Source organism: Sprattus sprattus, assembly GCF_963457725.1.
Source record: "Sprattus sprattus genome assembly, chromosome: 9".
Taxonomy (NCBI): domain Eukaryota; kingdom Metazoa; phylum Chordata; class Actinopteri; order Clupeiformes; family Clupeidae; genus Sprattus; species Sprattus sprattus.
This window is the reverse complement of record NC_137928.1, coordinates 14650661-14774071: the sequence shown is the minus strand read 5'-3', so window position 1 is coordinate 14774071 and position 123411 is coordinate 14650661. Positions and strand designations below refer to the sequence as shown.

Below are 123411 nucleotides of genomic sequence, written 5' to 3'. Positions count from 1 at the left end.
CTTTAGCCTTTGGCCTTTTCTAGTCCTGTATTTTAACTCCATACTGTATATTTTACTATAAGTGCTGAATACAAGGCATTCAATACTGTACTGCAGTGCTGAATACAGTACTTACAGTATGCTATATCTTGATTGAGCTATGATTTTTTTTGTTTTGTTTTTGAACACAGAAAATGCTTTTTTATGTTTTATAAACAAATCACTTCTTTTCTGGAGCTCCATGCCCTGAACACTGTGTTTTCCATGTTTTGATGTAGTGTGTCATGAATACTCCGTGGTGTGTTTGGTTTGACTGGATTTGTGTCTGAAAACATTGTTTGATTTGGAGCACATATAAAAACTGTTTGGAGGCAAATGGTTGATTTTGCCAGGAGAGTCTGAAGAGACGACAGTAAATGTACTTTTTTACAGTTTTGAGAAAAGGGTGGAGGGTTTCAAAGAAATGTGTCTATAAAACTGTGATGCTGAACAATCACTGTATACAGCGGCCATTAAGGAATGAGTTACAACTTTGCTGTTTTTTCAGCTGACTGGCTGAAGTGTTTGTTTCGCACGTATGCCTACATCCCTCTGGTGCTTCATGGCTGTTGTCTGCATGTGCCAGACAGGCTGTTTGTCTGACTAAAGCACCCCCGTCACAAACGTCCCCACACCACACCGTCACACCACATCGCTTCCCAACACCAGCACAGCAGAGTCATCCCTCTTTTTTTCCTTCTCTTTTTCAGTTTTTTTCCACTCCTTTTTCCCACTCCGCACAACAGAGAGCCTGTCTGGCGCTCTCATTAAGCAGACTCACGGTACCTCCGCCGCTATACTAATGACTAATACGCCTCTTCAACCGGAACGGAGATGGCGGCCCACTTCATCAGGAGACCTCCGCACAGCTGCTGCTGCTGCTGACGCCACCCAGCCCGGGCTGCCGCCGGTAAACACCGCCGTGTCGGCACGCCTCGCAGGACGACTGAGGACACAGCGGCTACGGCAGATCCGCCTACGCGGATGCCGCCCCCCTGAGCTGCCGCTGTAAACACAAGTTGCCATGACGGCAGGCCTCGCAGGACAGCTGAGGACACCGGAGAAGGTTGCTCAAGTTCTGGTGATCCCGGACCTGACCCGGATAGCTGGACGCCGTCCAGGCTGCTGTGCCAGACAAAGTGATGACGCCTGGCCTCCCGAGACAATAGAGGCCAGTAAAGATGGCAGCTCAGCACTCGGTGAGGTCTGGCCCCTCTGCTGCAGGCTGGATACGGTCCAAAGTGAGGTGTTAATAGGAAGAGATTCTCTTCTCGTCTTGTCTCATCTCTCTTTTCCTCTCTCCTCTAACTTGTTTCATTTCTTGCCCGGCTGTCTCGGCCCATTCAAGTCAGCTTCATAATGAGCTGGGAGGCTGTTGAAAGCGGAGCGCTGAGAGACATATTTCCCAGAGTCAGATCTCCTCAGATAAGACACTGCTGTTCAACCAAATCTCCTCTAAACCCTCACTCCTTGTCTCCTCTCCCTTTCTTCTCCTTTTGTTTTCTTTCTTTCTTTCTTTTCACACTTTCATCTCCTGTTTCTGTTGTACGTGTTAGTGTTAGTGCAGTTTTCGTTCTTAAGCTCCCAGTTCATTTTCTGGCTTGCGATACTTCTCTTCTCTTTTTCTACTTTCCTCTCCCTTCTCTCTCTCTTTCTCTCTCAATCACTGTTGATTTAGAACTCAAAATATCCTTATTTCCTCCCTCTCTCTCTCTCTCTCTCTCCCTCTCTCTCTCTTTCTCTCTCTCTCTCTCTCTCTCTGTTGTTCTCTGTGTGAGCAGGGACTTAATTCATCTTGGACTTGGGGTGCGGATCAGAGAACCAGGGCACTGCTGGCTACAACCACCACCACTACAATTAATCAATCACCCAACTAAGTCAATTCATCTAATTAATGCCTAATTAGAGGACCGGGCGCCCTGCCAACACATACGCCAACCAATGTCACCTGACCCCCCCCCCCCACATCTCTCCTGTCACCTCTGCACAGAAACCCACCTTGACTGGGTTGAGGTGGAAAAGGAAGTGTGTGTGTGTGTGTGTGTGCATGTGCGTGTGTGTGAGTGCGTGCGTGCGTGTGTACGTTGGTGAGTGTGTGTTTGTGGGAGGGGGTTAGATAGGTCAGAACCTACCTCCCTGTCCGTTTCCTCATTGATAATAAGATAGCTGCTGTCTGAGGCACAAAGACTCCCTTACCAGTGAGAGGTCCTGGACGAGCTCATTGATGGCCAGCGTAGTGGGAAAGCTCTGGAGCTGGGTTGCCTCACGTCCGAGGTGCATCTGGTTCTCCGGTGGTTCCTGCCAGCCTTGTTTACGGAACAGGGCAGAACGCCAGGCCCTCTGGATGCTGGAATAACGGGGGGGAATATTGATCAGGATGTATAGGTGCTACAACCACAAAGTAAAAATCTATCCCTTTTTCCTTTTTTTGGCTTTCCCTGTCACTGTTTCATCATTCAGTTATCGACTCTTTGTAGATGCCTCTCTCGCTTGCTTGCTCACTCTATCTCTCTCTCTCTCTCTCTCTCTCTCTCTCTCTCTTGTTCACTGACCTGAATCTTGAAATTAATGTGGGCAACCTTCCCATACATCCCAGGTATATCCATATAGATGTTGGCCAAGAGCAAGATGTTGGCCAAATTCAATCACATGCAATATTGCACAGGTTCAAAACCCAGGACCCCCCGCCCCCACCAACCCACACACACACACACACACACACACACACACACACACACACACACACACACACACACACACACACACACACACACACACACACACACACACACACACACACACACACACACACACACACACACACACACTCCAGCACCTGTACATAAGAGGAAAGCATGGCCCAAGGCGACAGCTACTCCAGTCAGACTACACTAAAGCAGAGGCTGATATGTCCCCAGGGGCTTGCCGTAGGTCAGGGCTACAAGCTGAAGTCACTTGGCAGTGAACCCAATCCCTGGAGAAATTGGATTACTCTCCGGGCCAGTATCGATGTGGCCCCCCTGACAGCGACCAAAAAGCACCTCCATTACAGGGACAATGTGAGCTTAACAAAATAATTACAGGAACAAAATTACACACAGGGGGACACACACAAAAGCCACCAACCCACACACACACACAACACACACGCACACACACACACAAAACACACACACACACACACACACATACACACACACACACACACACGCACAGCCACAAACACACAGAAACACATCGCTGGCCACCACCTGTTTCCTGAACCCTATTTACTCACACAAAGCACAGAAGCTAATGACTAATGACACTACACTTACATCGAAGCTGCACATCCAATGATTCTGTTTGACCCAGGGAGGAAATTCACTTATCAGCTATACTACCCCCAGCTCTTTACACTGCCCCCGTGTGGTGAGGTAAGGTAAGGACTCTGCTCACATGACAGCCTTGCTCTCCCAGTACTGTTGTTGCTCTCTGCGATGAGTACTGTTATCTTCCTCCACCGCATGGATGTAGACATTCCTAAAGCCACAGTGAACACATGAAGTCAACACAAACACATGAAGTCAACACAAACACACAAACACATGAAGTCAACACAAACACATGAAGTCAACACAAACACACAAACACATGAAGTCAACACAAACACATGAAGTCAACACAAACACACAAACACATGAAGTCAACACAAACACACAAACACATGAAGTCAACACAAACACATGAAGTCAACACAAACACACAAACACATGAAGTCAACACAAACACATGAAGTCAACACAAACCCACAAACACATGAAGTCAACATAAACACATGAAGTCAACACAAACACATGAAGTCAACACAAACACATGAAGTCAAAACAAACACATGAAGACATCACAAACACATGAAGTCAACACAAACACATGAAGGCAACACAAACACATGAAGTCATCACAAACACATGAAGTCAACACAAACACATGAAGTCAAAACAAACACATGAAGGCATCAAAAACATATGAAGTCAACACAAACACATGAAGGCAACACAAACACATGAAATCAACACAAACACATGAAGTCAACACAAACACATGAAGTCAAAACAAACACATGAAGTCAACACAAACACATGAAGTCAACACAAACACATGAAGTCAAAACAAACACATGAAGGCATCACAAACACATGAAGTCAACACCAACACAGAAGCCAACACATGACCTGTGCAGCACTGAGCAAACCAAACGGCAGAAGCCTCACTGGTTTGCCAATACTGCACACTTTGCAGCAGAATACTTTAGAGTGGAAAATCAGAATCAGAACTGAAAGTTCAATCACACTTATAATCATAATTGTAATCGTATTTGTGATCATAATTGCAATGATAATCATACTCATAATCATAATTACAGTAGACAGATATAGACATGAGATAATTTAAAGTAACACTGAATGCAGGGGACTATGTTTGTTTCAACTGTATTTTTTGGCCCAACCGTAATATTAGAGATGTAGATCTTACTTCTCCATCTTTTTTTAACATTTTAATTGGATTTTTAGGCATGATTATAACAATCCCATTGTCCATGTTAATATGTTCTTTTTTATTATATCTGTATTTTTAGGCATGACTATAACCATCCCATTGTTCGTGTTACTATGTTTATTTTCTACTGTAGCTGTATTTTAAGACTTTAACGTTCTGCGATCTGTCCACCTCACCTCTCCATCTTGGGGCCCTCAGGTGCTCCTCCTCCTCCGCGGTTACAGAATCTGGTGCACCTCTTCCCCTCCTCCTGCAGGGGACACAGCGAGCCCGCTCAGGTTAGGACAAAAGAGCAGCGCTCATCCCAGCAACAAACACAGACCATTTCAAACACATCCAGCGTAAAAAAGATCATTCCAAATGGGGGAAGACAGATGCAGAGTTCGATGATCTCCACATACACCTTGAGTTTGCACAACGTAAAACAAGTACATACGCCATACCTGAAGCTTGTCCTATTGCGTCTATCAATACCATTCATTGTCATCTATATCAATATGTACAACCCCATTGAAGTATACAGAAGCTTATATAGTGTACATACTGGACCCCTATGCAACTAACACAGTCCTATTAGCATTCTCAAAGTTAGCGCTGTCTTAGCTGACCTTACAAGTTGTAACAGTCGTGAGCTATAGCAGGTAATCAGTTAATGTAACTACTGATTAGTCACTGCCATTAAGTTCCATTATTAGCTCCTTCAATCAAGTTTAATTTGCTTCATAAAGCTTGGCAGCGAATGGGCAAGGTTGAGCCTTTGCATGCAGGTCAAGGACAGAGCCTCCATTGGGCCCCCTCACCAAATCTTAGTCCACAAATATCATACTACCTGACCATATAGCTTATCGCATAATGATAGCGAGAGAGAGAAAACATGGGTTTGGGTTCTGCCCTGTCAGCGGCTCTTCATGATTTTAATTCACTCAACTCGTTTGGAAGAGAGGGATTTAATCAGCCGAATGTAAATCTTCAGTTACACTTTAGCAAGTAGGCCAATCAAAGAGTCGTTTGAGGTGTGAGGACCTGGCATTGTTCCTAACACACACAAACACAGACACACACAGACACAGACACATCTTCGCACATGCACATGCACACTCACTCACACATACACGCACGCTAATGCACACTCACACAGACATACACGCACGCTAATGCACACTCACACAGACACACACACAGACACAGACACATCCTCGCATATGCACATGCACACTCACTCACACACGCACGCACGCACGCACGCACGCACGCACGCACGCACGCACGCACGCACGCACGCACGCACGCACGCACGCACGCACGCACGCACGCACGCACGCACGCACGCACGCACGCACGCACGCAAATGCACACTCATGCACACACAGACGCACTAGATTTTTGAGTAGAGCAATAGTCAACACTACCAGAGCATCTCAACACAAATCCAATAGGGCTATTACAGGCAGCCATGATATTTGTCTTAGTGTGGAAAGACCAGTGCCAGTGCCTGGGCCTGTGCTATTGATTTACATTAACAACTCTGAGTGTCAGGGCTGTGTGTGTAGAACACGAAGAAAGAGAGAGAGAGAGAGAGAGAGAGAGAGAGAGATAGAGGGAAAGAGAGAGAGAGAGAGAGAGAGATAGAGAGGGAAAGAGATAGAGGGAAATATATATATAGAGAGAGAGAGGGAGGAAGAGAGGGAGAGAGAGGGAGAGGGGAAGAGAGAGAGAGAGGGAGAGAAAGAGAAGGAGGGGGGAAAGAGAGTTAGAGACACATTGTGTGTGTGTGTGTGTGTGTGTGTGTGTGTGTGTGTGTGTGTGTGTGTGTGTGTGTGTGTGTGTGTGTGTGTGTGTGTGTGTGTGTGTGTGTGTGTGTGTGTGTGCATGCGAAAGTATGTGTGTGTGTGTGTGTGTGTGAGTGTAAATGTAAAATAGCCCTGATTAATCTCTTAAGAAATGATTGAAGAGGCTTTGCACATAAGGCCGTTGAGTCCATATCTACCTATTTTTGAATACAGTCTTTGGTAACAGCTGGAGTTGTGACAGGGTATGAGGAAGTTATCTTTGAAGCAGTGGCTGCATTAAAACAGATGCATTTTGCTTTGAGCAGTGAGCTGCAAAATACAGAGAAACAAGTAAAGTGTCTCTCCCCATCACTCATTCTATCTACCTCTTATACACACACACACACACACATACTTTTGCATGCACACACACACACACACACACACACACACACACACACACACACACACACACACACACACACACACACACACACACACACACACACACACACACACACACACACACACACAGCTATTCCCCCAGCTTTAGCTGAGAATATATTGAAATCATAAGTTCTCGGAGGCCTGGTTCTTTCAGATAGATGGATGAAGAGCTGCTGTGAATGGGCTCAGTGTGCTGAAAAAGCCTCTACTGAGCCTTCGCTCCTGTCTGCCTGAGGGGGAAACTTTACTGAGTTTTACTATTGTGGTTCAGTCTGCCCATCTGGCCCACATCTGGCACCCGTCTGGCGCAAATCTGGCCCAGACCTGGCAACCATCTGGCGCAAATCTGTCTTGGGTCTGGTTGCTGTCCGGTGCAAATTTGGACTGGATTTGGCAACCATCTGGTGTAAATGTGGCCCAGATCTGGCAACCGTCTGGTGTAAATGTGGCCCAGATCTGGCAACCGTCTGGTGTAAAGAATACGAAGCAAAGAAAATGTAACAACATTTGAAATAAAACCACACAATCTTTGCGTGCATGACAAGACTGATGGGGGATGCTGGATTCTTCAATGACGGTAAACCTCATCTCCCTTGGGGTTCGTCAGGTGCCAGACCATCTGAGTTGCACTTTTTTTTTGCTTTGTTACACACACACACACACACACACACACACACATCTGTCTGGCGCACACCTGGCTAAGATCCTGCAATCGTCTGGCGCAAATACGGCTCAGATCTGGCAACCATTTGGTGCAATTCTGGCCCAGATCTGGCAACCATCTGGTGTTAATCTGGCCCAGATCTGGCCTGGATCTGGCATAGATGCGGTGGAAGGTTCAAAGCTCCCATGCAGAGACTAAAAGCTATCTTGTCTGTCTCCAGATCCACCAACACTAATGACAAACCCTGTAGAAATCAATACAGTTCCTGTTGCTCAACTGGTAAGAGAAAGGTACTGACCACTTCTACAGATCTTCAGTATGTCTTTGCTGTAAGTGTGTTTGGATACAAGCGTCTAAATATAAATGCACAATCCCTTCAGCAGCTATCAAGGCTGTCTTCAGATCCAGACACACTGACGTCAGCCTCCTGGAGCAGAGAGAGAGAGGAAGAGGAGTGAAACTCCAGGCCTTATCAGCACCCACACAGACAATCTGCTGTACACAAATCAGCATTATCAGAGCCCACCGAAGCCTATCGCACATCTCATCTGAGATCTGTCTGCTTTATTTGTGGCCAGATGCTATCGGCAGACCACACCAGCCCACCCACCCCTGGCCCCCACCCTTCCTTGAGCGGCAGGGAAGTGTTGAATCAGGGAAAAAGAAGCACTGTGTATCTATAGGGGATGTTCTTTAATTGGGAGATTGGAAATCAATTTACATGAACGGAGCAAGCAGGGGGCGATTATTCAGAAATGTCGTCAGGCCTGATAGGGCTCATCTTGTATCTCTGCCTACAGGAGGACTGACACATTACATATGGTTATCTTCATAAGCCCTTAATTAATCAGGCCTGAGCCCCTGTTCTCCGGGGGGGATGGGGGTTCAGGGGTTGTATAGATGTTGCCTATAAGGCCCATGCATATAAGTATGCACAGGGAACAGACAGAGCACACTGTTACACTGGGGACACATATGGACAGGCAATAACACAGAGGACAGGTGGTTACACTGAAGAGACACAGACAGACAGACAGACAGACAGACAGACAGACAGACAGACAGACAGACAGACAGACAGACAGACGGTATCGCTGAAGAGACAGACAGACAGACAGACAGACAGACAGACAGACAGACAGACAGACAGACAGACAGACAGACAGACATATAGATAGATAGATAGATAGATAGATAGATAGATAGATAGATAGATAGAAAGATAGATAGATAGATAGACAGACAGATAGATAAATAGAAAGATAAATAGATAGATAGATAGATAGATAGATAGATAATAACACAGAGGACAGATGGCAACACTGGAGAGACAGACAGACAGACAGACAGACAGACAGACAGACAGACAGACAGACTATGAGACAAGACTGAGGAGAGCTTCAAGGCAAACCATCTATATTCTGAGAATGTACCCCTACATCCACTTTCTGTCACATGATCGCAGCAGAGGTTACAGGGGGCGGGAACATTGGCTTGGCAACGCAGGAAGTGGTGAACGAGGACCTCTGCTCACCTTGACCACTCACATCAGGCATATACGTGCAGCCTGTAATTAATTTCCCATCTTTAATTAAGCATTTCATCAAGAGCAGACAGACAGACCTGTTCTGGCAGGCTGGGAAGACAGACAGGCTAAGTTTTAATAGTTGCTTTGGGGGGGGGGGGGGGGGGGTGTTGGAGTTGGGGGGGGCTCACTCAGACACCATCTGTGCTAGGCACACGTTCCGTGGCACACGAGTGTGTGCGCCCATAAAGCCACTCTTAACTGCCATTAAACAATTGAGCAGGAGCTGAGCTGAGGAAACTAAATCAGCCCTCCTGCCAGGGGCGAGCGGAGCAGCCGGAGATGGAGCAGTGCCACCTGGGAAATAACGGCCTCCCCCAGGTCCTGGTCATAAAACCAGCTTCAGCGTGTTTGTGTGACTCAGTCAGGGGCTAACTGTCAAAATGTTTCTCACACACAGACACACTTACCTGAAGCTGCAGAATGCAAACTTAGTAGGCAAAGAAACGAAAACGTTTCCTCATCCTACATACGGAGAGCAGGCATAATGCAAAGTTCATTTGAAGACATCGAACAGTGGAGAGAAGATATGCTGCTCGCATATGAAACACCTCACAGACAAGACTATACAAGGTCTACTCAGGGCTAAAGATATGCATGTGATAATTTGATTTGCGGTGTGATACACATCTGTTAAAATAGTAAGTGTCACTGAACACCCAAACACGAGGAGCTCAGAGGTATTCAGCTTGTGAGGACAAAATAACAAATGATCTGAGCTGCGCTGAGCTCCAAATTGGGGTTTAGATGCAGGGAGGGGCTCTTCCTTTCTTCTGGGTGTGATTCTTTCCTGTGAATCAGCGTGGTGATGAGACAGGTGTTGCTTTCTCGCTTGGGGAAGCACAGGACCCATTACTCCATCTCTCTCATACTCTCTCCCTTGCCTCTCTCTCTCTCTCTCTCTCCATCTCTCTCTCTCTCATACTCTATCCCTTGTCTCTCTCTCTCTCTGTCTCATACTCTCTCCCTTGCCTCTCTCGCTCTCTCTCTCTCTCATACTCTCTCCCTTGCCTCAATCTCTCTCTCCCTCTGTCTGATACTCTCTCCATTGCCTCTCTCTCTCTCTCTCCCTCTCCCTCTCCCTCTCTCTCTCTCTCTCTCTCTCTCCCTCTCCCTCTCTCTCTCTCTCTCGCTCTCTCTTTCTCTCTCTCTCTCTCTGTGAAGGAGAAGCACATGGCTGGCTCGCCACTGCGACACCACCCCATTAAAAGCAGGTGAGACACGACGTGACCAGAGGGATAGATGGAGGAACAGAAAAGGGGAGGAAATAGAGGAGAACAAATTCAAAGACATCAGTGTTTTTTTTTTTCAAGAATACCAAACGTGACTTCCATTGATCTAGCTGATGCGCTCTCCCACTACAGGAGCACGCAAAACAACTCACTCACGCTAGCAACTCACGCTCACTCAAGGTTAGAGCAGGTTTTTAAATGCTAGTGAGCAGAATTATTCTCAAGGTGTACTACACTAACAAAGGCCAAGGTTATAGTGGGATTAACTGACAGCAAACAGAGCCAGTGCCAGTGCCAGTATGCACGCAGCCAGTCTCCTGTGTCGATTTGGATACAAGTCCGCTACATGAGTCGGAAAGAGAGGAGGAACTGGGGGAGCGGAAAGAAAGAAAAGAGCAGTAGAAGTCAAATGGAGAGGATGAGGCGAACCAGGAAGAGAGACAAAAGAGAAGAGGGGGGGATGAAGAGAAGATGGGGGGTGAGGAGAAGAAGGGGGGATGAAGCGAAGAGGGCGGGATGAAGAGAAGAGGGAGGGAAGAAGATAGGAGAGTTGGAGCCTGGATAAAGAGAAGAGGGGGGGATGAAGACAGGAGAGATGGAGCCTGGATAAAGAGAAGAGGGGGGGGTTGAAGAGAAAGCGATGGAGCCTGGATGAAGAGCTCACATGGGGGCGGCGGAGAGCAGGTGCAGAGGGGAAGAGAGGAGATGGAGGGGTGGACACCTGGGAGATGGCCATCGAATGATCAAATGGTCAAATCAGGATGCAAAACTGAAGCGGGTGGGGAGAATTCCCCAGGCTCCGCCGAGCATGTTGAGCTTTGGTTAGCATATGGTGTTGGCATGGCAGCGGGCGGGGAGTGCGGCACAAGCACAAAAACTTCAAACGCATGCCAGGGAGGAGGCATTGCGCTAATTAAAGTCTGCGCGCATTCGTTTAGCCCGAGTGCCTTCCAACACACACACACACACGCGCCAGAGCCCACCGCCAGCCAACACACCAGCGCCACAAAAAGGGCAATGTTTTAACATTCGAGTGCCTAGTGAGCCGTGAAGCATGCACCTGCTTTGCACAAGCACCCCTTACGGCAGCAGATGCAAGGTGTCCGTAGCCATGATCATGGCCTGGTTCGGCACAGATCTTACACTGAGATCACATCTAAAGGTGAAGCAGAATCTCCTGGAGAACTAATTATATCATGTTTATTTGGGTTACGTTTTTTTAATTGGTTTGTTTGTTTGTTTTTGTTTTGATTCTAAGGGTTTATTTGATTAAAAGGTGTCACTATATCGTTTTTATCACCAAACTTCTGATTTTTTATTTCTGCTAGACTCACTCATTAAAGAAGAAGTTCAAGCTACAATTTGTCAATCTTTACGCCAGTAAATCCCCATCTGCACTCTCTATTGTTTTTCTAGTATATTCTACTCTACAGCAGTTCTTTCCTGAAACAATGGAAGTGAATGGTGTCTAGTTCTTTCTTACTTCTGTCACTTCACTGGCTATCTCATTTTGTGCTGCTCCGATAAGCAAACCTTTTACCGCTGACCACTTGCAAGGGCTTGAACAGACGACGGCAGTCATGTGCACTTCCTTTAATCTCCCTTTAATGTGGCTTATTTCACGAAAGCTCTATGGATTCCCTCCACTTCATGTGCATATTGACCAATCGGCTACAGCGGATGATGACAGTGAGTCTGTGTGACTAAACGGAGAGGATGGTCCTGCAGCTCCACCAAAATGTTTGCATGAGGCTTGAAAGCGCTGCTCGTGACTACATCACAGGGGAAAAAAACAACCCTTTCTCCTCCTCTCCTCTTTTCTCTCCCACCCTCTCTCAAAACAACCCTTTCTCCTCCTCCTCTCCTTCTCTCCTCTTTTCTCTCCCCCCCTCTTTCAAAACAACCCTTTCTCCTCCTCCTCTCCTTCTCTCCTCTTTTCTCTCCCCCCCTCTCTCAAAACAACCCTTTCTCCTCCTCCTCTCCTTCTCTCCTCTTTTCTCTCCCCCCCTCTTTCAAAACAACCCTTTCTCCTCCTCCTCTCCTTCTCTCCTCTTTTCTCTCCCCCCCTCTTTCAAAACAACCCTTTCTCCTCCTCCTCTCCTCTCCTCTTTTCTCTCCCCCCCTCTTTCAAAACAACCCTTTCTCCTCCTCCTCTCCTTCTCTCCTCTTTTCTCTCCCCCCCTCTTTCAAAACAACCCTTTCTTCTCCTCCTCTCCTTTTCTCCTCTTTTCTCTCCCCCCTCACCCCCCATCCTCTTTCAAAACAGCTCATTTGCACCCAGCCTCCCCACCGCAGACAGATAAGAGGCACGACAAATGCCACCAGCTCGGTGAATACTATCACATCTGGTCGCCCTAAAGAGACTGGAAAATGACACCGCCTTGCGGACAACATCCATTCCAGCCAACACCCGCCGCTTATTAAAACTCAATTCTCTGGCAGTTATCGTTCAGCTGAAGGCCCTTTTCACGGGGAGACGAGCACAAGAAGGCTCTCTGGGAGGTGGCTTGGTTGCACGCGTATGTGTGTGTGTGTGTGTGTGTGTGTGTGTGTGTGTGTGCGTTGGGGGGTGACGACACTCCAGTGAGATGTAGTACCTCTGTCATATGGGTTTGCTGACATTAACACAGCTGGCGGAGAGAGACGCTATATCTCCGTAAACTCGCTTTACAATTGCCATGGTAACACATCACCGAGGGTGTCTACCCTGTACTTGTCATCCTCACTTTGGGAAGAACATTTAAAAAAAAAAAAACGATCAATGCTATGAACTGAATAAATATCTTTAAAATATTTCAGGCTGTTCTAAGGAACATATTTCTTCTCCTTTTTCTGTCAAAGACAGACTCAATTAAGCGTTTGTGAAACTGTAAAAGCAGTGCTTTAGATATATCAATTTTGCACCATTAGAGCTTCAGAGGATGTTTGCCTTTCGCTTTATCATCTAATTATCAGTCCAGAACATCTAAGAGTTATATTTGTATAATCTGTATTTCACAACTTCCTCTGACAACATAGCCAAGAGGGGAAATTGACTTCTTGTAGCAAGTGTGGAGCAATGTGGTGTTGCAAAGACACAAATCTTCTCTGATAGATCTCCAATCTCCATTCCATTACAACTGGGATGCAGTGAGAAGCCTGAGAGTCCAAACTATTACTCAAACCATTATGAGCAAAAGGAAATGGATGAAGTCACGCTAGCAATGACCCACACAACAGTTTTCTCAGGCACCCAAGTAGGTCCGGATCAGGGCCAAGATCAACCCACTAGGGGTGCACGATTCAGGAAATGTCATGATTCGATTCGATACCGATTTTTAGGCTCACAATTCGATTCAAAAACGATTCTCGATTCAAAAAAAATGATTCACAGTATGTAAATGTTAGTGCTGTCAAACGATTAAAATCTGTAATCGCGATTAATCGCATTTTTGTCATAGTTGACTCAAAATGAATCGCTATTAATCGCAAATAAATTAATCGCAAATTTTATTTTAATGCTCTTATCACGGTAAAAAGTGGATTGGCTTGCTTTATCCAATGTTTTATTTTATTGAAAAATAACATTGCCAAACAGGGCGGTACAAAATACAATTATAAAGTGCACATTTCAGACTCAGCCTATAGTGCAGTTAAACCATGGCTTAATATTTTCTTTTTTTCAAGTTTGCTGTGAACATAAAAGTCAGGCCTCTTATTTCAAAAACAATTAACCGTAACAGTAAGGTTACCAATAAAAGGTAAGCCTTCTACTTCTGTGCTTTCAGCCAGTTGCCTGTTGACATTTTCAGACAACAGTAAAGCTTGCTTCTTTTGCACAACACAACTTTTAAAGGTAAACTTTCTATTCAGAAGCTTTTTATCAACCATTTCGCCGTATCGCGCTCACCATCACTCAAACCGTAACGTTAGCCTACTACACAGTTTGCGAAGCCAAAAATAACGTTAATCTTAACTTAAATGCTTAAATGTTTTTTTTTTTTTTTTTTTTTTTTAATATGAATCGATTTTTGGAATTCTATGAATCGATTCTGAATCGGGAGCACTTGAATCGCGATACGATTGTGAATCGATTTTTTGGCACACCCCTACAACCCACACTCTGCTGCTGCTTTAGGAACCTCCGGGATCAGGAACCTCAGGCTTAAGGAACAGCAGGCTTTAGGAACTGCAGGGTTTAGGAACCTCAGGCTTCAGGAACTTCAGGGTTCAGGAACTAAAAGGCACTTGAGAAACACTTTCTGAAAGGAAACTACTCTTGGTGTTACTCCTATCCATACTGAGAGTAATTAAATATCAAATTCAGACACCTCTACATACGGATGTTCAGTCAGGAAGAAGGTTAAAGCTAATACCACTGTATTTATTACCACTGCATACTTCAATACACTCAAAACATTTAAGATCTGACTCTAAAAAAGAAACCTTTAATATAATATATTTTGAAAAAGCAAACTGTTTCTTGTGTATATCTTTTGGGCTCAGTCAAGTATTTCACTTTTATGATCCAATCATGACATGTCCGAACGCACAATCAGGATATCCAATCCCTGGTAGTGATCCGTTGAACAGATCTGGCAAAGACTGGATCAAGCGGACCTGTCTCTGATTGTGCCCTGATTCGCTCCAAAATCAGCTTTCATCTACAATGAATCTCCCACATTATGTAGAGGTAGGGTAGAAAGAGACAGGAAACAACTGCTCACGTCTAACAAATGATTCCTGCATGCATCGCATGCTCTTCAGTTAACCAGTAGCGCAGCAGCAGAGTCTAAATGCTTATATTAACAGTCCAACTGATTTCCCCATCACTCTAAAGGTAGCAGTGAGTTGGACTGCCTACCGTGGTACCCAGCCTGTGAATTATTCACAGTGACCTTATTGAGGCTAGATGCAACAGTCTGCATTCTCAGATATCCATGTATATCATCTCTGAATTACAGACAAATAACTCAATTTGCCTGTCAGGCTACAGTGGGTATTCAACACGGGATGAGTTTACTACAGCAGCTATATTAACTGGTTATTGACTGCCTTAACACTCTCTAAATGAATCTGTATGACAAGTTAACCCCAAGCACCCTACACATCCATAACAAATCAACGTTAATCTGATTTCAGGCACCGTGATCTGACTGCTGTGTTCAAACACGTGTGGAAACAGGCCAATAGGTAACAAAGCTATGCATTGTAAAACGTCATACTCAGGGACCTATGGAGACGTGCTGATTTAAAGACAGAGAGTGTTCCGTTCTGACCCCTTTGTTTTGCACGCCCATTTCCTATTGCAAGAAGTTGCAGAGCTGAGAGCAGTGAAGGACTGAACAACACAATGCAGGGTCACAAAAGCACACCTTGGACTGCGCTGTTGTGGCGCTGTGGTGTCGACTACGGAATCACACCTTGGATCTTTTGCCACTGCAGGTCTGCGCATAAATCAACTTCTGAACAAGAGCAAACACGCCGCTGGGCAAAGGCAGATTGCCTAGGGCCCAGAGGAGCCGATGGTCCCACAAAGTAATCTTATGGTGTACGTGCATTCTCAGATACAGTGCAAGTTTGGAGCTAAACTCCGAAAGTGGCTTTGTCTTCCCCAAAGGAACACATTACCACCAGCATTGGGACATTATAAGCAGCATGTCCAACATGTGTGAGTGTGTATGTGTCTGAGTATCTCCTGTTATCAGTGTATCATTGCTGACTCTATGAGCTATTTATTTCTACATACATGAAATATGCATTCGATTTTAAACTAATTTAATAAACTAATCTAATTTTTCTTTTTTCCCCCACAAATGAAACACAAGATATGGCAGCTTACCTTTAGGAATTAAAAACAGTCCCTTACATCTAACCAGCAACTGAACAAACATAATGTGAATCACTTCAGCAGAGAGCCTATGACTCCCTTCACCCTTTAAGTCAAACAAAAAAAATGGTCTGCCTTCATGATAGGACCTTGTGAATAAGGCAGAAGTCGAACATGAGGGTACTAGAAATCAGAGGCAAGTAGGGCTGGTGATGAGAGGAATGACTATAAATTCTGAGAAAAAAAAGTTCCCTCGCTGCCATGCTTTCTCAAAACTGCAGCCCGGGGTGAATTTACCCGAACTCGATGGCACGCTATTCTGATTTAAATTCAAGTTCCCGAAATCCAATACTAATTTTAAAGAACAGGACCGAATTGATTCCCCTAACACTCTGACAGTGATCGCGTTTTACCCTGCTCTGGTTGGAGCATCGCTGTCTGCCAAAGAGCAACAGTACTAGAGGGAACGAGCGTGAGAACTATTTTAAAGTCTATTGATCTGAATTGAGGGAGACGTTTGGAAAAGAAGACCACTATTAAAATGGAGAAGATCGCTCTCGGTAAACTAGGCAGTGGTGGAAGCTTCACCGGGTTGTGAAGCACTGTACAATGGGCCGACCTAATAGGAAGCTATATGATGCCTTCAGCATAGATGTAACACGCCGTTAAATACTCAAGACGCTTGCGTAGTCTGTTGATTATTGAGGAGTTTGTCGACTCTTTATATGAGCCTGGATAGCTAGACATATGTCAAGTTTCTCTTTTAGGCGTAGAATGTATACGAAGACTAAGTAATCACATCCTCCATGGTACGGTACTGTATCGTTTAAAAAAAATATTTGACTGACTGACTGACTGACTAACTGAACTGAACTGAACAAACGGGTTGCTACAACCAGTAAAACCAGATTAAGTGTGTCCGGAAATAATACAAGAATGAAACATTTGCAATTTACAAGATTGAGCCCCATTATATCCGTACATTTGAAACTCACATAGGGTGACAAATTAAGTTTTATAGCTAGACTAGGTAGTATAACGGAAACTGGCAAGACCTCCGGAACTGATGCTGAACACTGGCGCTGTCCACGGTTCTGAAAGAGCAAATGATGGTCTCTGAAGACATTGGTGAATGAACGACAATGTGTGTCGAGATCATTACAAGGTGTTTTACGACATTTTGAGCTGGTGTGCAAGTGTACTATATGTGCACAAGACTATATGTGCACATCTCTCGTTATAACTTACTATAATGACGTGCTTACCACCTGATGAATATTTTCACAAAAAACACAAAACCATTTAAGGACCAAAGTGTCTATATGAAAAATAACGGTATCTTGCATTATACAAGCATTTACACATTGCATACTGGAGGAGACAATCAAACACTATCAGCAATAATGGCAACACCTCCACCCCATGTTTGGCAAGAAATACAACTGCATGACATCATCCCAAAATCGACGCACGCTCAATACTTACCAGCACAACAGCGCAAAGGCTGTGAAGCGCAATTAGTATATCTGATTCTATACATAACTGCTGTATGTGAAAGCGGAGGCTGAGAGTTTTACCTGGGAGATTTTCAGCGACAGACGCTTTCTTTCCCCGGTCTCGCCACGCAGTCTGGAGCTGTCCCCTTGACTGGTTGTCCTGCGAACACGAGCAAAGTTGCAAGGGTTTATAAGCACGGAGTCACAGCGAGCACGCACACTTCTGACACCTAGCACAACGTACCCCCCTCCCTCTGTTTTTCAAAAAAACTATAACAGAATCCGCGTTTTTTGGTTACAGGGGTCGATTAACGGCTCAGCTGGTTACAGACACAGATACGTGAGCGATGCGGTATAGTCCATGCAGCTGCATGTCCAACGCATGAAAAATACACACACACGCATGCACATGCACACTCAGACACACAGGCAGCGAAGTTCACTCATGCATACGCAAATAAACCAGACTATGGTATGACACGGCGATTCAGACACACCGAAAACTGGCTGTCCTTAGCATGTCTGGATATCGCAGATGGTCAAGCGCCAGCTAGAAACAGTTTGGAACGAAGCGCCTCAACAGTCGGGCTCCGACTTGGGAAGTGGTCTCTCAGCCAATGGGATGTTTGGGTCGTGCATGATTTATATCGCGTGTAGCGAGCACTGGGAGTCATTTAGTTCAGCAATCAACATCAATCACGGGACCCGTTCCCACTCGCTGCTGTGAAGAGCGGCGTGTGAAGGTGCCGGTCTTACATTTGCGTGTGTTTGAGTGTCAGGCTTTAGAGAGATAGATGTCGGACTCACTGACAGGCTCTCATTTAGCTGTAAAACACAGAAGCACGAACAGGTGTGTTCACAGCAAATATGGCTAAAAATTAGCAGCTCATGTTAGGCTGAACTGAAGTAATTTCCCAAAGCCTGCAAGAATATTGGATAGATAGAATGACATTGACGCGTGACTGATATTCCAAAGCTTTTTGTCGAGATCACGATGTGAATCAAATCTCGCATTTCGCTGAATATATGCACACATGTTTTAAGTATGGGCTAGGGATACTGCTTCTGGGGGTCTTTTGACCTAGTCCTACAGTTACCTGCCACTAGGAGGCGTCCTAGTAATTACTTTCCGTCTTGTGTTACTCAAGGCGACGAAACATTTGAGTAAACAGTCGTTTCAAACAATACGTCATTTATAAAGCAAACACAGGTTTTACCGTTCCCAAAATCCTGTTGACCAGAGCACTGATTTCAGAGTGAAAGGCATCAGAACACAAAATATGAGAACAGAGAAGGGGCTGTCTGTTGGAGACAAGATTCCCTTAGGAATGTCTTGGATGTCTCCATTGCCAAACTTTGTCTTAATGGATAACTACGTAACCGGCATACACCCTACCCAATATTGTTCGGTGATGAGGACGTATAAAAGGGTTTATCTACCGTTGACTTATAGTTTTGTGTTCATACTGGGACTTACTCTAAATGGGTCGCTTCTCTGGATGGTGTTCAATCGTACGCGCAGGTGGAGCTGCTCGGTGGTCTACATGGCCAACCTGGCCTTGGCGGACCTCCTTTACGTGCTGGCATTGCCTTTGCTCATTATCAGTTATGCCATGGACGATTTCTGGCCGTTTGGGGACATCATTTGCAAGACTGTACGGTTCTTCTTCTACACAAATCTTCATTGTGGAATGATGTTTCTGATGTGCATCAGTGTTCATCGTTTGTTGGGCGTATGTTATCCAATTAGGGCCATGCGCTATCGCACAAAGAGGGTTGCTGTCCTGGCTTCAAGTGTGATCTGGATATTGGTGACCGCAGAAATTTTGCCTACCCTAGTTTTCGCCCACACCGGCTTCATTGACAATACGACGGTCTGTTTCGACATGACCAGCCCAGGAACATTCAAACAGTATTTCCCCTACGGTGTGTTTTTGGCTGTATTAGGGTTCATAATTCCTTTCCTGGTCATTCTTATAAGTAACTGTACAATTGTGAGAGTTTTATCCAGACAGCACGTCGACGGGAGCCCGATTGGGACAGCGATGCGAAGCAAGTCCATTCGCACCTTGCTCGTGGTGTCTCTACTCTTCATAGTATGCTTCGGACCCTATCATATCACGAGGACCCTGTACTTGTTTGTGCGAGTCTACATGGCGACCAACTGTAAAGTTCTCAACGTGGTGATGTTCAGCTATAAGATATGGAGGCCCATTGTAAGTCTACACTGTTGCGTCAACCCCATGCTGTATTTCATAGGCTCTGACAAAAAACGCAAACTTCTGCGGACCCTGTTTTCCCGAAAGCGAATACATCCCGCCGTGTGGACGGTTCGAGCACAAATACAGCCCGAAAAATCTAGAAACGGAGCATCTGGTATTAGGAACAGTGGTAGTCATGGATGATTTTAGATGACTACATTAAACTAAAAAAAAAACAAGGTTGTATTTACAGATGGAAACGTCTTTCATTATAAAATATTCCTGTATAGAAAATAAATGTGAAGTTATGTTATTTGTTCTTGTGTTCATGCATAGCGATAAGTGTTTATCAGAAGAAGCCGCATTTGTTAAATCTGTGAATTGATGAATATATACTGAGTGGAATGCAGACTGTATGGGAAGGAGCTAAATGGAGTCTATCCATCCACTCCAGCACAGGGCTCCTAGCCAGAAGTGATGGGCGAGACAGGACAAATGGAAATGTGAATGTGCACACACAAAATTGACTGAATACAGACTACACACACACACACACACAGGAAAGAGAGAGAGCTTGGACAGCATTTAAGCTTCAGTTCAGTAATGACCTGCATACTCACTATCGTCAAGTGTTTCAGTCTTCTAATATCTCTGAGAGCATTCCCAACAGAGGGTAACATACTGTATAAAACATAGAACTTATAGCAGATGAAAGTCTAATGTAAGGCCATCTCTCTGTCAATGTTATCTCTGCAAATGCTGTAAAGTATTGAGATCAGCTCCACACACACATTGTGTCTTAAGGACTGTTTGGTAAAGGGCTGAATAATCCACTCTTCATCATCCTCAACAATGATCTGTGAAGACATACCTGGCCCCAGGCAATGGACATCTAATGTCTGGCCTTTGAAAGTATAGTATTATCTCTTGGAGTCATTGCCCAGGAACTGTGCAGATGTTCCATAGGCCCGGAATGAGACCCAGTAGCCAAGTGAGCTCACACAGCCAGACACCCCCACACACACACACAGCCAGTGCCAAGAGAGCACTGGTAAGTACCAGGCCCGTAGAGAATACCCCCGCAGCCCCCGCACCGCGGGGGGGCCTCGCAGGGTTGGGGGGCCTCGCGTGGCCCCCACCAACAAAAAAAAAAAAAAAAAAAAAAAAATTTCCTCAGGGTTACCTCTCAGGGTTATTCTGCAGGGGGGCCTCACACGTTTCCTTTACGGTACTGGTAAGTACACCTGTCTCTGAACTGTCACACTGCACAGAGTTAGGGAACAGCATTGCCTTTATAAATAGCAATTTCAAAGACTAGGAAAATGGCGACAGAACATTACCTGCTCCACTGGCATTTTCAAGTTTGGAGACTACACATTAAGGAACCGTTAGCTCACACACACACACACACACACACACACCTATGTAACAGCAAATAAAGCCAAACTGATTGAACATTCTCTTTATTTTCGGATACTCTAAAAGTGTACACATATTAAAAAGATTACAAAAAACATCATTATTTATTCATTAATAAATGTTGATTAATTTACCCACAATTTCACCACCAAAGAGAGACAGAGGTGATCTGTTTACGAGCAACAGAAGATTCTCACCAATCAAAGACACCAATAAAGAGTGAAATGATGAAGAAACATGATCAAACTCTTGTGACCACTTGGCAACAGCCATATCAACACAAACACACAAACAGGTGCACGCACGCACACACACACAACACACACCCAAGCTTCTCTAGAGACAGTCAAGCTTCCCTGACACACATCAAAAGGGAAAGCGGTAATGGATTCTTTGGAGCTAAACCACACCTGAAGCCTAAACACAGGCCATGCAGCCTTAAACGCACCAGCACTGCGCCTATGGGAAGGGCCAGCAAACAGAGAAGAGAAGGCTGCCCTTCATCCAAAGCGCGGGGGGGGGGGGGGGGGGTGTGGCATCGAACCCATCAAGGAGATGCCAAACTTCCTTCAGTCTAGTGGTATGATCCAACTGAAGTGCATCTACAGGAAGCGGATTGCTAGCTTAAAAGCAATCATAATAATTAATTCATAATTCACTCCAGAGTGAAGGAGATCTCCTCAGGACAAGAGAGGGTGTTTAAAAAGCACACGGAGAACAAGCAGCAGTGCTCTATACAGAAGATCACATAATAATATCAAGATTTACAACAAGATTTACAAATAGTACTCTCAGCTGGCAGGTGTGTGTGTGTGTGTGTGTGTGTGTGTGTGTGTGTGTGTGTGTGTGTGAGAGAGAGAGAGATGGCAGCATCACTTCACTTCATTCAGTCAAATGGCAATTTTCAGTCTTAATTTTGACATAATTATTTCTCATTATTTCTCATACCGGAAGTTGTCTGAACCCTTTATTGGCATGTGCAGAACTAAACACTTTCATAATGTAACAGTCTTGTGAAAAAATCATGATTATAAAAATGGTAAGATTTAACTGATATGAAATTTACCACATTTGTGACTGACTAATCTAATTTCATAATATCTTGTGACTATTATTGTTTAATGTGGAAAACAGTAGCAAGTCTTTGGTAGCAGGTACTACATACACGAGGTGTGACAGTAATACACGTTGTTATTGGTTATTGTGTGTGTGTGTGTGTGTGTGTGTGTGTGTGTGTGTGAGTGTGTGAGAGACTAAAGTAAAGTGCTTGTGATTGTTGCCATCTGATGAAAACCTAAGACTGCCGTCAGACCAAATAAAGCACACACACACCTGCAATAAGAGAGCTCATACCCGTTAACTATGTCAAGTCATAACTCGTGATTTTCAAACAAGAGTACTCTTCAAAAATGTACATTTTAAAACTTTAAAAGGCACCTGATTCTGGTATTGGCCATTGTAACACACACACACACACACACACACACACACACACACACACACACACACAGGTAATGCCTCACTCAAGAGGAATTCTCCGTCTCCAGTGTACGCCTGATCACTACTCAGAGGGAGTGAGTGCCAAGTCCAGTTCTTCACGGCCAGAAACTCTCTCAGCTCATCCTGCATAAAGTGCTCACTCTTTTGTTAGATCGGTGGAAAAGGAAGTGTGTTTGGTCACGTAACCATGACAAAGACCACAGGGATTTGTGTTCAAGTGAGGATTTACCTCGTAAGGTACCCTCCACATATGTGTGGACTCAGAGGGAGGGGAATTGCAGAGGTGTCAGTCATTTGGTGACCGATAGAGACCCGTCAGTGAAGACAGAGATTGACATCAGAGATTGTCCGCTGCGTGGGCAGGGCTTAACTATGTGTGTGTGTGGGGGGGGGCATTCTTTAAGAGAGGGTGAAGTCAGTATGATAAGGAGTGGAAAAGCGGACTGGTCTGCTGTGCACAAGAACTTGATGCCTACACACATTCACTGACAGAGACTCAGTTTCCCAGGATGCCTAGCGGCACACCAGAGACGAGTTCGAATGGGGATCAATGGCACTGGGAGGGGGTCACCTGTAAGACAGTAAAAGAACATATGTGTTAGCTCAAGACACTTATACATAAAGAGCAAATAGCACTAGCAGGAACATCCCAGTGGATGCAGGCTGAGGCACATTGTGTGCAGATGTGACAGAAGAAGTGGAGAGGGGAATTCTGGGTATTCTTACTCGGAGTCTGTAGACACACTCTTCAGCTGTCTGGCCCTTGCAGCGGCTGATAAATTCAGATCCCCACCTAGTGTGCACGACAGAGCGACAGACAGGCAGGGAGGAAGAGAGAAAGAAAGATGAACAAGTGACATTGCAAGGGAAGTCAGAAAAATGAGGTCATTGCTGTTTTCTCAAAACAAGTGCATCCCCTTAATTTGGTTGAACAGTAAGTGATAAATCTCACCTCTTAATAAATCCACAAAGTAGAGCATCACTGCCGCTATCAGCGCCACTGTGAGAGGCAAGCAGAAAGATACAGAAACACTCAGGCATGACACTCAGCTACAAGGGTGTGACTCGCAGTCACAACACATTCACTTTTAAAAGTACTTAGTTAATTATAGCATTACAGCATACAGCACACAGAGAGCACACACACACACACACACACACACACACACACACACACACACACACACACACACACACACACACACACACACACACACACACACACACACACACACACACACACACACACACACACACACACACACACACACACACACACACACACACACACAGAACAGACTGACAGCACTCACTGCATATGCAGGCACAGAAGAACACTTCCAGGAAGAGGTAACCCCGGTTGTCCAAAATGGATCCTGCTGCCATGGCGATAAGAGCCAATCCAAGATTCTGAATAGACTGCATGCTGCACGACAGATAGAGAGGGGGGTGGGTGGGGTGGGGGGGTATAGATTCGACAGGGAGAGAGTTTAACAACAAGACGGGAGATAAGGAGAGAGACAGAGATAACATTATCACAATACATCCAAAACCCCACAGTCCTGCAGGGATACGAGACAGACGCTTGTGTTAGAGGAGCCAGTTACTTACAAGCCATAGGCCGTTCCAAGCTGATGCTCTGGTACCACAAAGGCGACCATGGGCCATAGGGCACAGGCCAGCAGGGAATACGTCACACCCATCAGGCTCTGCAGACAAGAGGAAGGATGGGCTGTTTTAGTAGTTCCTGCAGATCATTCAGTTCAATTTATTTTGTATAGCACCAAAACAATAAACATTTTCTCAAGGTGCTTTACAGAGCCCAGTGCCTGAAACCCCTTCACAACTTTAGGATGACCGTTGCAAAAACACATGGCGCCTGGCTATTAGGTCACTTCAAGAATATTCACTAGCACATCAATACAGTAGCGCCTGAGTCACAGTGGTACTGGTTCTACACGGCCCGGTTCTACCTCACGGACAGATTATGCAGGTCAAGGACACACTCCTGTGAGCGTGATCTACCGAGGCCAGCCGAGGGCGGGAGAGGTTACCATGGCGATCCAGGGGGTCCAGAAGGTGAAGGCGAGCATCATGTGTGCGGCGAGCGTGCCGACGATGGCAAAGGCCACCCACAGGATGTTCTTGCCCGTCCTGTCAACGATGAAGCCCAGCACCGGTGAGGCCGGAGCGGAGATGATGTAGACAACACTAGAAAAGACGAGGACATGGAAGGAGAGAGAGACAGACGGAGGGACAGAAAGAGAGAGAGTGTGAGGTATAAAGAGAGAGAGAGAGAGAGAGAGAGGTAAAAAGAGGGAGGGAATGTTTGTTACCAGTTCTGAAGATTGAATTTCCGATGAATTTTTAAAAGACATGGCACATAACAGCCTACACTTTCATGAAACACAATCATTTCTTTCAACAACAATATTGTGATGCCTTTTCCCCAGACAACAGGGTTTTTTCAATGTACCAATAGATGTTGTTATGCTGCAATCACAATATTAAATCACACTAATCATGGAGATCAACGACAGCATAGTGATTCTGGTAAACCAAGGTTAAGGGCTAGGGCTGTGTAATGTGCTATAACAACCTGAAAAAGTGTTTCCACGGTATATAGTGGGATAGTTACAATGCGAGAGGGACTAGAGAATTAGCAGGGAGTATTGTCTTACCTGTTTATGGCTCTCGCCTCTGCAGGGGAAAAGTCAAACTTTTCGATGAAGAACACTCTAAAAAAGAAAAAGGTAGGAGAGAGAGAGAGAGAGACAAAGAGACAGAGAAGCACACAGGGTGAAGGAGTGAGAGAGAATGACAGCAGGAAAAGAAAGGGAACAAGAGAGGAGGAAAGAAATTCCAATTTACTTTGATTTAAAAATATATATATACTATATATGTATATATATTAAAAAAAACTGTCCCCTGTGCCTTTATAACAGGCCGTCCTAAAGGACTATTTACACACAAAAAAAAAGCACTCAGTCCAAGCAGAACTCTACAAAAGTGATACTTAAATACGGTTCAGCGCTTTTAACAGCACTGCTCAGCTCGTACCATTAAAATATTACTGTCAAAGGACAGGGACTATTCAACATCACTAGACGACTTCAGACAGGACGGTCTTATTGCCCTAGAGAGACACGATATGTGTAGTGCATAGGAAGAAAAAAGAATGAGCTTTGCATAGTGCACTCATTTCAAAACCCTGAAATACCCAGCTTGGGGCATTTCATGGAAAACAATAGTCCACTGAGAATACATTGATAGACAAATCACAAATAGACAAATTGATAGACTCATCAGTTTTCAGTGTGGTCTTATTAAATTCGGAAAACACTGAACCCAGAAACAGACACGTAACAGCTCTGCAAGTTAATAAACAGATTTCAATGGGTATTTACCTAGTGTGTCCTATTGTAGCAATTAAACCTTCCATCAATGGGATGGCGTCATAAAAGGACACATTTCCCAAGCTCTCTAATCCATTTTCCAATCAATAACCAGACAAAAGTGAAGTTCAGGTGCAATTTCAGAGTTTTACAAGCTGGAAAACTCATTTTTCAGACGATCAGAAAGCAGGCAAACGCATCTTAAAACTTAAGACACGACCACAGACGCACTACACTCTGCATTGTGATTCAGGCATTACCATTCAGCCCTTTGTCAAAACACTTTGATGGTGTTCACAAATGCATGAAATTTCAGCTCACACAGATACTTATTTCTCAGCCCTGGGAGTCACCACAGTACATGCTTCGGGCCAAATCCATCTAAATTATGCTCCCTACTCAGCCATGGTACCCATAGCAACTTTATAGGCCGAAAAATGCATCTGCAAGGCAACTTCATTCCCTCGCTCATGCCGATACGTAATGTTGGCCACAAGGTATAATTCAATTCAATTTTATTTATATAGCGCCAAAACAATAAAATTCAACATACAGCAGCATCACGCACAAACCCGGCTTACTCCCCCCTCTATAGCTCAATATGGCACCCAGTTAGCTCAGACGCTGCAAGGTCTTGGTCATCCATTAATCAATATGCCGTGTAATACTGGATCTTATTGAGCTCTAGCTCCTGCTCCTGTTGATATCGCACCACTGATAGCCCATCTCTGATGAGCCATATCCTCACGTTACCCTTCAGGGCCCGAGGAACAGGTGGCACGAAGCCTTCAAACAAACACTAAAGCCGGTGGCACCGTGTTTTAGGAGGCTATTTATGTCTAGGCAGCTCCCTGTTAGTGAGACGACATCGTGTCGGTACCAAGCAGCGGCTGGAATCTCCTTCTCCCTGATATTAGTGTCACTCCCTTTATTTCACACACACACACACACACACACACACACACACACACACACACACACACAATATTGAATTTAGCTCCTAGTAACAGGGCCAAGGCGAAATTCGTTTTTCCATATATGCAATGCGTGTTTGTTCGGCAAGCAAAAGCCTCCAAGAGAGGTGTGTGTGTGTGTGTGTGTGTGTGTGTGTGTTCATGTGTGGGGCGGGGGTTATAAGAGGAGAGCTGTTGCTAGGAGATGAGTTTGTGTGGTGGTTTAAGGGTAGCTTTAGGACGCGACTAGCTCCTTCACCTAGTCGCCGGGCTCTTTGTCCCCACTCCAAAGGGTGTGATGTAAGCTGTTTATATTTCAGCGTTGTGAAAGCCCTCTCATAGCTCACTTGAACCCTGTACGGAGGATCTATCCCGTGAGTTTATATTGGCCTTCATGGGAGACAAATCACATGTACTTAACTGAAGGACCACTATCTATGGTGTAGGATGTTAACAACCATTGAATAAACCATAAGTCACACAAGAAGTTACAACCTGTTGGGCACACGTGACAAAGCTGTCACCTCTTGAGGTGCAGTGACAACTCATTAAGCTGCTAAACTACGGACAACCCTAGCTGAAATACTTACCCTACTGAAAGACTGTTTTAAGATTATATACAACTATGATAAAGTAGTTACAGGATTATTCAGTCACCTTCTTATGGTGACCCATCACACTGCATTGGAGGTGGATTAGTGGCTGCCAAAAATGAAAGGTTAGGCCTCCAAGGCAAAAGCAAATCCTGAATTTATTTGTGCTTTTTGGTTTGGCATGTCTACCCTGATTTCATACCACTTGATACAGTAGATGTGTTTCCTGGTTGGTACTGTGCACTTTTTTTTTTATACCAGATATGACATTTCCAGGTAATCACATGAGAGACCCTTCCAGACTGGCAAGAGATCAATTTTCAGGGAAGTTACAAAAAGAAGAACTCAGACAGACTGTGTGTGGGCACGTGTGTGTGTGTGTGCGTGTGTGGGTGGGCACGTGTCTGTGTGTGTGCACGCACGTGTGTGTGTGTGTGTGTGTGTGTGTGTGTGTGTGTGTGTGTTTGTTTGTTTGTGTGTGTGTGTGTGTGTGTGTGAGCTAAAAGCTGGTAGGGAGGGATCCTTACTGGCCCAATCCAATGAAGGGGAAGATGGCCACATAGTAGCACACACAGATGATGAAGATCAGCCACAGCTGTAATGGGAAGTCCTTCACATCAGTCAGCTTGATGACTTCCCCTGTAACGACCACACACAAAAAAGCATACAGACACACACAGACAACCACACACACATAGACACACACAAACACAGACACACACACACACAGACACACACACACACAGACACACACAGACACACACAGACACGCACACAGAGACAGAGAGAGAGACCATTTATTGAACAGCCTTCTTAGCAAAGTCGAGCAATGAAATACAGTAACAACTGGGCATACAAAAGGTCACATTCTCTTCCACAGGGAAGGTTTGCTATAAAAAGCTGTTAGGACTTATGTGCTGTGTTTTTACAGGCACCAGTAAACACGTGCTGGAGGGAACATGCTGCGCAGGACACATACGTGCATCAAATCAGTGCTGATGCAAACACCCAGTGAATGGGAGTGGTATTGGGATAGACATAGACATATTAATACACAACATGCACACACACACACACACACACACACACACACAAACATGCACACACGCACATACACATACGGACAGACACACGCATGCACAGACACACGGGCACTAATACAGTCACACAGAAACTGAAACAAACATATACTTACACACACATGCAACAACAAACCCAGGCCTACACACATTTGCTTCTGGCTTTATGTGGTTGGCTCTGATTATATGCGGTTGGCTGTGTAGTGATGGTAGTTGGCTGTGTGGTGATGGGAGTGGGCCGTGTGGTGATGGCAGTTGGCTGTGTGGTGGTGATGGCAGTTGGCTGTGTGGTGATGGTAGTTGGCTGTGTGGTGATGGGAGTGGGCCGTGTGGTGATGGCAGTTGGCTGTGTGGGATCTGTGGTGATGGCAGTTGGCTGTGTGGTGATGGCAGTTGGCTGTGTGGTGGTGATGGCAGTTGGCTGTGTGGTGATGGTAGTTGGCTGTGTGGTGATGGGAGTGGGCCGTGTGGTGATGGCAGTTGGCTGTGTGGGATCTGTGGTGATGGCAGTTGGCTGTGTGGTGATGGCAGTTGGCTGTGTGGTGATGGCAGTTTGCTGTGTGGTGGTGATGGCAGTTGGCTGTGTGGTGATGGTAGTTGGCTGTGTGGTGATGGGAGTGGGCCGTGTGGTGATGGCAGTTGGCTGTGTGGGATCTGTGGTGATGGCAGTTGGCTGTGTGGTGATGGTAGTTGGCTGTGTGGAATCTGTGGTGATGGTAGTTGGCTGTGTGGTGATGGTAGTTGGCTGTGTGGTGATGGCAGTTGGCTGTGTGGTGATGGCAGTTGGCTGTGTGGTGATGGTAGTTGGCTGTGTGGTGATGGGAGTGGGCCGTGTGGTGATGGCAGTTGGCTGTGTGGTGATGGCAGTTGGCCGTGTGGTGATGGGAGTGGGCCGTGTGGTGATGGCAGTTGGCTGTGTGGTGATGGTGTGCTGATGGTAGTGGGCCGTGTGGTGATGGTAGTTGGCTGTGTGGGATCTGTGGTGATGGCAGTTGGCTGTGTGGTGATGGTAGTTGGCTGTGTGGGATCTGTGGTGATGGTAGTTGGCTGTGTGGGATCTGTGGTGATGGTAGTTGGCTGTGTGGTGATGGTAGTTGGCTGTGTGGTGATGGCAGTTGGCTGTGTGGTGATGGTAGTTGGCTGTGTGGGATCTGTGGTGATGGTAGTTGGCTGTGTGGTGATGGTAGTTGGCTGTGTGGTGCTGGTAGTTGGCTGTGTGGTAATGGGAGTGGGCCGTGTGGTGATGGCAGTTGGCTGTGTGGTGATGGTGTGCTGATGGTAGTGGGCCGTGTGGTGATGGTAGTTGGCTGTGTGGGATCTGTGGTGATGGCAGTTGGCTGTGTGGTGATGGTAGTTGGCTGTGTGGGATCTGTGGTGATGGTAGTTGGCTGTGTGGGATCTGTGGTGATGGTAGTTGGCTGTGTGGTGATGGTAGTTGGCTGTGTGGTGATGGCAGTTGGCTGTGTGGTGATGGCAGTTGGCTGTGTGGTGATGGGAGTGGGCCGTGTGGTGATGGCAGTTGGCTGTGTGGTGATGGTAGTTGGCTGTGTGGGATCTGTGGTGATGGTAGTTGGCTGTGTGGTGATGGTAGTTGGCTGTGTGGTGCTGGTAGTTGGCTGTGTGGTGATGGGAGTGGGCCGTGTGGTGATGGCAGTTGGCTGTGTGGTGATGGTGTGCTGATGGTAGTGGGCCGTGTGGTGATGGTAGTTGGCTGTGTGGGATCTGTGGTGATGGCAGTTGGCTGTGTGGTGATGGTAGTTGGCTGTGTGGGATCTGTGGTGATGGTAGTTGGCTGTGTGGTGATGGTAGTTGGCTATGTAGTGATGGTAGTTGGCTGTGTGGTGATGGCAGTTGGCTGTGTGGTGATGGTAGTTTGCTGTGTGGTGATGGGAGTGGGCCGTGTGGTGATGGCAGTTTGCTGTGTGGTGGTGATGGCAGTTGGCTGTGTGGTGATGGGAGTTGGCTGTGTGGGATCTGTGGTGATGGCAGTTGGCTGTGTGGTGATGGTAGTTGGCTGTGTGGGATCTGTGGTGATGGCAGTTGGCTGTGTGGTGATGGTAGTTGGCTGTGTGGGATCTGTGGTGATGGTAGTTGGCTGTGTGGTGATGGTAGTTGGCTATGTAGTGATGGTAGTTGGCTGTGTGGTGATGGCAGTTGGCTGTGTGGTGATGGTAGTTGGCTGTGTGGTGATGGGAGTGGGCCGTGTGGTGATGGCAGTTGGCTGTGTGGTGATGGTAGTTAGCTGTGTGGGATCTGTGGTGATGGTAGTTGGCTGTGTGGTGATGGTAGTTGGCTGTGTGGTGATGGTAGTTGGCTGTGTGGGATCTGTGGTGATGGTAGTTGGCTGTGTGGTGATGGTAGTTGGCCGTGTGGTGATGGGAGTGGGCTGTGTGGTGATGGCAGTTGGCTGTGTGGTGATGGTGTGCTGATGGTAGTGGGCCGTGTGGTGATGGTAGTTGGCTGTGTGGTGATGGTATTTGGCTGTGTGGTGATGGTAGTTGGCTGTGTGGTGATGGCAGTTGGCTGTGTGGTGATGGCAGTTGGCTGTGTGGTGATGGCAGTTGGCTGTGAGGGATCTGTGGTGATGGTAGTTGGCTGTGTAGTAATGGTGTGTTGATGGTAGCTGGCCGTGTGGGATCTGTGGTGATGGTAGTTGGCTGTGTTGGATCTGTGGTGATGGTAGTTGGCTGTGTTTGATCTGTAGTGATGGTAGTTCTGTCTCACCTGTCTTTCCCTCCTCTTTGTTGAGGATCCTCTCTGCCCTCCTGTCCAGGTAGCCCAGCACCAGAGCAGACGTCAGAGATAACAGACAGGTGCTTGCACCTGAGGGCAACACACACACACACACACACACACACACACACACCCACACACCCACACACCCACACACCCACACACAACATTAAAATACTAGTACAAATACTAATTATTAAATACCAATACTAATTCTCGATATTCTCGATATTCTCTTTATTCGCATAGTCATCACAGACCAATACAGCTCTAAGTTAACATCCTCTCGTTATAGACACCATGTGGTCATCAACATCAACCCCCACAAACCCAAAATATCACACCACAGATGACATCATCCGGAAAAACATCAACCGTAACTGTTATTTGAATCCACACAAAAAGAAATAGCCTGCAAAAGTCAACTTCATGTCTATACCAGTGGCACACTGCTATGTATACAAAATGATCTCAATAGTAGTCAATAGTGGCTTTTAGGGATAATGCAAACATATACTCAACCTCTGCGTTATACTTACTTAAGAATGTGTCAGCATTATGGGTGTGATAAAAGCATGACTTGGTTTGAAGTGTTTTGCATTATTGTAACCTGAGAGCGTTTACTGCTAGTTTAGAGAGCTATTACAGATGAAGACGGAGTTAACTGCTTCAGTCTGGAGGGAGCTACCTTCAGAGAGGACAGAAAAGAGCTGAGGCGAGCGGAGTTGTCATCAGCCATGTCTCAAGAACACTGGCTTTGTGACCGAGCAGGGGAAGTGAAAAGAGAAGCAGCCATCTTTCGGTCTTCTGACTCAGGGCAACACGCCTCAACTCGCCTCGCGCTGACGAGACTTTAAGAGCTTTAAAGAGGTTACCTGAGGCTTTGGTTGCACACCGGTGACAGGCAGCCATTTACAGAGCGCTAGGGTTTCACTCATGGCCGTTTACGGCACGCTAGGGTTTCACTCATGGCTGCTTGAACAGGGAGATGAGAGCAATTTGTGGTGGACAGGGATTGTAGCTTTTTTTTCTCCCCCCCCCCCCGTGAGCTGGTTACACTTGGAAAGGGGTTGCTGGCGTTAAGCCATGTACTTTAAGATCTCGAAAGCATGTTGTACAATACGGTACTCCTTTAGCTGAAGTGAGTGTGGGGTTACAACTTCCTAGGAACCACAAGCACACGCGTTCCTCTTATTGATTCATGTTCCTGACTCATTCCTGTGTTCCTCTGACTCAACTGGCAAAACAAGGGGCCAAAAACAAGTCTGGGTTTTCGTTCTAGGGGACTGCTAACGCCAGGTGGGGCAAGGTTTTTGGATGCAAGCGACAGTTAAATGAGTACACATTTAAGGTGAAATGCAGGAGGTTGGTGAAATTAGTACTCATTAAAGGAGGTGAAATGCAAGAGGTTAGATAAATGAGTACACATTAAAGGAGGTGAAATGCAAGAGGTTGGTTAAATGAGTACACATTGAAGGAGGTGAAATGCAAGAGGTTGGTTAAAAGAGTACACTTTAAAGGAGGTGAAATGCAAGAAGTTGGTTAAATGAGTACACATTAAAGGAGGTGAAATGCTGGAGGTTGGTAAAGGAGGTGAAATGCTGGAGGTTGGTAAAGGAGGTGAAATGCAGGAGGTTGGTAAAGGACGCACCGATCATGAGGGCGATGCCCAGTGTCGTGGAGCCTGCAGAGCCCACCAGGTCCTTTATGCGGTCATACACCCAGCCCATGATGTTCATGTTCACTGTGCTGCCCTGGGAGAGAGAGGGAGGGAGGGAGAGAGAGAGGGGGGGGGGAAGAGAGAGGTAGGGAGAGAGAGAGGGAGGGAGAGAAAGGGAGAGAGAGAGGGAGAGAGAAGGAGGGAGGCAGGGGGGAGAGGGAGGGAGAAAGATAGAGAGGGAGGGAGAGAGAGAGAGAGAAAGGAAGAGAGAGAGGGAAGGTGAGTGAGTGAGGGAGGGAGAGAGGAAGAGAGAGGGAGGGAGAGAGGGGGAGGAAGAGAGAGGGAGGAAGGGGGAAGGAAGAGAGGGAGGAAGAGAGAGGGACGGAGAGAGCACAAACAGAGAATGGTAAGAGGAATGGAGAGAGGGAGCAAAAAGGAGGACAGGGGCAAACAGAAAGAGAGGGAGAGCAAAAAGTAGAGAATGATGGAGTTGAATAGAAAAAGAGGTAGAGCAAAAGTGGGAGATAGAATAGAGAGATAGATGGGGTGAGAGGAAATGGTTGGAAGAGTAGAGTAGAGAAAAGAGGAAAGGCCAAATATAATTATCATCCTTAATCATCACTATCTGGCATCTGCCGTGTTTCTCTCGTTACTTCCCTTTTGGTTTGGTTCCCCTTGTATTTTAAATTAACATTTAGTTGAATTACACGACTATGAAAACATTTGGCTGAACGGATACATAACAATCAGATCAAAAACTAAAATAATATATATTATATATCTATATATTTTTGTATTTCATCAGACATGATTTGACTGCATTCCCCTGAGGCACAAAACGATACCCCCAGACTACTCCAGTGGAGAGCACATACCAGTCTAGCCATGCTGAGCTGCAGACCGAACACCAGGTTCAACTCCTTGCCCTTGAACCAGTTGACTGCATACGTGTTCTGGGCAACGGCTAGGGATTCACCCCCGATCCTGTTCACAGCAGATCCAAAGCCATTATTAACTGACCTTAAGTTCCTCACAAACACCAAAGAAATTACATTTGCAGGTCAGTGTGTCTTACCCAAAGACAAATCGACCAACCTCCATCAACCAGAAACGCCCAGCCAAAGCACCGCCTGCAAAAATGATCTACAACAACAACACACACATAAATATACACATAGAGAGAGAGCTGAGTAAGTGGCAAACCTTTAACAGAAGAGCCCTGTGGCTTAACTCTACTGGCAAAACAAAGCCACAGGGCTCTTCTTTTAGGAGGTTTACCACTTACTCTGAGGTAACTTACCCAAATTGGTCACTACACAATGTAGTTGGAACACTCCCGTTATTAATTTCAGTAGTTTACATATAAACTGATGTAATCACTGCCACATATAGAAACATTATAATTGTGTCTTTCAAGTTGCATCATTCATTTAGGTACAGAATAATTTTCACTTTTTCCATAATAATACGGCATAACTTCAGTGACAATACAATCTAACTTCATAGAACTCAGTGGCTGACAATTTAGTAGAGAACTTCATAAGCATAAACTGAAGGTGATATCAAGAGGACAGTCTGCATACCATACCTGTCCAACCAACACAAAAGTGGCAAAGATGATTGTCCCCAACCTGCACAGACAGACAGACAGACAGACAGACAGACAGACAGACAGACAGAGAGACAGCACAGATGGTGAGTTTACTGGGCACGGAATTGGTGAGGTCACAGATATAATTAACATTTAAAGACCGTCACCAATATCAGCAGAGCGGCCAGCGATTACAGTAATGTAAACAGCCAAGGCTTTGCGAAGTGGGAACAGTGCACTAGAGTGCAGCCCTGCGGCATTGACTTGTGATAGGGAGGTGTTTGCTCGTTACACACACACACACACACACACACACACACACACACACACACACACACACACACACACACACACACACACACACACACACACACACACACACACACACACACACACACAGTGTGGTATGGACATGCTTGCACAACATTAATGCGGCCGCTCGACCCATTTTCTTTTATTCAACAGTGTTTGAGAGGGTAAATTCATTTTCTATCATATGATGAGGCAATAGCTGCCATTACATCATTAATAATGTTTGCCTCCAATCAGGGGGACAGAATGTGTGATGGCACATCTGGCATGGTGATAAATATTAAAAAAGACAACACTAGACAACATTTAATGATTAATGTATCAAGAAGTTGGGATACAGCAACTCATGCCTCTAAATATCACATTGGCATATGTGTAGTTTTCAAACTAATTCAGAGAGTTACTGAACATATGGGTTGGGCCGACTCAGAACATTATGACTGACAGCCATGCTCACCTGATGCCAAACACCCTGTCCAGGAGAAAGCCGCCCAGGAAGCACAACACCACGTTAGGCCAAGAGTACCAGGCATACAACTGCATGAACCCGGAAGTATTTAACTTCATGTCCTGTGTCAGGGGTTAAACAGAGGGACATCACTAACCCCCTGAGACTGTGAGTGGTAAAGTAAGTACTTCTTCTTGGTGGAAAAGTGTGGAAACAGAGATGAAATGCACATGTTGAGCTGGTTTAATAAGAACTATGGTGTTCTGTGCATGTGTACTTTGAAATTTGACAAAACAGGAGCTAAATCTAGGTTTGCTCACTGAAATGAAATGAACGAAACAGATGTGATTAACTGATTAGCCAAGGGAGAGCTTAAGTTCCCAATAAATACAAAAATAACAGGTCACAAAAACAATGCCCAAGTGATGAAATTGCAAGGATAGAAATACACGGCCTCTGAGGGAAATTATTGTTAATGGCAGTACCGTGAAAATCACTGCGACCTGATTTACCAACATGCCAATTAAAATCCAATCGTTCCCTGCAGCAATATTAGACGTCACACACTCTACACCCACTCACCTGAATGACCTGCGTCTGGAGAGCGGCGGGGTTATCGTAGCAGAAGTAACTTCCTGAAGGAGGAGAGCAGAGCATGTTTGGACTGGTTGGTTTGAAACATTGATATTTAGTTAACTTTACATTGTAGTCAAATGTCAAGGTGACTAGCTAAGAGGCTAACAGATATATTACTCCACAATGTTGGCTACTTTACAAGCAAAAACAGAGACCTCGAAGGAAGTGATGAATAGCTATTTCGTATCGAGTGTGAGGGCGTCTGTTCACAGAAGTTATAGCTTCGGCTTGTTAACCCTGTCTGGCGAGAAACAGTTTTAGATCTGTCCGGAGAAATGTTGTTCTCGTTTAATTGTTGCTAATGTCACATAGCGTATGTCAGTTAAAACATAACAAGCTAACCTTAGCATAGGTAGCTTACAGGCTGGCTAGTGTCACTTGCACACATCAACAAAGCTTGCTTACCAAACCCAAGGAAACACATAAACGACAAAACCACAATTCGGTGCGACCAGTGACTTGGGTCACAAATCGCAGGAAACGCTCTTGCCCCGGCGCTGCCATTGTCCTGTCCAGAGAGGGAATCCCCTTCAGTTATCAGGTTTTCGTCCTCTCCCCTCCCCGCCATAATTGTGGGTGCATTCAAATCTGAGGAAAACTTTTTCCTAGGTAGCTATGCTAGTCGTGAGACACTTAAACAAAGTCATGTGACCAAGCGTAAACATGTGACTGCATCACATTTGTACATACTGCAAACAGAGCTCCGACGCTCAACGCAAGCCCCTCAACGCGAGCCCCTAGCGGTGAACGGCTGCATAATGCACATGATGTCATTGTTTCTTTCATACATGTATCTATACATGTATATGGGTTCTTTACCCTAACCGTGTGTTACTTTTAAAATGTTTATTACTAGGTTTATTACTAGGATAATACGTTCCGTTATTGGATGGGTCCTCGGTTCCTCGCAATCTCCAATGCATAGTTTTAATTTCCTCACTTGTAAAAGTCATCATAGCCCCGCTTATCTATTATAATGACAAGTAAATTGCTGCAGGCCAGAGTTTTTACTTGCTTCTAAGGTTGCATGACCAATTCATTTAGATGAGTTATGAAGAGCCTAAAGTCCTAAATAGGATTTTACAGATTGCAAGTTTGGGTAGATTTATAGTTGGCTATACTCACAGTTTTGATTGCAAGAAAATATAGTGGGTCATGGCCTTAAAGATGTCCACTTATTTAGTGCCATTTAATTCTTATACTGTGGCAAAAGAAGTTTATTAAAGAAGAAATATAGGCCTATGCCAAAGTATTTCCTGAGGGAAGACAACCGAAAACTCCCTCAGCTGCCTGCTATTCCCAACCTTTCTTAACCCTGCCCCTATGTCAGATCACCTTTCAATGAGAGTAATTTCCTGTGTCATTTAGAATTGCCCACAATTCACTTTGGCCAGGTCATCTGTTACTGAATTTAATCTGCCCTTGACAAACATGCCCCCCCCCCACCCCCACACACTGCCATGGAGGACACATTATAATAGCAGTGTAGCTCATTAATTTTTCTAGAAAAAAAATGGAGAGAGGGAGGTGGAAAATAGAACTCTGCCTGCCAGAGAAGATCATATTTCATTTTTATATTAATCAGTCAGTTGGCTCAGCAACATGAGTGGATTTATCACTCCTCTGGACAGATTGGGAGTAGTGGCTGCTTCCAAAAACCTGTCTGTCTGCAAATGTCAAAAAAGATGATCATGCCTGCATGTGAACCCATTTTGAATGAAGTGCTGTAATAAACCATAGGGAGGTGAAAGCTAGCGACGATGGGTTACATGTGATCTATATCCTAATGAACTACGATCCCCACCGCTCCAGTGGTGATCAGAATATTCTCTTCAAATAACTGGCACTGGTCTACTCTACAGACTTTTAATGCCCTAGGTTAGATCAATTTATTCAAATGAATATATAATTATGCCATCATCCCTTGGGATTGCTCTTGAGAAAAAGCTTATTTTGCCTTTTTGCGTGGGGGTCGGATCATCAGAGACAGACTGCATAAGAATCATTTTAACTACACTCTGGCAGGCCCATGCAGTCAGAGGTCTGTGGAATTGTCTTTTTTTCCTAATGTTTTGCTGCCCCCTGCTGTCCGTTGTTCAGAATTGCAACCAAATCCTACCTGCAGACTCCAAATAGTTTGAAAATATTGGGAAAATACTTTTTGGACTATTGTTAATATATTTGGATAGTTTGTGTTGCCATTCTATACATCATATCATGAGTATGAGCATGACTACATCCAGTAATGAAAAGAATATACTGATCCATCCGAGTCAGTGTAAAAGCCATGACACTGCTTAGGCACCACCCACCTCTGCCTTCACTCCAGGCCATGTTAAAATATGACGGTTCATCAAAAAAGTTTAGTTGTTAGCTCAATCATTAGAGACCACAGCACAACATTGTGAACATTGTGCAGTTAATTATAGACAGAACATCCTGTTTGGTACTAAGATTAAAAAGCCACTATCCACAGTGATAATGGATGGATAGCAGTCTCCCCTAACTCATCCCACAAACATAAACATCATCAAATTAAATTATATTTTAGTTTAATGCTGAAAATAAGTTATAAATTGTATCATTGTTCATTTCAGGTTTATCTTTCCCTGTTTGATCCAAGTGTCAAAACACACACACACACTCCCACACACACAGACACAGTGTATAAACAGACAGATGGCGAGAGAGAGAAAGGGAAATATGTGGTGTGTGTTCAGCTGTTTCCTGGTGTCCTGGAAGAAACTGTTTATTTGAGTTCAGCAGGAAATGTCATCTGTGTATCTGGATAGCATTAGTTCCTGTGGTATCCCAGAGCCTCTTACGTAAGATGGCCGTCGTGGCTGTACGCAGCTTATAACCCAAACGACACACAGCTCGCCACAGTGTGCTTTCTCCGTCTCTCCCAGTGGAACACGATGCGTCGTCCCCTCTGTGCTCTCTGGGTCTTCTTGGTGCTGCTCGGTGACTGCTTGGCCTCGCCGTACCGTCCAGAAACAGAACCGCTTGATCCTGAGCCTCATGAAACTAACAGCATTGTGGAGCTAGAGCTGCCTCCTGAGGTGAGTGGGCCAACATCCTGGGAAGGAGGTGAGCTGTAAAGATGCCAACCAGCTTCAACACTAGTTGATGCATGTAGGCACTGAAGTGAGGGATGTATATATATATATATGTGACCATCCGGTAATTATTTTGAATTATCTATGGCTTAAAATAAGAACTATTCTTGTAACATTTACAGCTGGGGTTGTGAGTTGGAGGTTCATAATCATTCCATGTGCCATTTCATATCTATGTGTCATTTAAAACTCTTATTAATATAATAGGATTTGATAAAGATGTCACCAGGCTTACAAAGCCATGTAGTATTTTAGTTATAAGTAAACCATTTCTTAATATCTAAACACAAGCATACTTGTAAAAATATTTCTACAGTTTACACAGTTGACCTATGCTCTGTGATTAAGTGTGCGATGTGTTAACCACTAACACAAGGAATTTAACATCTCATCCAGTGTATAACTAAAATAGCTTTTATAAGTAAAACAAAAACACCATCCTGGTCAGGACCATCCTGGACAGGACATTATTTGTAAATGATTATGCTAAACACATTTCAATTGTGCCTATAACTGTGTAATGAGTTAAATAAATAAGTCAGTTTAAGGAACTCTGTGTATGTAGACACACAGGAAACACTCGCTGTTCTGTCTCTTTAAGAGTGGGTGGGATCACATCTCATCTTGCATAGGAAGTAGGAAGTGGAAATTGCTTCTGTGTGCAGTAGTGTCACACACACAGCAGCTTTTCCACTGTTCTACAAACTCTGTGCAGAACATGTTTTATCTCCTGACCACTTGAAGGAGGAGGGGATTTCAACAGCGTGGTCAAAGTTCTCTTTAGCACCTGAACCACGCCCCAACCGCTCTGTGCTGGGTATTTCTATTTGCCTCTCACAGGTTGTCAGAGTTACTCTGTCTTTCACTCTTCCCGTCTCTCTTTCTCTCTCTTCTGTTTTCTTCCCTCCTCTCTTGTCTTTTCTGTCGACTGTCAGCTTGACGGAACCATGTCCGATGGAGAGCTTGTCCCACACCACTACCCGGCCCAGCGGGCGGCCAAGGTGGCTCAGCACTACCTCAACACACGCCACGGCTCGCCCTTCAGGTGGATCGAGCTGCACCGCGTCAACAAGGCCAGCCTGGAGGTGAGCTCACTATGATATGCACACCCAAAGGCAGACAGACAGACAGGCAGACAGACATGCCAACACGTACAAACAATTCGATAACATTTGATTGATATAGCTCCAAAACAATACCATTGTCTTCAGGCATCTGCTTGGAGCTGGCCAGGTAGGGAGGTAGAGATGGAAAAGGGGGAGGAGGAGAAAGAAGGAGAAAGGGAGAAGAGAGAACCAGAAACATTGCAGATGAATTCATACACGTATCAGGATAAGCATGCTAGTATACTTGGTATACGTGGTAAATATACGTGGTAAATGTACAGGATACACGATACAGATACAACATAAGTTGGAACTGTATATACATGATGCATGTACACGATGCATACAAATAACAGAAGCTATAATGTAAGAGACACACACATAAACACTTATTGACAGACAAACACAGTCACAGACACACACACTTACACAAATACACTCCTAGGACTTATGGTATGGCAGGTTTCAATACTGCAATGACAGTCCTGTCTGTTGAAAGGGGCTGGAATGTTGCCACACTAAAGATAGGACCCGATACTGAGCTGGTTCAGATTGAGGTCACAGTGCATTGCCTTATTTCTCCTCTGTAAGAAAGTAATCAGTAGTAAATGGACTCTGTTACTGATGCTGCTTGGCTGTCTTCCACAGGACTTAGGACAGGCTGGGAAAAAATATTACCTGGAGATCTCACTGAAGGAAGTCATCAGCAATGTGAGTATATATGGCAGTCTCTTCTGCCAATGAATGTTTGTGTGTGTGTGTGTGTGTGTGTGTGTGTGTGTGTGTGTGTGTGTGTGTGTGTGTGTGTGAGAGTGAGTTTGTCATTTGGGCACATCCCATTTTCACTCTAGTGTGACTCAGTGTTGTGATAAGAGCCAGTCTGGGTGGGTGGGTGTTTATGCGGTTGCCAAGGCAACATAGTTATTGTTAGAAACCTAAGGCTTGCAACACAGCATTCACTGTACCACAGGATTGTGATAAGGTAATGGCAGCTGTGCAGGTTTTTGCAAGGGTTGCATTCCATGTGGTTGGTATTAGAATCCATACAACACAGATTATCAGTATCAGTATGGGCAACCAGTAGGTCGCCTACGGCCTGCTGTGACTGTGATGGTAAACATAGTGACCACATGGACCTTTCAACCTCGAACCAGTAAAACTAAGTGGAAGACATCTATCCTGTCATATTCAAGACCACTCAGAACTTGGATATCCCGGAAAACTCGGAAAATAGTACAAGAACGTGTAAAAAAGCATTAGGGGTATAAAAATATACATCAGGGAACTGGGAATTCTAGATTTTTTCGTCCTAGTTGCATCTGTCTGGCAAGCAACAAAAACAACACTTAAAGTGAATGGCAATAATGGCCGGACTCTTCTTTGATAACGTGACTTCCTGTGTCCCCTCCCCCAGACTGATCTAGGCCAGTGCTCCGCGGAGGTGCTCTTCTCAGGGGAGCAGGACCAGAGGGCCCCCCAGGTTCAGTGCCCCTGTGAGGGGATGCAGAAGCTGAACACCACGGCCGAGGAGGAGGCCCTCTTCCAGCGGCTCAACAGCTCGGACAGCCCCGTCTCAGGGAGCAACATACCAGGTGCTGCACTGCTGTTTAAACTGACTGTGATTTTGTAGGTTGGTTTTGCAGTCACAATCATAGTTTCAACAAGGAGTTCAATGTTAGGATGAAGCTGAGGCACTACCATTTTGTTTGCCATATCTGTTCGTGTAATTGCAATTTTGGGCTATGTGTCTAAAAATCAGGACGTTCCATGTCACCTATATAACTGCAGACAGCTACGGTCACATCGCTCCAGAGATGAAGCCTCTCTGGCACCTGGGTGCGGCAGCGGCCAGCTTCGTCATGCTGAGGGAGTCCAACGAGAGCACTCTGTACAACATGGCCCAGGTGGCCAGCATCACCCAGCTGGTGAGGTGACGCACAAGAACAGATCTGTAAACAACACCACATTACCGGTTTACATGTCATTTACCAGGTTTGAGTCAAGGCAAGTTACAGTTCTTGGCTATTAGCATTAAGGCGAAGAATGCTTAGAGAGGATGTCACTGGAATAATGATGGGGTCTTTGACATGAAAGGGATGTGATGAGGGTTCTTTTATGCGACCCTTTTTTGCAACATTCAGGTTCTGGTAATGGAATATACTGTGTGTATAAATATATTATAGCTTTTCTTCCACTGACAGGAACTTATAGACTTATATAACTTATACAACTGTTCACTGCTTTTCTCTCTTCTTTGTCGTGGCAGGAGACAGAGAATGGCCAACTGAGGTTCAAGTATCATGTCCTGCTCCATGATATGATCTCACAGGTACGGTGTAAAGCACATGGGTTTTTTTTTCTGAAAAGCTTTCATACCAACCTTCTTTCAATTAGAGACAGCTGTTTAGATTAGTTCAGTGTACCAGTGTATTTGCACTGGTAGTTACCTTGCTGGTAAGGGATGAGACAGCTTACGACAGTTCATGTGTGCGTCCATTCCTTAACACTTGGCTCATTCCTTCATCTGCAGGAGATCCTCCACTGGAAGCTGCTGGTGTCCTGGTCTCCAGCAGGGGGCGTGAGTGTGCTGCAGACTGAGTGGCAGCCCAAACCTGCTGAATCAACGCCATAGGCCACCGTTCGCCACCCGGCGGGGGGGGGGGGGGGGGGGGGGGAGCACTTCAGGACAGTCTTGGTCAAAATGGTTGATGTTAGCAGACACGATAGTTAGCTGCTGGGCCTGGATGATGACTGGTTTGTTCCACAGGTCCTTTGTTAAAATACCAGGGGTCCAGCTCCATACAGGAGCAACTTATATTATTATCTAGTCTACTTGCACAACTGTTTTATGTAAAGACATTTTTCAGTCTTATAAGATACACTAATGGCTTGAACATTGATGTTGCATAAATAATAATGCTCTAACAAGCAAAAAAATAAAAAGTACTTACACACAAATCCACTGAAAAGATGAAAATTGGGAATAAAAAACTTTTTTTTCGTTAACTTTCTTTGAAACACTGGCTGTTTTGTGGAAGCCGATTTGGTTCTAGTGCGGGTATGAACTGATAAACAAGCAAAACTAGGCCCCAAAACAGTACAATTACTTAACATTGGCAATTTACATTTAGTTTATGTAAACCATCTTCATTTAGGCTCAAAGCTGCAATCTCACTCGGTGCTTGAGAGACAGTCAGTGCTGACAGTAATGTACTAATGAGGACACACAAAACGTGATGTAATTATAACAGTCTTTAATTACACTGATACTCATCGTCAACATCCGCTGTACACAGTACAAAAGCAATCCACTGTACAAGCCCACGTCCACCCCTCTGTCCAGGTGTAGTCCCGTCCAGAGGGGGGCAGCAGCCATACAGGTCTGATAGAGGAAAGTCTAAAAATGTATAAATTACACTCTGGGGGCAAAAGGACAGGGAGAAAAATAGAAGAAGGGAGGGAGAAAAATCATCTCTGTGTGTAGTGATGAAGTTTTGACTTCAAACTCATCTGGTATGAGCTTTGCCTTTCGATCAGTGGGGCCGTCTCTGAAACCGATGCTGTTATCCGTTAACTACTGCTGACCTGGGACAAGGTTCATGCTTTTCATTAAACTGATGACGGCAGGGTAGGTGCAGATATGAAAGAAGAGAAAACATGTATTATCTTAACTCACACATCTTAACTCAATAGCCCCATCCTCACTGTCCCCATAGAAAATGGTTGAAACCGAAGTTGAATCTGTCACTGGCAACTGAGGCCCTTCAGCGAGACAGCTATGCCAAATATTCCTTTGAGAGCACTGTGTGTGTGTGTGTGTGTGTGTGTGTGTGTGTGTGTGTATTTGGCCTCAGGCTCAGTTTTTCCATTTGCCTTTCTTGGCAGGAAGTTGTCCTGTTGCCTCCAGATATTTGTTGATGAGCTCTTCCTGGACGACTGGCAGACAGGGCTGGTATCGGCTGTAGTCCATAGTGTACTCTCCTTTCCCCTGGAGATCAGAGAGTGGAGTGGAGGAGAAGAAAGAAAAAGAAAGAAAGCATAAGAGAGGAAAAGTCCCAAAGAGAGGAGAAAGAGACAGAGAGAGAGCAAGGAGAGGAGGCGGACAGAGAAAAAGGGAAAAATGTCAGTCTCAAAATGGAAGCTAACTCAATAATGGGAATGTTAGAGTTTAACTGCATCAAACGTAACGCTCAGAGACATCTTTGTTCGGCGTGCCGGCTGTGGTGCAGGGGGGGTTTACCTCTGTGCCGGACCGCAGCTCTGTAGAGTAGCCGAACATGTCATTCAGGGGAATCTGGAATCAAAGAGGATTATTCAGGTCAGGGTGTTAAGATCTGTACTCGGCTAAGGGTCTATTTAGTTTGAGACTGCAGTTCTGTTTTCAAGCAGTGCTGGTGTGTCATGTTGTTATACTTGCATGAATTTGTGAGGTGGACGGATGTATGAAGTAAATAGAGAGACCTACCACCATGCAACAAGTGTGTATACACATATATAAAATATTCACACACACACACACACACACACACACACACACACACAGTGTTCACCCATGTTCATAACTTCCTACTTCACTGAGGTGCCTGATGACCCTTATAAAGCTGTAAGCCGCACGCGAGCACAATTGGTCGCTTCTAGTCTTGTCTGTTCTTTTCTAGTTCTGTAGCCCGACTTACATCGGCATAGAGCGTGAAGTAATCTTCCAATCCATCCTGTCCTGTGATGACACCATGGCGACGGTTGACCCCGGCAATGACTGGCCCCTGGAACTCATTGGGTGCCACGATCTCCACAGACATGATCGGCTCCAGAAGCACCACGTTAGCATCCTCCATAGCTGCGATGAGGGAAATTATTAATTTTCAAAAAGTATAAAAAGTATAATGATAATTGTGTGATCACATTCTAAAATAGTCTTAGGGGAGGAGCTTTACAATTCCTAAGTGAGATGTCAGGTCAAGCATTGAACTACACTGCTTGTAAGCGTAGCAAAAATGTAAGTTAAGCCACATCCACTATATCTTTCCCTATTTATACAATATATATTGACCAATTACTCAAGGGATCCTGCGTCTCATGCTGCACTACTGAGACCATGGAGGAACCATCTTCCCAAGGGATATGGACCCCAAGTGGGTTTCCTAGTTTATTAAATAAGCCAACTTCCAGTGGACATGTCAGCCTTTCAAAGCAGTGAGGGTGTGACGATGTGCAGTCACTACACATGGGTATGTGCTCTGACTGCCATGCCATTGAGCCTGGCTCTTTGGTTTGGCACCCTGTAGGCCCGGGTTCAAGTCCGGGTGGGGTGACCACTCTCTCCCTTCGCTACAGAGAGTAAACAAGTCCGATCATCACCTTGCTTGAGAGCACCTTCCCCAGCACGGATGAAAGACATTTCATTCGAGTCAACCATGTGACTGGCTCCGTCTTCCAGCACGAACCGCACACCAGAGATCTTATGTGCCGTCAGAGGGCCTTTCTCACATGCGTCCCTGAAGCCCTGGAGAAGGACAGAGGGAAAGGAATATAGCAGCACAAAGTTTCCATTAGGTACTTTACCGGCGGCCACCCAGTGAGGCCTTTGATTCTATTTGTGGCGTTGTGATAAATACTCAGACACATAGAGAACAGGCTAGCGAGGCAGAGCCACGATAAGATTACTCTGAGAAAGTGATCACCCAGTGACAGAAAACATACGTAGGTTACTGTTAGAGTCCAGATATACTTGGAAATTAACCTTTGTGTAAATGACCAGACACTTCTAAGATCTGATCTGATTAGACAGATCTACGACATAAAGGACATTACTTGTTACAGTTTCAGAATGGTATGAATATCAAATCAGTGTAATCCCAGAACGCTACAATCTGTTCAGTAATGGCTCCACACATTGCCTTACCTTCTCCACAGACGGGACAAACTGTTTCGGGACGTTGGTTCCAATGGTGCGGTCCTCAAACTCCAGTTTGGTGTAGCTCTCTGTGTCCAGCGGCTCCAGAACTCCAACAACTTTACCGTACTGACCCGAGCCTCCTGACTGTTTCTTGTGCGTGAACTCAAACCTGCAGGGGAATGTACACAGGTGTATCAGTACAGGGGCAGATTCGCTACGAGCAGCTTTGATAACAAAGGGCATATGAATGATGCTATGAATCACTCAGAGTCCAGTTTGAGTTATACTTTGTGATTTTTTTACTCTTCTTCGTATTTTTAATTTGTCAAAATAACCCAACTTACGGCACAGGTCCAGTGATGGACTCTCTGAAGGCGACTTTGGGTTTGCCCATCACACACGGGCAACCATACTCTCTCTCCATTCTCTGTGTACACACACACACACACACACACACACACACACACACACGCACGCACGCACACACACACACACAGTGAATAAAGTGAGGCTAAGCACTAGAACAAGTTTAGAGTGAGGCTAAGCACTAGAACAAGTTTCCAAAATATTTATATATCTAGTTGTCTTGCTAAGATGGAAGTCTTGTACAGAATCATTCGAATATAGCCATTCTGAATGGAAAGTGGAAAAGAAACGAAAAAGGGATGGGTTTGGACAGAACATATCTATAATGGCATGTAATTGTTAAAGGGAATATGTTGTATGTTACCATATTTGTTTACTCACAGGAGTACATGCATTAAAAATGCACACTTTTCTGACCTGCATGGGAGCTGAGGATTCTGGTACAAGAACAGAGTGCAGTGTGGTGGAACAAAGGGGGTTCTGGTACCAGAACACAGTGCTGTGTGGAGGAACTAAGGGGGTTCTTGTACCACAACACAATGCTGTGTGGAGGAACTAAGGGGGTTCTTGTACCACAACACAATGCTGTGTGGAGGAACTAAGGAGGTTCTGGTACAAGAACACAATGCTGTGTGGAGGAACTAAGGGGGTTCTGGTACCAGAATACAGTGTTGTGTGGGGGAACTAAGGGGGTTCTGGTACCAGAACACAGTGTTGTGTGGAGGAACTAAGGGGGTTCTTGTACCACAACACAATGCTGTGTGGAGGAACTAAGGTGGTCTGGTACCTGTGAGTAGATCTCCAGGTGGAGTTCTCCCATGCCAGAGATGATGGTCTCCTTGTTCTCCGTGTCATAGTGCACCCTGAAGGTGGGGTCCTCACGTGTGAAGCGGTTGATGCCTTTTGAGAACTTGTCCATGTCATTCTAAATGTCAAAGAACAGGCAGCAGATACAATCAGCCGAAAAGTCTTTGTGTGTGTGCCTGTACTATGTGTTCCCAACAGGCCCCCAGTACTTGCCTTGACGGCAGGTTTCATGGACATTGAGATCACAGCGTCGGGGACGTGAATAGACTCCTACAGGCCAAAACAGGAGAAACAGATTATTTCAAACATTTCCATATCGATCATTCACGCACCATCCTTTCTAATACAATACATCAATACCTAGAACTTCACTACAACTACACAGAAAAACCATGCGTACCATGGAGAGGTTGGCACTAGTGCGGGCAGTGAAGGTGTCTCCACTGGCACAGTCGATCCCAAACAGGGCACAGATATCGCCAGCATACACCTCATCCACATCCTGCATTCCAGAGGAGAAGAGATACACACATAAAAACTATTTAGTGCAGTCCCATGAAACTCCATCACTCATTGTCCAACTAACCCTTAAAGAGCAACCTAACGCTTAGCACAACAGTTTCAAAAGGCACCTTTCCCAGGGTTTATTGTGATGTGGTCAGAAGCCATTAAAGCACTCAGTAGGCATCTCGACACTCAGGAGTAAAACTCTTCACAGAAACAGAACAGAAACTGTTTAAAAACTGGACCTGGGCCTTTACACCTCAGGCCAATTGTCATGGAAATGATTACATCATGAAAGCCCAAGGAAAAGCTTCCTTACGGGCCTCCCTGTCGAGAAGATAACTGCCTTGATGTGCGTCATCAACACTCTTCTGCACTCACCTCCAACTGGTCAGCGTGCAGCCGTACAAGCCTCTGAACCCTGACCTTCTTGTTGGTGCGTGTGTTGTAGATGTACTCGGTTTTCTTCAGGCAGCCCTGGTACACACGCATGTAGGTCAACTGACCAAAGCGCCCGGCCTAGCACACCGCAGGAGAATAGAGGAAAGAGGAAGAGCCTTCGTTAAGGACACAGTGGTTCAATGTGTGTTCAGTCTGGACCTGTGTTAATTCGCCTTCACCTTGTGTGCAAACCTGTATGGACATGTGGAAAACTCACCTCCAACTTGAAGGCTAGGCCCACAAATGGCTTGGATGCATCTCGAGTAGGGTCCATCAGAAGTTTAGTGCCTTCACTTGAATCCCTTGTTGGAAGAAAAAAAATAAAAAATAGGACGTAAGACATAAACACTGCAAAAACCTTCTGTCATAGCCAAAAACACTTGTCAGAAGGCTACGTAGGCTGCTGTAGGTGCCTATTTGCAAAGCGGCCTGTGACTTGACATGACATTGTGTGCTCCTTCTTGTGTTTCTGTGGCTGAACTCACTCCGAGTTCAGGATGGCGTAGTTGTTGACCTCGGTGGGGTTGGGCATGTACTCCAGCACGGCATCGAGGAGAGGCTGGACTCCTTTATTCTTCAGGGCGCTGCCCACCAGCACTGGGGAGAAGTTGCGCTGGATAGTGGCCCTCCGCACGGCAGCCTGGAGAGAGAGGAGGGGAGAGAGAGAGAAGTGGAGAGAGAGGAGGGGAGAGAGAGAGGAGTGGAGAGAGAGGAGTGGAGAGAGGAGAGAAGAGTGGAGAGAGAAAAGTGGAGAGAGGAGTGGAGAGAGGAGTGGAGAGAGAGGTGGAGAGAGGAGTGGAGAGAGAGTGGAGAGAGAGTCGAGAGAGAGAGGATAGAGGAGTGAGCAGTGGAAAGAGGAGTGGAGAGAGAGGAGTGGAGAGAGAGAGAGAAGAGTGGAGAGAGAAAAGTGGAGAGAGGAGTGGAGAGAGGAACAGAGAGAGGAGTGGAGAGAGCAGCGGAGAAAGAGAGAGAGGAGTGGAGAGAGGGACATTACACACGACTGCAGCTCGATGTGGATATGAGTTAATGCATCAATGGTGCAAAAACAATGATGTCAAAACTCTGTTTCAGCCAAAACGTTACCACATTACATTATATTGAAATAATAATTACACCACGACATCATACGTTGTCTAGTATTCCGCTATATGAAGGCTAGGCTAGAAATGTGGCTTTAAGTCTATAGACATGATCACACCTCAGGGGTCTTTCCCCACATTAATTTCCACCAAGGAACACAGAGGGTCTTAATTTTGGCATTTATCAATGCATTCAAAAGAAAACTTATAGACTGTCTGGCACAAAATGTACAATGTCATGCAACAGATCGTTTTATAATACAGCTACACCAACAGTCAAAAGGATTGTGAAATAAGACCTTCAGGTCACCAATGGTGGGGATCTTCTCTTCTAGAAACATCTCTCCCAGGGTCTCGTCAGCGTTGGCCACACACTCCACCAGCTCCTGCCTGCGGTCGGCCGCCTCGGCACGCATCTCAGCTGGGATCTCATCATAACGGATACTCATACTAGAAAATGAGACATGGGTAAGTGACATAAGGGCTCTCATATTTTTACACTGCATTTTGTCAACCCCTTTCAAAACACTGTTATAATGCAGCGTTTCGTAACCTTAACACTGTTATAATGCAGCGTTTCATAACCTTAACACTGTTATAATGCAGCGTTTCATAACCTTAACACTGTTATAATGCAGCGTTTCGTAACCTTAACACTGTTATAATGCAGCGTTTCGTAACCTTAACACTGTTATAATGCAGCGTTTCATAACCTCAACACTGTTATAATGCAGCGTTTCATAACCTTAACACTGTTATAATGCAGCATTTCGTAACCTTAACACTGTTATAATGCAGCGTTTCATAATCTTAACACTGTTATAATGCAGCATTTCATAACCTTAACACTGTTATAATGCAGAGTTTCATAACCTTAACACTGTTATAATGCAGCATTTCATAACCTTAACACTGTTACAATGCAGCGTTTCATAACCTTAACACTGTTATAATGTGGAGTTTCAAAACAAGCACAGTGATATGGTTGCCTTCATATCCACTGCATGTACTAATCATTGCATGAATTCTACCTGTTATTCTACCTGTACCTGTTACGCGAAACACGAGAGCCTCATAAATTAAACTGTTTACTGAAACTTATTCCAACGGACACACCGACCGGAAACACATCATCGGTTACATTAAAATACAGGCATGCTATCAAAATACGGGCATGCCGTTAACACTGTCATGGATACATAACACTACCCACTGCAGATACTCAACCAGAACAGCGTCATTTGAGTGTATTACTGGCATAATTATTTCTCCATTTATCTATTTAGTAAGACCTACATTTGTCATAGTCCATTAGTCTGTATTATTGACACTACTCTCAGACAAGTTATTGCTACCCATTTTATCAGCGCTACAGATTTGGTGCATTATTGATACCCTCCTTTCTTTCATTTATACATATTAAATACATTAATTATTATAAATATATTTAATATTATACATATATATATATATTATAAACTTCACCCTTTCTTTTGATTTTCCAGTATTATATACATTATTATTATTGTTATATTTATTATTAATATCGCCCTTTCTTTAATTTATATATTTCGTAAAAGCTACATATGTCATAGCCCATTGGCTTCCAATTGACAACACTTTCAATCAATTCAGTGACGGCTGCACATTTCATCACCACACACGCTGCTCACCCAAATGGCCCTTCAAAGTAGATACTGCGCTCCTCGATGAGGTCCACCAGGCCCCTCAGATTGCCCTCCAGGCCAATGGGGATGTTCACAAAGGCAGCGTTTTGGTTAAGCTTGGTCCTGAGAGACAAAAGGAGAGTAAGTTCAGTGGGTAGAGTAGGTACAGTATTTAAATTTCCTTTCATGTCATACAACATAAAATACCTCAGGTACAGTATGTAGATTTTCATGTCATAACATAAAATACCTCAGGACCAACAACAAACATTTTCGTCCTTTCATGAAAGTAACCTGCAGTACACTGAATGCAAGCACACACCAAGGGAATTCTTGAGAATAATCCACTTCTGCTCCAGATGTCTGAAGCACATGCAGTGAGCTGTCTATAAGCTCAATAGGGTGATGCTATCTATGCACAATCTGCGACACACTGAACTTGCCCAGAATACCCTGCCACTAAATACAGTGATGATAGTGCTGGAGTGCATTGATGTATATGGATTTGATCCAAACTGTACTGTAAGCCACTTTGGATAAAAATGTCTGATAAATGAGCACATGTATGATGAACAATTGTATGATGAACATGTGTATGATGAACACATGTATGATAAACATGTGTATGATGAACACATGTATGATAAACATGTGTATGATGAGCACTTGTATGATAAACATGTGTATGATGAACACATGTATGATAAACATGTGTATGATGAGCACTTGTATGATAAACATGTGTATGATGAGCACTTGTATGATAAACATGTGTATGATGAGCACTTGTATGATGAACATGTGTATGATGAACACATGTATGATAAACATGTGTATGATGAGCACTTGTATGATAAACATGTGTATGATGAACACATGTATGATAAACATGTGTATGATGAGCACTTGTATGATAAACATGTGTATGATGAGCACTTGTATGATGAACATGTGTATGATGAACACATGTATGATAAACATGTGTATGATGAGCACTTGTATGATAAACATGTGTATGATGAGCACTTGTATGATGAACATGTGTATGATGAACACATGTATGATAAACATGTGTATGATGAGCACTTGTATGATAAACATGTGTATGATGAGCACTTGTATGATGAACATGTGTATGATGAACACATGTATGATAAACATGTGTATGATGAGCACTTGTATGATAAACATGTGTATGATGAGCACTTGTATGATAAACATGTGTATGATGAGCACTTGTATGATAAACATGTGTATGATGAGCACTTGTATGATAAACATGTGTATGATGAGCACTTGTATGATAAACATGTGTATGATGAGCACTTGTATGATAAACATGTGTATGATGAGCACTTGTATGATAAACATGTGTATGATGAGCACTTGTATGATAAACATGTGTATGATGAGCACTTGTATGATAAACATGTGTATGATGAACAAGTGTATGATGAACAAGTGTATGATAAACACATGTATGATGAGTGATGATCAGTTCACCTGAGCTGCTGCAGGGCCCTGTTTGGGTTGGATCCCGTGCGGTCCAGCTTGTTGATGAAGGTGAGGAAGGGTACATTGTAGCGCTTCATCTGCCTGTTGACCGTCATGCTCTGACACTGCACCCCTCCCACTGCACACAGAACCAGGACCGCTCCGTCCAGCACCCGCAAGGAGCGCTCCACCTCAATGGTGAAGTCAACGTGACCTATACAGGGGGATACATGAAAAAGGGCCATTACAATATGAGATGAAGATATGAGGGAAAACAGCGAGATGAACGAAAAGATGACCAGGGCTTTGATGACAACCAACGTGTAAGGTAATGACACATTTTCTCCCGTGGAGTTCGGTTTCCAACCTACCGGGAGTATCAATGATGTTGATGTTGTAATCGTTCCACATGGTGTATGTGGCAGCCGACTGAATGGTGATTCCCCTCTGTCTCTCCAACTCCATGGAGTCCATGACAGCCCCGACCCCGTCCTTGCCCTTCACCTGAAGGATAACACAGGGCATCAGGATCACGTAGTGTTGATAATATTAAACACCACGTGAATGCACCTCTTCACCCAGCGGATGAATGAATTAATTGAATAAACACTATACGTTTTACCTCGTGCATTTCAGCTATCCTTCCGGTGTAGTATAATATCCGCTCGGTAAGAGTGGTCTTCCCCGAGTCAATATGTGCAGAGATGCCAATATTGCGTATTCTCTCGTTGGGAATGATGCCAGAGGAACATGACCGACAACTATTTAATAGAACCTGTCAGAAACCGCACCAGTGCACAAATATGTAAACGCAATAGTATTACAGACAGTATTACAGATGACAATTACTGAATCGTATGCTATTAGAAAGTTAATATATCCAACTAGCTAGCCAGTATTACAGTCTGCCAGTTCACCAAGTAACGTTGACGTTGTTAGCAGACTAGCTGGCTTAAGTAAGATAACACTGGCAAAAAAAGACAATTGTCGTAACGTTACCTGTTTTAGAGTTAATGTTCCGGGCTTCTTTAAATGCAGTTGAGATAAGGTTAAACCTGCTTTTAGGACTCTCATTTTGGCTATTAGACCAGGGCGGATCGGGCCACCTTTACACAACCGCGAATGGATGTCAGCCTGTGAAAGTCACGCCGGTTCAATTGTGAAACCCTTGTTCCTGGACTACGACAAGCTGTAAGGGACATGCGAGAAAGTGGGACCATTAAACTCGGCGCCCCCAGTGGTTTGGTGGAGAAGCAGACCCCTTTGCCACAGCCAAGATTATCTGTAAGAGTGGAAAATTGTCTGCAGTGTTGGGAGGATTACTTTTTTTACTGATTACCTGTTAAAAATTGTATTCAGTAATCTAATCAAATTATCACAATATTAAAGTAATGAAACATGATTACTTTCCATTACTTTTGGATAACCTCAATGCTATACTGTATGTGCAAACGAAGACAACACAAAAGAGACATCAATAAGATGGCTTTCACTTCAGCGTATTCGGTAAGTCAACAGCACAATGTAACCTTAGAAAAGAAAATGAGGAAACCAAGTTTTAAGAATTAAACTTGCCCTCTGCTCACTGTTTTTTAAAGACAAATCTGCTTGTCATTATGAAAATTCAGACCTACAATAAAAGTGCACAACACCACACTTTACAAAGCATAGGCTAATAACAAATAAAATCAGCACATATTTATAACATCCACAGCATTTTTATGATTCAAGTGTCCAATTACTGAACTGTCAAAGAGAATGAAATACTGACAGTAGGCCAACGAGTTCCAATTTAAAATATAGGGCGGACCTAGTATAGTATAGAGTAGTATAGTATAGTAGTTTAGTTTAAATATGCTGTTTGAATGTTGTTGAAGTGATAGTCGCAGTAAAGGTCCGCATTGAACCTACATGTAGCCACATTTGCTTTGTTAATAAACAGATGTTACTCAGTCAAACAACACCTTGATACTTCAATTACGCTGCCACGAACATATTTCGGTGAGGGGGCTTGTGTTTTATCCAAACACTTATTTTGAAATTCATTCATAGTGGAATTGGAGACTAAATATATGACATCATTAAAGACATGTATAAAAAACAATAAATGCTGTGCAAAAATTAACAACAGAATAACATTTTCTTTTGACCAGACAAAAGGAGTTCGACAAGGCTGTTGCTTAAGTCCAACTTTATTCAACATATATATATTAATGATTTGGCTACAAAGATTGAAAGAATCTGCATCCCCAGGTCTTAAATGAAGAAATTAAATGCCTGCTTTTTGCTGACAATCTCCTCCTACATCCCCCTAGGGCAGAGGCGCCCCCAGGAAAGTCTGAATATTCTTAACTCATACAGTCTAACAAGGGCCCCAATTAACCTGGATAAATCCAAAATCATGATATTCCAGAAAAGACACGCCGTACTTAATAGGGTTTATAGGATTAATGATTTCTTCCACAGGACATGTTGATGGTGCAATAAGACATTTAACTGAAAAGGCAAGAACAACCTAATACATGCTAAGGAACTCATTACTAAACTAGAATGCGTTTCGTGAACGAACTGCGAGAGTGTGCTTGCTCTGTGACAGAGAGAACAAGTGCCTATGAATTAACATGTATTTACATCTACTCAATCAGTGTAGTGGGGCCTTCTTCCAATATATTTTAGCAAGCAACCAAGCTCAACCATTATATTTTGGCTCCACTGACGTTTAGACATATGAGGGTATCTCAGAGTTTCGTTATACTGACTTACTGAGCTAAGTGAATTGTTGAAATTGCTATCTTGGTAAAAGGAAACATCTCTGCAACAATATTAGAATGAATGCGGTTACATAGCCAGCTTTACTTAAAGTTTATTGTAAGATAGGCCTATATGTTAGACTTAATGCAGTTAGAGTTAGTCTGTAGGTGTAGTATCAAACGTAAGCAACACTTTTACTGTATAGATAGAGAGCACGTGTATCACATTGGTTTATAGTCTGTCAAATTAGTTCTAGTTATTGGTGTTCGTTGCCATACAAAGTTAGTCTTCTCTTATAAGCCTAGGTAGTACATCTGATTAGAGCTAGCAACCATGAATTGCAGATTAAGGGGTCCCCTATCTCAGTGTTCATTTTGGCAGCTATTTTTAGATTCAGTCTTAAGACAAAAATGCATATTAGTTTTAGTCACATTTAGTCATAGTTATCCTTCTTAGTTTCAGTCTAGTTTTCGAAAACTCATTACAATTTAGTCTAGTTTTAGGCACATTTAAAATTCCATATTATAGCCACATTAAACTCATTCCCTTCCCTTCTCAGGCCCAGGGACCTCCTGTGTTGTGTCAACTGCATAGTAGTCTAGCTTGCAGTACTTACATTGTGGATGCAATTAGTCTCCAAGATACAGGTCTCATGCCTACAGCTGAATTCGAATTTGTTTGTAATAAATAATCGAATGTGATGATGAAGTACGGTACGCAGCGTCTTAACTGAAGCTCAACTCAACTTTTACAGCAGCTAGCTTGCCGCTAACGCTAACTGAAAACACATCGGAACACAGTGGCTAGCTAGGTAGCTAGCTGCTAATAAGTAACATATATAAGTAACACATCAGCAGTAATGAATCAAGTGTACTGATATTAAATGTACTACTAAATGTACTACTAACATGCCATTCTTAAATTAAAGCCAGTGACATGATGGTTAACGATTAGCGAGTTAACGATGGATACCGACAATTAGCATACCTAGCTAGGTAGCATTACCATTGGATTTCAATGGCAGTTATGCTAGCTCTGGCTATCCAGTCAAAGGAGCCTTGTTTCTGGACACGTATCACTTGACGAGCGAGGGCAATACAGTCATCTGGAAAGTTTAAAATGATACTAAACGAAGGGAAATCTACTGTATGGAGAATTTTCTGCTCAGTAGACAATGCAGATTCTAATTAGGCTGGTGGATATGTCCAATGTAAGAAGTGTGAAGTTTTAATGAAATATGATTGATGCAACTGTCGTTCTCCATAACAACTTGGATTAACCTGGATGGCTGGATGAAGTTTCAGACCGAACGTCAAAGATCTTCAATGGTAAGACTTGTCGGTTGTGCCTCTGTTGGTGTCTCGTAAAACGTGAATTTTATTAAAGCATAGCGTGTGTATTGTGTAGCTATTTCATTCCGAGATTGCAGGGGAGTGAAATGCTCCGCTCTGCTGCTGGTATACAGACAGCCGGAAAGGTTAACAAACGGAATGAAATAGCTACACATTACACACGCTATGCCTTAATAAAACCCACGTTACTCACATACTGGTTAACACTGTTAGAGCGGGTGTATAAACTGTACCTGAAACTGTTGCCACTACATTCGTTTTAATATTTTGCACTCTCTATCTAACCACTTCTGGCATTTAAGAGAGCTTCTCCTATGTCAACTGATCTAATGTCAGTTGGCTAGAGTGCGTGACGTCACAATGGCTCAACCTTCCCCATGTTAGTCAATGAGAGAAAAAGGGGATGAAAAAGAGGGATAAAAAAGGAGTGGCAAAGAGTATCGCCACGAAAAGTCATAGCAACCTGCACCGGATCGGGCCGGACATTTTGGTGTTTGAATGGCGTCTCTAGCTCAAACGGGCGAGGAGGAGTTAGCTGCAAGAAAAACGGGGAGAATAAATAAATAAATAAATAAAGAAAACTTGACGATAACAATACTGTGCTTCCCTTCGGGCAAGCACACTAATTATAAACATCCTATAAAACTCTGCGTTCACATTTTTGATTCACTACCGAAATCAATACTACATTATGGGTGTGAAGTTTGAGCAGAGGGGGGTTGGCACCCTGAGAGAGAGAACCCTTAAACCATCTAGTCCAAAAAACATCAGCCTCTCCTTCCCCATGCGCTCCCTCAGGTAAGTCTTAATGAGTTTCAAATTGGAAAAGGATCACTCGGCTGTTAACCTGTGCCATGTAATGTCAGAAACAATAGCAGGGCAGTGCACACCTCACCGAAGGTGGATGTTACGGAGTGATAATACACAATCAGCATCTTGGCAAATTGGGAGACTGAGGACTGCTGAGTAATCTCTGCTCTAAAACAGGCCCTGAATGATAGGAGTTGTGCAGGAAACGTTATTGGTATGTCCCTATTGTTGTGGTCAGACAGACGTTTTGCCTGATCCTATAGCTCATCATCGCATACGACCTGATGACCATTACTACACCGACCGTAAAATCCAACACATTGTATACGCCTAATGGTGTGTGTGTGTGCGCGCATGCACAATTTTTGCGGCCACGCGCCAATGAAGAGGAGGGGGCTAGGCCCAGGTTTCATAATCCGTCCAATGCGTCCATGCAATGTACATGTGTATTTATTGACAAGCTGAAGGATATGGAACAACAGCAGAAGCCAAAGAAGCATGTAGTTTGACAACAAAACAAACTAGAAAATGCATTTCCTGAAGGAAATACCAGTGCATGAAATGCAAAAGTTAGGAAAGGAAGAAGAAAAGAAAGAAGAGTGAAAGAAGGAAAGAAGAAAGGAAAGAAGAGTGGAAGAAGGAAAGAAGAGTGAAGAAAGGAGAGAAGAGGGGAAGAAGGAAAGAAGAGTGAAAGAAGGAAAGAAGAAAAGAAAGAAGAGTGAGGAAAGGAAAGAAGAGTGGAAGAAGAAAAGAAAGAAGAGTGAAAGAAGGAAATCATAGTTGAAGAAGGAAAGAAGAAAAGCAAGAAGAGTGAAACAAGGAAAGAAGAAAGGAGAGTGAAGAAAGGAAAGAAAAGTGAAAGAAGGAAAGAAGAGTGGAAGAAGGAAACAAGAGTGAACAAGAGTGAAAGAGAAAAAGAGAGTGAAAATATTGAAAAAAGGAGATAAAAATGGAGTGAAGAAGAGAGATTGAGTGTGAGAGAAAGTAGACTGAGAGGGATAGAGAGAAAGATGGAGAGATGGAGAGAGAAAAAAGTAGAGAATGGAAGGTGTCTTAATGTTCCTAGTTACAGTTAAATTGAGAGGGACAGAGAAAAGGTTCCTTGGATTTGGCACAGGTGTCAGTGGAGCACAGGTGCAAGCCAGTTTAAAGACCCTATTATGATGTCATAATGGCCCAATGTAAGTCAATGGGAAAATATAGATTCGTATTTATTTAATATCTTAAAAAGTATAAAGTTTAGAAAAGTGAAAAATACATAGCATAAGCGTTCTTTACAAGACCTACGCGACAAAGTTTGAATTAAGTTTCTACGTTAAACGGTTCGGGCTGAATTAATCGCAGAAAAAGGTAAGAAGAATAAGAAGAAGAAGAAGAAAATGCCTAGGAATAACAATACAGGGCATTTCATGCACTGTAATAAGGCCGACTTTCAGTCAGTTTTTGCACAAGCGATTCACTGCAACACACTGGGCTGAGGTCGCTGTGAATTCACTCTCTGCTTTAACCCATCCCAGACCATCCTTCCTCCAGGACCCTCCAGGAGCAGTGGGTAGCTTCTCAGCGCCCAAGTCTTTTTGCATGTTTTTCTGTTGGGGTTCTTAGTGGAGGAAACCCCTTGTGAACAGGGGGAGAACATGCAAAATCCACACAGAAAGGCCCGGGAGATAGCCCATCTGCCCCCTAGATCCAACAGAGCCCCATGTGGGAATCGAACCCATGACTTTCTTGCTGTGAGGCGGCAGTGCAAGCACCACAAACAAGGTAGAGTGATATCACAAGATTTTACACAAATATTACTCTGCATAGTTTCATTTATTGTGACATCGGAGATGATCACCAACACAAACAAAGAATAACAAACAAAACTAGAAAATGCATTTCCTGAAGGAAATACCAGTGCATGAAATGCAAAGGTTAAGAAAGGAAGAAGAAAAGAAAGAAGAGTGAAAGAAGGAAAGAAGAAAGGAAAGAAGAGTGTAAGAAGGAAAGAAGAGTGAAGAAAGGAAAGAAAAGTGGAAGAAGGAAAGAAGAGTGGATGAAGGAAAAAAGAAAGGCAAGAAGAGTGGAAGAAGGAAAGACAAAAGGAAAGAAGAGTGAAGAAAGGAGAGAAGAGTGGAAGAGGGAAAGAAGAAAGGAAAGAAGAGTGAAAGAAGGAAAGAAGAAAAGAAAGAAGAGTGAAGAAAGGAAAGAAGAGTGGAAGAAGGAAAGAAGAAAAGAAAGAAGAGTGAAATAATGAAAGAAGAAAGGAAAGAAGAGTGAAGGAAGGAAAGAAGAGTGGAAGAAGGAAATAAGGAAAGAAAGAAGAGTGAAAGAAGGAAAGAAGAAAGGAAAGAAGAGTGTAAGAAGGAAAGAAGAGTGAAGAAAGGAAAGAAAAGTGGAAGAAGGAAAGAAGAGTGGATGAAGGAAAAAAGAAAGGCAAGAAGAGTGGAAGAAGGAAAGAAAAATGGAAGAAGAAAATAAGAAAGGAAAGAAGAGTGGAAGAAGGAAAGAAGAGTGAACAAGAGTGGCTCTGGATGAAGAGATAAAGAGAGAGTGAAAATATTGAAAAAAGGAGATAAAAATGGAGTGAAGAAGAGAGATTGAGTGTGAGAGAAAGTTGACAGAGAGAAAGATGGAGAGATGGAGAGAAAAAAAATAGAGAATGGATGGTGTCTTAATGTTCCTAGTTACAGTTAAATTGAGAGGGACAGAGAGAGAAGAGGTTCTTTGGATTTGGCACAGGTGTCAGTGAAGCATACTAAGGCAGAAGGCAGTAACTTCTATGTTAAAGCTCAGTGGTATGATAACAATGGAATAATGACCCTATTAATTAATCAGTAGTAATACTATTTCATTTATCACAATTACCAATACAATGATTATCACACACACACACACACACACACACACACACACACACACACACACACACACACACACTCCATTGAATTATCACATTAAGCACATAAAACAATGAACTTGAATTGTCACATGAAACACATAAAACATCTATGTCAGTCCATTGGGGTGTGTGTGTGTGTGTGTGTGTGTGTGTGTGTGTGTGTGTGTGTGTGTGTGTGTGTGAGAGAGAGAGAGAGAACGATAGAGAATGAGGCCCATTTTCCCCCTCCACATGCCCCCGCTCGCCAAGCGAAGTTACCCGATTTAGATGCACCTTTTTCGGACTAGCCACAGGCACTGGGTGGGGGAATAGCCCGATAGCTTAGCATATCTGCCATGCAATTCTAATGGTAATGCTACCTAGCTTGGTATGCTAACTGTCGGTAGCCTATACATCGTGAAATCAACCAAAATACTGATGTCACTGGCTTTAATTTGATAATGGCATGTTAGTAGTACATTTAATATCAGTACATTTGTTTAATTACTGCTGATATTTTACAAATACGTCAAAAACTCATTTTTGACCAAACTTGAAGTTACGGTCTTTTGCCTTAGCACGGCAGAGTAAAGCACAGGTGCAAGCCAGTTTAAAGACCCTATTATGATGTCATAATGGCCCAATGTAAGTCAATGGGAGAAATTTATATTCGTTTTTCTTTAATATCTTAAAAAGTATAAAGTTTAGAAAAGTGAAAAATACATAGCATAAGTGTCGTTTACAAGACCTACGCGACAAAGTTTGAATGAAGTTTCTACGTTAAGTGGTTCGGGCTGAATTAATCGCAGAAAAAGGTAACAAGAATAAGAAGAAGAAGAAGAAGAAGAAGCCTCGGAATAACAATACAGGGCATTTCATGCACTGTAATGACACATTTAATTTTTCTTCATTGTATGTTGCTTTGGATAAAAGCGTCTGCTAAATGACTAAATGTAAATTTCTGCTGAAACTGCTCACGTTTTCAGTCCATATACATTGTTTCCTAAGCGTTTGAATGTTGGTGTTATGCTTGATATACTGTACATTGGACAGTGAGTGTGTTCCAACCCTACACTTTGCACTAACCCCTGTAATACAGGGACCTGAAGTACAGGGCCCTGACATCTACAGTGCACTCCTCATCGCTCAGGGGGTGCTTTATCAAATAGAAGCACCTGGTGGAAGTGACGGACGCAAATCTGCTCGCGATTCCCGGGAAAACTAAATAGCCAGCTATCTTGCATAACTGCCATGCAATTCTAATGGTAATGCTACCTAACTTGGTATGCTAACTGCCGGTAGCCTATACATCGTGAAATCAACCAAAACACTGATGTCACTGGCTTTAATGTTAGTAGTACATTTAATATCAGTACAGTTGTTTAACACTGTCCAATGACTGACATAACCATCTGTCGTTTATTTAGATGCACCTTTTTTCGGACTAGCCACAGGCACTGGGTGGGGGAATAGCCCGATAGCTTAGCATATCTGCCATGCAATTCGAATGGTAATGCTACCGAGCTTGGTATGCTAACTGTCGGTAGCCTATACATCGTGAAATCAACCAAAATACTGATGTCACTGGCTTTAATTTGATAATGGCATGTTAGTAGTACATTTAATATCAGTACAGTTGTTTAATTACTACATTTACGGTCTGTAGCCTGGTGATCTACAGCCTCTGCCACCTTAGCCACCGCTAACCATCATGTCCGCCATTGTTATCGTTATAAAATGAAAAGCTAGCTTTGGCTCCTCCTGTTCCGTACGTAGCCGTTAAGGGCGAGTAGTGACCATCAAATAACCCTACATAAATCGACCGAATTCAGGGTATGATACGGGCATTTTCAGTGCCCTGCATTCTGCTGATTTTGTCAGTGTGGCCCCCTAACCCCTGAAAGTCGGGGCTCGAAGGGCTCAAGTGGTCGACATGGAACACACTCAGTGTCATTTATTACAAGCTAGCTGAGTTTCAAGGTTGCAAACTTCCAAGGCTTACTTACTGAATTGTGCCTCATACTTCTCCCAGTTTTGTCCTGCAATCATCCATAAATGGTCCATGCAAAATAGCTCATGAATATACTGACTTTATAACAGGCCTTTTTTTGGATTATCGTGAGAGAAAAACTATCCAGTGGTACTGAGTAAAAGTAAAAAAGTACTTTAAGAGTATGTTCTGAGTAAAATGTGTTAAAACGTGTTAAACATAAGAGTACTTTAAGAGTATGTACTGAGTGAAATGTGTTTAAACACGTTAAACATAAGAGTACTTTAAGAGTATGTAGTGATTGAAATGTGTTAAAACTTGTTAAGTCTAGCCTACCATTTGTCTGGTCTTATCATAGACCACTCATCATACTGGGCGTCAAGTGTCAACCTGAATTGTAAACCTGTTTTATATCTGCCTCGTCTTTACTTTTCCCTTTTCTCTTGTTGTCTGCATAGGTCTTGCCTCTAAGGTCAGTCTTGTGACCCACTCTGAACTCATACCACACACTTGGCTCTTTGCTTTTTTGCAGAGCTGCCCTCCAGATCTACATCCAGGAAGTCAACTGGGGCGTCCATCAAGTTTCCTGAAGGACTGCTCCCTCCTGCATCTTTCCCTGGCACAGCCTGAGCGGGCGCACCAGGCCCAGGAACAGTGCCCCCAGTCCAATACCCACACACACACAGGATTGGATGACTGGGTCAATGTTCTGAGTTTTATCCGGCAGGAAACCTACATCCATACGGACATGTACACACAGACACACAGACACACAGACACACAGACACACACACACACACACACACACACACACACACAACATGGTGTTAGAGAGATGGTAACAGAATTCTAATGTAACTGTTCACTCTCAATCAATCAAAACTCTAGATTCTTTCCAAGAGAATTGTTTGGGGATCACAACAGCTTTAGCTCTCCACATGCTATTACATTAACTCTTAATGCCAAACTATTTTAAGGCAAACTCTTCTTAGACAACATCTGTGTGTCCTCCTCACCCAACAGAAGTGGTACAGCCAACACCCCAAAGCTCTGGATGCAGGCATAGATGCCGACGGCCGAGGGCATGAGATTGATGCCCAGCACGTCGTCCTCGGCCAGCATGGGGATGTACATGGAGCACACGGCAGCCAAATGGTAGCAGAAGAATATGGAGCAGATGGCCAAAAACAACATCCCAGCACCCAGCACGGAGGCAACGCTCACTCCAGTCAGCAGGACCATGCACAGCAACAGCACGTTTATTTTGCGAAGAGGCAGACAGTCAACCAGACAGCCGCCAGACAGGCGGCCCATGAACTCGGCCGGGGTAATGGCAATGTGTAAAGGGGCACGGAATATGGCGTCCATGTCCATGGCCTTTGTGGAGAAATGTGGAAGTGTTATGTAGAAGCGCAGCGAGGTGACCAGCGTGGCGAACAGACCGGAGAGCGAATAGCAGATGAAGCTGACGTCGCGCAGCACCGTGAAGTCCAGCAGCTTGGTGCTGGCGGGGGAGATAGCAGTGGTAGGCTCCGATGGCTCTACAATGGCTGTTCCTTGTCCTTCATTGTCTTCCTGATTCTTCAAGCAAGATTCTGCTGCTCTTTCATCATCGAGGCTCTTCGTGTCGGGGGAGGCCTGTGATGGCGCCACCTGTTGGGCGTTGTTCAGGTTGGTGCATGTGTACTCATTCTCCAGAGGGGAGCTGGGCGAATCACCAGCAGCTTGTTTGGGTTTGATGACGATTGGGCGAAGCAGGACCCCACAGCCAATCACACTCACCTGTAGGACCCCAATAACCACCATGTAGTCGTGCCAACCAATTGCATTGCGATTGAAGACTTTGGCTGGGAAGCAGAGAACAATAGAAGCCATAATGAATGATTGTTCATAGTAAATTAATAGCAGTTTAAAAAAAATAAACATTTTCACAGACCAGTAAAATTAACATCTTCATAAAAACCCTCCACACTTTAGGCTGGACTAGGCAAGAGCCATGTTAAACCACAGCACGTAACTATCATGTATTTATTGTTCCAACATTATAACATCAAATGACTGACATCACAGTAAGGGTAATATCTGATGGTAATGTCCAAGTCTGACGTTATATTTGCAAAAGGATCACACAATGCTCACTGCCAAACACAATAACCGCTAAGCCAATGGTCACCTAAAGCAGTTAGCCTGCTAGTCACCTAGTCCTAGAGCGAGAGGGAAGATGCACTCCCCCAAGGAGGCAACAGAGACGACTGTGAAGCGGCGCCTGCTGAAGTACTGCGAGAGGATGGTGATGGTGGGCAGGAAGGTCAGGCAGCAGCCCAGTCCTGTGAACAAAACAGGAAGACATGACGTGATGGACAAAGCTAAAGGAAAACTGCTTTTAAAAAAGGGAAAAGTAAAAGTTTCGATGTCAGGGAGTGTCGAAAGAGAGAGAGAGAGAGAGAGCAAGAGGTATAAATAAAGGGGGAAGGTCATCAGTGCATCAGTAGTATTTGTGAAAGAGTGCTGAAAGACTAGGGGTTTATTCTCACAAGCATGATCTTACAGATGATTCTTCAACCGATATACCTCCAAAAAATGAATGAAGGATGTCTACTGTTCTATCTCATGTTATAAAGACAATGACCCCTTTGTCCCATACAGTGCCATCCAGAATTATTGGCATCCAGTGAATATGAGCAAAACAGGCTATGAAAACATTTCTTTGCTGTTTATCCTTTTCACTCCAAATATTCACAAAAATCTTACTTTTTCATTGAAGTAAGATTATTGAAAAAAGAGAAAACTGAAAAAAGCACAATAATCACAATAAGTGGTTGTTACAAGAAAGCAACCCGCAAAATCCACTCAGCTACTCATGTAAGGGTACATTTCTTTTCAAAATCTTCAGAAGTATTACAAAGCGCATGCAATGACAGGGTTCTAGGGTGCTCTGTGGGTGTGTGGTGGTAAAGGTACCTAAGACGATGCCCAGAGTGATATACATCTCGTTGATGGATCTGGTGAAGCTGCTGCTGATGGTGCCCAGGCTCATGAGGAAGCCTCCAACCATGACAGTGGGCCTAAACCCAAACCGGTTGCTCAACACAGTGGAGAGAGGAGCTGCGGAGACAGGCACACAGACGGATACACACACAGTGACGACAGGATCAGACTATGAAATGGACTGGACAGTCCAGTGCATCGGATCCAGGAGATTGCTCTCATTCTGCGGTGAGTGGGTGACTGTTCAGAGAGGAAAGAAATGCAGTAGAGGTCTCACCTGTGAACCCCATGGTGAAGACACAGATTGGGACAACCCACATGACCCGGTTAGAGGACTCGTTGAACTCAGCCATGATGTCTTCCCGGAAGATGGCGAAGCTCCTGATGAAGCCATAGGTGAAGGCCTCCACAAAGAAGAATGCCACGGCCACCACCCACCCCCAGCCTCCGTTGGGCACATCTGGGTACACATTGGGCCCCATACACCCCTTCACTGAGGAAATCAGTCCCATCGTGGTTGACAGCGCTGCTCGTCAGAGACACAGAAGACACAAATATGGCATAAATAAACCTCAAGTGTTAAAGGAGACTGCTACTTTAGTCAAGGAGACAGCGGTCAAAGCCACACTGCTCGTGTTTTAGTCTAACATGAAAGGAACACTGAGACAGGCTACCTGGTTTTACCGCCGGAAGGAACACAACAATCCCACTACCCTAAACCTCTGCGTATCAAGGGGCACACAGCTAGTGTTTGTTATCAGTCTGTCGGACGACGGTATAGATCATTTAGCAGACGCTTTTATTCAAAGCAACGAATAAAAGAGAGTGGAGCGCCCTCATGAAAAGCGGCCACCAGTTGCGCAACAGAACACGTAGTTCAAAGGTTTTATTATGGAAGTACACTGAGTTAACATGAATGAGTTACATTCATTTCTCTCTAAATAGTTTAAAAAGTGACATTTGAATATTGTCGTGCTTTTTTTTTCATATGATAATTCTAAATGTACCAAAACTGAGCAGGATTTTGCGACATTTTTACAAACGGCGTCCCATACACTCGCACTAAAAGTGAATGGCAAAATCTTGATGTTCACTCGAGTAACAGTAAACGATAGCAGCCGAGTTTAGTTCCTCGTGGTTAAATTAACCAGAAACCGTTGAGAAAAGTTGTGCCGCTGATAATGCATACTCAAATTGAGCCTGCTACTAAAGTAAAGCTCCGTTCACTTAAAAACATACAATGCCCTAACCGTGTCTCAACTATGGCTCATAAGTAGTTTGCACATTTGCTATTTCAGAGATACTCATCTGGAGTAGTAAGCAAGGTAACAGAGGTAACGCATGCAACAGTTGAGGGTCAAGCTTGCAGCACTTACTTAAATGGTGGATAGTGGAGGTTATTGTGGATGGAGACACTATAGGCTACTAGTCTGTATGTTAGCTGGTAGGGGTGTTACCCTTGACACCGAGGCTTCGAAGCTTGTGTCGAGAACATGAAGCACTTCGGAGCTCGAGGCTGGTATTGTTTCTGCGAAATTATCTCTCTGGTGACTCATATAAGTTTTGCCTTGACATATAGCCTAGCTCATCATCGCCTAGGAGCTATTCACCACTACACAACGTTTCCTGCACAACTGCTATAATTCAAGCTGCCGTGTCCCTATTTAACAGTTATAATTTCAGAGTCAGGTCGCTGCCGGGCGCCTGTTTCATTGTGTCTTTCAGATGTGGGTAAAGCTGACGTACCAATACTTTCACTGATGTTTTTAAGAACGCTAGAGCACTTTAACCGTCTGTTTACTTTACCGCGTGTCATAGCGCTATCCATGGTTCTGATAGCTTTCTCTTTGACATACACTTTCCCAATACAATAGCCGAAGTAACTAATTCGACCGCAAGTCTAACACATTGTTGGAAAAATGTGTGTGTGTGTGTGTGTGTGTGTGTGTGTGTGTGTGTGTGTGTGTGTGTGCGTGCATAACTATTAGAATATGCATTTCCTGAAGGAAATACCAGTGCATGAAATGAAAAAGTTAAGAAAGCAAAGAAGAGTGAACAGGAGTGAAAAAAGAAAGGAAAGAAGAGTGAACAAGAGTGGCTGGATAGAGAGAGTAAAGAGAGTCACAATGTCACAATGGCCCGATGAAAGTCTATGGGAGAAATTTGATTTGTTTTTCTTTAATATCTTACACAGTATAAAGTCTAGTTTTAAAGTTTTATAAATGAAAAATTCATTGTGGTATTGTGTTTTAGTCTGTAGACCTGTGGAAACACATATAGTTCTATAGTTCTTGTCCATTCCATGTGTATGTCCTTTTGGTATGATAGTGTATTATAAAAGTGTGCATGAATGCAAAAATGGTGCAGTGATTGTTCCAAGTAAAAACAGTTGTAAGAATAACTGTCAAATAAGTGAATGGAAGACAATGCACACCGAATAATTGGACCTATGAAGCTACAATATTTAAAAAATAGCCTACTACATACTTACTGTAGTAATGTTTGAGAACGCAGATGTGTTGCTGGTAGAATACATGTACAATGGCGGTTTGTATTTCTCTCTCTCTCCCCCAAATGAGTGCCCACTTGCCAGAAACAGTGACAGAGAGGGCTAACAATTAACTGAAATATTAAAAGAACTAAAATTCAGAACCAATCCATCATTTTTATTTTGTAGCAGTAACAAGTAATGTGCACAGCTAAAAACATCAGTGATTGAAACAGATAGCGTTGAGTCCAGATGATTCCTAACTCCTCCTTTTCCTGGACTCAGTGAACAAACACAGGGTGAGAGACAGTTAATCACCACATCTGGAGTGGTCTGTGCCAGGGAGATTGGAAACCTGTGTTTACTACCCAGTGTTCTTCCCCAAACAAACCAAAGATGGACTTAACAAAGGTTTAAGTGCTTCTGAGCAGTTCCTCTGTACATGTTGTGAGGCAAACACATTTTTGAACTGGAGCCAGGAACATTGTGTTCCACAGAGCTAGTAAGAAGGATGGGACATTTGCTGGAAGCCAGTAGGGTTTCTGGAACGTCGAAACTTGTCTGAACAGTCCGACTAGAAGGTTTTGCCAATGGCTTTTTCCATTGGAACTGGTTCCACGGTCAGGCGTGTTGGTTGGTTGTTTTGTTGATGTTTCAATAGCGTTGTATGTTTCTGTGTGTGTATGCATAGATACTCTGTCCCCTCTAACTTTCAGGCTATTTGTGTCACTTCCACTGTGACTCATCTTTGTCATCAATCACTCTTTACATTTATCTATTTATTTTTAAATAAAATTCCTCCAAAAACCACAAGATTCCCCATGGGGCCGCTCCGTGTTAGAAAGGTTAAGGGTTGAATTTGGGAGAAATCGTTGGTGATTGCATTGACATCTCTACAGACATCCTCTGATTTAAATAATTATAATTATAATGCATACGAGAATATTTGTATCATTAACAATTACATTTCACATTTATAGACATGATTCTACAAGGCATCGTAATGTCCAAAAATAAATAAAAACACTACACGAACAATAAAAATGTAAGTGAATAAATGAATAGGCACTAAACTCAATTGTGTTGATATAGCCATAGTGGGATAGAATGGACACATCTACATCCTGCAACAGTACTTCTACCTCTCCACCGGTGAAGTTAGATCTGCGTTTACTTGACCGGTGCTCGCTTTTTTAAAAGCTTTGACATGACTCACTTTCGACTTGCTTTTGCATGGATTCGGTCGATTCTGACTGCACACGATACAATGGTTGCATGCCCTTCTAAGGAGCTGGCGGGGCGTGTATGTATGCAAATCCATTGCGTGTTCAATTTAAGAATCCTCATTTGGGGGAGCATTGCTGAGAACACTTTGGCTGCGTAAGAACCCATTTTCACGCGTTCATGAATCAGGCGGAGATCTTTTTCTTACGTTGGTCTTCCGAAGTCTGTAAGAAAACATTCAGTAGAAACTTCACAACATTTTCAAGAATGAGGCCCATTGTCCCTGAACATCTTGCTACGTTTATTAATGAACATTCAGTTAAAACTGCTGAAGAGGCTGCCGTACTCATGGGTGAGTTCAATTTAACACTTGGAGGTACAACTGAAGAGTATATACCACACAGGCCTAGCTACGCTCAGGAGGAAAATGGACAAATCGTTTCAATAGTAATCACAGTGGTAAATCTCTGGCTAGACAAAATCCTGTACATCGCCGTAAATCTGACACTGAAAATAAATGTTTTGGAGAGCGGTCATTGGAAGAGAGAATGTCCACTGCTCCAGGGTAGAGATAAGAGATGGCCAAACTCTCACAAATGGGACTCGGTTATAAGGGGTGAGATGTGCAGCCCCAGTGCGTCAGTCCAACCGCACAGAAAAGGGTGTGCAGGTAAATGTCACTGTCCCTGCAGGTGGTTCAGGCTATGAGGTGCAAGGGCACCAGAATCCACTGATGGGCATGTCGGGGAGGGTTCTGCCCCATTCATTGCTGATGGCTTTAATTCGTGTGTGGGTAGCACTGATAAAAAGCCTGTTTAAATTTTGCATGACACTAGTGTTACAGAGAAGTTTGTAGCTGAATGAATTTTACCGCTTTCTGTTCAATCTAGTATGGGAGAATGTGATCTTATTTGGGGCATGGGAATGCAAGTTCTGATCTTCTGCAGGGTGAGGCGATTGTCAGGGTTTGCCCGACGTTGCCTGTGCCAGGAATGCACGTGATTTTGGGTCACATTGTGGCTTGTGACCGTGTATGGCCTGGCAGGGGCGCTATAGACCACACCACTGTGACCAGGTGGGGGCGCTAGCCCAACCACTGTTTATCTTCCTACCCCAATGGGGGGCACTGCGGCGCAAACAGTAGCCCTGACCATATTCGGGTTTGATGCCCATGGAGGACAAAGGTTCGAATCCGGCCTGATGTCATTTCTCCTGTCCACTCCCCACTTCTTCTCCCTCTCCCCCTGTCCCACTCTTCACTGAACTATCAATTAAAGGCAAAAAAGTCCAAAAAGAAATCTATCTTCGTACCCCAAGGAGCAACACACACCTGTCAATAAGTTCCAGAGGCAAAAGATCCAATTGGAATGTTTATTAATGTCTAACCGTTTAAAACAGTAGCAAAGAGTCTTGATAAAAGGGGAAGCTGTGGGTGCAGTTCTCGAACCCGGGCGTCTCAGAGCTGGACTGCCTTAGTCACAGAATGGTCCACCACACTCCACCACTGTATGGGTACTGCGATGCTGCCAGATAGCCTTCACAACGGTGACTAAGGAGAAGTGTAGTTGCCGTGGGATTCCCGGCACTTTGGCCGGCTGCTGCGTCTGACACCACCCGGTAAACAGGGCCTGTAGACAAGGAGGGGCTCACTGCAAACCTCAGGGCACACTTATGCTAGCTAGCTTAATGACCAAATGATAATGATAACTAGAGGTAGCCTGGGTGGCATCCGTTTGTCCGCGTTCCACTGATAGTTTGTTCAGCGAGAAGGCAGCAATCAGTGGAACGCGTACAAACGGATGGCACTCAGGCTAAACTAGAGGTGCAGTTCCGCAAGAAAACGCAAAGTGTATTGCCAGGGGCGGCGCGGACGAACGGGCTAACCGGGCAGTTGCCCAGGGCCTCGGCCACCAGGGGGGCCTCGTCGTATTTCCGATTTTTCTGTTTTTCTTTTTTTGATTTTTGCTAATTAAAATAAATCACTTGTCATTGCATGAAAAACGATTATTTTATTTTCAGTATCAGCCTAAAATGTATCTTAGTTCCACCATGGAACAAATTATTCCAGGTCCAGGTGGCTGCAAAGTTAAGCGTGAAGCGATTTTAAGTGGCAGTGAGAAAAGAAAGAGGAAAGGGCAGGATGAGAAGTTCAGGGAGAAATTACCTAAGGTAACACACAATTTCCAATCAAGGAATTCGTCCGTAGAACTGGAAGAAATATCTGATAATGTGTCGAGTTCATCTGATAATGTTTCAAGTGCTGCTAAGCCAAGTTTAGCAATTGCTAGTAGCAACAGACAAACAGCTATAGCACCAACTAGCTCTGCCTGCTTTGCTTCTACAAACGGTGAACCATCAAGTATCACAGCTGCCCATATCCGAGACACTGACACACCCGCACTGACGACGCGCATGATACTGCCATGGTCATGAACACAGCTCAAGCACAGCTGGCTGATAACGACAGCAGTGATGTCAACAATGTGAGTAACATCAATGGTGGTGATTCAGTGATTAGTGAAGACCCATTATTATGGCGTGACAAATCGACAGATAGAGAGATAATTGAAATGGTTAAAAAAGGACCTGTACAAATTTGGAAGTTTCAGTTGAAAACATACAGAAACAGAACTATAAAACATTAATCAAATGTAAAAAGTAATATTGTTTGGATAAAGTAATAAAAAAGTTACACTACTAAAACACTGCACTCAAAACCTCATAATTCAAATAATTGCCAACTGTTTAATTGTTAGTTATATACTCACAATAAATGTCAGTTCCACATAACACTAAAACGATTTTGGGGGGGGGCCCTCAACATTGTTCTTTGCCCAGGGCCTCCAATTTGCTAAAACCGCCCCTGTGTATTGCTCAGCATGATGCAAAATGCAACGAAACAGTTTATCTCTCCTTCACATGACCATGTACCATCAGGACTTCAGTATACAAGCTACTACTAAAACAAGAAATGGTAAAAACCTGTATAATTTTGCTGCAAGTGTAAGAACTAAGATTGTAAGAACTAAGATTGAGAAGAACGCATCATAACTGTGACTGTTGCAGTAGTAATCAATTCCTCGGTTCATGTTCAGCGCCTACACATTTTCCCAGCTGCAGTCGTATCACTCCACTGTCGTGCAGCTGCGTCAACAGCCTAAACTCCAGCGGCATCTTGTGGTAACGGTTGGGAAGTACATCGTCATAGTAATGATGAGAGACAGTCTCATTGTCTGGTCCACGTGGAAAGGGCCAGAAGCCGTAGACGTCCACCTGGTCACAGAGGGAGAGGGCGAGTGTCAGCATGAAGAGCCCGGTGGAGAGACGCCCAGCACGGATACCCCGGGCTGCCCAGAAGGCAGTGACACGCCGCAGGAACTCCGGGTGGGCGAAGAGGACTGTCTGATTGGCTGAAGCATCAGCAACTGTTTGAGCAGCCCAAAAGGATGGCTTTATGCCGATACTTGAAGAGAAGGCCGGCATGTAGATGAAGCTCCTGTTATACACACTCAAGCTCTCCAATAGCTTGGCAGCCTTCCGATCCTTAAACCTCAAACAAACAAACACACACAGATGAAGTTAGTCTGTGCCTACTGTGTGTTTGTGTATATGAGTGTTGCTTGAAGGTGTTGAATGGCCAGGAAGCACGTATACATTAAAGTACTGACAAAACAAATCATGTAAATATGATGTGTGCCAGAGCCCTCGTGTTAATACTGTGCAATAGAGAGAAAGAGAAAGAGCATGAGGGTGTGTGTGTGTGTGTGTGTGTGTGTGTGTGTGTGTGTGTGTGTGTGTGTGAGAGAGAGTCTGTTTACCTTTTGTCTATGATACTTGGGTTCAATGTCACAATGTGAGTCCTTTTGCCAGAATCTGTAGTCAAGGGAGGTAGAGTGCACCTATCCATAAACACCCGCACATAAACAGACACTCTATGGCGTCAGATTAGTGCCAAAACTCGCACGCGCGATAAACATCTACTCGAGCAACTTTCAGGTTTTCGCGAGTGTGAATTTCATCTGCGCACTCAATTTTAGCATCTGCGATATAAAATTCAACCACTGCGAGTGCAGAGACTGACACACTCATGCACATAAACACATTGGGGAAAGAAAAGGCATTGGGTGTGTAGCCTGGGTATATTTATTCTCTCTCTCTCTCTACATTTATACACACACACAATTTATCACATTTGGCCATTCAGACCTCTCTGGTGGTGGGGTTGGTGTATGAGAGAGAGAGAGTGTGTGTGTGTGTGTGTGTGTGTGCTTATAGTACCTGATGATGAGCTGGGCTCGGTCGATCTCTTGGCCACAGCCACTGTTCTTCAGTATGCCCCCATTTCCAACCACTGCACAGGAGCTCAGATGAGTTGGCAGGGGAGGCTCCTACACACACACACACACACACAAAATCACATTCCGTCCAACTGTTAAAGTTGCATTTGTAGGTAAACAACATCACTGTTTTATTGCAGCGACATTCATCTATTCACTCTCTTGATGTTGAAGCAACAACAACACTTTCTAAATGTGAAACAGACTATGAATGAGACAGAGGGCAAGAAGACAGCTGAGATGGAGGACATGGTGGAGCCAGAACATGAGAAAGGAACGCTGATGAGTGGAACAATGGTTTTTGTCTTTTTTCTGAAGTGAAAGGCAAAAGCACCACTGTTAACACAAAGCTTGTCTTCGGGTAAGTAACTCAGGACCGCATCCTCAGGTAAGTAACTAAAAAGTCCATAAACATCCAAGAAACACAGAACAAAGGAGAGACCATGTGCTGCAGACAAGCAGAGGCCTTGCCTTGAAATAAATCACTGAACTCAGTGAATGTGTCTATCGTCATTGAAGCTTCAAAAGTCAAAGTCAAAGTCAGTTTATTTGACATAAACGACACACAGCAACATACTCGTGCATTGAGGCTGACGACGCCACACACACACACACACACACACACGCATGCCGAGGTCGCAGTGAACTTTTCCTCTGCATTTTTCAATCCTGGACTGTCCTTCCTCCAGGGCAGCCAGGAGCAGTGGGCAGCCTTTATGGGGGCCAGGGACCAAGTCAAGTGATCCATCCGTCTTGGTCAGGTATGGATAGGAGAGTGTTCTGTTCTTCTGCATGTTTTTCTGTTAGGGTTCGTAGTGGAGGAAACCCCTTGTGAACATGGGGAGAACATGCAAACTCCACACAGATAGGCCCGGGAGATAGCCCACCTGAGCACTGAATGCCTGGAGGAGGACATCTCAAAGGAGACAAGGGAGAACCCAGGCAGACTTCCTTCACTCTAATTTGACCAGCTGCTTTGCGATGAGGAAAGGGGCCTCTACACTTCTTGGCCTGCATGCTGTGCACTTTGTGCTAAACTCCTCTCGTGATTTCCATTGCCTGGCTCTTTTCTAATTCTGGGAGGTGTGAAAGGTCTCCCTGTACAATTTCATGTGTTCCCTCCTCTTTCTTTGGGTTTTCAAATGTGGGTGAACCTTGGGTGGACTCAAAAGCTGTCTTAATTTCATCCACAAAAGTGACGCCACCTGTGGGCACTCAGTGAGACAACCTGTACTAAGCTTCTGCACACTTAAAATTCAACCTTTGTTACCTAATTTGAATGAGGAGAATAAATCAAGGTTTGCTGCATCATATGGACTGTAGGCCTCTGATAACAATGAAGTACTTAAAAAAAAAAAAATGGAAACTCAAGTCAGGTTTATAGATAACAGCTCACACACAGGATTCATTCCTCTCATTCTCATTCTCATTCCTTGACAAACATCTGTCAATTCCCTACCGAAGTCAGACGTTGTGTCATTTTAGGGTTTGTACGATAAAATATAATTTCAGTCAGGACCAATGTTAGAGAGCCACATACTTGTTGTCCATGTCCTTCATGTGCCGAGTCCTCATCAAGCAGCATTACAGTGGACATTATCCTGAACCGCAGAGGTTGAGGGGGACTGTGATGCCAGAGGAGTTGCTATACAGAACAATATACATTGAGGTTTCAGGTTGAAGTGGTTCAAACTAGATTACATCTCACAATGCAGAGGCTATAACTTTTGTTGAAAAAGGGGATCAGAAAAAAAGCCTTACCGCCATAATCGGCAGCCCTTTGCTCTTCAGCAACGAGTATCACTGAATTCCATGATTTTCTGGAAGGCAAACAAGGTTTTTAAATATGTGCATTTTATATCTTATTTTATGTAAGATTTTTTTTTCTATATAGTGAATAAATTATGCCCAGCAATAATAACAAATGATAATACATCAGCCAATTCAAAGCTTTGCTAGCCTGTTGATGAATCACTTCATTATTATATGTAGATCAGCAATATTTATATTGTTTTTAAATTATATCTACATTTAGAATAACTGGTTTCTATACAAAATTAAAAAAATCTAATTCCTACCCTATCCCTTCAGCAATATACGACGTGAAGGCATATTTTAAATTTAGCAAAATAGCCTCTCTTTTTGAACAGTTGGTCGTTTTGGTCCACTGAATCAAACATTTCTGTGAAGAAGATTTAAAAAAAAAAATGTTTTTATTTTTTTAAATTATTATTATTGCAATACAATATACAAAAACATACAGACAAGTGGTCAACACATCAGCCAAAACTCAGCAACAAATAAATAATATAAAATAATAAATAATAAAAATACACAGGACAGATATATTATATACATTGGAAGCAAAAGTTCAGTACAACAAAGAAAAATGGATGATACTATTCCACGTTTGTCTGGGAATTCCCCTTCACTGCATTTCATTTGCTCAGTTAGTCTGGCGAAGTACTAAATGGAGGTCCACTTCAGTCACGTAATTGGACACGCCTTTAACCAATCAGACCAACGATACTATACAACGATACAACGATCAGTGATAAAGCAAACACATCTTTTTTCTGTATGAATTGTTCCAGAGCAGGTTTCTGTTCTATTTTCAAAGAAAACTTGCCTTTGAAATCATCCAAGACAGCCGCGAGAGCAGTATATAGTTTGCTGTGCTTTTTCTCTTTGCTTTCGCTTTTGTTACGTAGACGTGGTTATTTTAAATCCGCCAATGGCGCGCCAGGTAGCCAAAAGCCAGTTTGTGATTGGTCCCAGAGATCCTGAGAATGCTGTAGTGAAATGCTGTGCAATCTTTGCCAGACCTAGTCTGGGAAGTCCCGCCCCACTTCTTCCGGCCAAATTGATTTTGCCTCAGAACTGGGTCTGGCCAAGTTTGCATACCCGTTCATTTCAAGATTTCCAGAATCCTTGGAGCCAATCACAAACTGGCTTTTGGCTACCTGGCGCGCCATTGGCGGATTTAAACTTACCATGGCTACGTTACAAAATCTACTGCACGGAGAGTTTTTAAACATTGGACATGGTGGCCGCCGAAGCACCGCAAAACTTCGATAAGGCAAGTTTTCTGTGAAAACAGAACAGAAACTTGCCCTGGAACAATTCATACAGAAAAAATATGTGTTTGCTTTATTACCGATCGTTGTATCGTTGTATAGTATCGTTGGTCTGATTGGTTAAAAGACTGTCCAATCAGGTGGCTGAAGTGGAGCGCCGTTGAGAGTTGGCCAGACCAACTGAACAAATGGAATGCAGTGAAGGGGCAGGGAATTCCCAGACAATGCCAGACCCACTTCTCAGGCAAAATCAAATTTGCCGGAAAAAGAGGGGCGGGACTTCCCAGACAAATTCCACGTTGAAGAGTTCTCTATAAATGTCAATAGTTCTATTACTTTTAGTTTTGTTTATTATGTTTATGTCTATCGTGTCAGTATACTGTGCAAATCATCATGTGAAAATCTAATACAATTAGGGGTCACCTGTGCATATCTGCTCCTAGCTTGGAAATTATGTTACACACACAACTTTTCCCCACACAAAACAATCATATGGAATAATTCCTTTCATTGGCTGTAATCACCAAACAAAATTAAGCCTTCCTTCTAAATTATAATGACCATATTTGATGACAAATTGTGAAGGAACAGTTGATAACGTCAGTAACAATTCCCAGAAGTAGTACTATAAATAAAAAAAGGCAGTTTCTTTTAAGCCACGAAAAGAAATTGAGTTTTAGTTATTTGAACTATGAGGAACCCTTTTTTTATAACACCGTCGACTTTTACTTTGACAAAATAAGACCATTTTTAACTGTCCATGTTGTACAGGGACTCGCTGGCGCCCCCTCACATCAAACAAGACACGCATTGCTTGTGGTTTTATTTATTGTAGAACATCTACGAGAGGGTAAACGAAGAGTAGGAGTCACGTTTTACATTTCAGCATGGAGGCTGCTGCTGAGCCAAAAGGGTAAGATACTTGATATGTAACCTACTAAGGAGTGGTTCTCGCAGAATAGTTTTGTTTCAAACATGATCGAAATTGGTCTGGCATCATAGCAAGGGTTGGAAAAAATTGCTAGATGAAGTGATGATAGCTAGCAATTTACCCAGCTTCCCAGGTTATGTTCTATACAGTCTGGCCAAATTCAACTACACCGAAGACGTTTGCAACTAAGTTGACACCAGTTGTTAATTTCCCTTGGCCAGAACTAAATTTCAGACTTCGTGAAGCCCTTCATACCAGGGCTGTCGTAAAGTTATGGCCGTGGACGAGAGTTGAGGATTTATGCTAACATCAGACATTCCACAACTCAATATAGTGTATTATCGTTGTTATTTTGCTGGCAGAACGTATTGCAACATCCCTTGTTTCCCTGCATAGTAGTTACTTTGACTTGGATTTACTTTGCATGTTTGACAGTCGAAACTCCAAAGGCCAGGATAGTAACAGTCTTGTAACAGATAGTAACAGTCATTTAGCCTAATGTCCCGATAACAACATGAACGCCTTGGAAGTAGGTGAAATCACTATTTCGTGAGCAATCTACGGATGTGTTGGTATGTGTTTATTTATCACTGTCACGTTATCGATGGCAGAAGTTGACTGATTTAGTCAATCCTACATTAGCAAACAGACGGACTGAATGCGTCTGCACAGTAAACAATGCAAGCCGACTGAATCTGCCACGCTTCTGATACAGAACATCTGCAAATCTCATTTGAGTTGCCATGCGCTTCGATAAAGCTGCCTTGATTTGTCGTTGGAGTAATGACATGACGTAAAAGTATATAGATGTTCAGGAGATCCTGAAACGTTTGAGAGTACATTGTGTTCTCTGCGCTTTAAAGACCAGCTGCATGTTGCAGGTTTCCTCAGCCCGGCTCACACACTGTCCTCAATATCTCTCTCTCTCTCTCCTACAGACACACACACACACACACACACACACACACACACACATATGGAGCGAGAGTGAGGAAGGCTATCACCGGTATATTTTATTACAGTTGCATAACTGCCTTGGCCATTCTTTGTGGCTGCTTAGGACAGGTGAACGAGTTTTTCCCTAGGGGAATTGTCCTCGTCACAGACTAGTCAGACAGCAGTGGAATAAGACTCCTGTAAGGCTATGTTCATGCTAGCGCAGTGCATGTATGTCTACTGTACAACAGTTGCCAAGAAAGTGTCAGGTCTCCCCAGCGTGTGTGTGTGTATGTGCTGTTCAAGGACACAGTGTTCCTGCAAACACATCTCTGCACTCCCAGGATTTCCAGCGTGCCTGAGTTCTCGTGTGTGTATGTGTGCTTTCTGTCATGATCCTATGGTAGCTTACTCATGCCAATTCAGAATAGAATAAGGGAAATGGACAGTTACAATCAGGTGTTCTTCACAAATCTCTCCACTAGTAAGCACCACTGATTTTTCCCATGTTTTTTTTTTCATAGTTTTTTTTTAGCTCTCCTCTGAGTTACTTCTCTCCTCTCCTTTCTTAAAGAAACAGTAATGCTTTTTTTGTGTTAAATTCCATGCATGACTTTGTCTGTATTCTTTTAACAAGGCCAGACAAATGCAATTAAGGGTTAAAACAGACAAGAAGCTCATTCCAGCACCTTTTATCCATCTTTAAGACACATTTATGATTTCACAGCTGCTTCTGAAATGTTTTTATTTATGAGTTGCCTGTCTGTATTAGCAAACTATTTGTTGATTTCAAATGATTTGTCAAATATGTGATAACTTCAGAGATTGTTGACTATATGATTTATGCTGTAGTCTCATCAAGAAGTTGTAGACCTCAAAGTTATAGACCTAACACGTGATACATAGTTTGTAAAGTCCTTTATGTTATATCACACAGGCCCCTTAAGTCCAACAGCATACATAGCTTAAATGTATAGGCTAAACATAACTTCATCCAGACTTTATTGGCTGCCTGGAAAATTCCAGAACTGATATAGCTAGAGGAATAAAAACATACTGGAGATTATGTGTTGCTTTGAGTGAAAGTCACCCTGTACCAGCAAGTCACAAGGATCCCTCAGTATTTCACACAGTATATCATGTAAAGGCGGGCCACATGCCAAGGCTAGCTGATGCTGCCCATGCCAGACACACGCACAAAGGTGTGGAATTCTACCTCATATGAAGGGGCCTGTATGGGATGCATGGTATAAATAAATGGTAAATGGACTGCATTTATGTAGCGATTTTCTACTCATAGAGCACTCAAGGCGCTTTACAGATGAATGCCTCAGACATCTACCCATGCACACTCCGATGTCAGATGCTACTGTCTATTAACCTGCACATCAGGAGCGGTTTGGGGTTCAGTGTCTTGCTCAAGGACGTTTCGACACTTGGTGAGGAGGAGTCGGGGATCGAACTAGCAACCTTCCGATTGCTGAATGACTCCTCTACCTCCTGAACCACTATTGCCCTCTCAAACAAAAACAAAATAGATCCCTTCAGGACTGCATGAGCCAGAGGACTAGACTGACAGATGAGGGCCCTCAATCCATGGCCATGAAGCCTTCCGTCAGAAGTAGTTTTATTTATTAAACTACACATCCTGCCTCTGACTGACAGATAAGCACTGCAATACTGCACATAAAAGCTGATAAAAGAGGAGAAGGAGATGGTCTATCTTTTCCCACCATCTGTGCTTCGCGCTCCCAGGAGGCAATGTGATTTTCTGAGCCATGTCCCCATGTAGTTCCATAGCATGTGCAGTGCTTTTGCGCGTGTTGGTCAAGAGAGAGAGGTAATTTTACTCGTATGGGTTGGTCTCTATAGGCTACATTGTTTTGGCCAGTCTTGCAGGAAGTGTGTTTGTTTCTCCAAAGCAGGATTAAGGGAGTTGAGGACACGCTGCAAGCAACCATCCTCTCAAACAAGTACATAGCCTACATCATGCGTTCAGACAGTACTTGTCTCCTTAACATCTTACCAAGACTAAAAATGCAGCCATTTATTTGTTCAGTGCCTGGCCTCTCTTGGCAGTTGGGCCGGTGATGTCAACAGTGCTGGTGTCATCCCTGTGCCAGATGAGTTGGCAGACCTCCACTAAGCCTGCTTCCAGCTATTGATACACAACATTAGGTTATTATCTAGCTGAGAGTAATTACAAAGTGCTTGGAATTCAGTCATCCTGAATGGCGGTCATCCGAGGGCAGGCTCGGTAAGACAATGGCCCAGTCAACTTTTGACAACAAGTAGTAGCCTACTGAATCTTCTGATAGGGTGCTTAAAAGTAACAGTTTGCAACAATTATACTTCAGGATTAGGGGTGGGATAAGCAGTTTTACCTTAAAATAACAGCTTGAAAAAAATTGGGGCGCTACAATGACTTTTTATATGGAGAATCGCCTCCGTGTCATTGCAATACCAGGGTCCATAAGCATATAACTGCTGAATGTAGAATTGCCTGACGCCGCCCGGCTTTCTACTGTCTGCCGAACTAGTAAGTAGCTTATTTGCCGTCTTGCTTTGTCTTGTGTTGCACTTGCTTGATGTTTGACTGTGTTAGGACAGCTGTTGAGTAACTAGTTTGTCATAATGTCAAAGTCAGCACATTTAAAGAGATTTCGTAGTTTTAGCCTCTAGCATATCGTTAGCGAATAGCAATTGATTCTGAATGCTTCTTTAAGTTTCTTTTGACAACAAGTAGTAGCCTACTGAATCATCTGATATGGTCCTTTAAGTTTCTTTTGACAACCAGTAGTAGCCTACTGAATCATCTGATAGGGTGCTTTAAGTTTCTTTGCCTTCAGCATTGGTATGCATTTTGTTGAGAATTTGTTCTCATGGCTTTGGAAAAAAGGTACATAATGTTGATGAAGATATTTATTTTTTAATTAGAGTGAGAGTGCATTGGTTATTGGCGTTGCTGTACTTGTTTTCATTACTTGGGGCAGTGACCAAAAACATATTTTTTACAGTCATTGCTAGTGGCTGTAAGGAAGGCTAGACTATATTTCATGGCAATGATTATATTATCTTTCAGATAGCCACGACAGGGAAATTAAGTGTGTAAAAATGGTGGAAGACTGTAGGAGCCCGATTCTTTCCAGAAAAACACAAATGATAGACAATTGAAAACAAGCGGTTGGTAGCCACGCTCCGTCACATCGCCTCAGTGTCCTGTGTTTTGAAGACGACTAATTTCATCCAGCTGACATTTTGGGTGCAGCGGCAGAAACTCTCCCCGGCCTCAGGTCTCAGCGTGCCCCATGCCGACCCTATAGGATCCCGCACATCCCCCCATCCTCACGTAGACCCCACACATAAAACATATAGCCTAGAAACACACTCACATCCCCCCATGATCACGTAGGCAGCAGGCACACACAACAAGGGTTGTCAGTTACAGTTTCTCAAGTTGCAAAACGAAGACATTGTTTCAGAAAAGGTTGGTATTAATGAAAGGGAGTGATCTGAAGTTTTGCAAGGGAAGACATTCGTAATGTTGCTGTCAACAGTCTGATGTCTGAAGATGCTCTTGATCACTCACAGGTTTAAAAATCAACATTCTGTGTGAATTAGCAAATTCAGTGCTGTTTTAATGCATAGATTTAAATTGTCATTTTTTTTTGTCATGCAGTTTAAGGTCTACAGTAGGAGCCTGCTTAAAGTTTAGCCCACATTTTCACATATTTGCTTTTTATGACGTGCATTAGATAACTCAGCTCACTTTATTTGACCAGTGGCTGGGCTGCAAAATGACAAAACCATTGTGTGTAGATTAAAACCCAGCTGCATACGGCATATCTCTTGCGTGACTGTTGCAACAGGTCTTGTTTCCCTTTTTGATTAACAGCAGACTACAGACTACCGCCACCTGCTGGTATGGAGAGTTATGTCCTCTCGTACAGGTGCAGAATAGCTGCAGTCTTTGCGGTGTGTTCAAGTGCAACCTTTTGGCCCAGATACAGGCGACATGGGGCAACAGTCAGCCTTTATCGCTGCAAACATTTTTATGACAGTTTGGTGTGTCTCTGGCTACACAAAAGGTTGTGTTTCTGTGTTGCACCTCACGATTCGATTCGATTCCAATTCAGAGGTCAACGATTCGATTCTAAACCGATTATCGATTATCAATTCTAAACTGATAAAACTATTATCGATGCATTTTTACTAGTGCTGTCAAACGATTAAAATATTTAATCGCGATTAGTCGCATTTTTGTCATTGTTAACTCAAAATTTATCGCGACTAATCGCAAATTTGTATCTATTCTAAATGTCCCTTTAATTATTTTTTTCCATCATTTTTATTTTATTTTAATGCTTTTATCAACATGGAAAACTGGATTGGCTTGCTTTATGCAATGTTTTATTTGATTGAAAAACAACAATGCCAAACAGGGCGGTACAAAATACAATTATAAAGTGCACATTTCAGATAAACAAGGACTCTATATAGTACAGTTAAACCATGGCTTAATATTTTCATTTTTTCAAGTTTGCTGTGAACACTGAAGTCAGGCCTCTTTTTTTTTTTTTTTATGAACTGTAACAGTTAGGTTACCAATAAAAGGTAAGCCTACTACTTCTGTGCTTTCAGCCAGCTGCCTGTTGACATTTTCAGACAACAGTGAAGCTCACTTGCACAACACAACTTTTAAAGGTAAACTTTCTATTCAGAAACTTTATATCATCCATTTCGCCGTATCGCATTCACCATTCACTCAAACGTAACGTTAGCCTACTACACAGTTTGCGAGGCCAAAAAGAACGTTAATGTAAAAAAAAGAGCCTTTTTTTTTTTTTTACAACGCGTTAATTACGCGATCAAAAAATTGACAGCGTTAAAATGGGTTTGCGTTAACACCGTTAATATTGTCGTTAATAACGCTTTAAACTGACAGCACTAATTTTTACTTTTAAAACATTTGAGTTTGCTACTCTGAGTCTAAAATCACTAGTTACTTTGTGTTTGATAATTAAAGAAAATCAACAGATGAATTACTTTCTCTATTTTTTTATTAGAGAAAAAGCTTTTCCTTGTCACAATTTTGACTTTCTATGAACAATGAAATAATCGATGCAGCTTGCATTTCAACATAAAATGGATGTGTAAAAAAAATAAAAATAAAAAAATTGATTATGACTTTTCTGAATCAAGACAGAATCTTTTTTTAAGAGAATCGAGAAAAATCGAATAATCGATTTTTTTCACCACCCCTACTGTTTTTGGTGGAAGAGAGTGTTCCGTGAAATCCTGCAATCTCTCTAGATATTTGGATTTGTGTCGCACTTAAGATTAGGTAGAAATGCTACCCCGTTGTCTGGTAACAGAAGTGGACGTGAAGAAGTATCATGCTTGAGAAGGAAAGGGACTGTTTTGTCTGCAGCGCATGTGGTAAAACCAGCCTTCTATGTAGACTACATACAGTGGGGAAAATAAGTATTTGAACCCCTGCCGACTTCGCAAGTTTGGCCACTTGCAATGGAATGTGTGATCTAGAATTGTAATGGTAGGTGTATTTTAACAGTGAGAAACAGAATATCAACAAAAAAATCCAGAAAAATGCATTTTATAACATTTATGACTTTATTTGCATTTGATGCAAAAAATAAGTATTTGAACCCCCAAGCAAACAGCAAGAATTCTGGCTCCCAATGGCCAGTTATGTGCCCAAAAAGCACACAGATTAGTCCTCATTAGGTCTAACAAGGTACACCTGATCTCAACTGGTGACCTGTATAAAAGAAACCTGTCCAAAGAATTATACTTCACACCTTCAACCTCACCACCATGGGCAAGACCAAAGAGCTGTCCAAGGACGTCAGAGATAAGATTGTAGACCTGCACAAGGCTGGAATGGGCTACAAAACCACCGGCAAGCAGCTTGGTGAGAAGCAGATAACTATTGGTGCGATTATTCATAAATGGAAGCAACACCAAACAACTGTCACCCGCTCTAGGTCTGGGGCTCCATGCAAGATATCCACTCGTGCGGAATCAGTGATCATTCGAAAGGTGCAGAATAACCCCAGAACTACACAGGGGGAGCTTGTGAATGATCTCAAGGCAGCTGGGACCAGAGTCACCAAGAAAACCATTGGCAACACACCACGCCGTCATTTTTTGAAGTACTGCAGCACTCGCATGGTCCCCCTGCTCAAGGAAGCGCATGTACAGGGCCATCTGAAGTTTACCATTGCACACTTGAATGATTCTAGGGAGGATTGGGAGACAGAATGTGGTCAGATGATACCAAAATCAAGCTCTTTGGCATCAACTCGACTTGCCGTGTTTGACAGGGGGGGGAATGCTGAATATGACCCCAAGAGTACATCATACCCACCATCAAGCATGGAGGTAGAAACATTATGCTTTGGGGCTGTTTCTCTGCCAAGGGTACAGGACGACTCCACCGCATCAAGGGGACTATGGATGGGGCCATGTAACGTGGAATATTGGGCTTGAAGCTCATTCGATCATTCCCTCCCATTGAAAACACAACCTTAAAGATTTGGAGAGGATCTGGAAAGAGGAGTGGACCAAAATCCCTCCTGAGATGTTTGTAAACCTGGTGACCAACTACAAGAAACATCTGACGTCTGTGCTTGCCAATAAGGGTTATTCCACCAAGTACTAAGTCATTTTTGTCAGTCAGTTTTGGGGGTTCAAATACTTATTTTTTGCTTCAAATGCAAATAAAGTCATAAATGTTATAAAATGCATTTTTCTGGATTTTTTTTGTTGATATTCTGTTTCTCACTGTTAATATACACCTACCATTACAATTATAGATCACACATTTCTTTGCAAGTGGCCAAACTTGTGAAATCGCAAGGGGTTCAAATACTTATTTTCCCCACTGTAGTCTATATAACTGTGTTCACTGTGCATAGTGGGCTTTTTATTAATCTTTATATTGACAAATAGATGGATCAACTAAACAGTACTGAGTTACATTCCTGCGATTCATTGTCTGTTCTATGTCGTTTTTCTGTTTCTTATGTAAAGTAATATTTATTGTTACACCAGGTTTTTATTGCTCTTAGCTTGACTGTTCTCTCCCTTGTTCGTCGCTTTGGACAAAAGCGTCTGCTAAATGACTAGCATAGAAACATATATGTAAACTTAAATGTAAATGAGATCAAGGCTGTGTTCATGGTCTTAAGTGTTTGTTTATAGACAAGTTTGTAGTGATAAGTCTGTATCTGCCATAGCAGGGAAGTTTATGGACATATTTGTTACTCCCTCTCATTTGCCTTCCTGCTATCATTTTTCCTTATCTAATGTCGGTCTCTCACACAGTCACACTCATAATTTATTCCTCTCATGCAAGCATTTCCTGTCCTTCTATTAGTATTCCCTGTGTCCTAAGCTCTCTGTGAGTCTTTGACTTTATCTTTCATCTCCTGTGCCAGTTTTGAGTCAAGGTTTTCTCCATGTTCTCCAAGAGAATTCGTTCTCTGCACTTGGATATCCTCTCGAGGGACTTAGACAGAATGCTATTGTACATTACACAGCTTCCATTGATTCTGTCATTTCACTAAAATACAATAGCTAGGCTATAAAATACACATGAAATTCAACTGAACTAAAATACAAAAGATAAATATATTCAAAGTTGAATCACATCTGACTGCTTCAGTATACATTATACTGTTATATATATTTATATTATATATGGACTATATTATATATGTTGTCGGTAACATTCCACTCACATGTATGTGGTTGTATTCGGTATCTCCCTAGGATGAGCTCAGAGTTGCGGAAGGTGCGTTCTCGTGATGCGGCGCGCTGCCGGCGTAGCCAGGAGACAGAGGTGTTCTACGAGCTGGCGCACAGCCTGCCGCTGCCCCGCCGCGTTGCCTCGCACCTGGACAAGGCCGCCATCATGCGGGTGGCACTCAGCTACATGCGCATGCAACGCATCCTTGCCACAGGTGGGCGTTCACGCGCAACACAAACGAATTCACCTCGGGCCTCTGAGCACACAAAGAAAACGTGTAGGGTTGTATTGGAAAATCAAAATGCCCACTATGGACTGATGCCACAGACAGCATACATATGAGGATGACAGATTCATTGTTACACTACAGAATCTGGTTAAGTGGGCTCAATGACGCACTTGTGCCAAGGCAGACCACAGCCTTAAACCAAACACTGTTTCTTTCCACTTCAATGTAGACATACCAATACAAAGTGTGGGTATGTGTATGTGTGTGTGTGTGTGTGTGTGTGTGGGTATGTGTGCGTCTGGTCCTGCAGGTGATGCTAATGCAGAGCCAGCCCCTGACATAGAGGAACTGAGGAAGAGTGAAGAGGAGGCCACAGACAGCCTCTACCAGCATGCACTGGACGGCTTCGTCATGGTGATAACTGAAGATGGTGACTTGGTCTTCTTGTCTGACAGCGTGAACAAGCACCTCGGGGTCAACCAGGTTAGCTGAGCTGAGAACCTCAACTGTTAGGGACACCTGTTGTAGAATTGTTGTTGTTTATGTTTTCAGAATTAATTTCAGACGTGTTTTTTAGTACTAGTTCACAATTTAGTTTACTAGTTTTGTACTCGTTTACAATGGAGCGCCCCCTCCGCCTTGTATAAAATACCTTAATACTCTTTATACACTATATAAATGGTGTATTTATATAAGTGTGTTTTACTCTTTTGACAGTAAGACCTGCTTCACCTTTAATCAATTGTTGAAACCGTTCCAGAATGTCATCCATTGTTTGGTCCAGATTAAATGGCATTTTCACCTTGTTGTTTTGGCCTTGGTCTTCCTGCTTCCTTACCCAGCAGGAACGCTTAACCGCTCAGTGTTCTTCCCCTACGTCACTTAATTCACCTCCGCCCGCATTCCACCCCCCTCCCCTCGGCTTTTTCCCCAACTCACCTGTGGATCGAGCCCTGGGGTGGCCCCTGTGGTGAGGTATTCCCTATCTCACCTGTTGATCGAGCCCTGGGAGTGGGGGGGGGGGGGGGGGCCTGTGGTGAAGTATTTAGCTGGGATTTCTGTCTCTGTGAGGCGCTTTAGGACCTTGGCCAAATAACATGCTAAACACACCTCCTCCCGGTTCATTGCAAGGACTGATTAAACGCTTAATGTTTTCCTGAGCATTGCGTACCCTGTGGTTTCACAGGCGCTTTGACTTTTGGCCTTTGGGAGACTTTATAATGTCATCTAATAAATGAATACTGATTTAATAAAAATGTACATGTTAAACTGTACCTCACCCACCCAGCCCTATTCCCACGTTGTATCTGTCAGGATTCAGTTATGGAGAGTGGAGTGGAGAGGGGAACTGACCTAGATATTTTCGCTGGTTCTAAAAATAGATGGATTATTGCCTCGAACATCAGTAAACAGAGTCCAGACATGACCATACTGCCCTTTCTTAGCCATGGACACACTGTTACATGGTTTTGGGGGATACATTTGTTTTCTGAAGCTTAGATGATTATAATACACAAGATACATTGTTGTTTTAATGTGTCTTTTTAAAAGTGGAATGTAGGCTAACGCTCATTCACACAAACTTGTCTGTGTGCAGAATCTGCAGATAGGATACGGTTAACAAGTATTAGCATAGTCTGTAGTCAATAGCATGACGGGTATTTTCTGTGTACCTCATGTGTTGCACAGTATGGCGTGTTATATTTGACCAATACTTCTGTATCCCTGCATTGACATTAGTGTTGTTCTGTCTTGTGTCCTGTGCTGTGCTATTCTTTAGCTGGAGTTGCTTGGCCAGAGTGCCTATGACTTTGTCCACCCGTGCGACCAAGAGGAGCTGCGTGATCTCCTGACCATCAAACCAGGTACACATCTGGCAACCTCCCTCCTCCCTGCTCATCCCTCCTAGTTTAATTACAGCCAAGTTCAGATACACATCTGGAAACCTCCCTTCTAGTTTAATTAGAGTCAAGTTTAGATCCACATCTGGCAACCTTCCACAGCATCTCCAGTGGCTCGGGTGAAACTGTACCTAACCCCTCTCAGTTTAATTACAGAAAGCATCAAATGTATGTTTGCTAACCCTCAAACTGTGGTCAGCCATGCCAGTTTAAAGACAGCTGTGTCTTTGTATTAACTCCGAACCTCCCTTTCCCCTCCCTGAAGCACCCTTCAAGAAGACACAGAGTCACAGACAGACGGAGTGCAACTTCTTCTTGAGGATGAAGAGCACGCTGACCAGCAGAGGAAGAACAGTCAACATCAAGTCTGCCACCTGGAAGGTAGACGCAAATAAATCACACACTCACACACACACACACACACACACACACACAGAGTACTTATTAACCTGTTAACTCTTTCCTGCTACCGATAAGGGAAGCCAGAACAATGCACCCCCTATACTGTGTAGGGTTGGGTTTTTCTGAGTAGGCCTCGTATATTAGTAGAAGCGCACCCACACACAGTAACTTCCCAGATCCCGAAGGCCAGAAAAACATACCCCCTGCATATGCATTCACACACACACACACACACTCACGCACAGTCAGCTGCAAGTTGGGTCTAAAAGTGACGTTAGCGCTGTGTTGTTTACCTTGGCTTGCTTGTTGATTTAGCTCTAAATGGGGATATTCATCACACTGTTTCTGTGCAGCGCCTTCTCTTCCAGTGGGTTTAGCTGCTGTGTGTGAGTTCAGAGGACTCACTGCAAAGGGCCGCAGGCCAATCCTGGTTACATCATCTGTCTTCGGCCTGCACTCAACTAAGTCCCTGTCCTACTTTGGGATTGCTCAACTTAACTGAAGGAATGCTCAATAGACCCACCTACAGACGGTCTCACACACACACACCATCATAAAAGCAAAGGGCTAGATTGGAGGGCTTGAACCATGCCAGAACACAATCTTTTGTGCAGCAGAAGAACCATGTCTTTGCCCCTCTTCAGTAACACTCTCAGGGCATTCGTTACGATCATGCTACTTATAATGCTTTTCATCCCCTTTCGAAGGTTCTCCACTGCACGGGCCACATGCACCCCTACAGGGCCGAGGGTGAGACAGCGCCCCCTCCTGGCGGCTACCTGACACTGCTGTGTGAGCCCGTCCCTCACCCCTCCAGCGTGGAGTTCCCGCTGGACTGCAGTACCTTCCTCACACGCCACAACATGGACCTCGGCTTCACCGAGTGTGACGGCAGGTGGGAAACGGCCTAAAAACTCGCCAAACACATACAATACAACAAACAAACACATACAATACAACAACAACAACAACAAGAAAGAACTATAAGCATGGGATAGTGGGGGATGGGGTAGTGAGAGTTCAAAAGTGAAACTGTAAGGGGAGGGTGGGGAAAGATGAGCCATTTTTTTTTTTTTTTACTTAAATTGACCTATAGCCAAGGGAATATGAGACAGAAATGTAATAAAAAAGTGTGCTTTACTCAAACAGAATATAAAACTGTACACTCTCAACTGTATGTTTGGCATAAAAGCAAACATATTAGCCTATAAACTTAGCATAGCATACATATCAACATGCAACATAATGCTCTGATTATCCGTATAGCTGCAAACTTTGTATAAACACTAACATGTGTGTAAAATGGAAAATGCTACTTCAAAATGGCAAAACAAGAGTGATGCTTTTACACCATCCACCAGGAAGTAAACAAAAACTAGGCCGACAAGCACATGACTTTGGAGCCCCATCTGTTTTTCCACTGTAATTACATGCCATTACAGCTAAAATATAAAATAGAATGTCAGTTATTCATTCTTCAACACTAATTTTAGCACCAGGTATTTTACTTATATTCATGTTAACATGAGGGGGTAGGATGAACCACTGGTTGACTTACCCCCAAGGCTCTGGCTCATGTTTCCCCACAGCCACCATTATGGGAAAAGTGCCAGTTCATCACCATATCTGATGTAACCTTTTAAGACAGAGATAACTTTGTGTTAGACTGATTATACCTGATATGCCAAAAATCCTCTTTCACTGAAAAAATTAAATAAAAAATGGCTTGTTAAAACATATGCTTACCACATCTTCTTTCTTGCACAGCAAGTTGAATATGGAGAGTGCAAACTAAATTGAGGGTCACATGCTCAAAAAATTGTGTATGGTTGCCGAGAGACAGGTGGTGGGTCAACTTATGCACTGGCTCGTCTTGCCACACTCTGTGACCCATATGGCTTATTTAACTCTCCAACTGCCACCGACTTCTGGAATACTTTTGGGGAAGTTAAGTTGAGCTCTGTGGAACAGACATGCTCATTTAAATGAGAGTGGTAGTGCTGCAGCAGTGGTGAGTCTATTATCTAATGATGTGGTTATGTGTGGGGTACTTATGTGTGAAGCTTGCAGCGAGCTCTCACTCAGTTTTTGAGCAACACTTCCTCTGCCTGCAGGGTAACAGAGCTTGTGGGCTATGAACCGGAGGACCTGATCGGCCGGTCAGCCTTCGAGTACTATCACGCCCTGGACTTTGAGCATGTGACCAAGAGCCTTCAAACTTGTGAGTTTTCATTAAAAAGTGTCGTATTAAAAATGTGTGAATGAATGGCGATCAACAAAATAATTGTAGACATGTTTGAGGAGTGAGAGAGGCACTAAAAGTCACTACTTTTATTTCATTTCAGATAAAATATACATGTCAATGTCATAACACAATCCTTTTTCACAGTGCTTACTCTAAGTCAATTATTTTAAGTCATTTAAGATAAAAGCCTCTGCTAATATGCTAATACTTGTAAATGTCATGACACAATCCTCTTCCACAGTGCTGTCCAAGGGGCAGGTGAGCACCAGACACTACCGCTTCCTGGCTAAGAGCGGGGGCTTCGTGTGGGCGGAGACCAAGGCCACGGTCATCTACAACAGCAGGACGTCCCAGCCAGAGGCCGTGGTCTGCCTCAACTTCATCCTCAGGTCTGCCTCTGAAAATATGTGCATATATCAGGAACACGTGTAATGCAAAGTGCCATGCCCGTGTTTCTAAGTGTTTTTAAGTCTAAAATCAGGCTACATCATAATGCCAAGTGAAAGGAGCCTGTCTAGACGGCGAAAAGATGCAAAGCAACAGAATGAATGTCTACATATAAGCTTTAAAGGTTTTTACTGAAAAGAATATATTCAGTAACCCCTTTTGTAATCACCAACATTTGTATTAGTATCTGTAATTTAGTTATTTTTTGTCTCAGTAAATAACAGGTACAGGTCAAATAAGTAGCTTATTTGTGCTAATTTTTTCTAATTAGGATTACCGCAATGATATTATTTTGGAGACATAAGATTTAAAAGATGAACATGATATATTTAGTTGTTGACTGATATTACAAAGTAATTGCATGTGATTGTGTAGCTGTTGGTGGTTTCTGAGGGTCTGAATTGTCACGAAGTGTTGAGAGTATGGCCATGACACATTATTCTTGGTTCTGCTTTCCATGCCGATTCATCCTGCTGAGGTAACAACCACCCCCTCTTTCTCTCTCTTCCTCTCTCTCTCTTTCTTTTTCTCCCTCCCTCTCTCTCTCTCTCTCCGTTTCTCTCTTTCTCTCTCTCTCTCTCTCTCTCTCTGTCTTAGTGGGGTAGAGCAGGCAGAGGTGGTCTTCTCATCGGAGCAGACTCGCTCCACACCAAGCCTTGCTCCTCCAGAGGAAGTCAAGGTGGAGTTGCTGCAGGTGGAGAAGGAGGCTTGCAGCGGTGGCACCTCCTCCTCAGGGGAGCTCTACCTCTGTCTGAAGCAGAGTCCAGAGGAGCTCCTGCAGCTTGCTCCCGCACCAGGAGACACCATCGTCCCCCTCACAGGTGGGAATGGACACGTCCCCTTTCACAAAACAGCCTGAGGATATTTACTGTGTTCTCACAGATAGTTAGGTGTGGGTATGGTAATCCAGTACACATGTTATTATGTAGTATAGGGGGAGGGGGGGTGTAGAGGTAGGAAAGGTAAGAGGTAAGAGGGGAAGGTAGGGGCGATGTTAGGGGGGTTTCTTGAAAGAGAGGGACACCCCTTTTCCGATAGTATTTGGTGGGCCACTGTACTATTTATCAAGCACTCACTAACAGTTGGGTAAAGACACATCTCAGCACACATACTAAGCACTCGTGCAGCCATTTTAAATATACTTGCCAGTGGACTCTTTTTGGGCATGAATCCAATCCAGACAGTTAGCCATCAACACATCCCATCCGAATATCAGGGCAATCCTCAGCAGACTTCTCAGTATACTCACTGACAAGTGGCCATTCCTACATACTGGATGAATGGACCCAATAAACGTCATGCTACTGCTGATGAAACTGCAGCACATATGCGTGTGTGCTTTGGAATGACATGTTTTCGGTTCCTATGCTGTTTTACTCGGCCTGATCCTGTAAAGTGGGCTCATACATGTGTGTTGTGGCGATTGTTGATTATGCAGAGTGTGCGGACCTGTGTTTCTGCCGTCCGGAGAGCCCAGACTCACTGCCCGATTTCCCCAAAGAGCTCTGCAGCCCCGAGCTGCGCCAGCTCCTCTCTCCCATCTTCGACCTGCCCCTATCTCCAGCACCAACACTGGTAAGGGTCTCATCATATCTGTCTCAGAGACTTTGATTACTCTCACTTCTCTTTCTCTCTCTCTCTCTCTCTATCTATCTCGCTCTCACTTCTCTCTCTCTCTCTCACACTTTGTCTTTCTCTCAAGCCGTTCCTCTTGTGGGACTTTTAAAAATAAAATAAAATTGAAATGAATCTCTCTAAGTAAAGTATGACTCATCAACTTTCTTTCTGCTTTCCATGTACCCACTTACTCTCACTTCCTTCTCCCCCCCCCCCCCCCCCCCCCCCCCCTCCCACTCCCTCCTCAGGTCCTGCAGAGTCCACTCAGTGAGGCCACTGGCGAGGTGGAGAGGTTCTTTGCCGTTAAACCAGATGTACGTGGAGAGAGCTGCACAGAGGTACTGGTGTTCTCTGATAACCACACACATCTCCACAGTGGTCAGTAGTCTCTTCCTCCGTTCTGAGAGATCATCATTATCTAGATCCTCTTGATAAGCTCACGGGGAGAGACCACAGTAACGTAGGTTTCACTAGGAGAGACCACAGTAACGAGGAGAGACCACAGTAACAAGGAGCTGTGAAGGAAAGGCAAGCGGCTAAAATGCACGTTCCTTCTAGAAAGCTGACAGAAAGACAGACAAACAACCTATTTGGTCCAATTTTTGTGAAGAAAGTGTCTAGGTTGAAGTTGCAGGTGACCATTCCCTGTTGTCCCTCAGGTTGTGGACGAGATGGACCTAGAAATGCTGGCGCCGTACATCTCTATGGATGACGACTTCCAGCTCACCGCACTGACCCACTTCACTGAGGCAGACGCTCGGGCCCCCACAGACCCCGCCCCCGGCCTGCGCTTGTCAGGGCCCTCCAGGAAGAGGTAAGCCACAGGGCACTGGTGGAGAAACAATGTTCAACAGCAAAGTTGTATATATTGTATTAATTTCACAACGGTTACTTCAGACGCCAATCACCAAAGTTGTATATGTTGCATTCATTTCACAACGGTTACTTCAGACTCCAATCACCAAAGTCTCCATCTTCTCTCCTCCACTAAATGTAACCATGGTCCCCAGAGAAGGGGTTCATTTTCCCAAAGTGTAGTTGAACAGCTACCATCGGAAACGGCAAGACTTAGATCACTGTGCACACTCTTGCATATTAATTAGGGCGCTTGCTCAATGAAGTTGTCAGGAAATGGACTAAAGGTAGTAAAAAAAAAATCATTTTTGGTATGATCTTCAAATTCATGTTGATGGTGGATGGTCATGTGATGGACAGAAAAACATATCAGTCATTCATTGGAGCTGCTCAGGCTGTTCATGATGTAGTTCTGTAGTCCGGGACAGATCACCCTGTGAAAATGTAAGAAAAGCTTTTGCAGCACGACATCGCCAAACTATATCCCAAAAAGACACTTGTTAGCCTGCTAGTATGCTTTTATTCGTGCCAACTGTGCTGTTGCTGGTGTTTTTGCATGCCTTTGAGGTAGTTAGCGTGGTAGTTTTTGCACCCAAACTCCTTACGGCTGCTTTAAAGTGTGGTGTGATTCTGCTTTCCCAGGCCCCATGGCGCAGAGGAAGATGTGCCCTCGCTGGTGCAGAAGTGGGAGAAGAGGCAGAAAAACAGCCTGATGGAGGAGGAACTACTACTGACACACAACCTGTTGGTGAGACGAGAAGCCTTTGTAGTGTATGGAGTCCAATGACATTTAAAGAAGATTACCTTGCTTTTGTCTAAAATTAGCAAGATTACTAGTTAACACCCAGCAGGCTTATTTTGGCTAAACAGCACTGCTGGCACTGATAGAAGTTAGCTAGCTGAAGCACTTGGCTATATACTTATGGACTTTCTGACCCAGAGCACAAATACGTATTACCCTGGTCAGTAAGTGTTTATCTCTCCTTCACATGGCTGCATACCATCAAAACATTATTTGAAGATGTCATAGTTACTTAGAAACATAACATAATATGGCTGAAAGAGGGAAACTGTGACTATAATAACGTTCCCTGAATCAGTACCCTTAAGGACCATAATTATTAATGGCAATTATTGTCGTTCTCTTTCTGCAGAACTGTTTGATGGACTCCGACGGTCCTGATGAGTTGGAGATGCTGCCCCAGCAGCGAAGCAAGCTGTTGACTGACAGAGATCCCCTCCTGGGAGCCACACCTGGCTTGTGTGACAGCATGGGTATGCATTTCATTAATACAGTAAATCAGTGTGTGTGAGTGAGTGTATTCAGTGAACAGTATGTATGTTTGTTTGTTTGTGTGTCCGTGTGTGTTCAGTGAACAGCATGTATGTTTGTTTTTTTGTTTGTGTGTGTGTGTGTGTGTTCAGTGAACAGTGGGTGTGTGTGTGTTCATTGAACACTGTGTGTGTGTGTGTGTGTGTGTGTGTATGTTTGATGAGTGTGTGTATGACTGTGTGTGTGTACAGTGTATGTGAGTGTGTGTGTGTGTTCATTGAACTGTGCGTGTGTATGTATGTGTGTGTGTGTGTGTGTGTGTGTGTGTGTGTGTACAGTGTATGTATTGGCTCTGAAGTGTAACTCCTGTAACTGTTGTTTCCCCAGCCCTGATGAAAGACACGTTTCTGCTCCGCCCCCCTGATCCAGTTGGTCAAGATATTGGCCCAGTGTCCCCCCTCACTTGAGACGGCATAAACCCCCCCACCCCTCACCCAACCATCATGTGACAGTCGCCTCAAGGAGGGTAGGGCCAGGGCGTGAGCGACCATGACATCATGATACAGTGGATTCTTGACAGATTGTCTGGAACCTTCGCCCAGTTGTATTGCACAAACCACCTACTGTACGTCATTCGTACATCCATAACAGGTTTAAACACAATACATTTCATCCAAACCTTTATAATAGTTATGGTTTTAATTAGCCAAATGTATTGCCCAAGCAAGTCTTATACCTAAGCTTTGCGATACATGCTCTCCAGCGTGATTTTAGATCGGTTTCAAAAACTCTTTTAAAACACTACTGCTGTTCATCATGTTGCATGTATGTAAAACTTTTTTAACATCACTACTTCACCTGTCAACAGTTTCAGTAGTGGACTATCTATGAAAATGTTGACGACAGGCTGTCTGTAGTTTTTAGTTCATAAGATGAAAACATCCTTTTCGTGTTTTCTGAACCACACAGGAAATGGAAGAGCTCTTTACAGAAGCAGAAGTGGTCAGCAGCACTCACGGCCTGTGTCCTGCTGTTAACATGCACCTAGTAGAGCTGTGTGCACTTGCTCTTATTTCTGTTCGAGACTCCTTGAGCAAGAAACAAGAGCAAGCGCTCACAGCCTGTGTCCGGCTGTTTACATGCAACTGGAAGAGCAGTGTGCGCTTGCTCTTGTTTCTGTTCGAAACCCCTTGAATCCATTTTGTTGCCAGTGGCGTGAAGTCCGTGCTGCTGTCGCTTATGTGTTTTTTGTTGTGACCCACAGTCTCATGGAGATTAAAGCCATTCCGCACACATTAGCTGTTTGTCCCAGAGTAGACTAAAATGAAATTAAGTCAGCTATGTCCTGTTTTGTAAAAACACAACCCTGACCTCAGCTGCAACCTCTTATCTCCATGGAGAAACCTGTAAAAGAACGCACAGAACCACGCTCTGCGGTGCTCTCTTAGAACCGGTGCCCTCTTAGAACCAGTGCCTTACGGCTCTAGCAACAAATGTACGCACAAGTTCTGTACACTACGTACAGATTTACTCCAAAAGCCAAGCATACGCACAAGTTTATACACAGTTTCAAGGGCTTTTCACAGTGAGGGCAGTCGGCCCCGGAGAGAGGGTTTCTTTAGGTTTTATACAACTAGATTACATCCAAGATGCAGTGGTATCCAAAATGTTACCTCAGTCTTCAGCAGTGGCATCAATTAATTATGATAGGTTATATTCCAATGAGGGGGGGGGGGGGGGAGAAAAGAATCACACCTGACGCATTATTAGCCGTCCGTGACATTTTTAAAGGAGGTTTTACTTAGTGTGTTTTTGACTGTTTTGTTTTTGCTATATACATTTATATACTGTTTAAAATGTTATAAGAGCCTCTTACTTATGTCAGCCATAATAAGCTTTGTTGTGTGTGTGTGTGTGTGTGTGTGTGTGTGTGTCCACTCTGTACATCTCATTGATATATTGATTATCAGTAGCATCTCATTGATATATTGAGTATCAGTAGAATAGGGGTAGAATATCATCTGACCTTTCTTCGTTTGTAGTTCATCAGTTTTCTCAATGTGGTTTGTATTTTGTCATTGTGGACATGCGTATATGAAACTCAAACATCTCAAGGTGTTTGTTTTTGTTTCAAGGAAACACACTAGATTTGTTTGTAGCCTCCTCTTCCTCTCTCAATCTCTCTCTCAAGCTAACCCTAGTAACCATGTAGTGTTGATCATGTAACTGTCTTAGCTCAAATAAACATATTTTAGAGATTTCAGTGTGAAGGTATTTTATTGTTATGCATCAGTAGTTCACTCACAGATTTGTCAGTGGAAATTGTAAGAAATCAATGTAAGCTCGTGCCACCTAAACCTACAAATCAGAAATTAGCTCTCAAGCCAACTCATCCAGTGATGAGACCAGTTTTATTTGACTATGAAGGATGAGTGTTAGTCTGTAATATTTGTGTACACTTGCATAGCTTTCAGACCTTAGTGGTAATAAGAATGGATTGTGTTCAGAGAGGCAGAACCACTTGGGACGAAATCAAGGGATTGCTAAGCAAAAACTATACTTGAATACATTAAAATGTAAAATATTGATTATTTTTAATGGTGTGATGTTAATCTTACAAAGTTGTTAGTTTCAAGAAAACTGAAATAGATGAAGCACACACAAAACCTTTCTGACAGATGTGTAGTTGTAGTCATTATATAGTTTATACAGCAAAATAAATATATATAATATAACATTGTATACTTTATATACAGTAAAAAATTATTTTATAATTCCATTAAAAAAATAAATTAATTTTACTTAAAATTAAAAGCTTTTAATTGAAGCAAGAGCACATGCCACATCTCAAAATCATATGCAAGAATTTAGTTTTAATACAGGTCATAGTTCAATTTAGTTTTAGCCAACAAAAAAATAACTTGATGTGTCGATACAATAAGCCCAAAGATGCAGCCTCAACCTTACAAAAGGAGAAACTGTTGACGCAGTGAGCTGTGAACTCTTCCCTTTCAAACAGAAGTGTCCTCTGTGTTTTCCTGGGCTGTTTTGGATAACCCATACCCAAATAGTCTGAGCTCATACAACTTCTCCCGAAAGGCTTTGCACAGCAAAATGTAGATAAGTGGGTCCAGGCAGATATTGGTGGAGGCGAGCCACAAGGTGAGGCTTTTAGCAACCTTCAGTGAAGCCCAGCGGCAGTTAATCTTGTTCACAACCTGCCGCTGGACGTAAGGGATGCGTGTGATGTGGTAGGGGGCGAAGCACACTAGAAACACCACCAGAACAATAAACACCCGGGCTTGGATCTTTCGTTTCCCCTCAACATTTGTGCTCCCAGAGTTTCGGTACGAGTCAATGACCTTCTTCGCTATGCACGTGTAGCAGAATCCAATGACAACTAACACAGTAAAGAAAATCACATTGCACTCAGTAACTACGGCTTTATGATACCGTTTCCCCAGGTCATTCTTCATGGCCATGCACAGCTCAGCAGTGTTGTTAGCAGGCTTCTCATTGGTGAGTACCATGGTGGGTATGGTATTTATGCTGAGATAGAGAACCCAGATAGTGATGACAACCACCCTGCCAAACAGGGCACTGTGGCCGAGCCGTTTGCCAGCGGGCTGAACAATCTTGAAGAAGCGGTCGAGGCTGATGAGTCCCATCAGTATCATACTCATGTACATACAGAGGTAGAAAACCACACTGCTGAACTGGCACGCAAACTTACGCAACACTTGCGGGGCCCCGGGAATCTCGCTGCCAGCCTTCAGCGGGATGATCAAGCTCATCAGAAGGTCGGCCGCGATGAGGCTCTTCAGGTACACAACGAATGACGATTTGGTCTTAATGTGCCAGGAGATCCAGGCTGCCATGACGTTCAGCAGAAGCGCAGGAACGAACATGACAAAGTAGAGATAGGAAACCACTAGTTTGACCTTGTCGAGATCCAGTCCACAGTCCAGGAGGGGAGAAGGTGATGATGCCATGACTGAAGTGCTCTGTATGCTGGCTATGGTAACTGCTTGATCAATGGGAGATCACCTTATGTGTCTCATATTCTCAGCAAAGCTTGAAAATGTGGCAGAAGAGGAAAAGCAACCTATTTTGTCTATTTTGTAATGACATCTGGGAAATGAAAACTGGATGTAACATCCTGTGCTGTCAAACATCCTGTTCTGGACTCTTACACAACGGCACAACATTTCAAAATGTGCACACGTTTGTCAAAAAGGTCACTAGCAGTGCATAATGCTTAGTACAACTTATGACAAATGTATCCATAAATTGCAATGAATAAACTAATTGCGTATTTCTATAACATTTTTAACTAAAAATATGAATTATAAAAAAGTTTCTACCATGGTATTTCTACATAGATTTATAGACATGTCAACTGCCAATTTCTTTATCAGTAGCATAAGCTTTGATCTCAAACAGTAACATACCACACTACCCACTGCTGTTACCTTCCCACACATTGTAGGAAAGCAACATATACTACTGTATGCCACTTAAGACTACACCTAATCAATGTACTTATCACCCAGTCACCCAGGTTAAAATAAGGTAAAACTGTAAACTGAAAATATTTGGGAGCTAAAAATGTAATGCAGTTGCAACCTGTCAAGCTACCTACTCATCTATCTGCGTAGACTCCATAGGCCTATCTAGCTGGTGGAAATAGCTTTGGCATAACTTGCTTAAACCTGAGTGGATTCATGTAATTGCTGGACACAGTGGGCACGGCCCCCTCATCTTCAGTTTCACAGCTTGCAATTCAAATTTGTTACATAAACTTCAGACGGACAAACATGAGATGAAATGTGGATCTAAAAATCCATGGCTTTATTAATTTACTGTATACTATCTACCCTAGTAGTATAGCCAGCATATTTCCTTATTTGTATTTTGAGTTATTTGTAGGACATGTTAGCTTCACTGATGCACCCATAATCCAATATAGGCTGTCATGACTTAAAGTTAAGGGATCTTATTTCTTCTGTAAAGTGACTGGTATTGTTATGACATAAGTCTCTTGTTTTAATGCGACATTTGAATATCATCCTTGGTCATACTAAAACAACATGGGTTACAACAATTACATTATACTTTTGTTCTGGTCAGCATTTGTTAATGTAAGTTAGCCACATAGCACACAGGTATGATCTTCTGCCCTTTCAAACTACCTACCTGTTGTGTCAGAGTGTTCTACACTGGAGTACTAGAAGAATAAGTACAGGGCAATGCTTGAACCAGAGAAAGGTTTGAGACTGTCACTGTCTACGAATAGACAGGCTGTGTGGACTTCACCATGCCCAATTATTACAATGACAGGTCTCCCCTCTCCCCACACAAACGGACAGACAAGCACGCGTGCGCACACACACACACACACACACACACACACACACACACACACACACACACACACACACACACACACACACACACACACACACACACACACACACACACACACACACACAGACGCACGCGCAGGCGCCGGCACATCAGTGGGCTGCAGATTACTTTCTAGTCACAATGGTGGTCTCTGGGACAAAACCAATTGAAAACCCCTGATCTAGATGTTCATGGCATAGTCACAAATTCACACGCTCGCATTAAATTCACAGTGTCAGTGGCACTCATGGCCAGATGTGTGCTGTAACACCAAATCAGAGAGATCTGGCTGGATTTTGGAACTCATGGTTGCCTCCTGACGCTGTTTGTGATGTCATACTGTGCTTCTAGTCATGCTTTTCTATAATGTGACCTCCACCAAAATTGATAGAGAGGCTGCGAATGGGCTGTGAGAGAAACTGTGGAACTCTCCTCAGGCACTCAGTAGCATGGAGATTTGTTAGGTGAAAATTCACTCAAGTTACCTCAGGACTCAGACAGAGTAGCAGATAAGTATATTTATTCAACAATAATTGTCAGCTCACTCACAGCGCAAGGATGAGAGTGAAGCAATTTCACAAACATCACACAGGGTTTATATACCTTAAGATTTATCTATCTGACGTCATAATTATATCACATGTCAGCAGAAACAAACACACGCAGGTAAAGTCCTTTTGTGTCATCCCGGCTGTGCTGTCTGTCACGCATACATGCCAATTAGAGATGGTCAAACAGGCACAGTTCGCCCCTTCTTTTTACCTATGACCTCATCCAGACATGGACAGAAAGTTCCTTCTTTTACGCATATAGCTTACACACATACGCTGACTAAGTGGCGTCAGCTCTTAATAATCTAGGTTACAAATAGGAGCACAGAAAGGCCATGTTCCCGCACACATAAGCACATGTACAAAGGCATTAATTAATACAAAGCAATTGATGAATAAAACCTTTGATCATGAACAGTGAGAAGTGCACTGAGACAGGCCCATAGAGGTAAACAGATTAATATTGATGTTACCTGGTGAATATAATATTTCATATACCCTGTATTAATGAGATATATTTCATTTTACTGTGACTGACAAATGTTTTATGTTATCCTACTGTATTTAATTGTGTCTCATTTTAGAGTTTAGACCTCTTAATAATGGTACAAAAACAACAGATTGGGGGATTGTTCGGAAAAGAACAACATTTATCATTAATTGTCAGAATAGGGCCCCGTTTGTATAGTCTTTTTTGCTTAGGAAGGTTTCTAACAGAGTGAAACGACCCAGAAGTATCTAAATGGCAGCCATAAGAGCTGGTTGAATTCTCTGAATGCTTAGTAAAGGTGCTTCAGTGCTTCCTTTTGTATCACCTTTAGGATAAGGGTCCACTGGACCATCTGAAAGGAAATAACATCTTAACACAATTCCTTACAGCAGCAACAACAACCCACGTGACCCACGTCAATAATCCATATAAATATAGCTTTGTAATGATGAATCAATATACTTCAAGAGAACTGATTCGAGTGAGACAAAATTACTTGAGAAATCAACATTTGCTGTATTTCATTTAAAAATGTGTGCTTTAGAATATTTATACACAGATGATATATAAAATAATGTATTTGACCTGAAATTTTCCATTAAAAGTAGAAACTGGAAAGGTCAACTGGCTTACATAATATGAAATTGCACTCATAGACTGTTAGGAAATGTAGACTTTCAATCAACCGGAGTGAGTCATTAATGCTGTCACAGTCTCATACACGGAAAAGCTATTTCCACAGTGAGCTGGGTATTCCACTTTTTCAAAGAGAAGTATCCTCGCTGTTGACCTGGGCTGTAGTGGAAAACCATTGCCTAAGCAGCTTGACTTCGCACAATTTCTTCCGGAAGGCGTTGCACAGCAAAATGTAGATGAGTGGGTCTAGGCAGACATTGGTGGTGGCGAGCCACAAGGTGAGGCTTTTAGCAACCTTCAGTGCGGCCCAGTTGCAGTTAATCTTGTTCACAACCTGCTGCTGGACGTAAGGGAAGCGTGTGAGGTGGTAGGGGGCGAAGCACACCAGGAACACCACCAGAACAATAAACACCCGGGCTTTGATCTTTCGTTTCCCCTCAACATTCGAGCTCCCAGAGTTTCGGTACGAGTCAATGACCTTCTTCGCTATGCACATGTAGCAGAATCCAATTACAATTAACACAACAAAGAATATCGCATTGCAGAACATAGTCACCGCATTATGGTACCGTTTCCCCAGGTCATTCTTCATGGCCATGCACTTTTCAGCAGTGTTGTTAGCAGGCTTCTCATTGGTGAGTACCATGGTGGGTATGGTATTTATGCTGAATAGCACTACCCAGACGATAGCGGAGACCATCTTGCCAAACATGGCGGTCTGGCCAAACAGTTTCCCACCAGGCTGTACGATCTTGAAGAAACGATCAAGGCTGATGACACCCATCAGAACGACGCTGACGTACATGCAGAGGTAGAAAAGCACACTGCCAAACTGACAGTTAAAGGCCCGTAATCCCCATGGTGACCCGGGAAGACGGTCACCAGCCCTCAGTGGGATGATCAAAGTCATCAGAAGGTCGGCCACAACAAGGTTCTTCAGGTACACAATAAATGAGGATTTGGTTTTAAGGTGCCAGGCGATCCAGGCTGCCATGACGTTCAGCAGAAGCGCGGGGACAAACAAAATACAGTTGAGACACAAAACCACAAGGCTGATGGTCTCAAGGTCGACGCCACAGTCCAGCAGTGGAGAAGATGAAGTCATGTCTGCAGTGCTATGTGTGGTCAAGGATAACATTGTCTTTAGAAAATGTTGTAGGACAGTAGGAGTTGATTTAAATATGCTATATGTTTTTAGCAAAGCACAAATGTGCAAAGATCTGATATTTGATAATCACTGACTTGTATTTCAAATGCGCAATATGCACATACTGTATGCAATATTTAAAAATGCATTCACAATCCAGTGTTTTGGTAATAATTCATAGTGTTTTGTATAACAAAACTAAAACACTTATAACTAAACTAAACTACTCAAAACCCTTGGATGTGTACCATAAGATGATGACCAGTCAATGTGCAATTGTGAACATTAATAATTAATTTCAGTTGAACAACAAAAACGTAACCTTACCGTGTAATGGTCTGCATACCAAGGAACCTCTTGGACTGTCAGGCTTCAAGAAGTTGTCACGATTATCTTTGCATGAGAGGAAGTGGCCAAGTCTGTGGTTTACTGAAACAGTGTTCACATTAGCCAGAGAAGGGATTACACTTCAGAAGAAGTCTGTGCTATACCTAGGGGAGGATACCTAGAGTTTTTGAAATCAGTTAATTGTTTCCAAGATGTTGGGGAAATACTCCAGTATAAACAAAGATAATAAATATCCTGATGATTCTCCCATGGATGCTTAAAGTTTCACCCCTTTTATCAGTGAACATTTTTACAAAGTAACTGCTTAAGAGCAGCCCACTCTTGATTTACAGTTCTGCTAATGTGGGTGAAAAAGCTAACAACTTTTGACAGGAAAGTCAAACCTTGCGATATGTGTGGCATGGCTAAAAGGCATAGGCTACAAAGACAGTAGGCTAAAAAGTAGGCAGAGTAGAGTGTTGTATGTTGCTCAACACTGTTACATGTTGCTCAATACTGCTCTGTACAAAGTGTTGCTTCATTACTAATAATTGTTGTGTGTAGACTACTTTTTTAATTAGCCTCCTTAATTAAACATGTAGCAAAGCTGAAATGTTCATGTTGAATTTGAGTCCATCCCACCCCAAAACAACATATGCTCAACAGCAGTAACAAACCTGAGTGCTTTTTATCTGAATACTTTGAATACACAGGCAAGTGTTAGGTAGTCAGTCGAGTGAAAATATAGACATACTATTATAGGATGCTTCATGTAGAATAGTTTAGGATACTAAATGTTGTTACTTCATCACAGTTTGTTTGTACATTATTGTTTTGTGCATAGTGTTTTTGCATTAGTGGTTTGTACCACAATTCTACTGATCTAGTCTCAGTTTAGAGCAACAGTTCCGTAAGAACTTCCTAACAGGAAGTAACCTGCTGATAATATGCCACTTGTCAGCCCTTTAACAAGCGCAGAGGCCGCCCTCACGATCAAGAATGCAGAGCTCCAGTGTAGTGAACTCCTCATCCACACACAGGGACTCTCTGTTCTTAGATATCGTCTTTTATAACTATAGAAATTCAACAATTTTTTGGGGAAATGACATGAGTCACTGGCAGTTCCAGAGCACTCTTCTCTTCCATTAAAAGAAAATGTACAGGGGGGGGGGGGGGGGGGGAATGACAACGAACACAACAAAGAAAATCACAGTGCAGAACATAATCACCGCTCTATGGTACTGTTTCCCCAGGTCATTCTTCATGGCCATGCACTTTTCAGCAGGTTTCTCATTGGTGAGTACCATGGTTGGTATGGCATTTATACTTAATAGCACTATCCATACGATCGCGGAGACTATCTTGCCAAACATGGCGCTCTGGCCAAAAAGTTTCCCACCAGGTTGTACGATCTTGAAGAATCGGTCGAGGCTGATGACACCCATCAGAACGACGCTGGCGTACATGAAGAGGTAGAAAAGCACACTGCCAAACTGACAGTTAAAGGCCCGTAGTCCCAATGGGGACCTGGGAAGATTATCACCAGCCCTCAGTGGGATGATCAAAGTCATCAGCAGGTCGGCCACAACAAGGTTCTTCAGGTACACGACAAATGAGGATTTGGTCTTAAGGTGCCAGGAGATCCAGGCTGCCATGACGTTCAGCAGAAGTGCGGGGATGAACACGACGAAGTTGAGACACGAAACCACAAGGCTGATGGTCTTTATGTCGATGCCACAGTCCAGCAGTGGAGAAGATGAATTCATGTCTGCAGTGCTATGTGTGGTCAAGGAGAACATGTGCATTGTCTTTAGAACATTTTGTAGGACAGTAGGAGTTGATTTAAACATGGTATATGTTCAAGCAAAGCACATCGATCTAATTACTTTTGTGAAATATTTCACTACTCGAAGACTTGTATTTTCGCATGCCATGCTGTCATGTAGGCAATAAGCATGTATATATTATTTAACAATGCATTCACAATCCAATGTTTTCATACTTATTTGTAGGGTTTTGTATCGCAAAACTAAAACTAAAACTATACTAAACTACTTAAATCCTTCATCAGTGTTTCGCCGAATTCTAGGAATTCTTATTTTATTAATACTTTCTTCAGTTTGTAGGCCTGAAATTATCAAGTTTAAGTTAACCCAAGCATCTCCTCTTTCTTTATTAATAAATGTGGCTCTTGGGTGCTCCAGTATACCTTAAATGGTAAAGCAGAGGTCAGAGTTCACTGTATTTTAGGCCTAACGGCTAGACAGAGAGTTTTTTACTTACTGTAACTTAAATGTAAATTTAGCAGAATGGCAGCTGTAGCCTACCAAGTCAGACACTCAGACTCTGGCTAAAAGGGGTTGTTTCCCTATTTGGGTAGTGTTAGAGACAATTCATATGTGAGGGTACAATTACATACTATTCTGGGATGCCTGGAGGGTATAAGAACAACTCGTAGTCTGTATTTGTTAGAACGATGACCGGTATCCTTCTCTTGTTGCCTTGGCAATAATAAATCCAGCTTCCAGTGTTTTTCAAGCCTTGACTCTTGATTCCTGATTCGAAGATTAAGTAACAAGTATAGTTTAATTCTCTCCAATAAGTTACATGAAAGAATATGGTGGTGCGAGAGTGGACAAGAAGTGGCACACCACCAGTGGGGTGCCAACCAAAATTGTTTGACTGAAATATCCTTGTTATCTGGGTCACTGACAACCACCAAATCAACACATCACCTCAATTAGCCGAGGTAACATAATACGATATCATGCATTCAGAACTTGTTTGTTACTAAGCAAGCTAAATGCCTGCCTACATCAGTGAGTTTGCAACAATGCGACTCGAAGCCGAGTTTGTGTACGCCTTATCCAATACTTTCATATCGGGACAGCTTGTTCTTCAGTTACCTCTGACCTAATCACCAAATTAACAAAACACTACAATTAAACCAGTTTGTTGGGTGCTATGGGGCACATATAACAAACATTTAATTTCTTCATTGCTTTCCTCTTTCGCCGTGTTATCTGGATTTTGATGCACATACGTAAAGACTCTTTGAAGAAATTGTTCTATATAGAACCAAAAATGGTTGTATCACTTGCTTCATACCTCTAATGTTCTATAAAGAACACCCAAGAACCCTTATGCTTATCTCACCTCTTCTCCGCCTGACTTCTTTCTCAATTGGAAATGCATGGGTGGGGGCTGTGTGGTTGCATTACCCCTGCCTGTGCAGTTAGTCCCTTCACAAGACCATACAAGGCCTTTCAGTTCACTGGCCACAGAGCTTACCAAAAGGCGACTTTGAAACATAAACACACATCCTGTACAGGCTTGTCAGTCACGCTACACTGTAGAGTCTACAGCATTCTCTTGCTTTGTGAGATGATAATGCACAAACAGATATTCTGTCCTCCAGTGTGCCATACTGAGCACACATTGACAGAGACCTCAACAGTTAGCAGAGGTAGAAACTAGACCCAGATGCGGACATACGTTCAGTGTAGTTTACTTGTGGAATCTGTGGTACAATGGTACCGTCACGGACATTGACAACACACAGACGCGTAGATCAACTGGAGTTTATTGCGTCAGTCAGAGCAAGGGACAGGGAAAAAACAGGAACAAAAAGGCTTACTACAAAACACAAAAGATTAAACGCGTGAATTCCTAATCGTGCTGTGAGACCAGACACCGGAGAGTGGGGAGTGAGAAGCTTAAATATGCGAGTGCCAGGTGTGTGTAATCAGAGTGCAGGTGACACGAACTAGGTGCAGCTGGGGATGTCATAGGCGGAGGGGGCGTGACAGGTGCGGGATTCACTGTAGGCTGTCGGACTGACTCTGTGAAACTGAAACAACAATATGAAAAATATATTTCGTTTTAACTAGTGCATTGTCAATATACCTAAGATCAGACTTGAACTATGCCAAATATAAACAATGCAAATTCAAGGCATGAATTGCATCAAAATATGTGATGATAATAGGGCTCCAAAGGTCTTCCTCGCTGCAAAGTCATGTAGGCTATCACATCATCTAATGAAATCTGACCACCAACCTCATGGTTAATACTGATTTCAACCAGACAACTGAAGCGTTCTTGAGCCATGGTTGACCTCAGGTGCGTTTTTAACAGTTTTAATTTAGAAAAACTCCTCTTGGTTGAAGCTACTGTTACTGGTAGCGTTTGCACTGGACCGCAGAGCAATACACAAGTTGGAATATATTTCTGTGAGCTGCTTTGCATGTACTGTATGAACTCAAGAGTTGTCATGCTCTTTGATGGCCAGGAAGGTACATTTTCTAACTCCTGGGCCAACTTATTGAGTTAATAAGCATTTTGGTGTATTTCGACAGCCTGACATACTTTTTTTTTATTACAAGATAGGCATAGCTGTTGATAAGTTTAATCAGGTCTGATTAAACTGGCTAGCTTGCTACACCAATACTAACCTTCAATTTTTGTATTGCGCCTGGGATGGCTTTTGCCACGTCATAGTTATTTCTGGTCTCTTTCCTCAACGCTTGCTACTAGACCCACACCCATTAATGCGCTAGCATCTTCTGACAACACCAAGGTGGTACCCCTAACTCTTTAGATGGAGCATTGTCCTGCTGGAAAAATCACTCATCAAAGTTGGAGAACATTGCCAAAGCAAAAGGAAGCAAGGTTTCTTCCAGGACAACTTTGTACCTGGCTTGATTCATGCGTCCTTCACAAAGACAAATCTGCCCGATTCCAGCCTTGCTGAAGCACCCCCAGATCATCACCGATCCTCCACCAAATTTCACAGTAGGTGCAAGACACTGTGGCTTGTAGGCCTCTCCAGGTCTCCGTCTAACCATTAGATGACCATGTGTTGTGCAAAGCTGAAAATTGGACTCATCAGAGAAGATGAACCTCCAGTCCTCTTTGGTTCAATCCTTATGGTCTTTGAAAAAACCCTCAGCCAGGCAAAGTACAACGTTGTCCTGGAAGAAAAACTTGCTTCCTTTTGCTCCAATGTTCCCCAACTCTGAGGACAATTTTTTCTCCAACAGGACATTGATCCATGCCACACAGCCAGGCCAGTAAAGGTGTGGATGAAGGACCACCAGATCAGGAACCTGTCATGGCCAGCCCAATTTCCAGACCTGAATCCCATAAAAAACCTGGAATGTGATCAAGCGGAAGATGGATGGTCACAAGCCATCAAACAAAGTCGGGCTGCTTGAATTTTTGCGCCAGAAGTAGCATAAAGTCACCCAAAGGCAATGTGAAAGACTGGTGGAGAGCATGCCAAGATACGCGAAAGCTTTGATTGTAAATCAAGGTTATTCCACCAAATATTGATTTATGAACTCTTCATAAGTTAAAACATTAGTATTGTGTTGTTTAAAAATGAATATGAACTTGTTTTCTTTGCATTATTCGGGATCTGAGAACACTGCATCTTTTTTGCTATTTTGACCAATTGTCATTTTTCTGCATATAAATGCTCTAAATGACAATATTTTTTATTTGAAATTAGGTAGAAATGTTGTCAGTAGTTTATAGGATAAAACAAAAATGTAAATTTTACTTCAACTCATACCAATAAATAGTAAAACCAGAGAAACTGATCATTTTGAAGTAGTCTCTTAATATTTTCCGCAACTGTATATATATTTATTTTAGCTGGGCGCAGTTTTTGCCCCGGCCCTGCACACACATACACAAGTAGCCACACACATACATGAGCAGCTAATCTTCACAAGAGACAGGTTGTTTTATTTTCGTAAGCTAATAAAAGGCTACCAAACGTTATTATTTCCCTTAGTCTCTATTCTGGTCTCTGAATATTCTATCTCTAAGTGTTTCAGAAGTCTGATGAAAACATAATTAATATGTGATACAAATATGTCAAAAATAACAGGGACCTCTCTACCACTTAACAATAAGGGGACGCTGTTCCATGTTTTACATAGATATTTTGCAGACATATTCAGGCTTCTTCTCAGACCATTCTAGATACATTTTGGCTTTATTTGACTCTTGTCTAGATATGATGAATGCATCTGAGTACAAAGACAACACATCAGCTTGAGGACAGGAGAACTGCAACATTAGTCATAATGTGGTCGCTGGGGTTTTGTCGAGTTTTTACTTCCTCATCTTTGTCTAGGCACTCGTGCTGAATGTCACGGTGATGTGGGCCCTATTGCGGCTCAAGGCTCATGGTGTACCTGAAGAACCTGGTGGCGGTTGATCTTGCTCATGACCCTGACCGTGCTGTTGAAGGTGGCCAGCGAGTTGCCAGGTGCAGCTCTGGGGCTACAGGTCTTCGCCTGCCAGTTCGCCAGCGTGATGTTCCACACCTGCATGAATATCAGCATAATCCTCATGGGCCTCATCAGCCTTGACCGCTTCTTCAAGATCGTCCGGCCCTGGTAGCTTAGGAAGGATCCTTACAGAGTGAAACGACCCAGAAGTATCTAAATGGCAGCCATAAGAGCTGGTTGAATTCTCTAAATGCTTAGTAACGGTGCTTCAGTGCTTCCTTTTGTATCACCTTTAGGATAAGGGTACACTGGACCATCTGAAAGGGTAGGAAAAAATATCTTACAACAATTCCTTACGGCACCAAACCCAAAACAACCCAAACATATATGTAATAATAAATAAATGTGCTTGAAGAGAACTGATTTGGATGTGACAGAATTACTTGAGAAATTACATTAGCTGTATTTCATTTGAAAATGTGTGCTTTAGAATTATCTACACACAGATGTAACATAGAATAATTAATTTGACATGAAAAAGTAGAAGTTGAAAAGTTCAACAAAGCTACGTATCAAAAGGTCAGCAGAAGGCCAACTGGATGGCATAATAGGCTTGCATAACACTTGCACTCATAGACTGTTAGGAAATGTAGACATTCAATCACCCGGAGTGAGTCATTAATGCTGTCACAGTCTTACATACGGAAACGTGAGCTGGGTATTCCACTTTTTCAAAGAGAAGTATCCTCACTGTTGACCTGGGCTGTAGTGGAAAACAATTGCAGAAGCAGCTTGACTTTGCACAATTTCTCCCGGAAGGCATTGCACAGCAAAATGTAGATAAGTGAGTCCAGGCAGACATTGGTGGTGGCGAGCCATAAGGTGATGTCTTAAGCACTCTTCAGTGCGGCCCAGTGGCAGTTCATCTTGTTCTCCACCTGCTGATGCACGTAGGAGAAGCGTATGATGTGGTAGGGGGTGAAGCACACCAGGAACACCACCAGAACGATAAACACCCGGGCTTTTATCTTTCGTTTCCCCTCAACATTCGTGCTCCCAGAGTTCCGGTACGACTCAAGGACCTTCTTCGCTATGCACGTGTGTCGTGTGGGCCATGTGTGTTTTATTATGAGTGATGTTATATGTATAGGTGGATGTGTATGTATAACTTCTGATTAATGTTGGGAGTGACTCTGTTGGCTATCTGCCCTTTGACAATGGGGATAAGGGGTTTATATGTGTAATATTTATTGTGGACGTTGCCATATCCGCACAGTTCCGTGTTTTCATCTGTCTGGTCTTTTTACTCGCTGACTGATCCACTGATTGCCGTTTAAACATTGACTAATAAGACACGGCTGTAGGCAATCAGTGGAGTTGCGCGGCCGCGGCAAAGATTGGCTGAACCATAATGGGAGTAATATAAAAAGACTCACAGCGGCGAGATGCGGGAGACGGGGTACTGGATTCCACGACCGAGCCAAGGACGGGCTGCGGGATCCGCGACTGCTACCATCTCCACTGCCATTGCCACCGCCATTGCCACCGCAGACTGGTACGACGCTGACTACGACGCTGACTACGACGCCTTGGTCCCAAAGGAGCGCGAGTGGAGAGACATCTTCGAGATATATTGTCCAGCGCTCTCAAACCCAACTAAAGGAACGTTGGTTTAAATGATCCGATTGCTGTGAGTGGGCTGTCGTTTGGGTTAACCTTTGAGAGCTTACTGGTTGTTTTGTTGTCTCCAGATCCACAAGCAGCACGAACGCAGACTACGGACATTTCCGGGAATCCCCATTGCTGACGTCATTGGAGTTGGAGAAGCCCCATCGTTCCCCTGCCAAAAGACGCAACCAGGCGTCAAAACAAGAGTCCTGGCCACCCGGGAGTGAATTAAGACACTGGCCAGGTCGTCAAACTAAAAGTCCGGCTGAGGGAAGAGTACTTTTCGCCGGCCTTACCCCCAGGTGGACTGGCGATGCATATTGACTGACCTAGTCCTTCTATGAGCCAGAGTTTTCTTATTTTTATTGTTTCGGTCGGGAGGGACCCCGACCGAACGGACATTCTTTTTTTGTTGTTGTCTGTGTCTACCTGCCTGCCAGACAGGTGTTAGCTTTGGGGGTGGGTCAGACAGTATTGACTGGTAGAGGCTTGGGGGTCCTTATGTGCACGGGGAAAACTGTGTGCTGTGTGATTAGTGTGTAGCCTGTTGGTTTTATGGAGTGCCTATACCTTTCCTTAGCTAGTGTGTGGGACCGACGTTGATGCCCAGTGTGCCATTTTTGCTGTGCCATTTTTGCTGTGTGCCCTTTTCACTCTATTTCGTAAAGACCCCAGCCTCACTGGGTGACCACTATTGGCCTGTGGCCCGCTGCTAAACCTGCTTGGCAAAACAGGGAAACTTTTATGAATTCTAATAAAACTGTCAGTATTTTTCTAAAAACTAAAACTCCCGTCTCTGTTGTGGTGTGTCCTGGGATTCCTGGCTTGAAGTGGGTTGTTCGTCAAGTTAGGCGACACCCCTTTTTGGCGTAGTCGGCAGGATCCCAGTAACACCCACAACATGGAGGAGGAGCTAGAGCCTAGACCAGAGGCCGGCACCGTAAACACAGTTATGATGCCGTGGTTCATGGGGGGGCCCTGGATCCCAAAGTTTAGCGGGCAGGGTGGTTCAGCTGCAGTTGCAGAATGGCAAACACAGATGGAAGCCTTCCTTAGGGCGCAGGGTTTGAGCGGCCAGCAGAAGGTGGATTTCGTCCTGAGTGCTCTAGAGGGGGAAGCTAAGCAGGAAGTCCAGCTTGTCTTCCACCAGCAAAGACACGGCCGAAAAGATCTTCACCCTCCTGCGGGGCTTGTATGGGGGGCCAACATCGATTGCCCAACGGAGGGCACAGTTTTTCCAGTGCAGACAGGGGGCCGACGAAGGAGTGGGTGCCTTTACACTCCGTCTCCGTGGATTACACCATCAGTGGCGGGCCGTAGACCCAGGCCCAGCCGCAGGAGACGACGAGATGCTTCGAGCCCAGTTTGCCATGGGTCTTCGACCAAGCCCCATCCAGCAGGAGTTGCAGCGTCAGCTGCGGCGCCTTCCCGACATGTCCTTCACTGCAACATGTGCCGAAGCCAAAGCCCTCGAGAGGGAAGTGGACCATGGAGGCGTGCAGGTCTGTCGGGTGAATTCTCTACAGCCTACGGCTCCTACAGGGCCTGCTGCTCCCACAGCGGCCGACTCTTCCTGGAAACAGTGGAAAGAGTCTTTCAAGTTGGAACTCCAGCAGGAGCTAAAAGAGCAGATTTCTGTGCTGAGCAAGACCCTTGCAGAAGATTTCAGGAACCTCCAACTCCATGGACATGGGGTGGATCCATCTGCAAGAGAGCGTCGTTTCCCCACCACCTCAGAACCAGCGTCCAGGTCCCAACCAGCCCGTGGAGCCCAAGGCGGAGCCCAGCCATATCGGTGGGATGCACGGGGCCGGCCTATCTGCCTTGATTGTGGCGAAGCCGGCCACACTCAACGATTTTGTTCCCGGCGACAGCGCCCCAACCCCTCGGATTTTTAGAACCCTCGGTTGCTGTGGGGCGAGCCATCGAGGGAGGTGGGACCACCACTGCTATCAAGAAGCCCTCGCTGGTAGGAGACTGTCCACAAGTACAGGTTAGTGTGCGTGGCAAAAAGATACCCTGTGTCTTAGACACGGGATCCCAAGTGACTTTATTTAGTTATTCCTTTTTTCAGAGACACTTTGGGGCGGATAAAATTCATGACGCTAGTGAGGTCCCTTGGCTCACTCTGCGGGCAGCAAATGGCCTGGCAATCCCCTATTTGGGATATATCCTTCTAGACTTTGAGGTGGGTGGGGTCCAGCTGGTTGATAAGGGGGTTGTGATTGTGAAAGATGCATGCCTTGGTTCTGATTGTGGAATACTAGGGATGAATATAATCTCTGACTGTTGGCAGCAGGTATTCCAGGGGACCCATCCGGGAGAAGCAGCATTCCGAACGACCAATAACCCAACCGCCGGGAAAGCCTGGGCACAGGCGTTTGCCACATGCCGGCAGGCCTTGGTATCAGGGCCTGGGCCCCATCTCCAGGGGGTTGCCAAACTGGAACCCCAGCCACCAGTCATCCTCCCGCCAGAGATGGAAGTAATGCTGTGGACCAAGGTCCCCCAAGGCAGCGGTCATCCTGACTGCTTGGTGATGGTGGAAGACCTGGATGATGGCGACCATGAGTGGCGGGTGGCAAGGACCCTCGGCTGGCTACGTCAGGGGCACGTGGCTGTCCGGCTTTGTAACCCCAATCCCTTCCCGGTTCAGCTCCCTCTGGGCCGCCCACTGGCTGCTGTGAGCCAGGTGTCGTCCAAAGATGTGCAGGGTCGGAGCGAAATGGTGCTAACCAACCCAGAGCCGACTGTGGTGGAAGTGGCTGTGCGACCAGTCCAGGCGAAGACCACGGGTGAGCACCCTGTCCTGGCCTTACAGGGGGAAGGCCTGACCCAAGAACAACAGAACCAGCTGACTGCATTGTTACGGAAGTGGTCACCGGTGTTTGCAGCCCATGAAGAGGATTTCGGGCGAACCAATGCAGTATTACATCAGATACCGACAGGCAGTGCACCACCTGTACGGGAGCGCCATCGTCCAATCCCACCGAAACTGTACTCCGAGCTGCGTACGCTCCTGCAGGGCATGCTGGAGAGTGGAGTTGTAAGAGAGAGCGCTAGTCCCTGGGCTGCCCCCGTAGTGCTGGTGCGTAAGAAAGACGGTTCTTGGCGCTTCTGCGTTGATTACCGTAAATTGAACGCACTAACACACAAGGACGCCTACCCCCTGCCTCGAATTGAAGAGTCCCTCACGACCCTGAAGCAGGCGGCATGGTATTCCACCCTGGACCTGGCGAGTGGGTATTGGCAGGTCGAGGTGGATCCTCTCGATCAAGAAAAGACCGCATTCACCACACCATTGGGCTTGTACCAGTTCGAGAGGATGCCCTTTGGCCTGTGCAATGCCCCCGCCACCTTCCAGCGCCTAATGCAGCGTTGCCTTGGCAACCAGGTAAACGACTTCTTATTGGTTTACCTGGATGACGTAATTGTGTTCTCTTCCTGTTTTAACAGTCATCTGGACCACCTCGAGCAGGTCTTCGAGCGCCTTCAAGCGCATGGCCTTAAGCTCCAACCCCACAAGTGTCATCTCTTCCGTCGGGAGGTTCGATACCTGGGCCACGTGGTCAGCGGACGTGGAGTGGCCACCGACCCAGAGAAGACTGCTGCAGTGAGGGAATGGCCTGTTCCGAGCACGGTGAAGCAGGTGCGGTCTTTCCTGGGCTTCGCAGGCTACTACCGACGGTTTATCCCTGGCTTCTCGAAGATTGCCATCCCCCTCCATCGCCTGCTCGAAGGCACTGCCGGAGCCAAGTCTGCTGCTGTCCTGTGGACGGTGGACTGTCAGTTGGCCTTCGACCGATTGAAGACTGCACTGTTGGATGCCCCAATCCTGGCTTATGCGGACTTCAACCTGCCATTCCGTGTGTATGTGGATGCAAGCCTGAGTGGGTTGGGTGCCGTGCTGTCGCAAGTCCAAGATGGGCGTGAGCGGGTGGTTGCCTACGCGAGCCGAAGCTTGCATCCAGCTGAGCGCAATGACCAGAACTATAGCTCGTTCAAGCTGGAGCTGCTGGGGCTCAAGTGGGCAATCACCGAGAAGTTTAAGGACTACCTCTGGGGGGCCGAGATCGAAGTCTTTACCGACAACAACCCGCTGGTGCACTTGGCAACAGCCAACCTGGGAGCCACAGAGCAGCGGTGGGTAGCCCAGCTCGCCAACTATCGTTATGTTGTCAAGTATCGCCCGGGTGCCAAGAACGGGAATGCAGATGCCCTTTCCCGGCTCCCAGAGGAAGCCAGGGTGACAGCAGTTCAGATGGGCCAAGAACCACCGCCTCCCGGGGACGTAATCCCCTCAGGTACAGCAGGGGACGGCGAGGCCATGCTCACGACAACTCCACCCAGTCAGTGGAGGGTCACACAACAAGCCAACCCTGCCCTTCGACAGTTGCATGATTGGAAGAGGGCAAATTACCTGCCAACCAAGGAGGTACGTGCTACACTGACTCGTACAGCCCAGAGACTGCTTACCGATTGGGCCTCAATCGAGATCCTAGATGGGGTTCTGGTGCGACAGACCAAAGAGCCAGGTACCGGGATGGACGTTCACCAAGTCCTGGTTCCAGGTGGCGAAGCCCAAGGACTATGGGCCCAGTACCATCGGGCCTCAGGGCATGCAAGCAGCGAGCGAACCCTGAGCCTTCTACGACGGAGGTTCTATTGGCCAGGCATGGTCACCGACAGCAACGCCTGGACCAAGGACTGTGTGGAGTGTGCCATCAGCAAGGCCGGTCCTGAGGTGAGAGCCCCCCTACAATCCATTCAGTGCACCTATCCTTTTGAAATTGTTGGCTTGGACTATTTGTCATTAGGGAGGCCGGCTGACGCGTATCCCTATATCCTGGTTATCACTGACCTGTTCTCTCGATATGCAGTAGCCGTGCCGACCCGTGACCAGACCGCCCACACTACGGTGAAAGCCCTGTGGGGAGCATTCATCCAGACATTTGGCTGCCCCGAGAGGATCCTGTCCGATCGAGGTGGGGCTTTCGAGTCAGAGCTCATGCAGCAGTTGTGTGCCCTGTATGGCTGTGTCAAGAGCCGGACTACTCCGTACCACCCGCAGGGAAACGGAGCCGTTGAAAGGTTCAACCAGACCTTGTTGGCTTTGTTGAGTTCCCTGAAAGCTGAGGAGCAGTCTCAGTGGCCAGCCAAGATGCCTGCACTAGTGCAGGTGTATAACAACACGATACATAGTTCCACCGGACTGACTCCTCATTTTGTGGTGTTTGGCAGACACGCCAGGCTCCCCGTGGACTTGTGTGTGGAGGCCCAGCCGCCCCGAGAACGAGCCACCCTAGATGGATGGGTCGCTTACCACCAGCAGGCCCTGACCACAGCCTACCAACAGGTCCAAGCACGAACACAGCAGCGACAGGCCTGGGACCAGACACGCTACAACAGGAGGGCTCGGGCTGCCCCATTGCTGCCAGGGGAGCGAGTCCTCATACGAAACTTCAGACGTCGGGCCCGGGGAAAGCTTGAACCCAGGTGGGTTCCTTCACCTTTTGTGATTCTTTCCCAGGTGCGGCCTGGACAACCAGTCTACCGTATCCGGCCCGAAGGGAAGGAGGGTCCGGTTCGCACTCTCCATCGGAACAACCTTCGTCCCTGCCCTGCTGGCCTCGAAGAGCCTCCCACCTCTCCGCCCAGCGACGCCCCCAGACCAACCAGGGAGAAGAGAGACCCGCCACCCCGATGGCCAGTGCTGGTATATCCGCCGGTGCCGATGCCCATACCTGACCTGCGCGCCGCGCCTTTGGCTCCAGTACCAGTCCAAGAAGCTATACCTGAGCCTCCTACTGATACCCAGGAAGGTGAGGGGGGACAGGGAGGGTCGGTACCTCTGGTCAGGCGGTCACAGCGGCCCAACCTTGGTGTACGTCCACAACGTTACCAGCCATGAAGTGGTTCGGGACGACCACCCTTTTAGTAGGGGGGGATTATGTCGTGTGGGCCATGTGTGTTTTATTATGAGTGATGTTATATGTATAGGTGGATGTGTATGTATAACTTCTGATTAATGTTGGGAGTGACTCTGTTGGCTATCTGCCCTTTGACAATGGGGATAAGGGGTTTATATGTGTAATATTTATTGTGGACGTTGCCATATCCGCACAGTTCCGTGTTTTCATCTGTCTGGTCTTTTTACTCGCTGACTGATCCACTGATTGCCGTTTAAACATTGACTAATAAGACACGGCTGTAGGCAATCAGTGGAGTTGCGCGGCCGCGGCAAAGATTGGCTGAACCATAATGGGAGTAATATAAAAAGACTCACAGCGGCGAGATGCGGGAGACGGGGTACTGGATTCCACGACCGAGCCAAGGACGGGCTGCGGGATCCGCGACTGCTACCATCTCCACTGCCATTGCCACCGCCATTGCCACCGCAGACTGGTACGACGCTGACTACGACGCTGACTACGACGCCTTGGTCCCAAAGGAGCGCGAGTGGAGAGACATCTTCGAGATATATTGTCCAGCGCTCTCAAACCCAACTAAAGGAACGTTGGTTTAAATGATCCGATTGCTGTGAGTGGGCTGTCGTTTGGGTTAACCTTTGAGAGCTTACTGGTTGTTTTGTTGTCTCCAGATCCACAAGCAGCACGAACGCAGACTACGGACATTTCCGGGAATCCCCATTGCTGACGTCATTGGAGTTGGAGAAGCCCCATCGTTCCCCTGCCAAAAGACGCAACCAGGCGTCAAAACAAGAGTCCTGGCCACCCGGGAGTGAATTAAGACACTGGCCAGGTCGTCAAACTAAAAGTCCGGCTGAGGGAAGAGTACTTTTCGCCGGCCTTACCCCCAGGTGGACTGGCGATGCATATTGACTGACCTAGTCCTTCTATGAGCCAGAGTTTTCTTATTTTTATTGTTTCGGTCGGGAGGGACCCCGACCGAACGGACATTCTTTTTTTGTTGTTGTCTGTGTCTACCTGCCTGCCAGACAGGTGTTAGCTTTGGGGGTGGGTCAGACAGTATTGACTGGTAGAGGCTTGGGGGTCCTTATGTGCACGGGGAAAACTGTGTGCTGTGTGATTAGTGTGTAGCCTGTTGGTTTTATGGAGTGCCTATACCTTTCCTTAGCTAGTGTGTGGGACCGACGTTGATGCCCAGTGTGCCATTTTTGCTGTGCCATTTTTGCTGTGTGCCCTTTTCACTCTATTTCGTAAAGACCCCAGCCTCACTGGGTGACCACTATTGGCCTGTGGCCCGCTGCTAAACCTGCTTGGCAAAACAGGGAAACTTTTATGAATTCTAATAAAACTGTCAGTATTTTTCTAAAAACTAAAACTCCCGTCTCTGTTGTGGTGTGTCCTGGGATTCCTGGCTTGAAGTGGGTTGTTCGTCAAGTTAGGCGACACGTGTAGCAGAATCCAATGACAACTAACACAGTAAAGAAAATCACATTGCAGAACATAGTCACGGCATTATGGTACCGTTTCCCCAGGTCATTCTTCATGGCCATGCACTTTTCAGCAGGTTTCTCATTGGTGAGTACCATGGTTGGTATGGCATTTATACTTAATAGCACTATCCAGACGATCGCGGAGACTATCTTGCCAAACATGGCGGTCTGGCCAAACAGTTTCCCACCAGGCTGTACGATCTTGAAGAAACGGTCTAAGCTGATGACACCCATCAGAACGACGCTGACGTACATTCAGAGGTAGAAAAGCACACTGCCAAACTGACAGTTAAACGCCTGTAGTTCCCATGGTGACCCAGGAAGACTCTCACCAGCCCTCAGTGGGATGATCAAAGTCATCAGAAGGTCGGCCACAACAAGGTTCTTCAGGTACACAACAAATGAGGATTTGGTCTTAAGGTACCAGAAAATCCAGGCTGCCATGACGTTCAGCAGAAGTGCGGGTACGAACACAACGAAGTTGAGACACGAAACCACAAGGTTGATGGTCTCAAGGTCGATGCCACAGTCCAGAAGTGGAGAAGGTGAAGTCATGTCTGCAGTGCTATGTGTGGTCAAGGATAACATGTGCATTGTCTTTAGAATTTTTAGTAGGACAGTGGGAGTTGATTTAAATATACTTTATGTTTTTAGCAAAGCACAAATGTGCAATGATCTGAACTGTACTAAACAATAACTTGTATTTCACATGTTGTGCTGTCATATATGTGATATGCACATATGCAATATTTAAAAATACATTCACAATCAAACGTTTTCATACTTATTTACAGTGTTTTGTATTGCAAAACCAGAAAATTTTGAACTACTCAAAACCCACTCTTGTTTACAATAATACGATGTATACTAACTGTGCAATCGTGTACTTTAATATTAGGTTTTAGTTGAACATCAAAAACTTGTATATAACCTTACCGTGTAATGGTCTGCATTTCAGGAGAAGACTTTCGGACTGTCAGGCTTCAAGAAGTTGTCACGATTAGCTTTGCATGACAAGAAGTGGCCAAGTCTGTGGTTTACTGAAACAGTGTTCACATTAGTCAGAGTAAGGATTACACCTCAAGGAGAAGTCTGGCTACTGTTTTTTAAATTTTTTAAATCAGTTAATTATTTCCAATATGTTGGGGAAATACTCCAGTATAACTAAGATGATAAATATCCTGATGATTCTCCCATTGATGCTAAAGTTTTGCCACTTTTATCAGTGAACATTTTTTAAGAGCAGCCCACTCTTGATTAACAGTTCTGCTAATGTGGGTGAAAAGGCTTTTGACAGGGGAGTCAAACCTTGTGATATGTGTGGCCTGGCTAAAAGGCATAGGCATGTGGGTGAAACCACTTTTGTTAAATACAAACAAACAATTATTGAAAGCTTCATGTAGAATAGTTTAGGATACTAAATGTTGTTACTTCATCACAGTTGTTTGTTTTGTACATTATGGTTTTGTGCAGAGTGTTTTTGCATTAGTGGTTTGTACCACAATTCTACTGACCTAGTCTCAGTGCATAGCAACAGTTCCGTAAGAGCTTCCTAACAGGAAGTAACCTGCTGATAATATGCCCCTTGTTAGCCCTACAACAAGCACAGAGGCCGCCCTCGCGATCAAAATTGCAGAGCTCCTTCTCACAGTGTACTGAACTCCGCTTCGACACTGTGTGGACTGTGTGTTCTCTTATTTTGGTCTTGTATAATTCTAGAAATTCATTTTATTCATGGTCACTGACAGTTCCAGAGCGCTCTTCTCTTCCATTTAAGTCAAATGTACAGGGAAAAAAATTGATTATATGTTAGAATTAATAGGAAAACTAATGTGAATCTATATAGGTTGCTGTGACACTAGGGAAAACATGATACAGAATCTATCCCTAAATACACTGATACAACTATAAGCTATTGCAAGATCTCACATATGAATGTGCAGCGATATTAAAATTACTTAAAAAAATGTCATTTTACTCCCTTAACTCCTCTTATCAACTGTCACAAAATAGGAAAACTTGCAAGTAAATGTCAAATGAAAGCTTGTAAAATAAAGCCTATTAACACACAGATAAGAATTGGAAAACTTAAAAAAAGTAAGAATACAATAAACACAAAAAAGAAAAAGAAAAAAACTGATATTTTCAGACAGCAGGATACAATAACGATGCATAACTGGCTAATTATAGCCACCATACCGAATGTTGTAAAGCAGACACCTTCCTTCATTAGTGTTTAATTAAATTAGGCCCCCAACACCTCCAGAAGGCTCCACAGACCCAGACCCATCCCCCTCCATACTCACAATGGGTTAGGATACATGCCACTACCAGAGACAACAACAGATATACCTCAAGATACACCTTGACAAGACATATCTCAGTATTTCATAAAGTGAATGATACCAGAGGTAATAGCCTTGCGTATAATACTAAATTATTTGGATCGTACATGAAATTGGTAGGTATTTGGGAATGTATAATAGGAGAGATGGCTCACATCTTTATCAAATCAGTCTGAAACAAACAGGGATGCCTTTAGTTTGCCGGGAAGATAGTCAATCGAGTGAAAATGCAGACGTTCTATTTAAGGATGCTTCATGTACAATTGTTAAGTATACCAGTTCAGTATAAACAACAGATGATTTTAGAGACTAGGTTTGAGTGTAAGTGTAAGTAGATTATTGTAGGTCCCGGATGAGAATTTCCGGGAAGTGTTTCTGACAAGCACACCCACACAAACACACACAAACACACACACACACACACACACACACACACAAACACCCACACACACGCACACACACACACACACACACACACACACACATACACAAATAGTCACACACATTCACAAGCAGCTCATTTCAAAAGGGACAGGTTGTTTTTATTTCCGTCAGCTAACGAAAGGCATGTAAGTATACCAAACTTTATTATTTCCCTTAGTCTCTATTCTGGTCTCTGAATATTGTAACTCTTAAGTGTTTAAGAAGTCTGATGAAAAGAGAAATAATATCTGATACAAATATGTCAATAATAACAGGGACCTCTCTTCCACTTAACAATAAGGGGATGCTGTTCCATGTTTTACATAGATCTTTTACATACTGTACATATGCAAATATTTTCTTAGAAATACAACTTGTACTCATCAGGTTCTAAGACTTCTCAGACTATTGTAGATACATTTCGGCTTTATTTGTCTCTTGTGCAGTCAGATATGATGAATGCATCTGAGTACAAAGACAACACGTCAGCTCAAGGACAGGAGAACTGCACCATCAGTCATAGCGTGGTCGATGTGGTGCTGTCAAGCTTTTACTTCCTCATCTTTATCCCGGGTCTCGTGCTGAATGTCACGGTGATGTGGGTCCTACTGCGGCTCAAGACCAAGTCAACGTTCATGGTGTATCTGAAGAACCTGGTGGCAGTCGATCTGCTCATGACCCTGACTGTGCCGGTGAAGGCGGCCAGCGAGCTGCCAGGTGCTGCTCTGGGGCTGCGGGTCTTCACCTGTCGTTTCTCCAGCGTGATCTTCTACACCTGCATGAACATCAGCATCATCCTCATGGGCATCATCAGCCTGGACCGCTTCTTCAAGATCGTCCGGCCCTGCGGCAGCATGCCCGGCCAGAGCCTACGCTTTGGCTGGACAGTCTCCATCGCCACATGGGTGGTCATGCTAGGTGGTGCCACCCTGCCCACAATGGTCCTGACCAGCAGGACGCCCTTGGACAACTCCCCCGAGCTCTGCATGGAAATGAAGAGCCAGGCAGGGAGGGACTTCCACAAGGCTTTGGTTTGGGTGTTTAACTTGATCTTCTGGATCGTTCTGGTTCTGATTGGGTTCTTCTACACATGCATAGCCAGGACAGTGGTCCAGTCGCACCGCAACTCCAGGAGCACAAACACAAAAGGGAAGCATAAGACCAAAGCAAAGGTATTTATTGTGCTAGTGGTGTTCCTGGTCTGTTTCGCCCCTTACCACATTATACGGATCCCTTACACTCAGCTGCAGGTGAAAAACCAGCACAGTTGCACGTGGGAAATACTGAAGGTGGTTAAGGACTTTTCCCTCTGGCTCTCAACCACAAACATCTGCCTGGATCCACTCATCTATTTCCTCCTGTGCAAAAGCTTCCGAAAGAAGCTGTCTGACCTTGGCATTCTGAAAAGATTCTCAAGCTCTGGCTCAGGGACCGGTGAAGACTTGACCAATGAGTGAACACAAGCAAAGGCAGAATGAACTTTTATATAATAAATAAAAAAGCTATTGAGTTATCATTATTCATCTTCATTGATGAAATATTAAATGCAAAGATTGTATTTTTAGTATTTATAGTCTAAATGGACTGTGATATGCATTTTTAGGAGTACAAAATAAATAACACCAAAGCTTTACTTTCTGGTGCAATCGAATACAAGCTGTTTAGAGATAAATGTAGTGGGTGCGATCTACAGGTTGGTTCAATGTTAATA

At 44.1% G+C, this 123411-nt stretch overlaps 9 protein-coding genes and 2 pseudogenes across 11 annotated transcripts; 4 read left to right on the top strand and 7 right to left on the bottom strand.

The window, feature by feature from the left end:
• Nucleotides 1-18971: 18971 nt before the first annotated feature.
• LOC308370073 (P2Y purinoceptor 3-like) lies at nt 18972-19964 on the top strand (the record flags this gene model as incomplete). Its single annotated transcript, XM_080844636.1, has 1 exon — nt 18972-19964. The coding sequence occupies one exon, from the start codon at nt 18972-18974 to the stop codon at nt 19962-19964; it is 993 nt and encodes a 330-aa protein (XP_080700762.1).
• Nucleotides 19965-21693: 1729 nt separating this feature from the next.
• mfsd1 (major facilitator superfamily domain containing 1) lies at nt 21694-36661 on the bottom strand. The gene is made up of 16 exons (XM_080844216.1): nt 36485-36661; nt 36026-36078; nt 35453-35565; nt 34681-34723; nt 34168-34235; nt 33968-34076; nt 33084-33186; nt 31424-31522; nt 28148-28259; nt 25361-25417; nt 24734-24890; nt 24291-24388; nt 23993-24105; nt 23632-23679; nt 23406-23472; nt 21694-23250 (listed from the first exon to the last, which is right to left on the bottom strand). The coding sequence occupies exons 1-16, from the start codon at nt 36645-36647 to the stop codon at nt 23247-23249; spliced, it is 1407 nt and encodes a 468-aa protein (XP_080700342.1). The 5' UTR covers nt 36648-36661; the 3' UTR covers nt 21694-23246.
• Nucleotides 36662-38901: 2240 nt separating this feature from the next.
• On the top strand, nt 38902-42954 carry lxn (latexin). Its single transcript, XM_080844232.1, has 7 exons — nt 38902-39141; nt 40134-40283; nt 40953-41015; nt 41719-41896; nt 42093-42229; nt 42571-42633; nt 42835-42954. Exons 1-7 carry the CDS (start codon nt 38998-39000, stop codon nt 42934-42936), a joined length of 837 nt encoding a protein of 278 aa, XP_080700358.1. The 5' UTR covers nt 38902-38997; the 3' UTR covers nt 42937-42954.
• A 587-nt stretch (nt 42955-43541) lies between these two features.
• Nucleotides 43542-53685, bottom strand: gfm1 (G elongation factor, mitochondrial 1). Its single transcript, XM_080844297.1, has 18 exons — nt 53558-53685; nt 53181-53333; nt 52930-53062; nt 52568-52772; nt 51071-51187; nt 49697-49847; nt 48804-48958; nt 48536-48620; nt 48259-48396; nt 47774-47875; nt 47587-47643; nt 47354-47491; nt 46545-46627; nt 46207-46369; nt 45663-45807; nt 44981-45141; nt 44545-44598; nt 43542-44292 (listed from the first exon to the last, which is right to left on the bottom strand). Exons 1-18 carry the CDS (start codon nt 53630-53632, stop codon nt 44161-44163), a joined length of 2247 nt encoding a protein of 748 aa, XP_080700423.1. The 5' UTR covers nt 53633-53685; the 3' UTR covers nt 43542-44160.
• Nucleotides 53686-62901: 9216 nt separating this feature from the next.
• On the bottom strand, nt 62902-65824 carry LOC308370320 (monocarboxylate transporter 7-like; the record flags this gene model as incomplete). The annotated part of the gene is made up of 5 exons (XM_080844976.1): nt 62902-63056; nt 63341-64171; nt 64523-64651; nt 65286-65429; nt 65590-65824. The coding sequence occupies 5 exons, from the start codon at nt 65822-65824 to the stop codon at nt 62902-62904; spliced, it is 1494 nt and encodes a 497-aa protein (XP_080701102.1).
• A 6272-nt stretch (nt 65825-72096) lies between these two features.
• LOC308370319 (alpha-N-acetylneuraminide alpha-2,8-sialyltransferase-like) lies at nt 72097-75128 on the bottom strand (the record flags this gene model as incomplete). The annotated part of the gene is made up of 4 exons (XM_080844975.1): nt 72097-72574; nt 72843-72923; nt 73303-73412; nt 75123-75128. 4 exons carry the CDS (start codon nt 75126-75128, stop codon nt 72097-72099), a joined length of 675 nt encoding a protein of 224 aa, XP_080701101.1.
• Nucleotides 75129-77226: 2098 nt separating this feature from the next.
• On the top strand, nt 77227-97294 carry hif1al (hypoxia inducible factor 1 subunit alpha, like). The gene is made up of 15 exons (XM_080845293.1): nt 77227-77351; nt 86100-86290; nt 86616-86788; nt 88086-88170; nt 88472-88587; nt 89316-89503; nt 90723-90829; nt 91095-91242; nt 91898-92121; nt 92739-92875; nt 93166-93255; nt 93577-93731; nt 94415-94520; nt 94927-95047; nt 95433-97294. Exons 1-15 carry the CDS (start codon nt 77326-77328, stop codon nt 95510-95512), a joined length of 1947 nt encoding a protein of 648 aa, XP_080701419.1. The 5' UTR covers nt 77227-77325; the 3' UTR covers nt 95513-97294.
• A 762-nt stretch (nt 97295-98056) lies between these two features.
• On the bottom strand, nt 98057-99220 carry LOC308370318 (P2Y purinoceptor 13-like; annotated as a pseudogene). Its single transcript has one exon. The product of its transcript is annotated as a P2Y purinoceptor 13-like (transcript).
• A 3035-nt stretch (nt 99221-102255) lies between these two features.
• On the bottom strand, nt 102256-105368 carry LOC308370317 (P2Y purinoceptor 13-like; the record flags this gene model as incomplete). Its single annotated transcript, XM_080844974.1, has 2 exons — nt 102256-103243; nt 104845-105368. The coding sequence occupies 2 exons, from the start codon at nt 105366-105368 to the stop codon at nt 102256-102258; spliced, it is 1512 nt and encodes a 503-aa protein (XP_080701100.1).
• A 2000-nt stretch (nt 105369-107368) lies between these two features.
• Nucleotides 107369-119520, bottom strand: LOC308370316 (P2Y purinoceptor 13-like; annotated as a pseudogene). The gene is made up of 4 exons: nt 118889-119520; nt 110596-110942; nt 109809-110029; nt 107369-107452 (listed from the first exon to the last, which is right to left on the bottom strand). The product of its transcript is annotated as a P2Y purinoceptor 13-like (transcript).
• A 2635-nt stretch (nt 119521-122155) lies between these two features.
• Nucleotides 122156-123157, top strand: LOC308370314 (P2Y purinoceptor 13-like; the record flags this gene model as incomplete). Its single annotated transcript, XM_080844972.1, has 1 exon — nt 122156-123157. One exon carries the CDS (start codon nt 122156-122158, stop codon nt 123155-123157), a length of 1002 nt encoding a protein of 333 aa, XP_080701098.1.
• Between the last annotated feature and the right edge of the window lie 254 nt (nt 123158-123411).

Excerpts from the sequence above, each read along its gene's own strand:
- mfsd1 (XM_080844216.1), bottom strand. The coding sequence starts at position 36,647 with ATGGCGGGGAGGGGAGAGGACGAAAACCTGATAACTGAAGGGGATTCC. Across the intron at positions 34,236-34,680 it reads CTTTTGTGTTGGTTGGACAG|ATCATTTTTGCAGGCGGTGC; the intron begins GTATGGTATGCA and ends TTGTTGTTGTAG. Across the intron at positions 25,418-28,147 it reads CCCTTCATTGGATTGGGCCA|AGTGTTCTTCATCGAAAAGT; the intron begins GTAAGGATCCCT and ends TTTCTTTTTTAG.
- lxn (XM_080844232.1), top strand. The coding sequence starts at position 38,998 with ATGCGTCGTCCCCTCTGTGCTCTCTGGGTCTTCTTGGTGCTGCTCGGT. Across the intron at positions 39,142-40,133 it reads AGCTAGAGCTGCCTCCTGAG|CTTGACGGAACCATGTCCGA; the intron begins GTGAGTGGGCCA and ends GTCGACTGTCAG. Across the intron at positions 41,897-42,092 it reads CTCAGGGAGCAACATACCAG|ACAGCTACGGTCACATCGCT; the intron begins GTGCTGCACTGC and ends ATATAACTGCAG.
- gfm1 (XM_080844297.1), bottom strand. The coding sequence starts at position 53,632 with ATGAGAGTCCTAAAAGCAGGTTTAACCTTATCTCAACTGCATTTAAAG. Across the intron at positions 53,334-53,557 it reads GAACATTAACTCTAAAACAG|GTTCTATTAAATAGTTGTCG; the intron begins GTAACGTTACGA and ends GGTTTCTGACAG. Across the intron at positions 47,492-47,586 it reads CCATGAAACCTGCCGTCAAG|AATGACATGGACAAGTTCTC; the intron begins GCAAGTACTGGG and ends TTTGACATTTAG.
- hif1al (XM_080845293.1), top strand. The coding sequence starts at position 77,326 with ATGGAGGCTGCTGCTGAGCCAAAAGG. Across the intron at positions 90,830-91,094 it reads GACCAAGAGCCTTCAAACTT|TGCTGTCCAAGGGGCAGGTG; the intron begins GTGAGTTTTCAT and ends CCTCTTCCACAG. Across the intron at positions 93,732-94,414 it reads TCAGGGCCCTCCAGGAAGAG|GCCCCATGGCGCAGAGGAAG; the intron begins GTAAGCCACAGG and ends CTGCTTTCCCAG.